The following is a 117,419-nucleotide window of genomic DNA, read 5'->3' as shown; positions in this document are numbered from 1 at the left end:
TTTCTTTTTCCATCACAGATACAAATGAAATCAGACTTCAACTTGTCATTTTCGATGTCCATTCAATAAAAATCTGAAATAGAATTCCATACATCTTCTGGGGGAAAATGCTGTGTGGCTGTGCACAATCAAGACATTATGACAAAACATTATGGTTGCTAAGGTGCTCTGTGTGTGTTCATCATGTTGCTGTTGAATACCATTTCAAGTCAAAAGAGCTCACGTTTATGTGACATTCTGGTCACTATGGCAGGTTCATGTATTAGATATTTTCATCTGTTTTGTTGTCTGCCCTGCAAAACAACCAAACTGACTGCTCAGAAAGCAAATGTTAAAATACTTATTTGAAAAAGTATAAAAAGTATTACAATTATAGCTAAAAGGTTTTTAAATGAAGTGAATTTTACTGAAAAGCAACTTTCTGTGTAAAGTTATATCTAATTGTATAACTTTGTCACCACGACAATGCAATACCATTAAACCTACTATCTGTATTTAAACAGCTTCATAGCTCAAACAATAACAGAAGTGTAAAAAAAAAAATAAAATAAAAGACAATGTCTTTTTTTGGTAATCAGCAGGAGTGAGATGCTCTGTTTTCCTTTTAATGTGCTCCTGATGGGGACAGGTACTCCCTGTGGGGACTTGGTGAGCGTAATCTCCTCCTTATGGCAAACATGCAGGCATATCCATTACCTTTGGAGTCCTGCCAGGCATTAGTGCTCCCTGTGTGCTATTAGCAGGCATAGGTACATGTGAGGACACTGTGGGAGAAGTACTCTGTGTGGGGAACTGTTGGGAAAAGGCATAATCTTTGAGGTACTAAGGGGCACAGGTGCTCCTTGTGTGGTCTTAGCTGCCACAACTGCTTCATGTGGAGACCTGGAAAGCACAGATGCATACATTGTTAAAGAGGTCTGAGGCTTCTGTTGCCTTACATGTTGCCTCAGAATTTTAAGAATCAGTTTCTCTCTGTGTGACGGTGCTCCCAGTGAGGAATATTCCGGCATAATTGATCTCTTTGAGAACTTGGAGGGCATGACTACTGATTTTGGGATCCTGATGGGCATGCTGCCTCAAATGCTCATGGATCCTCTTTTTTCCTCTGCGAGGGGTTCTGGTTGGCACAGGTACTCCCTGCATTGTCGTGGTGCGCGCACATGATGCTTTTAAAGAATATGCAGACACAAGCATTCCCTTTTGGTTCCTTGTGGGCACGAGTGTTCCTTGTGGTACGTGGGCTTTAGGATTTTGCTGCTGTAGTTGAATAGGTTTCCACAGATTTGCTTCCTGTGTGGCCTGAAATTTCCACTGCCTCCACCACTGCCTTCCACCATTGTTGAGAGGTCTGCAGTGTTGCAGGCTCTCCCACTGCTTCAGGGGACTCTAAAGGGACAGGGACTGCATGTCCTGGCATGAACATGAACTGATTCTCGGACCAGGTGTGCACAGGTGTTGCCTCTCATGACTCAGCAGGTGCAGGGGATTTGGTAAGTACAGGAGCTTTGGGGACCTGGCAGGCATATGCACAGCTTCTGGGGACTTGATAGGTACTGGTACTGCCTATGGGGTCCTGGTGTGCACAGGGCTGCCTCTGGTGACTCTGCAGGTACAGGTGCTGCTTCCGAGGCCTTAGTAAGGAGCTACCTCTGGGGACCTGGCAGGCAAATGCACAGCTTCTGGGGACGTGGTAGGTACAGGTGCTGCCTCCGGGGACTCAGTAATGTAGTATTGGATGTAGTTTCTTGCATAGACAAGCAGACATCGAAGTGACTTTGGGGAAATCCAAAGCGATGCGACCAAAGACTAGACGGAACAGGGAGAGGGGCCAGGAGTGAATGGCCAGGAGTTTGCGGTTACCTACCATACATAGTAGTTACGTTCTGATGACGAGAGATGGCAACCACCACTATGAATTTTCTTGTGGTATCAGGAGTGATAATAAAAGTAGCGGTCATAAATAATCTCCTAAAATGGTTGAAGGCTTCTTGAGCAGCTTCAGACCAAGAGAAACAAGACTTGGTCGAAGTGAGGGCGTTATTGGGGGCGGCCACTTGACTGAAATTCTGAATAAAGTTTTGGTAAAAGTTAGCAAAACCCACAAATCCTGGAAAACAGCTGGAGCGTTGATGAGCCTGAATGCTAGCACCAGATATTCGAAGTAGCCTATGGGCGTATTGGAGGCTCTCTTCCATTCATCTCCCTCCCCGATGTGCACCAAATGATTCGGATTGCAGAGGTCTAATTTCATGAAAATCTTTGCTCCCTGCAAGATTTCAAAAGCCGCAGACATAAGTGGCAACAGTTACTGGTTCTTCTAAGTTATGTCATTCAACCCACGATAATCTATGGGACACAAAGAACCATCCTTCTCTTTCATGACGAAAAACCCTGTGCTGACAGGAGAGGAGGAAGAGAACACTGGTAACAAAGGCCAGCGAGTCTGCTAAATATTTCTCAAGTGCTTCACATTTGGGGGCGGACAAGTAATATAGTCTACCATGAGGTGGAATACTACCCGGGACAAGATTGATACTACAGTCATATGGTCGATGGGAAGGGAGAGAAGCAGCCCGGGAGCGACTGAATACGGATTGCAGATCGTGGTACTTTTTCAGGACAACAGATAAATCTCTGGGTTCCTCCTGAAACACAGAAACAGAAGACACAGCAGGGACAACTGAGACAAGACACTTGACATGACAAGATAAGCTCCAAGACATTATGGTCCCTTCTACCCAGTTAATTTTGGGATTATGCTGAGTTAACCAGGGTTCCAAACGAAAAATATAAAAATAAATTGTCTATTAGTAATTGCCGGAAATGGGGAGAATCACCAGAATAAACATGTGTATGATAGTTAGCAGAAGGTAGAGATTACGGTTTATAAAGTTTTAATAACTGTATGAAAGAAAAAAGTCATATACACATAGGATGGCTTGAGGGTGAGTAAATTATGGAGTAATTAAATTTTTGGGGTGAACTATACCTTTAATAATTTGAAGTCATGTCTTGTTGCCAGTTAGTCGCTGCATTGCTGATCATGGTTTTGAGTATTGATAAATCTGCCCTTTCCAATGAACATGTCAACATACAGTATCAATCAGGATATTTTTATCTAATCCATTATTTTTTCTGAAGAACCAAATGAGCCAGAGATCATTTATCATTCTGTTGTTTTCATTTTGATAATCCATTGCATATAAAAATGTTTCTAAATCTGAATATTACTCAACATCAGTTTTGGTCCCCCTGTCAATAATATACATTTGTTAAAGGCATCAGTATGGTCATTTCATCTTATTTAAAATGTAAATTAAATAAAAATTAAATCACATTTAAAAATTTAAAAACTCTACTGACGACTGCCAACAATATTATTAAAGAGGATGAATATAAAATGAGAGACTTCTACTTATTATGAAACATTATCTTTTTTATTTGCCTTAAAAAAAAAAAGATTCAGAAGAATCAGTCAAACACTGCTGCATAGGCAAGGTTTGCTTGTAGAAAAATTTAGGAAGTTGGCCAATTGGCCAAAAGAGCAGAGGATTTAGCATTCTTACAGGACCATTTGGTTCAAAAGTTATTAGGTAAAATTTACATACAAATTTATAATTGTCAGTGGCCCTTGAGGGCTTGAAAGACTCACCCAGGACTCACCCAGTATGCCTAATTTCACAATTTGTACAAACAACAAAACTCACTGCATTGTAAACTGATAGGACCATTTTTCAAAATTTTGTAACGTTGAAACGTGAAATCTTGCCATGTTGAATTTATATACTTTTCAGAGATATGCTGAAAGCCTCAATGACCTGAATGTCAGAATTCACACATTAAATGGTCTGTTTTTGTTTCTTAGGCTCCATACCACCATGGCTTCATTGGACACTTTTGCGAAATGGTCCTGGTCTGTTCTCAGTTGGCAACACTTCATACAAGCACTGGTTTGATGGAATGGCACTCATTCACAGTTTCACATTTAAAGATGGTAAGTTGGGTGAGAAAGAACCTTTTAAATGACATTTATTGAAAATACTGAAAAAACCGTTGCAAAATCTGTAAAAAAGCACATATGCCATTTTACTATATCTAGGGGCGTATTGACAGAGTATTGGATGCACCATTAACAATAAAACTTGAATAATTTTTTCAGGGGAAGTATTTTACAAAAGTAAATTTTTAAAGAGTGAAACATACAAAAAGAACATATCATTGTGTCTGAATTCGGAACCATGGTTTATTCAGATCCCTGCAAGAATATATTCTCCAAGTAAATTATCATTCCTTCTGGACTCCTTCAAAATCAAGTGACTTTTCTAAATTTTCCGGTGTTATCCTGTCTTCAGTGGTTTCATTCAATCCCCAAAAGCCTCCTTTCCTGGTGGTCCTAGACGCCAAGTCCTTTAAAGAGATTACTTGTGCTAACATTGATACTGCTGTTCATTTTTAGGGTGTAGTGTTTAAAAAATAAATGAATAAATAAATTATATATATATATATATATATATATATATATATATATATATATATATATATATATATATATATATATATATATATATATACACACACACATATTCATAACCATATACAAACATTATTGATGATTCTTTCATTATTGCTAATTTAATTATATTTTTTATAGACATTCTGGAAAAAAAGGCTATTGTTACATAGTACCATGATAGTATTAAATTATCTGTCCTTAATTATTTTGTGACAATTGAGAATGTTTCAAGTAGAAAAAAAAGCTTAAAGCTGTAAAATTTTATTGTTCCTAATCTAGCATTGCATGCTTTGAATAAACCTGGCATTATATGCTATGAATATGCATTTGTATTTTGCATTTGTAAGTCACTTTGGAAAAAAAGCATGTGTTAAGTGAATTATTTTTATAATTTTATAGACCTCCTTTAATCGAGACTATTTTGACACGTATAATGTAAATGACTAAGAAGATCTCTCCTGAACTGTTCATTGGAGTACGTCAAAAATCACAGCATTCTTTTACCCTTATACTGCATATCCTGGCGTCCGTATATGGACTATTGTTCCTTGCATATTTTTTTGTATTGTTTACACATTCATGTTTCATATACAGTCTCTTTATGTATTTTTTAACTACTGCTGAATATTTGCTTAATATTCAGATATTTACCAAATTTTTCTCATTTTTTAATTACAGATCACCATTGATCATACATATATTGTAGTGTTCACTACAACTAAATACTATTTTTTTTATCATAATTTCAAAAATGTTTTACGTGAAAACAAAAAAAACAAAAATGTCATTTTGACATTACAAAGTAAATTATATATTTAGCTTCTGCCTGAAATATATTTATTTTATGATATAATGACCACCAACTACAATGTAATCTTTTTTCTCAAAGTTGTAAATAAAACTAAGATTATTGTAATATATTTTACAAGAACTGTTACAATACTATTATGATTTAGTATTTTTACTTTAAAAAAAGACATTAAATTCAGTGTGTTAATTGCCATTTCTTTGTAATTATTTCTGTATAAATCATATAATACAATTGTCATATATATATATATATATATATATATATATATACACACACACACACACACACACACACACACACACACGCACACACACACACCGGTATAATGTTATTCTTATTTTTCTGAGAACAATACTGCAACCATGTGACATTAAGAGTGTAATCATTCTGGTTATAGTTGACTTGTATCCTTAAACCGGAGGACAACAATGAAAGACATCATTACTCTGTGTGGTCCTCCATACAACGTTGTAGGCTCTGTTTTTCTGAGAGTGATGCTGCTTCAACTTTGGACTAATGTTGAGGGTAAAGTTCAGAAAGGGTAATGTACAGTTTTAAAAACTTTCAATTAGTTAATTTCTTATCACACATCTGATAAGACTCAGTCAACGGTGGATTTCAATCTTATAGGTGTAGGTGGTTAATCTAAAAAATAAAATGTACAAAATGTAGTTTCTGGTACCTTTAAAAAGTAAACATTTCAAATGTATTTACCCCTAAATGGTGCATTATAGTACCTTAAAGGTTTTCCAAGAGTGTATGTGGTTTCCAATGTTTTGTCAAGTCCCCCTTCATACATTTATCTCAGGTTCTTAAAAGTGAGTCTATAGGAGTCTAAGCTCATTTTTACTTATCAAGCCAAATAATTTGAGGCAATATTCATGTCACAAGTTATGCACCGAACTTAATACTTAGGGTTGGCTGTTTGTTCAAATAGGTTTTGTTTGTTTGCCACAGCCATATTAACCCAAGACTTGTTGCCCACTGAAGCTAAGCAGGGTTAAGATTGGTCAGAATCTGGATGGGAGACCTCCTGAGAAAACTATGGAGGAGGTGTTAGTGAGGCCAGCAGAAAGATTCTCAAAGGTTTCAAAAGCACCCAACGCTACATATAATCAAACACTTTAGATATAGCAAGATAGTTATATTACTATCAATGGGAGGAAGTAAAGGACAACATGGTAAACAAAATTATGCAATCTAAATAAAATAACCAATCGCCAATTGGTAAAGTTATTATGTCACTGCAAATATGAAAAAAAAGTGACGTGACATTTGGCCAAGTATGGTGCCCCATACTCAGAATTCAGCTGCAAAATTCCTTTGAAGGGACTTGATATAATCCTTAAAAGTGATACATGTCATTTAGTGACCACCAGTGGCTATAAATAGTATTGCAAAAATAGTTTCTAATTGCAAATTGTCTCAAAACTCAACAGCACAGTTTTAAGGTGTTGTGGGTGGCTGCCAGAGCTTTGGTACGCTGTTGCTAAGGTGTTCGAAGTAGTTTTAGCACATTGTTATGCAGTTGCTATAGTGTTCTGGGTTGTTGCTGACTGGTCCAAAATAAGCTTCTCTCTATTCTCTATGAAGTGCAAACTGAGCTCATTTTAATACTTGGGATTATGGATTTGAAAAAAAGATGAAAAATAGTAAGATGCAACAATTAGTAAAAAAAATTAATTTTACCTCCTGGAACCTGCAATGTGTATTTAATTTTGCCCTTCTCTGAGGTGCATGTTCCCATGCTGTAGCTATTTCCCTCTTTATCATAATTCATGTCACAATATTTACAGGAAGGTTTTTCAGGTAGTCCACCTTGAGCGAATAAAGCAGCAACAATATTTTTTAAGGACGAGCAGATGTCATAACAAATGTTAGTAAATCGGTAAGACTGTAAAATGAATGGCTCATTCATACTGTATAATCCAGTAACCTTCATGCAGTGGAAATGTAAACCAGAAGACAGAAGGAGCCCAGTGTTAAGGGGCGGGGCTACATGAGGTCTATAGGTTTATCAGTTGAAACAGAATCATTTAATGCAGGGGTTCTCAAAATCTACATTCAAAGGTCCAAATCTGAATTTTCACCATAGTCAAAGGTCTGGAACAGAACAATTGTTTATTACAAAACATGTTTTTAATAAACAAAAAGTCATATGCACAACAAATAAACATTAATAATAAAAAATAATAAAAGTAAATAAAGTGCCCTTTGCTTTCAAAACACATAACAAGTGCAAACGTGGCAAAACAATTAATTTAAGTATCAGCAATAGAGGTTGAAAAAAACAAGGTCTTAGAAATCATGGCAGCTGATGGCCAATATATGATGTTATTTTTTTTTTTGGACAATATATTTGGCCGATTTTCTTTTTTTCTCATTTTATTTAATAAAAAAGATTTTGAATAAATATATATATATATATATATATATATATATATATATATATATATATATATATATATATATATATATATAAGCTTAGTTTATCAAAGTAGGAAATATAATCATGATTATATGACAATGGACTGCAGTGCTCTTAAAATACAAAATGGAGATGAGTCCGAACTTTGAGAACTGATTTATTGCTCTGCTCAATGGCCTTGTCAGTTAAATATGTGCCATAAGACACGTTTTAATTCTTGTTTGAATATAGGCTACTCAAATCTTCTTAGGAAATACTGCTCTCATCTAGATGTTTCCTATGACTTTATCTTATTTGATAAAAATTAAGCAGTAAATGTTTTACTTGTGCCTAAACGAAACAAAAGATAGTTTGTCTATAGGCTATTCCTTTTTACTTTACCACAGTTACCAAATCATAAATACAGACTTTAATCAGATAGAATGGAAAGATGTGTTTTACAGCAAATCGTTATTCCAAATTGCAAACAAGTATGAAAACAAATGAAATTGCTGAAAGTGTAAGTCTTTCTAATGTGTCCAAATCCCAGTATTGAAGCGAAATGAACAGCAGCTTTGCATGCATTCTCTGAAATTATGTTTAAAACAACAAGCTCTGTTGAAGCTGTGGTTTAGAGGTTAGGACAGTGGCTCTCATGTGGTACAAATGGGTTTGATTCAAAGTCTTTTCTCCTCTGCTGGTAACAAGAGAGACTGTGTACTGTCTGCATATGGTTGTGGATCATGAAAGGCCAATTTTTACGATCTTTCAGTGCAGCAATCATGTGTTCTTATTCCCCTATCTGCATTATTATGGTAGTTATCTGTAAAAGTTGAAGATCAAGAAGGTATTAGCATATCAGTGAATGTATACTGTACATGGTTATGTTCTGTAAAGCTTCAAAAAGCATTTTGAATAAGTTGGGCTGAAAATGAAAAATTAGAAATAATAACACCCTAGCTGTTTTATCTGCAAATAGATGAAATATATATACACATACATACATACACACACACACACACACACACACACATAAATACATATACTAATTTTCAAGTAAGGACAAATTCTGAATAATTTTTTAGGCAAGGCAAGGATGTCACGCTGCTGCTAGGAAGATGATGATAATATCCTTTAATGGAAATCCAGAAAATTAAGACAATAACACACAGGCCCTGAATTCCATTCAGAATGGCTCATCCCTTCAAAGGGTTTAACATCTGATATACAGGTGGGAGAGGAGACCGAGTTGGAGACGGAGAGCCCATAAGCCAGGGTGATGTAGAGCAGAAGTTTTCAACTACAGTCCACGCACCCACTCCACAAACGTGGAGAAGTACCCTTGAGGACCTTCCAATGACCGTTTTGCCTTTGCAGTGTTGTTCAGTCCTGAGATGAAGAAAAAGCAGAGGCTGCTGTCCGGGTAGTGGATTAAAGTTGAAATATCCACAAGGTCTCTAGTGTGGTCTTCAAGGGAGTGATCTCTCTGCTCCAGCAGGAGGAATAGGACAGAGGGGGAAATCCATAATGACAAAACAGAACTGGGAAAAATTTAAATAAATGTTGCATATTTACACTTTTGTAGGCCAGTTATTCTGTCACGCTGCTGCCATCAAGATGATAAAGTCTATGATAATAATAATATCATTTAATGGAAATCCAGAAGATGATGACAACAGCACACAGGTTTAACATAGGTTTAACAAACACACATTAATAACCGGCAAGGAAGAACTGAAAGGGAGCAACTTAAATGCACAGACCAAACAAGGATAATTAAGTAACACAGGTGAACATTATGAACTAATCAGACAAGAGGGAAAACTAGGTCAAGGGAAACATGAGGAAAGAAAACAAACTAAAAGTCCATGATCCTGACAAAAGCAATTTTATTTACATTGCATTTAATACACAATAGTAATTCAAAGTGCTTTACATAAAAAATAATTAAAATAATCATACAAATAAATCACAACAATTAAAGCAAAAACAAAACATAAAATCTATTAAAATCTAAAAAAAACGTTTAAGAATAAATAAAGAAAAATTTGTATACATACAGTCTAATCATTTTGGATGTGGCACAGTAAATGCACAGCTGTGTTTTAAAGTCTAGATTTAAATGGGACTGCTTTTAGCACATCTCGGCCCATATTCACAAAACATCTTAACGCTAAAAAAAAAAATTTATAAGAAAAGCTTTAAAATTATGAGCGTGTCCGTCCTAAATTTAGGACTGCTGAATGATTTACCTTTGAATAAAGGGATCACCTTCGATTTTGAAGGTTATTTACATTTTCTTTTGATTATCCTCTTATCCTTATTTTCATTAACCAGTTGGGCAAGTAGTCACAGCTGTTCTTGCGTCCAGTTTGGTTTTCTTTTACGTTTGCATGTGGTACTATCAGCCATGATTATTCTACTCTGTTAATTAAAAGGCTGTTCATATGCATATTCACTAATTATGAGAAGCATACATGTAAGAGGCACAACTTTTTAAAATGCAGGCTAAGTGTCACTAATTAAACATGTAAGAGGCACAACTTGTTTAATTAGTGACACTTAGCCTGCATTTTAAAATCTTTATTTGAATGTGGCAACATTTTTATTTTTAAACCGCTATATTTATATAAATAAATCTCTGACAGAGACTATCTGCCAGTCACTGTGGGCATAGTTAGTGAGCATGCTGACATCATTCATATTGGGGATGCACGATCATGATTTTTCATGGCCGATTCCGATACCGATTTTTTTTTTTCTTTAAGCAACAAACAGTACAGTATTTTTGTTCCCAAAATACTCCTTCCCGTTTGTCACAAGTTTCGGAAAGTTTTTTTCCGAGTATGGCTCCGTGTGACGTTAGATTGAGCGGAATTTCCTTATATGGGTCCTAAGGCACTTCTGCCGGAAGAGCGCGCGCTCCCGTATAGCGAGGCTGAGCAGCACAGACATTTCACTGATCAGAGCGAGAGCGTCGTGAAAAGTCACAAAATAAGTGTGTTTTTGGTTGCCAGGGCAAGACAACCCTGCACAGATTACCAAAAGAGAAACAGCATTAAGGGACCAGTGGATGGAGTTTATTTTAATCGGTACAGACTATCTTTCTCTTATGAATATAATAAAACTAAAGACGTTTTGGATTTATGAAGGATGCAGTACTACTCTATATGTACTCAAGATTAACAGGATATTGAGTGAAAACGAGCATTTCACCCCCCCTTTAAGGTAAAAAAAAAAAATCATCCTATGCAGATCTGACGTTTACGTCTAGCTTTTCAAATGTGTATGCAAGTTCTAATTTACAAAAAAAAAAAAAACATTTTTCAGTTGTGTCACATTTTAGTCTATTTCGTTTCTCAGCCAACCATAGACTGTATAAAAATGTATATGGACGTAGTGTCAGTGACGTCACCCGTAGACTCCTGAAGAGTGTTTTTGAAGCTTAAAGTGTGCAAAAGCGGGTGTCGCCATCTTGGCAGAGCATTATCGCGCAACTCTCCCAGACATTGAAAATGGGTAAAAAGGGGGGAGCTATTTGCTGAAGCCACACCCACTTAGCATGACGGCACTGTCAGCAATGGCAAACCACCTGTCACTCCCATGCCCTTAATTTTGCAGAATTTTAAGTCTTAATATAATGTAAACGGATGAGTTTTTTTTCGAATTTACCCCCTCACAGTTGTCATGAAGGGCAAAATTTGCTATATAGACCAAAATAATTTTTTGCACCAGGCTGTAAATGTTTTTTCTGCTGTAAAGTTGGGTATTTTAACATGGGGAGTCTATGGGATTGAATCCTTTTTGCAGCCAGCCTCAAATGGCCGGTCAATGAATTGCAGTTTTAGTCACTTCCTTGTTGGCTTCACGAGAGAGAGCGGTAGGTTGTTGCTCGCATCCAACACGTGAGAAGTTGAGCTGAACATCACTTCACGGTCTGCGCTAGTGCAGGGCACTGACAGATACAGTACGCTCATGCAATAAAGGGACTCTTATTTGTGCGCAATATAAGCCAGTACAACAACGGCTGTTCGCTTCCTGCTATCTGTGCCTCAGGCATGTAACTCTGCACTTTCTTGTGCTGAACGGCTGCCCGTATCCTGTGCAGGGATTGAAAGTGATGAAAGTGAAAGTGAAAGTGACATTCAGCCAAGTATGGTGACCCATACTCAGAATTTGTGCTCTGCATTTAACCCATCCGAAATGCACACACACAGAGCAGTGAACACACACACACACACTGTGAGCACACACCCGGAGCAGTGGGCAGCCATTTATGCTGCGGCGCCCGGGGAGCAGTTGGGGGTTCGATGCCTTGCTCAAGGGCACCTAAGTCGTGGTATTGAAGGTGGAGAGAGAGTTGCTCATGCACTACCGCCGCCCACAATTCCGTCCGGCCCGAGACTCGAACTCACAACCCTTCGATTGGGAGTCTGACGCTCTAACCATTAGGCCACGACTTCCCCACAAATTACATGATAGCGAATGATTACAATGCAGTACGTCCACGCGGGCACACTTCCAGAAAAATCGGACGAAAAAAGACCAAATACCGGACGATTGCCGATCGCGTATTTTAAGCAAAAACCAGCCGGTTCCGATTTATGGCCGGTCAACCGGTGCATAGTTTTATGGTTACATTGGTGCCGAAACCCGGGAGAAGGAGGGACGCGCTGCTCTGGTGAATCCGCAGTGCCATCGAGCAGGCGAGGAAGTGTGCCGCCATGGACGCTTGAGGCGGTGGGCGTGAGTGAGTTGTCAGGGATGGGCGAGCTCGCTGCCGTCCGTGAGGGAGCGGAGGAGTCGGCACCGTTCGCCAGGGGGCCGGAGCCTGCTGCTATCCCTGATGGAATGTGGAGGAGCAGGGAATGGGGGACTCCTGGCAGCTGCCCAAAACTGGAAGAGCCGTCGCCGAGGGTCTGGGAACCTAATTTTTTTTTTCCCCCTCTCTCATCTCTGTCGCTCCTCATCCTTCCATCTCCTTTTCTCTCGCCTCGTCTGTCCTAACCCCAGGTTCCCGCAGGTCACCGTGAGTGGTCCCCACCAGAGGGAAGGGGGAGTAGAGTGCAGCCTCGGGAGAACCCCCCGGCCTGCAAGAGGCCGGTGGAGTAATTGAGAAATGAGCGACACCTGTTTGAACCACCGGTCTCGAGTCCAACGGAGGAGATAAAAGGATATAAAACAGGAACATTGACATTGAAGGACGAGAGGACAAGGCCTGGGTTTTATTTTATGTTTTATTAAAGTTGTGATTTTGATTGTCCGTCGGTTCCCGCCTCCTTCTTCCCGGTGATTATGAAGTTTTTTTGTTACACAGACTCTCCTTGTTTTGAGTGAACCCTTGGTATTTTTAACTGTTCTGATCCTAGTGATCAGACCTAGTGGTCTGTTAGATTTATATTCAGTGAGCATGACTGCAACATATTGAGGTCACTGGCCATTAGAGTGATTTGTAAACAAGTAATAATACTTTCAAATTTATTTCAGTCATTAGTGAGTGATGTGATGTGGAGCCAAGTATGGTGTCTCATACTCTGAATATGTGCTCTGCTTTTAACCCATCCAAGGGCACTCACAAACACAGCAGTGAGTAGTGAACACTAGTGTTGTTTTTGGTGGCATGTTTAATTTTACGAAATTGTATTTTAGTCTCTTTAGTAATCCAATTCTATTTAACCCAGTCAATATAGTAGAAGTACCTAGTAGTATAGACGAAACCAAAATTTTCTTTTAGCCAAACCCATTTCCAACAAGGTTATCTTATTATATTATTGTTACCTTATAGACTAGAGAATACATTAATTCCAGACACGGAAGATGCTCTGATTTGTATTTACATTTATTTTGCCAACCAAACATGTTAGAAGTACACATATCAATCCCTTTCTCTGTTTCAGACTTAACTTTGTTTGTTGTCGTCTTCTAAATAATGCAGCGAGTGGGGCTTGAGGAAGAGACGTCACCTGCTGCGTCTGCACAGTGCGACCAGATGCAGCCCCTGAAGTGACACAGGAAACAGAAATACTGCTAAAGAATAATAATAAACAACACAACTTGTTTTCGTTATCGTGATAAAGGTTTGTTGACGATGATAGTTAGTCATAATTTTCGCTGACAAAAGCAACACTACTGTACACAGACCCAGAGCAGTGGGCAGCCATTTTTGCTGCAGTTGTGGGTTCAGTGCCTTGCTCAAGGGTCTCACCTCAGTTGTGTTATTGAGAGTGGAAGAGAGAGCTGGTCATTCAATCCCCCGACCTAAAATCTCTGCCGCACCCGAGACTTAAACTCTAACCTTTGGGTTACAAGTACAACTCTCAAACCAGTGTCACCCCATCAGGCAGTGAGGCTAGTAAATCTGAGTGTCATCTAAATAGCAGTTTGGTTCTTCTCATTATTTGACTCAGTGGAAGGATATACAGATTGAACAAGAATGGTGCAAGAATTGAGCCTTGAGGGACCTCACATGTCATGTGTGTCCACTTAGACCAATGGTCACCTGTACTCACATAATCACCCTTCCAAGTATGACATGAACCATTTGAGGACCATTCTAGAAAGCCTGACCCAGTTCTTCTAGTCTCTCTAGAATGTTATAATCGACCGTGTCAAATGCAGCACTGAGGTATAGTAGTACCAGCACTGTTATTTTGCCAGAATCAGTATTTAAGCGAATATCATTTATTATCTTTATGAGCGCTGTCAGTGTGCTCTGATGTTGTCAGAATCCAGACTGAAAATTGTCCAGGTATCCATTTAAGTTTTAGAAGTTCTTCAGCTGATCTAAAACAGCCTTTTCAACGATAAGTCCCAGAAAGAAGTGAGGTGTTTACCACTTCTAAGAGATCTGCTTCTTAACAATTAAACACCCTTTTGAAAAAAAAAAAAAAGTTCTGGGAAGGGTGTAAAGGCTGCAGGTTGATGTTTTAAGGTGCTGTACTGTTTTTTACATAATTTGGCCATCAATTGCTTTGAAATCAGACATACTGTAATAACTTTATGAAATTGTAGTCAGATCAGTTTAACCTCTCCACAATTTGAGGATGTGCTGTTTGTCTTTATGATATTATTGTTCTTCTCAGAAAAGGAGGAAGCAAACTCATTGTATTTGCTGTCTGGGAGCATTTTTCACTGGCAATCTGACTTGGACTTTTAGTCTCTCAACAGTAGCAAAAAGTGTGTGTGTGTGTGTGTGAGTTTTGTTCAAGTTGCTCTTAAAATGGTTTGAGACTGTCTTTCTAGCTGTGCTTAGATCCACACTGAAACCATGAAGGCAGTCTTTATAGATGTTTTAGTGAATTTCAATTCATTTCATCAGATTTTTTTTTTGCATTATCTTTTCATACTCTGTACTGCTTTTGGGTTTCTTCTTTCAGACTTTCACAGGGGTAATGTCATAAATAACATTCTTAACTTTTGAGTTAAAGGAGTCAAGGAGAAAAATCAACAAAGTCTGCAGATATGCTTGGTGTTAAATGTATAACCTTCATAAACAGCACTTTAGTTAAACTTGATGTACTAAAATTAAAAATAATTTAAAAATAGGATTTTTTTCTCCAAAGAATTTAATGTGAAATTGTGGAAATTAGAATTTGTTTTGGTCATGCTATGACATTAGACATAATTTGTGACGAATTACTGGCCATATCAGTTCAGGTCAGGGTTTTTATTTAATAAAAAAAAAAAAAAAAAAAAAATGAGTGGTTGACACAGGGTGTGTATACTAGAATCGTGTTCTCAGCATGCTGCCTTCCCATGCAATCAGAAAAGTCCAATTTCCCACTTATGAAGTCGTGATTTAGAGGTTGTCTTATTCAAGTGCTTTAATGTCGGAAATAATAAAATGTAGCATCCCATTGGTTGACTATCAGAAACATTCATCGCGCTACACATGCAGTTTTGGTGACAATTCTGGATTTTCGGTCAAAGACATGCTTATAAAACATACTATAAATGATCATTCATGTCTAGCCTGTTAATACACTACTTTAAATGACAAGACAAAGGGATGTAGTTGTTGTGAGAACAGCACTGAACAATTTGTCCCATCCATATTTAAAGATGTGATCCGCCCAACTCGGAAACTGGTATCAAAATGATTTCCGAATTTCCCAGTTGCAAATAAGATTTGAGCGTACTTCACGTTTAATTTCCGATTAGGAAACTCGTATTTATGATAATTCCGATAGCACGTGAAGGCAGCATGTGTTAAATAACCAGCTGTTTTAAATGCAATCACCTTAAATGTGGGTGGATCCTCATTTGCTCACTATGGACTGGTATTCATTGCCCGAAGTGTATATAGGCCGAATTCTTCAAACATTTAATCATAATGAATACTGTCTACAATATAGAGTTTTACTGTTCGCTGAATATAGAAAACATAAATTTTGCATTTATTAGGATTAGAAGAAAAGTATTGTGCTGGCAGTTATAGGTTAACAGTCATTTGGATATAGACTGAAATCTAGGTCTATCAGCATGGACTGACTAAAGAAGTTTATGTTTTTTCATTTCCAATATAACTGTAAAAAAATATGTTATTCAGAGTCACTGATTTTTTTAAGCAGCAAATTGTTTAATAGGACGCTATTTGAGATGAATTCAGTAGAGTAAATTTTGTCATGCGCTCTCAACATGGCATGTCTGACTTTTTTGACTTCAAGGCATTTATCTAAAATAAAACAGGCTCCACACACAACACAACACAATGTGCAAAAACAACTACAAAAGTAAAACGCTTACCTGGCTGACTTTTCTTTTTTGATGTTTATCTCAGATAAACGTTATGCTAATGGTATGTTACAGTTAAATGAAATAGACAACCAGATTGACCTACTTTGTGTGTTCTCTTTCATATAATTTGCACCTGTTTACATTTTAAGACAGAATAGTGGTGAACAGTAAATCACGATCCCACGGCAGTAATGAGATGATAAGAGAAGCACGTTGCAAACACAGTCCTGTAATGAGAGGCGGAGTCTTCAGCTTCTTAAATCTTTAAAGACAGTTTGTGTTCGCACGCCACATTTCTGAGGAGAGAAACTTTCGAAGACGCTTTGGGACGATGCAGTACGACTATAGTAAAGACAAGGACGAGCATCCGGAGCCCATCAAAGCTGATGTAAAAGGTATGAGCTGAAAATACGCTGCCATCACGCGCCTGTAGTGAATCAATGCCGTTTTTTTCGCTGATAAGTGTTAAATGCTTAAATGTGTTTATTTACGCAATATACAAATTTGCACTGCACCGTGTTTTATTGTATTTCTCTTGGAAGGCACCACTGTGACCTAAACACTTTTATAATAGCTAGGACATTCACGGTAAGTTCATAATATCTTATTCACCTTGTCCAGTCATGTCAGACAACTAAAAAATACACAATTTTGTTAGAATTTTTCGTATCTCTTTTTTTTTTCTTATTCCTATCAGTTGTTGTTTGATATACCATGTGAAGCCTGACTCTGTGTGTTTCTTTGTTTGTTTGTAACACTAATAGTTTAACTTGGCGGTTGGAAATTATTATATCCCCACCATTGAAGCTTGACCAAATTAGTTTACTGGTTGACTAGAATTTACTAGTTGAGAATGCCTGAAAACACTCCGTAATGAGATGAATCGCTGTCTTTGTTTTTTTTTTTGTTTTTTTAGGACATGCAGTGTGTCGCAATGCATTGGCAGTTTTGGCACATAAAAGTTATGTGTAAAATCAACTCCCTCTAGTCAAAATAAAGGCAGCCAAGAGATGGTATAATCTAATAACTCCATTACTTGGGACAATATTTGAAATTGGTTTGTTAAAATCATCATACTAAACATGTCCTCTCATTCTCGTGGTGTCCAGATCACCTAAACCAGTTTTTTTTAATACATTAATCATATTCTCTTTGAATTAAATTACTTATAAAACCAGACAATTATATTGACTTTCACTCCATATTAGAAGTGTTTAGCTGCTTACAAAAACTCCAGACAAAAACTGCTTTCTGCAACAATTTTAGTCTGTAACACAAAAATATATTAAGTATTACTACAAAGGATTTTTTTTTTTTTTTAATAAATAAAACCGCTAAGGGGGTGAAATTATTTATCATTTTTTTGTTTTTGTTTCTGACTACCATTCTATCTCTTGCCCGCTTGCTTGCTCGTTCTGCAAGCAATGGGAATGCAGTAGTGTATTTTTCCTTTTGCTGGTACAAATGTGAAAATGGTTTATATTAGCTATGGTCTACTATAGAATAAGTTTTAGAATAGGCAGTAACAATGATGAATAGTAATTTTTATTAAGTAACATTTATAAGCACCAGCTGTCGCTGCTTGAATTTCCGGTTTAAATATTGTACGAACCCTGTACTTTTCATATGCATTTATTCAGTTAGCAGATGCTTTTAGTCATTGTCACTTAAAGGAAAGAATACAATGAATTTATCATTAATAGGCCTGCGATATTTAATCATGATACAGAATTAAAATGATAAACCAGAATGGTGTACAACTAGAGCAGAAGTTTAAATCCAGGAAAAGACAAACTGAAAAAGGAAAAAAATAAAAAAAAATGTGATGTGTATACACTATTTAATTTTTCTCTTCTTTTTAATTTTCTCTGCAGGCTTGATTCCTGAATGGCTGCAGGGCACGCTTCTACGCAATGGACCTGGCCTCTTCTCTTTGGGAGAGACCAGATACAACCATTGGTTTGATGGAATGGCACTTTTGCACAGTTTCACAATTAAAAAAGGTATTGACTTTGGCATTCTGGCTTTTATGTACATTTCTACTGTCCTGAGGGTTTTGTTAGTTCAGTGGTCCACATGAAGATACAGGTCCATCTCAAAAAATTTGAATATCATGGAAAAGTTAATTTTTCTGTAACTTAAAAAAATTTCAAAAGGGGTGGGTTTATTTCCCTTCCTCTCTCCAATTCTGATGATTATGCCTTTCAGCTTAAAATTAAAAACCAGGTTAAATTATGCACTCAGTACTTTGTTGGGGCTCTTTTTGCACAAAATTACTGCTTCAGCGTGGCATGGAAGCCATCAGCCTGTGGCACTGCTGAGGCATGATTGAAGCCCAGGTTGCTTTGATGGTGGCCTTCAGCTCCTCTCTATTGTTTGATTTTCCTTATCTTCCTCCTCACAATACCCCATAGAGTCTCTGTGAGGTTCAGGTCAGGTGAGTCGGCTGGCGAATCAAGCACCGTAATATCATGGTCCACAAACCACAAGGAAGTCATTTTGGCACTGTGGCCAGGTGCTAAAGACCAGCAGGAAAATGAAATCAGCATCTCCATAAAGCTTGTCAGCAGATGGAAGCATAAAGTGCTCTCAAATCTCCTGGTAGATGGCTGCATTGACTTTGGACTTGATGAAACACAATGGACCAACAGACATCATGGCACAACAAATAATCACTGACTCCAGAAACTTCACAATGGATTTTGGATTCTTTGCGCCTCCAGTCTTTCTCCAGACCTTGATTTCCAAATGAAATGCTCAATTTACTTTAATCTGAAAAGACCGTGGACCACTGAGCAGCAGTCCAGTTCTTTTTCTCCTTACCCTAGGTGAGATGCTTCTGAAGTTTTCTGGTTTGGGAATGGCTTGGTTCTAGGAGCAGAAATTCTCACTGCTCCACTCACATGCTTTGCTTCCAGTCAACTTTCTCTGAAAACATTTTGATACAGCACTCTGTGAACAGCCAGTCCTTTCAGCAATGACCTTCTGTGGCTTACCCTCCTTGTGGAGGGTGTCAGTGATCGTTTTCTGGACAACTGTCACGTCAGTAGTTTTTCCCTTATTTGTGGTTGCATGTTCTAAACTTGCCCAAGAGGTTCCCAGTATTTATACTCTAGATTAATCAAGCTCAAAATTGAATATTCTAATTTTGAGACGCTGAATTTATGTTCCTAAACTGTTAGTTCTAACCATTAGAATAAAAATAAATAAACAAGCTCTTGAAATATTTGTTTTTGTGCAATGAATCTAATTTTATTTATTTTCTCCCAGGAGAAGTGACGTACAAAAGCAAGTATCTTCAAGGTGACACCTACAACTCGAACATGCAGGCCAACAGAATAGTGGTGTCTGAGATGGGAACCATGGCGTACCCAGACCCATGCAAAAATATATTCTCAAAGTAAGTAGCATAACTCTCTGATACGTTTGTTTCAGGAAGAAAAAAGGATATTGTTAGTGAACTATTTTTTCTCTCTCCTTTTTCAGAGTGATCACTTTCCTGAGCCACACCATTCCAGACTTCACTGACAACTGTGCCAATAACATAATCAAATATGGAAATGAATACCATGCTACATCTGAGACCAATTACATTCGTAAAATTGACCCCATGACTTTAGAGACCCAAGACAAGGTAAAAAAAAAAAATTGTAAAAGTATCTAGTTCAGACTCTACAACTCTAGTCTGTGCAGACTGATGTCATTTGCATGCAATCTCCTAGCAACTACATTGATTACATGGCACAAACTAATTGGTTTCTGCAGCCAATGAGCTTGCTTGCTCAACCTTTATATAGACTAGTTCAGTGTTTGCTAAAAGCTAGTTAAGCTAAATATGCTATGGGATTTATTTATGCCTATTCAAGCTGTAGCAGCATATCTTGCTATATACTCCCAGCAGTTTGTCTATCTATTGGCAGTAAATTCCATTCAGCCGCAGCTTGCATAGCCGTTCTAGTCTACCAAGACCAAATTTTCTAATATCCATGATAAAGCTATTCTGAGGATAGTCACGATTTAAATGTTTTTCTTTTTTGTTTACATGTCCTCAAAGAATATTTTTGCTTTATTCGCTCAAGGTGGACTACCTGAAATACCTTCCTGTAAATATTGTGGCATCACATACGCATTATGATAAAGAGGGAAATAGCTACAGTATGGGAACATGCATCGCAGAGAAGGGCAAAACTAAATACACCTTGTTCAAGGTTCCAGGAGGAAGTAAGTATAACTTCTGGTGCACCTTACAATTTTTTTTTTTCATCTTAAAGCTGCAGTCGGTAACTTTTGACGCTCTAGTGGTTAATAAACAGAACTGCTTGTGGAAGAACATCGTAGCCGGAACTACTTCTCTCTGCTTATGTCTATGAAGAATCACAAAGGTACTGGGTTACTCCGCCGCGGTACCTCCGAAGCAATCTAAAATAGTCAGAATATAAACACTTATTATAGGTGCACCCTAGTGATTCAGAACAAGCTAAAAACACATTTGGAAAATGGATTCATGGTGTACTCGCTTATTTTATACATTTCTACATCTTGAACACAAAGTTACGGACCGCAGCTCTGATTGGTTGTTTCTTACCGGGAGCGGATGAATTTCTGCAAATGGCAATAGGACCACTGGGAGGAGCCAGAGGAGCTTGGGGTTTTTTTTTTTTTTTTTTTTTTTTTTTTTTTTTTTTTTTTTTTTTTTTTACAGATTATCTGTCTCATATTCTACTGTCAGGACATAATGACAGGTTTAACAAATATTTTAAAAATATATATTTTTACAAAAGTTACCTACTGCAGCTTTAAGGGTTTGTTCAAATCCATAACCCCCAGATATTAAACTTGGCTCTGCTTGCACACGTCTAAACTAATTGGAACACCTTAGCAACAGCGTACCAATGCTCTGGCAGTCATATTAAAGCCTGTGCTGTTAAGTTTTGCTGAAAAAACTTGCAATTATTTTTGTAATACTTGTTTATAGCCACTGGTGGCCACTAAATGACCTGCATCACTTTTAAGCATTATATCGAAGTCCCTTTGAAGGAAAGTTCACAGCTGCATTATGTATTAAACTCAGGGAAGACAGATTTTTAATTTCAAACCGTTGCTTCTGGCCCAAAAAAAAAAGAAGAAAAAAATCACTTGCAAGAAGTTTAGAAAAGCTCAGGTTGTTCCTGTCACTAATTACTTGACATGCTAAGAACTTCTAACCCTCAATTTCCTTTTTTTTAATCAGGTGGGTCAGATGGGTCTCCACCTTTGAAAAGCGCTGAGGTCGTGTGTACTGTGCCCTGCCGTTCCCTGCTCTCACCCAGTTATTACCACAGCTTTGGCATGACCGACAACTACTTTGTCTTTATCGAGCAGCCCTTAAAGCTGGATGTCCTCAAAATGGCCACAGCCTATCTGAGGAGGGTCAGCTGGGCCAGCTGCATGAAATTCCACCCTGAAGACAGCGTAAGGATAAACTCTTTTAGACCGTTTGATTGCCCGTCTGGACATGCTTCTGTCAACTGGAAAATGTACCAGTTTACTTTGCATATTTAAACTTCTCTTTTATCACTATGTTCATCAGACCCTAATTCACCTTATTGACCGAAAGACAAAGAAGGAAGTTGGGATCAAATTCTACACTGGTGCAATGGCTGTCTACCATCAAGTCAATGCATTTGAAGATGATGGCCATGTTGTTTTTGACGTGATCTGTTATGATGACAACAGCTTGTATGAAATGTTTTACCTGGACAAGCTGAAGGAGCAGATGGGAGCAGATACTGTGTACTGCAAGCCAAAGTGCAAAAGATTTGTCTTGCCCCTTAGCGACATGGTATGTCATGATGTTCATAGTATTCATATTTGGTAAACATTCTGGTTTAAAAAAAAAAAAAAAAAAACTTTAAACTTTGGCTGCTGTGCAAACACTGTTATTTCCATCAATGGAAATCTGCTTTTATTATGCTCTATTAACAGACTTCGACTATAGACCGTCAACTGATTATTTAGATCCTTTTTTTTTTTTTTTTTTTTCTTACCCAGGGTGAGATGGGTGAGGATCTGGTCAAACTTAAATACACGACAGCAAGTGCTGTAAAGGAGAAAGAGGGGAAAGTTTTGTGTCAGGGCGAGGTTCTCTGTGATGGTAAGCTAATGACACTGAGTGTCACTGCTTGACTCGCATGCTGGTCCTGCTGCTGGTGTGGAAAACACACATTGTGAAACTAGCATTACTGTTGCCTTTCTATCAGCTCAAGCCAGTCTGGCCATTGTTCTGCCCTCCAGCATCAACAAGGCATTTTCGCCCACAGAGCTGCCACTGGCTGGATCCTTTCGGTTTCAGACCATTCTCCGTAAAAAGATGGTTGTGCGTGAAAATCTCAGTAGATCAGCTTGTTTCTGAAATGCGCAGACAAGCATGTCTGGCACTAACAACCATGCCATGTGGAAAGACACTTAAACTTCCTTTCTTCACCATTCTGATGCTCACTTTGAACATAAGATATGATCTCCTAGACTGTCTACATACTGTACCTAAATGTATTGACTGCTATGTGATTGGCTTATTAGACATTGTGTTAATGTGTTGAATGGGTTAAGCTAAAAGTGGCTGGCAAGTCACATTCTTTTTGATTATTATTTTAATACTTGGGCTCTCTTAATCTCTGAACTGATGCATCTCATGTAGGTGTGGAACTTCCAAGAATTAATTACAACTTCAATGGAAAGAAGTACAGATATTCGTACATGTGTTGTGTGGACATATCCCCAGTGGCTACAAAGGTATCGACTATTTACATTTTTACAGTATATTTATAAACCTTGCAAAATTTCCAAAGTAAACATTGTCAGTAAATGTGATCCATATAAATCAAACAGATTGTCAAGTTTGATGCTGAGATGAAGCAGAAGATTGAGTGGACTGGAGGAGATGGTTTTGCCTCGGAGCCGGTCTTCATTCCCAGACCAGATGCAGTCGATGAAGATGATGGTTAGTTACGGTCTTAATAATCTGTGTGAGGTTTGTGCTATTGACCAAATGAATCGCATTGAATACATCAGCCGATGTCTAAATATGTCCTGTATTGTACATCGATTTCAAAATAAACGTTTCTGCATGTGGCCAAAGATTATAATTTTAAATGGATTTAAAAATCATAATTGCCTTTTTGTTATTTTCTTAACACCTAAGCTGTTTGCTTTCTATTTTCTTAATTTTTAGGTGTAGTCCTGACATGCATCATAAACGCCAAACCTGGGCAGGGTGGCTTTCTATTGGTGCTTGATGGCAAGTCTTTCAAAGAGGTTGCCCGGGCATGTATAGATGTAGATTTCCACATGGACATGCATGGCTACTTCATACCAGACAGTAGTTAAAGCTTTGTATGCCAGAAACACCGGCATGATGACCGAGATGGAGAATCTCCTGTAAATGTTGGTATTCTGATAATCTGGTTACAAAGTTGATAGACCTTTTGTATGTCACATTGAAGTCACATTTTGTGATTGACTATATACAGTGGAACAAATGGACACCATCTGGACCAAGAATACACTTTTTACATGTTTTGTTTTCTTATTTGGAAAAATATGTATAAAATGTACTTTAAGGTCAATTGTTATCTCAAATAGAAATGAGAACTGTTGTTCTGTCTTTTTTTTGCTTGCACAAAGACATCAAATGGGGTAATGTCCTCAAATGAAATTCTGGTTTTCAGTTTGTGACGTTTTAAGATTTGGTAAGAATAGAATGTTTTTGATATGCCGCCTTATTCATGGGATCACCCATAAACCTAATTATTCATTCTAATAATAGTATATAACCCAAAACAAAAATAAAACAAAACATACAAAAATGTTCTACCAGCCTTATTTTTTTTTTTATTAACAAGTGAGATTTCAAGGACGTTCTCCTCATTTAGTTCCAAATCGGTTTCTTCTGTTGAACATTAAAGAAAATATTTTATAGAATCTGAAATGGATAGTTTCTGGCCTATTATTTCATTCATAGATGACAAATTAGATTTCAAATAACATTTTCACAACTGAAATAGGAAGTGTGCTATGAAATCTGATCGCCTTCCTGAATGAGGTATGAATCGATTCAAATCAATGGGCTGATTCAAAGCCTCTACCAGTCATTTTGACTAGTGCTGTGTCCTAAAGTGCCTACTTTTAATACTAACAAAAACAGACCTAAATGTAATCAAAGCTTTAAAATGAGTATTTATATATAAACGAACGATAAGGCAATAATAATTTGCTCAAAATATCAAAATCAAGATATTACATGATTGTATTGAACAACACTAGTAAAATACATAATGTAATATGCCTTTATATGAACATAACCAACATAAGAACATTATCATTTATTAAAACAAATACCCGAAGAGGGCGCCAATGGCCTGGTGATGTTTAACTTTACAGCGTGATTAAACGATGTTAAAAATACATTAAATTTTAATCTTTGGCCACATGCAGAAACGTTTATTTTGAAATCGCGATGTAGCCTACTATACATGGCATCTGACATAAGCTGATGTATTCTCCTGTGTTGGCAAAGGTTTATAAATGATTTACGTTACAAATCTTTGATAATGCACGTTAAGCAATTCAAATACACAACATATAATATACACAGGATGAGTTTAGCCCCTTTCACACAAACAGTCTTTACTGATAAATTACTGGTTAGTTAAAGTGTAGATCATGTGTGAACGGGGGTGTATTCCAGAAAGCAGGGTTAACTTACCGTGAACTAAACCCTGAAATCTCGGTTGATTAACCCCAAACCTTGCTTACTCGAGGTATGTGGTTCCAAAAACACGTCCGGGAGTAAGTTCATTCAACTCAGAGTATGTTCCTGGTTAAGACTCAAGACATTCTCAACAGAGCAACGAATCGACGACGAGTCACTATAGAAACGGACGCTAAGAAAAAGCGCGCCAAGCTGTTTCTTTCTTCTTCTTTTGTTCATTAGTTGTTTACCTGCTTAGTGCATATCGCCACCTTACTGATGGCTGTGCAATCATTTATTTATTTTTTCCAATCCTTGAGAATGTAAATTGTATTATTTGTTTTATGCTAATTATACATTAAGTCATATCAGATATGTATTTTGATTTAGAATTCAGACATTATAGAAAATACCACTCCATGTGTGAGATATAACATGTAATAAATAAAATATATAAATATATATAAGTTAAACATTACCTTGTCATATTGTTTTATAATTTATACATACCTCTTAATACATAATTTATAGATAACTCTTATATATGCCAATAAAATAAATAATCATATTAGAGTAATATATTACCTTATTTATTAATTATATTAGCGCTTCCTCATTAACATATCATATATATATATATATATATATATATATATAAAATAGGCTATATTACATATTGTATAATTATATATTAATCTGTCACCCCATTGAAGGCTCGCTGTAGTGAACTAACCCTGGAACATAACCTGCTCCGGAGCAGGTTAAGTTTAGAGAGTGAGTTGCTATGACTACTAACATACCCTGAAAGTTACCTCTGTTTTTGGAACCCAAAGTTGAGGTTATCCGCTTACTTACTCTTAAACATACCCGGGTATGTCACATAACCTGCTTTCTGGAATACCCCCCAGGACCTTTTCAAAAATCCCAGTAAATATGTTCTGGCAATCATATGGTTCTTACGGAGGTGACGTGAATAATCTGAACTGTTTATAAATACTTATTTATAAACTTAATATTTAATTATTACTTATTTAATTATACTTAATATTTTTATGTAAATATGCACACTATTAGCCATTAAAGTGTGCACTGATCCAGACTTCAAAAATGACCTGAAATAGTAGACCATCCGGGGACTTATGGTATACTCTTTTGAACATACAACGCTTTGGGACGCACTTATTTTTTTTTTATCTAAGGTACTATTTAGGATGGACACGTATGAACATTGGGACCATAGACTGTTTGGGACCATATTTGGGACGCGGGATAAATAATATATAAGTAGATTAATAGTTTGATCAGCAGGGGGCGCCATGAAAGTGTTCCTGAAGGTGGTGACGACATATTCACGAGACGAGCAGCACTGGAGTTAAACAGGACATGACTTTGTCAAGTCTATATTCGGCTTAATATTTATTTTATTATACTTTGATGAACTGACGAACTGTCTCGACGCCAAAATGTCTGTGCTCAGAACCATCAGATGCAGCGTAAATATTTGAATCTGCTCTCTCTGTTTTAACGCGTGTGTTTTGTTTGCGTTTGCTCAAAATGACGTGTTGCATGCGTTAATGTGACAGAGTCGTTTGACCCACTCACAGAATAAAGCTGCACTGTCGCCTTGTCAGATACCACGCTGGAATAATATCATATTGTAAAACCATCGTTGCATTTGTGTCTTTCCGTGTATTTAGCCTCAAGTGTTGTGTAGAGGTCTGCTCGCGCGGTCTGCTTCCAGTCTGACTGATGCAGAGACGAGACTCACGCGACTGTTGAAGGAGAAGTTTCCTCGCGCTTCATCGCTCAAGGTGGTGGATATATCAGGTAATGAAGCGTCAGATCTGAATTGTGTTTAAACGGCCAGGAAATGTATGCATGCTTGCTGTAATGTCTCTGGGTTCATTTCAGGAGGCTGTGGTGCAATGTACGAGATACACATCGAGTCTGATGAGTTTAGAGGAAAGAGGACAGTGCAGCAGCACCAGTTAGTCAATCAGGTAAAAGTCATATCGGATATTTAGAACTTGATGCAGTAAACAGTTCTATTAGCTCTGTTAGTTCTATTTTATATATTTTTTATTTAAATTGTCATGTGCGTTGTCTTTAAAAGTAGATACATTAAACGTAATTTCTGAATTAGTGCGAGCTCCTGAAAGCTGTGCATCATAATAATTATTGATTTAATATCACTGAGCAAGCTTTAGTATTAAAGCATGACTGTTAGTGGTTTTTATGCAACATTTCAGTAAAAATTAAGTAAAAGGGAGAGAGTCCATGACATAATTCTGCACAACGCAAAATAATAATTTTGAAAAATATCTTCTTTTTTTTTGTCATACAATGAAAGCCGGTGGAGTCCATTGTTTGTTTGTGACCCCAATCATCTTTTGTGTTCTGCAGAATGAAGTCATACAGGTTTTATTACACAAGTGTGCCAAATATGGCCTTGTAGTTCCCCTTTTTCTCTCCCACCATCAATGAAAAGAGTTCCAAAAAAAAAACAAAACAGGCCAAAGCAACATACGGCCTGGCACAGAGTATTTGAGAAACCGCAGTTTCCTCTCCTCTTTCCTTTTCTTTTCATCCCAGCTATCCAAACAGGATGCATGAATAATAGTCTTGTTTGTCTGACTTTTTTTTGTTTTTGTGGCCTTTTACATAAAGCCGGTTTCAATGGACACCCATGTAAGTTTGAGCAAAGTCTGTTATTTTTTTCAAGCTCGTTAAAATTGAGCGTTTTTTAGCAGGGTTCATCATTATGGTGACCTGCACAACACAACTATCCTATCCAGAATTATAGGTTTGATTCTGGGTAAGAGATCACAAGTCAAAATGATCTTATACAGTAAAGCCACTCCCCCTGTATCTCTTAAAAAAAATTAAAGCACTTCACAGTAAAAGAATTTTAGAGACAAAATAGCCTTCTCAAACTTTCATGCCAGCAACAGTGTCTTTTTTTTCTTTTCTTGGACATATTTCATAACACTCTCTTAACGTTCAACAGAGAAGTGAATTGCATAAACTCAGTGAGAACCCACTGAACCAGATCTAACCTGGATTGGTTTTGTCAACTCTAAACCTATGCTGTGTTTGTTCAATCAGCTTTGTGTAACAAGCCACTTGTCTCATCTTATTATTTCTCTGACTAATTCATTACTGTAGTTATTTGATTGCTAATCAGATCACAATACATGTCATTAAAATAGTATTCAGTGTAAATCATAATCTGTGGTTTGTTGTTCAACAGGCTCTTAAAGATGAGATTAAAGCCATGCACGGTCTGCGGATATTCACTGATGTTCCTGGAAAATAGCAACTGCTCGGCGTCATTCTCACATTGTGTCAGTCTGCCGTCTTATATCACACACCTCAGTCTCTCAGTCTGTCTCTCTTTTTAAAGTAAAATATGCAGAGTTATAACAGTGGCAAATAAATACTCTACATTTATAAATAAAAATGTATAGTTAGATATGGTTCACAAATGCTGTGATACGCACATAAGAAAAGACTTGTCATGTTGTTTTTGCTGTAAATGAGAGCGTGAAAGAAAAATGTAAAAATAAGTGTGCAAGGCATGTGGATGGTTTGAATCTTCATTGTTCAGTAGTTTATTGATCCCATTGTTTGTCTACAATTACACTTGAAGTAGATTTGTCAGTTATCAGATTTTTTTTTGTTCTGTTATGTCTGTTGATCCATTAAATCATGTCACATCCTTTACCCTTGTGTGGCAGAAGATTGATCCTATTCTAGGTCAAGCAAACCAATAATTATCAATTATTTTTATTTCATATGTAATTTCTTCGGTGCGTGTATTTTTTTTTAATGACTTGCATGGACCATTTCACCACTAGATGTCATTTTTGTGTTTTGTAACAAAAAGCATTTCCCTTGTGGCATTTTTAATTGTATCGCCAATACAGGTACAGTGGTACTGAGGAGAAACCTTCTTATCAAGTATTTATTTATTTATTTCGTAGGCAATTACTAGTTCTACGGTACAGTATGTTATTTGGTTACAGTATTCTGCTTTCCAGTGAAAAGCATCCAATAAATTTCATTTGAGTGAATCGGTTCGCTCGGACAGTTCATTTCAGTGCTTCTAATTGTATATATCTATATAACCGAGTATTTTTACGACGTAGTTCTTATTATCGACTTAAATACTTAGTTAAATATTCCTGTTTATGATTGTACTTGCGAATAAAATGTATACAGCATCTTTAGTTTTAGTGAACCGCTTCCATAACTGATTTATCGACTCTTGAGAAGCTTCTCTTTTAATTTTTATTTATTTATTTTGGAGGTGCAACAATATTTCCTTATACTGTTTAGCTCTTTATTTTTCCAAAAGTCTCATACATTTTACAATAACCTCTTTAACAGTCAAGTAATTCACAAACGTTGTGCGAATCGGTTCCAATGAACGATTCGCAAGAACGATTCGTTCACGATTCGAACATCACTAGTGGATGGTGCGGCAGGAGCAGCAAAGAGCGCAGTCTCCTGGAGGGATTCCGCAGACCGTTAGGCTGTTCACATCACCTTCAGACATGGCAAAGGAAGGGACTGAGATTGCTGAAGAGACCGAGCAAATGATAGACCAGAAGGAGCCGGACAATCCCGTTTCTGCGGTTGTAGATTCAAAAGAAATGCGTGCTGTGCTGCTCACGGGCTTTGGTGGTCTAAACAAACTCAAAGTCACCAAGAAACCAATGCCAGAGCCTCAAGAAGGAGAAGTCAAAATTCGCGTGAAAGCATGGTAATTATCTCAGCTTGCATAGTCATTTAATAATTGTTTTTCAGCATGCGTGATGACTGTGGTGTGGCGCATCTGAGACTCGCGCGACTGGCTGGCAGCAGCAGCAGCAACATGTTGCAGCAAGAAGAACAAGTGCTTTCATCTAATATCCGTATTAGTAATGATATTTAAGATTTTAATATTTCATGATTTGAATGCTGGTGGTTTTGGAAGTAAATCATCATCAAAAAAAAAAACTGGTGAATAAATGTATGGGTCCAGAATACTTTATTACATTAATTATTAAAATAAACTAGAATTAAGTATTACATTTATCTTGACATCAACATTTAATTTTACAGTGGACTGAACTTTCTTGATCTAATGGTGCGTCAAGGAAATATTGATAATCCTCCAAAAACACCTTTTGTGCCTGGATTTGAGTGTTCTGGGATTGTAGAGAGTGTTGGAGAAAACACTGAAGGCTTTGAGGTATGTGCAGAAATGTTTGCAATGCTGATTTGTTGGTTGTGCACATATTCAGTAATATTTTGATTTTATACTTTTCTAACCTTTCATTAAATTTTTGTATTTTTTTTTTTTTAATTGAAAGAAGAAAAAAAAGCTCTGGTTTTATATGCATCTAATTTCAGTCTGGCATTGATAATTATAATAGTTTGCTCTATGGAGTTTGAAGGAGTAGTTCACCAGTTTGCTGAAAATGTATACACCCTCTGGCCATCTAAGATGTAGGTGAGTTTCTTCATTGGAACAGATTTGGGTGACTTGCTCACCAGTAGATCTATAGCAGTGAATGGGTGCCGTCAGAATGACAGTCCAAACAGCTGATAAAAACATCATGATAATCCACAAGTAATTCACACCACGATAGTCCATCAATTGACATTTTGTGAAGCAGAAAGCTTTGTGATTGTTAGAAACTAATCCAGCGTTTTAACTATAAACCAGTGCTCTTGGCCAAAATGATTGAAGCCATAATTCATATTAGCGCTTCCTCCAGTGAAAAAAAAAAAAAAAAAAATCCATCCTCTGTTGTCCTCTCACATCAAAATTCACTAAACATTTTTGTTTAAAACTGTTTTGAACTATTTCTGCTTCTAAACTATGCTTGATCTGTTCATATTTCTATCCTGACTCATCAGACGAGACCACCTTTTCACTGGAGAAAGCAATCTAATGGATAAAGGAGTTGTATTTTAGCTGGAAGCAATTGTTTGGAGGTTAAACATTTTAAATGGTGGATTTGTTTGTTACAAACACACAGCTTTTCATTTCACAAGATGATAATTGATGGGCTGGAATCGTGTGGATTACTTGTGATGTTTTTATCAGCTGTTTGGACTCTCATTCTGACGGCACCCATTCACTGCAGAGGACCCATTGGTGCATAAGTGATGTAATGCTAAATTTCTCTAAATCTGTTGAAAAAATGAACTCCTCTGCATCTTGAATGGCCTTAGGACACATGACACATCATTTCCATCTTTATCTGACCCTCTATCTCTTGCACTCTATATTATAATTGTATTATTAAAAAAATGTTTTACATTTATATCTTTCTTTACATTTTATTATACAATTAACAAAAGCAAAAAAGACTTAACACTATCTTGCTCTATTCTTTTTCTATTCTATCTGTTTATTATATTATTTAAAAAGCCTTTGCTATGTGTTCTGCGCTTAAAGTTGCAGTAGGTAACTTTTGTAAATATATATTTTTTTTACATATTTGTGAAACCTGTCATTATGTCCTGACAGTAGAATATGAGACAGATAATCTGTGAAAAAATCAAGCTCCTCTGGCTCCTCCCAGTGGTCCTATTGCCATTTGCAGTTACGGACCGCTCCCGGTAAGAAACAACCAATCAGAGCTGCGGTCCGTAACTTTGTTTGTGTTCAAAATGTAGAAAAATGTATATAATAAGCGAGTACACCATGAATCCATTTTCCAAACCGTGTTTTTAGCTTGTCTTGAATCACTAGGGTGCACCTATAATAAGTGTTTATATTCAGACTATTTTAGATTGCTTCGGGGATACCGCGGCAGAGTAACCCAGTACCTTTGTGATTCTTCATAGACATAAACAGAGAGAAGTAGTTCTGGCTACGATGTTCTTCCGCAAGACGCAAGCAGTTCTATTTATTAACCGCTAGAGCATCAAAAGTTCCCTACCGCAGCTTTAAGCCAACTGAGACTTGTTATAGCACTTAGCATTGCTCTTTTGTTGATTTTGATTGCTTCCATTGTCCTCATTTGTAAGTCGCTTTGGAAAAAAGCGTCTGCTAAATGACTAAATGTAAATGTAACTATTCCTTTAAGGACATGTCTTGTCTTCTTTCAGATCGGTGACAGAGTGATGGCTTTTGTAAACTACAGTGCTTGGGCAGAGGTGGTGTGCACACCGTTGGATTTTGTGTATAAGATCCCAGACGACATGACGTTCCCAGAGGCGGCTGCCTTCTCTATGAACTTTGTGGCTGCCTACATGATGCTGTTTGAAGTGGCCAATCTCCGGGAGGGGATGTCTGTGTTAGTTCACTCCGCAGGAGGTGCGGTGGTAAGTGTGTTGCTTTGAGGGAAAGGGTTAGTAAAGAAACATTAAAGTTTTATTTTAGCTTATAGAAAAATGGGGATTTGGATACAAAACATCATCGTAACGATCCAGTTTTGATATTTAGCTTTCCTAGTTTAACAAGCGAATATCAAAACAGCTTTATTAATTGGCTTATGGTGGGATGTGATCAAAATTATTATTCAAAACTATTGATCTTCTCCTCTTTTTCCATATTAGGGTCAAGCAGTCACTCAATTGTGTTCCACTGTCCCGAATGTCACTGTGTTTGGGACCGCCTCTCCCTTCAAACACGAAGCCATACAGCACTCAGTCACTCATCTGTTTGACAGAAACATCGACTGCGTTCCAGAAGTTAAGAAGTAAGCACAAACGCTGTTTTTGACGTTACATGAAAGTAAACGAGCGTCGAGAAACAGGATTGGTTAGGTGATGAGAATATAATACATGAGTCATACTGGGAGGAGAAGGCAAGTGTGAGAAGGCAGACGTCACCAGTGCTTCCTCTAGACCTGCGTGGCACCTGTCCCCATGGCAACACCCAGCAGATGGGAAGGTAGTGTGTTGTAGTATGTATGTGGAGGGGCACCTGTACGTCCTGCTTATCAACCACACAAAGCCTGAAAATGTGCAGCAACTGACTCATTCAGAGCCAGCCGTGACAAATTTAAGTAAACATTATATTGCAGGAGTTTTAAGGGCTGGTGTCTAAGGGTGCTTTCACACTAGCACTTTTGGTGCACACCCGGGGTCGATTGACGTCAGAATTCGGTTCGTTTGGATGATGTGAACGCTGTCTTCCGTACTCGGATGCGCACCTGCGAATCAGACCCAGAGTCCGCTTAACAACGGTGGTCTGGGGTACACTTCATGTGAACTCTGGTAAGGTTCACTGCTTATGTGAACGCAATCGTACCAAATCGCGGAAGTGAACCGCTTTTAATGACAAATTATTTGATGAAAATGTGTGTTTGTGGTTTGTGTGTGTGTTTCACTCACTTTCCCGATGAGTGTGACTGATGCGCTGCAAGCAGAGAGCTGTACATCTCATTTATGTTCTCCTTCAACGTTCTTTAGATCATTTTCAGTACATTGGTAAGACAGACGCAAGTGCCGTTATGTACCGAAGCTTTATCAACAAAACGAACAGTTCAAAAACGTAATACATAAAAGTGCAGAGAGTAATGTTATGCATTTGCCGCCTTCTCCCCCCTTGCCCAAGCAACGGGGTAAACAGCTGCTGGCTTGATGACGCAAGCGAAACGCGGTTCGGACCGAAATATTACAATATGAACACAGTCCAGCAGGGGAAGGGGGAGGGGGGAGCAACCGAACTCGAGTTCGGACCAGGCAAGTGAACCAAGTGTGAAAGCACCCTAAAATTTCCTATGGTGAATCTCAATTGTAATGCATTTTTTGTTGATTTTGTATTGGTTACTTTAAAAAAAAAGAAAAGTACTGAAACAAGACCATGGTGCAGTAATTGGTAAAAATACATGGTAATTCTAAAATATAATAACACCAACAACAACATTTTCTTGGTTTGTGTCTAGAATGATATGTATTTTATTGAAGTGATTTTATGCATGTTTATGTTCTGGTTAAGCCAGAAAATGTGCAGCAACTGATTCAGTCAGAGACAATTGCAACAAATTTGAGAAAACTCTTTTTTTTATTTTTATGGACTGTTGTCTAACATTTCCTACAGTGGATGTATAAAGCATGTTTTGTATATTTTTATTGGTTTCCCTTGCAAAAAAAAGGTATTATGGCAATTCTAAAATACACAAACATAGTTTAGTTGAAATCTTGAATGATATAAAAATATGTGTTTAATTGAAATTATTTGACCTTGATGCATGTTTTTGGTAAAAAAAAATAAAAAAGCCAGAAAATGTGCAGAAACTGAGGAAACATTATTTTGTTTTAATATTACTATTAACGTTTTTCTTTTCTTTTTTTTCAAGATTTAGGTGCTTTTGTCCAACGATTCCTATGGTGGATAGGAATGGTGGCCACCATAGGATTTCATTTGTAAACAACATATTACTATGTTGGTTTATTTATAGAAAACTATGGCAGTATTATGTACTTTTTGTGTAATTCTAACAAAATGTTTTATTGAAGTGATTTATTCACTTAAATGGAGTATGAGAGAGAAGCTCAGCACTCTTGTCATCTCTGTGGTTCCACATTCCAGTCAGGATCAGGGGCAAAGCAAAATTTAATCGGACTCAAGTTGGTCTTGCTTCCACAATAGGCAGGACCCGGGGCATCACAAGACCTCCTAATGGTCAAGATTTGTAGGCGGTCCACGAACCATGAAGACAGGAATGCATTAGAACCCATGTTTATAAAGACAAACCTTGCATTCATTATCAGCTGAACAATATTCAGTATTAGGGAATTATTAATATTCCAAATTTTCAGAGGCCCCCATTTAAGCAGCCTACCAGTGCTTAGAGCAGTAATACTGAATGATTAATGGTGTCTTTTTTCTTCTGCAGGATATCTCCAGATGGAGTAGACATTGTACTGGACTGTTTGTGTGGGGAGAACACAGGAAAAGGTCTAAGTTTGCTCAAGCCCATGGGAACGTACATCCTGTATGGTTGGTACTAACAGATGGAAGAGCATTTACATAATACTTATTAATAGTAATGTAGTTGTTTAGTTTAGGTATGGGGTGGATTAAAGAATCTAGAATATGGTCACACAGAGTAAGGCATAATATGTGCTTTATAACTATGAATAAACAGCCAGTATGCTAGTAATATGCATGCTAATAAACAGCTAGTTAATGGGGAGAATTGGTCCTATAGTACTATAAAAGATCTTCCCTTGTGAAAAATAATTTTAGCATACGTTTAAAAAAAAAAAGACTAATGGTGACAGAACTTTCATATTTGGTAACTATTGCATCATGCAATGGTCATGCATTGTAAAGAAAGAGATTGTAAGATGTTATTTTTTCCTCTGTTGGAAATATCCAAAAGGTTCATTTGTGACCTTCCGACCCTCATCTAAAAGCAGTCACTAGACACAATTGAGGTTAATCACATAATTCACATAGAAGATATTGCCTGCAACTTTAATTACTTCAATTCCCTTAGCTTTCTTGTCCATTAGGAATATCTAATTAGAAGAGACACCACAGAGATAATGTAAAATTTTGGTTAAAAAACACATTACTGCCAAATGAATGAATCAGTCATCATCATTCTGGATGGACCTTATTAATAAGAGTGCCATTTGGCATTGCTGTAATAGTGCCATGTTTTATTGCTTCATATGCCAAGATTGTACTTTGTATTCTACAACATCTCATGTCCATTAAAAATGTTATGTTTGAGCCACTTGCTCCAGCAAAAATGATCATTGTTTTCAGACAGGTTTCAGACATTGCTCAGATAGCTTGAAAGTCAATATTGGTGTGGCGGATTTGTTGAGATGCTCAAACAAGCAATGTTTTGAAGCCTTCACAGAGACATAGTGTTACACTCATCAGAAAAATCAATTAACCTGTGAGTGGTTTACTTATAGTTGACTTGACTCTGCAAGTTTACCCTATAAATCCTACTGTTCATATTTTATTCAGTCATCATTGTAGTGAATTTTATGTTTTACCTCCACAATAGCAACTGCACCTTTGATCATAAAATCAAACACAAAACACACACACACGTACAGTGTTAAAATGTACCTTTGTGAACATATTTCCAGGTTCATCAAACATGGTGACAGGAGAAACAAAAAGTTTCTTCAGTTTTGCTAAATCTGTGAGTAGAGTTTAATGTCTATTTCCCATAAAATGTAACCATCTTAATTGTTGGTACATTATGTAACTGTTTCATGTTTTGAAGTTTTGGTGGTCTGTTATCATTGTAAAAAAAATGGTTCTTTATCTCACAGTGGTGGCAGGTTGAGAAGGTGAACCCTATCAAACTGTATGAGGAGAATAAAGTCATAGCCGGATTCTCGCTCCTGAACCTCCTCTTCAAGCAGGGAGGGTGTAGCCAAGTCAAGACAGCAGTGCAAAAACTTCTTTCACTTTACAACCAAAAGAGGATCAAGCCTGTTGTTGATTCACTTTGGGCGCTTGAGGAGGTAAGGGACTGCTTTCATACACAGTCAAATTTTCTTTTGAAAGCTTGAAACTTGCAATGTAAACATATCACACGCATGTATTTAAGTCTGGAATGATGAAGATTTGGTAATGTTTTCGAAAGGAGTCTATGATTCTCACTTTGGCTATTTGAACGGATGTATTGTAAAAATTGTAAAAGTGTGAAATATTGTTACAATTTAAAATTATATATTTCTATTTAAATCTATTTTGATTTATTGCAATTTCCATTTCAGGATTCTTTGACTAATATGAAGTTCAATAGACCAGCATTTATTTGAAAACAGATATTTTTACTTGAAATGTTGTACTTTATTTATTTATTTATTTATTTTTTTACAAATTTTGTAATATTAAAAATGGCTTTTACTGTCAGTTTTGAACAATTTAACTTACCCAAACTTTTAAATGGTGTATCTTGGTGTCCACTTAATTATTAAGCAGCCAATACAGTTTTCTATTAATGATAATAGTAAAGTTTTTGTTTCTTGAGCCCTAATTTTAGCATGATGTTACACTGAAGACTGTAGTAATCTCGCATTCAAGAAGCAAGCCAATCGTAACAGACTGTATTTACATAGGTACAAAGCAGTTTAGAAATGGCCCATTTAATTCAGAGAGGTGTAACCTGTAGGATTAAGAGGGAGTAAAAACAAAATTTTGCCTTGTTTTAGATCATGAAAAAAGCAGTAAAGAAAAATACATGATATGATCTTTATGAGATCTAAACATGTCAAAATAAGCTTGAATTGCCATTCACAGCCCATTTTGATGTGAATTATTTACGTTTGAAACAGTCCATTTTGATCTAATGTTGATGTTAATGTAATTGATCAAATTAAAACAGTGGCTCATTTTATATTTAGAGTATGAAATCACTTTCTTTGTGCTCTCCTTGCCAGTGTGATTTCACTTCAGTTCTGTCATCAGTCAAGCAATAAATGTACCTCCTCTAAATCCCTGAAAATTGAATTCCCTGAAGCCCTGAAAGCTTGGCTTTTAAGGTTTGAATGCATGCGTGCAAATCTCTGTTCCTGCATATGATCAGCTGGTATCTAAGACCATCAGATGACAGGTGGACAGTCCAGGCCTGGTGCATCTTTTTGCTTTGATTACAGCTGGTTTATGTTGTTCTGTTTTTCCTACACAGCTATGTTTGTTTTCTACAAACCTGCCTGTGTTTTACAGAGCACTGTGTGATACGCTTCATTCACATTGCAGAAGTCTCTTTGAATTGACTGATAGCACATGGAGTGATTATTGCATTATTAATATTGAAAATGATGGAAAACTGCGATTTCCTGTGTGGCATGGTGGCACATTTTACTTTTTGGATTATGCAGCTGGATTTACTTATTCTTAGATACTATACTATACTGTACTAAGTTTTAGAATAAGAAAATGCACATGTGTACCATAAGTGTTGCTATCTACCAAAGTGTTTGCCCTTTATTGTGGCCATGCTAGAGCCATAGCTTTTTTTTTTTCCACTTCCATTTAATGCATTAAATTGATCAAAAGTGGCAGTTAAATTTTTTTTTATTATTACAAAAAATATATATATTTCAAAGTAATGCTGTTCATTTGACCTTTCTTTTAATCAAAGAAACCATAAAATGTATCATGGTTTCTGTAAAAAAATCTAACTGCCACAATAGTTTTTATTGATAATGTTAAGAAATTAATCTTAAGCACCAGATCGGCATATTAGAATGATTTCTGAAGGATCATGTTACACTGAAAAACTGAATAATGGCAAAAGAATTTAGCCTGGCCTACAAAGAAATAAATTATATTTGGAAACAACAACAACAAAAAAGTTGTTTTAAATTGTAATGATATTTCACAATATTACAGTATTTTTGGTCGGGTTGGGTTGTTAATATTTTTCAAGTGAACTCTCGAAATACTTTATTTAGGTAGTACTTTACAATAATAAACACATTAATACACTTTAATCTATTTCGTTTTGCTATTATTACTAAGGAAATAGTGGTAATGGGCAGCTTTTCCATCTAAAAGTAAGCGTAAGCAACAGCAGGAAGCTGAGGAAGACTATAATATACTGTAAACTCATGTCCGACCGCCCCCCCTCGGTCCAAAGCCAGAACCCCCCCATCCTCCTCTTTGGTGCTGGGCCTGAATGTCCCAAATAAATACAAAATTTGAGCTTATCTTGCCTCTTCCGTTTGCTTGTTTTTCTTGCAATATCAGGCAACACTGAACCATTAAAAGACTAATGATGAGTAAAGCTAGCTCAAGATATCAAATCTAACCCAAGATGTCAGAGTGTTAGTGTACAATCAGCCCTGTGAAAAAAAAACGAATCTTTAACTAAACACTTTAATTAAATTATATTTGTTTCTTATATTAAAAATGTTATATTTCAGTGCCCGCCATTGCAGTATAGTCCTCAAGCTCTCACAGTCCAAATGAAATCTTGCCAATTGCAGTTGCCAGCAAGAGGGTCCAAAATTAAAATAAATAAATAAATAAATGGTATTGAAAACTAAATCAAATCAAGTCAGTTGCCACAGAGAAATCTGCTTTGCAGTGAAATGAAATTTACTCACATCACTTTTATCAAATAAAAACAGCAAGGACGAGACTTGAGATTTGGTTATTACATTTTCTTAATACATCTACTAATAATACATCTGTCATCCATGTTAAAATTTTACATAGAGATGTAAGTTTAGAGATGAAATAGACATATGATTTAGACTACAGAAGAGCAATATCCCAAATAAATCAATTGAATTACATTTACATTTTGCAGATGCTTTTATCTAAAGCAATTTGCAATTGGGGGATACATAAAGTGATTCCTTTTAAATGTTGTAAACAGACACAGGAAGTTGATAATACCTAGTCTTAGCCATTGTTCGAACAAGTACAAGCTAGATAGAGAAGGAATGAATAGAGAGAGACATTTTCTTTTTTTTTATGACGAAGTCAAGTATTTTTTAAAGAGACGAGTTTTCAGCTGTCTCTTGAAAATTGTCATGGATTCAGCATTCCGGATAGGGGTGGGAAGATCATTCCACCAGCCAATAATGGTGAATGGGGAATGGAGAATGTTCTGGAAGTGATTTTGAGCCTGTGATGGTACCACGAGGCGTTGCTCACTAGTGGATCTCAGACTTCTGGAGGTGATGTAGATTCGTAGTAGTGAGTGGAAGTAGACGAGTGCTGTTCTATATGCAAGCATCAGTGTCTTGAACTTGATGCGAACCACAACTGGTAGCAAGTGCAAGGAGATAAAGAGAGGTATACATGGGGCTTTTTGGGGCTCATTGAAGACCAGTCATGCCGCTGCATTCTGAATCATTTGTAGAGGTTTGGTTGTGCTTGCTGGAAGTCCAGCCAGTAGAGCATTGCAGTAGTCCAGCCTATAAATGACAAGGGCCTGGACAAGAAGTTGTGCTAACACTTTAGAATGAGTAACGCTTATTAACTATTAACCATGACTTTTCTCTCAATAAATTCTTAGTTTGCTGCTTATTAATAGTTAGTAAGGTAGTTGTTTAGTTTAGGTATTGGGTAGGATTAAGAATATAGAATAAGGTCATGTAGAATAAGGCATCAATATGTGCTTAATTGGAACTGATACATGGCTAATATTCTAGTGATGTGCATGCTAATAAGCAACTAATAGGTGTAACCGTAAAATAAAGTGTTAGGGGCCTGATCTTTCTGATGTTGTGCAATGAAACCTGCAAGATTGAGTAGATCTGTGCAGCTACCATTGGATCATCTGGTTGAAATGAAAGATAGATCTACAGTATTGTTCAAAATAATAGCAGTACAATGTGACTAACCAGAATAATCAATGTTTTTAGTATATTTTTTATTGCTACGTGGCAAACAAGTTACCAGTAGGTTCAGTAGATTGTCAGAAAACAAACAAGACCCAGCATTCATGATATGCACGCTCTTAAGGCTGTGCAATTGGGCAATTAGTTGAAAGGGGTGTGTTCAAAAAAATAGCAGTGTCTACCTTTGACTGTACAAACTCAAAACTATTTTGTACAAACATTTTTTTTTTTTCTGGGATTTAGCAATCCTGTGAATCACTAAACTAATATTTAGTTGTATGACCACAGTTTTTTAAAACTGCTTGACATCTGTGTGGCATGGAGTCAACCAACTTGTGGCACCTCTCAGCTGTTATTCCACTCCATGATTCTTTAACAACATTCCACAATTCATTCACATTTCTTGGTTTTTGCTTCAGAAACAGCATTTTTGATATCACCCCACAAGTTCTCAATTGGATTAAGGTCTGTTGATTGGGCTGGCCACTCCATAACATTAATTTTGTTGGTTTGGAACCAAGACTTTGCCCGTTTGCTAGTGTGTTTTGGGTCATTGTCTTGTTGAAACAACCATTTCAAGGGCATGTCCTCTTCAGCATAGGGCAACATGACCTCTTCAAGTATTTTAACATATGCAAACTGATCCATGATCCCTGGTATGCGATAAATAGGCCCAACACCATAGTAGGAGAAACGTGCCCATATCATGATGCTTGCACCTCCATGCTTCACTGTCTTCACTGTGTACTGTGGCTTGAATTCAGAGTTTGGGGGTCGTCTCACAAACTGCCTGTGGCCCTTGGACCCAAAAAGAACAATTTTACTCTCATCAGTCCACAAAATGTTCCTCCATTTCTCTTTAGGCCAGTTGACCTCTTCTCTTCTGCACATGCCTTTTTTTTAACAGAGGGACTTTGCAGGGGATTCTTGAAAATAGATTAGCTTCACGCAGACGTCTTCTAACTGTCACAGTACTAACAGGTAACTCCAGACGGTCTTTGATCATCCTGGAGGTGATCATTGGCTGAGCCTTTGCCATTCTGGTTATTCTTCTATCCATTTTGATGGTTGTCTTCCGTCTCTCTGGTTTTGCTCTCCATTTTAAGGCATTGGAGATCATTTTAGCTGAACAGCCTATCATTTTTTGCACCTCTTTATAGGTTTTCCCCTCTCTAATCAACTTTTTAATCAAAGTACGCTGTTCTTCTGAACAATGTCTTGAACGACCCGTTTTCCTCAGCTTTCAAATGCATGTTCAACAAGTGTTGGCTTCATCCTTAAATAGGGGCCACCTGATTCACACCTGTTTCTTCACAAAATTGATGACCTCAGTGATTGAATGCCACACTGCTATTTTTTTGAACACACCCCTTTCAACTAATTCAACTAATTGCCCAATTGCACAGCCTTAAGAGCGTGCATATCATGAATGCTGGGTCTCATTTGTTTTCTGAGAATCTACTGAACCTACTGGTAACTTGTTTGCCACGTAGCAATAAAAAAATATACGAAAAACCTTGATTATTCTGGTTAGTCACATTGTACTGCTATTTTTTTGAACAATACTGTATGTGTCATCAGCATAGCATGGGTAGGAGTAGCCATGTTGCCTGTATGATGGAACCCAGTGATGATGCGCATATGGAGAAGAGGAGGGTTCCAAGAACTGACCCCTGAGGAACCCCAGTGACCAGTTGATGTGCTTTGAATACCTTGCCTCCCCAAGCCACCCTGAAAGACATACCAGTGAGATAGGATTCAAACCAGCAAAGTGGAATCCCTGTGATGTCCAGTGATGAGAGGGCAGACAGAAGGATCTGATGATTGACAGTGTCAAAAGCAGCAGATTGATCCAGCATAATAAGAGCTGATGATTTGGAATCAGCTTTTTTAATTCGTTGGGCTTCCGTGAATGACAGTAGCGCAGTCTCAGTTAAATGGCCACTGCTGAAACCTGACTGATTAGTTTCCAGTTTGTTGTTCTGTGAAAGAAACAATGATACATGGTTGAAAATAACTCTTTCAAGGGTTTTCGCTATGAATGGAATGAGAGAGACCAGTCTTTAGCTATCTGTAAGTGAAGTGTTTAATTTAGGCTTTTTGAGCAGTGGGGTTACCCGAGCCTTCTTGAATGCAGTGGGGAAGGTGTCTGTGAGGAAAGATGTGTTGATGATGTGTGTGAGTTCTGGTAAGAGTGTAGGAGAGATTGCTTGGAAAAGGTGTGAGGGGATTGGGTCAAGAGGGCATGTTGTAGGATGGCTGGAGAGGAGAAGTTTTAATACTTCTGCCTCAATGGCTAGGTTTACATGCACCCAAATAATCCATTTGTAATTGGATTAACAGCTCAATCGGATTGAAAAATGTTCATATAAACACCTTAATCAATCCGATTGAGCTCGATCCAAATGAAATTTCGATCGGATTGAATGGGGTGGTTTATCCCTCTTCCAATATGATTGAGAGTGCATGTAAATACTTGATCGGATTGAACCATGAAAATGAAAGAACTGCGCATGTGCAAGGATGCAGAATATGACGCACGGAAGGAGCTGCTCTTCCTTTTAAATAAAGTGTTGTATAAATGCGTGTCCCATCATTATAAAACTTTCCTTTCACTCGGCAACTGTGACAACCTTGTTTTGGATACTCATCCACAGGCGATCCGGTTTGGGAGTGGGGAGGGGCTTTTTTTTTTTTTGCGTGATAAATTGAGCAGCACAGCGGTTTATATGTATATTTATCCATTAATGTGTAAATATTAATTCTGCAGTTAAAAAACAAATAAAGAAACCTATGTAGTTCAGTGGTTATTATGTGCAAACAATGAGATGCTCTATAGTATCTATATGTCACGTTCACTTTTTACTTTCACTTTCACTATTTGAGCAGTGTGCGCATGTCAAAAAAAATCTATTCCTATTTGAAGCTTATGACACATAAACACACACGTCAACCCAATCACTTTATTAAACATTCATGTAAACACTACAATCAGATTAATCAATCGTAATGAATTCAGTCCGATTGAACCAAAAAGTGTGGTGGGGACAGAAGGAGAAGATGGGAGTTTTAGCAGTGGATGTGGTTGGCTTGGAGTCCTGTGTGTGTGGGGCTGAGAATTGATTATTGTTCTGGTTTTGTCTGTGAAGAATGTGGCGAAATTCAGCTGTTATATTAGTGGTGGGAGGTGGTAGAGTGGGACAGAGGAGAGAATTTAATGTTTTTAATAGATTATGTGTCTGGAGTGCTGCTGATCTTAAGGAAGTGTGAAAATTTGGCAGTATGGACTTCAGCAGAGAAAGATGAAAGCAAAGACTGATAAATACTGAGATCTGATGGATATTTTGATTTGAACCATTTTCTGTCTGCTGCCCTGGGTTTGGTCACAGAGAACATCAGATAACCAGGGGTTAGAGGAGGAAGCCCATGCTAGCCTGGAAGAGAGAGGACAAATTTTGTCTAAACTAGAGGTTAAAGTAGACCATAAATGTCCTGCATTCACATTCAGAGATGAGAAATTGGTAAGTGAGGGAAGAGAGGAGGATATTATGGAGGAAGGATGTAGTTTAAATCTAATGAAGAAATGGTCAGAGATATGTAGGGGTTTTACCAAAATGTTTTCTGCAATACAATTGTGTGTGTAAATTAAGTCAAGTTGGTTGCCTGATTTGTGCGTGCTTGTAGAATAAGTCATTTGAGATCAAATGAAGCAAGGAGTGAATGGAAGTCTGTAGCATAAGGCTTGTCCAGATGAATGCTGAAGTCACCAAAGAGTAAAAGTGGACTGACATCCTCCGGGAATGAGGACAGCAGACCATCCAGCTCCTCTAGGAAGGTGGATAAAATTTGCCCAGGAGGGCGGTAAATTACCAGAACCTGTTTTATAGGCGCTCTTACAGTGAACACATGAGATTCAAATGAGTTATAACTGCATAGGATAGAGTGGGTTGTGTATTTCCAGTTGTTAGAAAAGAGCAAACCAGTGCCCCCACCCCGGCCAGACTGACAGGGTGGGTGTGAGGTCTCAGTCAAGCCCAAGATGCTGAGTGTGGATTGTAAAGAAAAAGCTGAAATAATAATATATAAAAAATGAACTTTTATCTACTCCTTTTGCGGTATTCCTGTTGCAAAACTCACTTGTGCACTTGTATATGTTGATGTGAGAGAGCAGGGGTGGGGCTGTGGTGCAAATGAAGACGTTTTATTGGTCAGTGCCTGACCAGTGAACAACGCCAGTCATCGTGACTTGCCAAGAAAGAAATTTGTGTTTTATGCATATGTATCAGTTATTAACGCTACAAACTATTAGCTTAGCTTTTCAAACAGGTCCATTACTGACAAGCAAATTAAGAATTTAATCCAATGAAGAAGTTTTAAATTCTTTTTTACAAAACATAAACAGGAATTGCAACTGGAAGTGGGTTGTAAGTGCCGACTTGACATTGAACAGCGAGATTTAAGTAAAGTGCAAAAGTAAATATGCTGTAAACATTTGTGTCTGTCATTTTCTTGAATGTAATTTTACACATTTGTAGATATTAATGTGCAACGTCCAATTCAAAACACAGATGTTTTTATTATTGTCTGTGTGGGCACGTTGAAAGATTCAGCTTTTCACATCAGAGCTGAGTGTAAATTTCAATTTACAATTACAAATATTAATATGACAAGTTCTCACATGCAGGTATTTAAAAAATATAAGTACCATTTAAATATGCTGTTACAGTCTATTGTGGAGCAGAATTCTTACTGAAAGGTATTGATATTTACATGTTTGTATAATTTTATTAGTTATAATTGCTTGTTGATATAACTTTTAATATTCTATAAAATCGATAGCAGTTGAATTGTATTTATTTTTCCTTTGCTTTTTTTAGCCTATGACTGAATCCCAGCCATGCTCATATTCTGAACACCAATACATGTGGAATTTTGTTATGCTAGGCTGAACTAATATTATAGTAAGCTTTAATAGCTGTCTTCTGTATGACTTTCTCCGTACTATGATTCAGTTTCTCACTCAATGCTTTCACACATTTCCTCCTGTTTCCCTACAGCTGGTTGAGTGCAGTGTTTATATCACACTGATTGATTGCATCAACTGAGACTATGTGTCAGACTCTTGAATTTGTGGATATTACAGCATTTGTCTTTTTGTGTGTATAATCAATTTAAGCGTTAGTGTTTTTCTACGTGGTTTTGGGGGGAAATTTCTGTTTGTCAGCACAAGAATGCATCATTGACAGATGTTTTAGTGCTGTGCTGGAGGGAGTATCATGACTGCTTGGGAAATAATATTTTATAAGAGATGGCTATTAGTTTTTAGTCAGAATGTATGAGTATGTGGTTTCAATACAATATTACATGTGAACGTGTTTCATGACACAAAAGCATGAAAAGGTTCAGTAACATAAGGTTTTGTCCAAACTAAGTAGGCCTACCCAAAAAGCAGGGTCAAGCACCATCCAGAATTTAATCAAAACTTACAATTTGATTAAACAGAATTACAGTTTAGGACAAAGAAATCAAGTGAATTGAAAATCAAATAAATCCATATATGCATAAGTAGAAAAGGAAAGGTCAAATTCAAACTCATGGATTGAAAAAGAGACTTTTAAATTCTGAATAATAATAGTTTTAATTATTATAATAATATATATTATACAATTAGTACTCATTCTGAGCTCTTGCCGTGGTTCACTTGCACACAGAATCATGTCCCATTGAATCCATCTCTATTGTATGGTGTAGCAATTTGATACCGAGCTATATTCAAAAAATAAGAGCAGAAAAGAAACTTGAAATTGCTGCTAAAAAAAAAAAAAAAAAAAAAAAACGGCTTAAAACAAGCTGGTTAGACTATTTCATTACTCTCTTTAAAATAAAGGTTATTTATTAGCATCTGTGGCTACATAAAAAACTTTGAACATCCATGGAATTATTTTTTAAGATGTATATTTAAAAGGGATTTTGGGCACTTTTAAGATCTGGATGAACAGCCAAACCAGCTAAATGCTGGGATATCAGCTGAACACTAGCTAACTTAAAGCAATAGTTCACCCAAAAATGATGGTCATGCAAACCATCCAAAATCAGTTTGTTTGTTTCTTTATTTGAACATGTTTTGTTAAATTCATTTGTGGAAATTCCCTCAACAATGGATCCTCTGCAGTGAATGGGTGCCATCAGAATGAGAGTCCAAACTGCTTCTAAAAACATCACAATAATTCACAAGTATGTGCTTATTTGTAAGAATCGAAACCATCAAGTTTTTTTTTATTTATTTATTTTATTTTATTTTTCAAACTTGCAGTTCTGAAGTGAAAAAAGTCCATCCCCGTTTAGAACCATTTTGGATTAGTTTTCACAAATGGTGTTTGATCTTCACATATTTCTCTCCTGATTCAGACTAGATGACTTTTTCACTTGAAAAGCAATAATATTGATATAGAACTTGCAGTTTAGCCCCCCCATGTCATTCCAAACCTATAAAAGCTTTGTTAATCTTTGGAACTTAAATTAAGATATTTTGTATGAAAACAGGATGGCTTGAGACTGTCCCATTGATTGCCAATAAATAACCGTTTCTTTATCCAAAATATTTTAAATTGTGTTCCGAAGACGAACAAAGCTTTTATGGGTTTATTTATGACAAAATTTTCATTTTGGGGTTGAGTATCCCTTTAAATGGATAGTTTGGCCTAAAACGGATATTCTGTCAACATTAACTCACAGATATGTTGTTCCAAACCTTTAGGAATTTATCTTTTCTGTTGTACACAAAGGAAGATATTTTGAAGAATGTAGGTTACCAAACACGTGCTTTTAGCCATTGACTTGTAACCCCCCACCATGGAATTCAATGGTTACCAGCATTCTTCAAAATATATTTTTTGTGTTTAACAGCAGAAAGAATCTCATATTGGTTTAAATGTCGACATAATTTTCATTTTAGTTTGAACTTTAAAATCAAAATAGTTTATTACAAACATGTAGCTTTTTGCTTTACAGGATTATAATTGTTGGGCTGTTAATTGTGAGTTGGTGGACTGGTGTGGATTACTTGGGGATTATCGTGATGTTTTTATTGGTTGTGTGGACTCTCATTCTGATGGCACCCATTCACTGCAGATCATACATTCTTGAACAAGTGAATTAATGCTAAATTTCTCCAAATCGATGAAGAAATGATCATTGATGGCATAAGGTTGAGGGCATTTTAAGCAGATTTTTTTGGGGGGTGAAATATTCCTTTAAACCTGTTTATGCTTGTGTCTTTTTTATTTTATTCAAGGACTATTACGTTTTCATGAATAATTTAATTACATTGGCTTCAACACTGTTGCCACAGGTCTTGTCCTTCAAAAGTACTCTTGCAAAAAAAAAAAAAAAACACAAGAGCCTTTGGGTTTATTGAAAATGTTCTCTGATGAATTATAGCACTTTGCTTGAGCTTCTTTTACTCCATGTCCTTTCCATTCAGAAGTACAGAAGGCCATTTTAAGGCTCGAGATGGGTGATGGTTATGCAGTTAGATCCTTGTCAGCCAGTGTCGGGTGATTAAATACAACACAAAAGACACAATGTGTGGCCTTAATCACAGGCTGACACTTCCCACATTGATAATGAGAGAAAGAAGAGGGATGGAAGGAGGCAAAACAAATGAAAAAAGGAGTGGGGAATAAGGGAGGAGGAGGGAAAGAAAGAGCTTTGTAATGAGAAAATGAGAATATTAGAGAGGCAACAAATAAGTGACCTGAGGATGAGCACAGATGGCGAACCAGGAGCGTCATGCACCTATTTTTTTCAAAAGAGGCACCTGTGGGAGTTAATTTTATGGAAGGCAGCAGGTTTGACATTTTTTACATTTAAAATCCATTGGCTGAAAAAATCTAAGGGGGCAGGTGTCTTCAGTTTGAATGGGCATAATGCTTGTTCGGTTGACCGTAATGTTGTCAGAGTGCAGCAGGAGGGAACAGAATCTCATTACCTGTTTACAGTTCAAACTGCTGGCTACCCTTCGGCATGATATGAAGATGGCTTTCCTGATGTGAAATTGAACATTAAAAACATTCAGAGCTCTTACCTGGCCCAATATTCAATTTTAAGTGAGTTTTTCTAGCATATTATACAGGTGACAAGGGCCTGCCAAACAGGTGCAGGTGAGAAATGCTGTCAAACGATTAATCGCGATTAATCACATCCAAAATAAAAGTTTTTGTTTACATTAAATGCACACACAATCAGTATTGATTTTGAAAATATTTACATGTATATACTTATATTTATATTATTATATTCTGTATTCTATATAAATATGTTTAGTATATAAACTTAACATATTTGTCTTAAATATATACATGCATTTGTTTGTGTATATATACTTATACTGTACATAATAAATATACACAGTACACACTCATACATTATGTAAACAAAAACTTTACACCTTTACACAGAAAGTACCCTTGCATGAAGTGCCGGGACATCTAGATTATAAAATCTAGCAAATGTGCACGGCGAGTTCCAACCAGCCGCCGCACAAATTTCTGCGATAGTCACACCACTAGACCATGCCCAGGATGCTCTCGTCAAATGGGCTCTTACTACAATTGGGCTGTGCAGGCCCAAAGAAGAGTAGGCTAGCTGGATTGCATCCACAATCCACTTAGAAAGCCTTTGCTTTGAGACCGGTAACCCTCTGGCGCGGTTTCCAAAGCATATAAAGAGCTGCTCTGATCGCCTTATCAGCACAGAATGCTCTATGTAGACTTTTAGAGCCCTCACTGGGCAAAGCAGATTTAGCTCTCTATCGTCCTCTGTGTTTGGTAATGCAGAGAGAGTGACCACTTGTGCTCTGAAAGGTGTGGAGAGCACCTTTGCTACATAGCCATGCCTTGGTTTCAGGATGACCTTTGAGTTGTTAGTCCCGAATTCTAGGCAATTAGAGATTATCGAGAGTGCTTGTAAATCGCCCACAGGCTTAACAGATTCTAGTGCCAACAGCAGAGTGGTCTTTAGCAACAGGGCCTTAAGGCCTATGGACTGTAGCAGTTCAAAGGGGGCCCTCTTTAGGGCTCTCAGTACCGTGGGCAGATCCCATGAAGGGACAGTGGGAGGGCAAGGCCGATGAAGCCTTCTTGCACCTCTCATAAATCGGACGATTAAGTCGTTTCTGCCCACCAACTGGCCTGCTATAAGGGCGTGTGACGCTGCTATAGTCGCTACGTAGACCTTGAGCATGGAGGGGGATCATCGCTTCTCCAAGAGCTCTTGTAAAAATGACAGTATCACTGATACGTCACGGGAGGTCGGGTTTTCGCCATGGTCTGAGCACAATGTGGAGAACACAGACCATTTGGAGGCATAGAGGCATCATGTAGATGGAGCTTTAGTCTGTGAAATTGTGTTTAGCACACACTCAGGAGTTCTTGTGGGTTCCCATCGAGCGACCAAAGGTGCAGAGACCACATCTCTGGCTGCGGATGCTAAATCGTTCCGTCCGCCTGAGAAAGGAGGTCCCACCTCAGAGGAACGAGCCATGGGGCCGCAGTAAACATCTGTGATAGGTCGGCTATCCAGTGCTGATTTTCCCAGAGTGGGGTGACAAGAAGAACCCTGCATCTCTGGTCCCTGACCTGCCTGATTACTTTGGTAATCAGAGGAACCGGAGGAAAAGTGTAAAGAAGACAATTGGGCCAGTCCTGGGACAATGCATCCTCGATCTTGGAAAAATATGTTGGGCAGTGAGAGTTGTCTTTTGAGGCGAAGAGCTCTATTTCCGCTTTGCCAAAGACGTCCCATATCTTCTGAACTGTCTGCGGGTGGAGCCTCCACTCTCATGAGGAGACTCCGCTTCTCGACAGCATATCCGCGCCCTTGTTCAGTTTCAGGTAGAAAAACACTGACTCACCTTGATATTAGGGTGTCCATGACACCACGCATAAGGTGAGACACGCGGTTTCAGCCAATATTGGAGGGGGTGCATACATAGCAGCCTGAGCTCCAGCACAGGCGATGCTGCTGCCATAAGGCCCAGCAACTTCTGGAATGTTTTTAGGGGACGAGAAGCACCTAATTTGAAAGAGGCCGCAAGTCGCTGTAGAGCCACGGTGCGCTCCTTCACCATTGTTGCCCTCATCTTTACCGAGTCTAACACTGTTCCCAGAAACGATATCCGTTGGCTGGGAGACGGCAAACTTGGCAAAATTTACCCTGAGCCCCAGGCATTCCAGATGGCTGAGGAGCAAAGTTCTGTAACTTGATGCCTCCCCCTCTGACTGAGCTAGAACTAGCCAGTCGTCGAGGTAATTGAGAATGCGGATTCCCTTCTGCCTGAGAGGGGAGAGAGCCGCATCCATGAACTTCGTAAACGTGTGAGGCCCCAAGGACAGCCCAAAGGGGAGGACCTTGTATTGGTAAGCCATGCCCTCGAAAGCAAATCTCAAGAACAGCCTGTGACGGGGGGCTATCTGGATGTGAAAGTAAGCGTCTTTCAGATCCAGCTAAAAGAACCAATCCCCTGGGCGTATTTTTGAGAGGATTTGTTTCAACGTGATCATTCTGAAGCGCCGTCTCATGAGGGCGTGGTTCAGATGTCTTAAATCGAGGAAGGGGTGGAGCCCGCCATCCTTCTTGGGAACTAGAAAGTAACGGCTGTAAATCCTGGTGCGCTTGGGGAACAACTTCTATAGCTCCCTTTACCAGCAGATTTTCTACTTCGGCACGCAGAACGTGAGCGTTTTTGTTGTGCACCGAAACATGGCTTGCCATTGTGAGGCCCGGATAGACAGAGGTTGGATTAACTTTAGTGTTTGTCTGCCGCGGGGGGACATAGAACTCGTGAGAGGTATGTGAGGAAAACTGCTCTTTTTGTGAAGGAGTGTGTTTTTTATTTTGTGCGCTATAACAGGGCTTTGCTGTCTGGGCACTAAAAGGAGCCCATTGTTTGCAGCAACAACAACTTCGTCGACACCTGGAGATGGACGGCAAAACACACGGGGCAGTTTTGGGGGTGGTCCGGCTGCAGCGAGACTTAGCCCCTCTTTCTTGCCTGTAGATCAGGTTGACGGCGGCGGCACAGGGTCCAGCACTACCTTGGCCCAGGGTCCCATGCATTTAGGGAACTGAAACCGTCTGGTGGCCAAGCGAGAACGGTGTCGAAGCTCAGATTTCACAGGCTGGGCAGCGGCGGTAGCAGCAGGCGCTTGCTTGGGAAGTTGACAAGTCGGGACCTGTTTGGGGCGACTGGCAGTGGCAGATTAAGCTCGTTTTGGCAGGAAGTGTCGTATCGCCTGGGGCAACTTCTGTGCCTCCGTGAAGTGTTCAGCGAACCCTTCAATTGCTGGACCGAAGAGGCCGCTGGGGGAGATCGGCGCATCCAGGAACTGCGCTCTGTCAGCATCCTTGATCTCCGTGAGGATCTCCTGGCGCTCCAGGACGACCAGGTTAGCCATCAAGCGTCCGATGGCCTGGGCAGTGCTCTAGGTAGCACGCAGTGTCAAGTCCGTTGCACTTCTCAGCTCCCTGAGCGTGGCGACATCCGGGCCAGATTCATCAGTGGCGGCGAGAAGTTTGGATCTTAGGGAAGAATGGGGCGGTTCTCTGATGAGGGGAAGAAACCGGCAGAAACCATTCATCCAGATGGCTACGGGATGGTTACTCTGGAGGAGACCATTCCAGACCCAGCTCATCCACTGCCCTGGAGAGAACGTGGATAAGTTCGCATCCATCCCGAGTTTCATGCGGCTGGGTTCAGATAACGTTGCGGGGGCGGGGTCCAGCGGGGTCCATGCTGTCCTCTAGCAGTTCCTCCTCAGTCCCTCCAAACAAGACTAGATCACTCGTGGCAGCAGAGGGACATTGGTCTGGCTGAATAAAGAGGACTGGGGAATCCCCTCTGGGCGGAGAAAACGAGTCACATGGGGGCTGAGCCAGCGTGAGCTCGCTTTCATCCTGTTGCTTTAATCCTCTGCACCACCTTTTCTTCCTTGCCGGCTCTCTCTCTCTCGCCGGTTGGCTGCAGGGAAGCGATGTATCTGCAGCGGGGACCGGCAGTCGAGTTCCAGTGCGAGGCGTGTCAACGGCGAGCAGTTCAGTGGAGATCAGCAAAGTGATGTGACGTCGTTGCTAAAGGAGAAGAAATCTGAATTCCTGTGGTGAAGTGGCCAATATATAGCCAGATCCCACGCCCATTTTGGCGGGCTTCGCTGCCATAGGTTCGTGCAGCACCACTGCCGAGCCTTTGGTTTGTTTTAATAACACTGCACAAACCAATCGCCATGCAGTTTCACTGTGTGATTGAATAAGGCTTCAGTTCAGGAGAAAAATTAGTTTTTCCCATAAGCGTCTTCGATGTAGTACGAGTGAAGTATTGAGGGAACCCCTTTCAATGTCCTAAACCTTGTTAATGTTTGATTAGGCTTCATGCAGACCAAAGACCAACTGGCTCTAATTTCAACCTTTCAGTTGAGTCTTCAGGTTTCTGGTAAACCGTTTCAAACCCAGCCATTGATCTGACTCTGTCTCTCTCTTTGTGTAAGTGTTTGTGTCTCTATTTTGCACTCTTGATGTTTTAGAACCCCTTCCCTTTCATTGTTGCCATGTTCTTTTTTTGTACTGTGGCTGATTGCACACATTTGCTCAAGTTTTTTTTTTTCATATCGCAATCCTTTTTTTCATAAATTTACCAATCACTTCCATTAGCAGTCATGTACAATAAAATTGAGACATTATTCATAATCATCATTTTCAATCCCATTTTTTGTTTTCTAATACTTTTTGGCTCGTTCAATCATGTCCACAAATTATATTTTTTTGCTTCACATAGCAATTGGCACAAAAGTCATTGGGCCCTATCATACACCCAGTGCAATGCGATGCAATGCGCAGCGCAAGTGTGTTTGCTAGTTTCAGTCCGGCGCCGTTCGCATTTTCCCGTCCAGCAGGTGTGTTCTGCCACATTGCTATTTTAAGGAGCTGAAAATAGACAGGCCATAGACTCTGGGTGGGTCCACAGTGCACGTTGACTTTGCTTATTACACACAGGGATGCACATCACACAAACATACCAAATATTAAAAACAAAAGGACTACAGTGTAAAATAATATTATTGTGTAGGCCATATAAATATAAAAATGCAATGATGGATAGTCATTGCGTGTATTAGAATTAGGCTACCTATTTGCAATTCAGCCTATTACTACTTATAATGATGAATGAAATTCACTTCATCCCATGCCTTCTTCACCTCGGGAAGCTTTGGTGGATTCCTGCTTGTCCCATTGATGATCTGCTTGTGCGCTTTCACTTTGAGAAGTATTCAGAAGTATTCGTTTCTTCACTTGAGAAGTATTCAGCTTTTTCGCCAACAAATTCCCCCATGTAAATAGCGGTCCGCCCTGGCGCGAGCGCATCTCGCTCTTGAAGGGAATGGGAGATGACACTCTGATTGGTTTATTGAACATTATGCCCATTATTTATTAAAAGAATAGGGACAACCCATTCCAGAAATGCGCCCCGGCGCACAGACCGTTTTTCCGTCGTTAAATAGCAAAAGTTGATTTGGACACGCCCTGAGTGCACCTGCGCTTAACATTTTTCGTTTAGATTGTTAAAATAGGGCTCATCAAGTTTGATAAAATTCCAATAAAATAAAGTCTAAACCCGGCCATGTTTTAATAGGTTTGGTGAGATTCCCCAATGTTATCACACCAATTGAGACATTCTTCCTAATCACTATTTTCAAGCAATTTTTTATTGGGAATGTTTGGTCGTAAAGCACTCCATTCATGCTCATTTGAGCTCTATTTGAGCTTGTAGTGCTGTCTCACATCAGTGAAAATCTCATTGGCTGCTGTGCCCAACAAAGAAGCCACTCTGTGACATTTTCTTCTCAATCACACTGCACATTGCACTGTTGTTGTGGTAACCAGGGGCCTGCTCCGTGACGGTGTCTGGTGACCTGGCAGAAGAGTGGCTTGGCAGTCACTTTGAGTCAGATGCAATGACATTTAGTTCAGCACTGATCCGAGGCCTGTGGAACAGAACGGCAGAGCTGTATCTCGAAGCATGATGCTTGACAGGCAAATACTTGACGTTTGCTTAATTGTCCTGTGCCTGTGGGCTTTGGCTAATTAGCCCCTCATACTGCATGGCTAAGTGAGCATTTGCTCAGGGGAGTTTATTATGACACATAAAACTAGAAATAAGGACTTAATCATTTGTACACAGTTTGAACAAGCAGAAGAATTATCTGTTTTTGCATACTGTTAAGTCTAAGCCACCCACACACATATGAAGCAGCTTGTTGTTAAGCACATTACAGCATTTTCATAACAGATAATGGATGTTCTTTGCTTAAGGCTGCAGCTGGATACTTGATTTATTCTAAACTTAAGTAGCTTTCACATTTCATGGATCCCTTGTAACCTGTAATTCTTCCATATTTCTTATTAATCTTGGTTTGACTGTAAATTTGTAAACCTTGGGTTAACCAGCTGGATTAACCAGGGTCTTATTTGCATCCAGTGAGGTATAACTCTGACAACATGAAATTGAAAATCAAATTAACCTTTTAAAGCCTGAAATAATGGACAGAAAATCTTTTTTTAAATGGAACATTTTTCTGCAAAACATATAATGAAATGTAATGAGAGGTGATGATAATTGAGAGATGAACAAATAAAATTCCAAAAAATTCCCCTAAAGCTTGATGTAACATATTTGATACTCAGATTTTAACATGATTTTCCTGAACATAAACCTTTTGATTGTTTCTTCCGCCCAGTAATTGTTCATCTTGAAATATTACTTAAAATTTTAGGGTTAAACCTGGAAAAATTTATTTTAGGATTTCTTTTGTATGTTTTTGTGGAAAATAATTAGAGTATATTTAAAGGGATACTCCACCCCAAAATTAAAATTTTGTCATGAATCACTTACCCTCATGTCGTTCCAAACCCGTAAAAGCTCAGTTCATCTTTGGAACACAATTTAAGATATTTTGGTTTTAAACTGCGAGGCTTGTGACTGTCCCATTAGCTGTGTTTCCAGTGTCGGGCCAGTGCAAGCCAGTGCTTCAAACGGGCCACGTGGGGCTAATAGCCTCGGTCCTGTAGCACGAGGCCAAAATAGCGCAGCTTTTCCACCGTCCAGCCAGAAGCTTGAAATGAAACCCCATCATTACACCAACAAAGAGAAGTTATCAGAAAACTAATAAGAAATAAGTCACTGGAACTAGCGCGATCACAAAACGAACATGATAAAAGCGGCTGTTTTTTTGCATGCTTTGTTAAATATTTAATTACAAAAGCATGTTTTACTATAATAAGTGACACTTTGATCATGATGAATTAATTTATCATAATTGAAAATGTCCCCCAGAAAAGCGTTATCCTGCTTATTCAGTTGAGTCTGTTTCTGTTTATTGGAAGTCACAATAGCCTATATACATCACATTTAGAAATAATGAACATTTCTGTATTTTTATAAAAGCTAGCAAAAAAACCCCCAAAAAACTTTCTTTTATTTTTATGACATATGCTACGTGGAGATAAACTCTCTAGACGAGACTTATGACAGATAAAATTTTACTAAATAAATACGCGATTGTAATAGAGAAAAAGAAGATGACGTATGATTTCTCCAGCGGTCGTATTTACCATGTTTACTATGGTAATGTTAATGGCTAGCGTGCATAATCTTTTGCATCGCTTTATAGATACCTCATAATGCCTTGTATGGTGATTATAATCCACATCAGATCAAGTTATTTCAAATACTTTCTTATGACTGAAAGTGATTTTTGAGCTTAACTTATTTTAAAAAGTTTTTAATTCTGGTGTTATAACTTTCAGTTATGATCCGCGGCCCAGACGCTCTCCAGATGCAGAGAAACGCAGCCTTTGTTCATAACTACTCCTCTAACCCCGGCTGGCCTGCTTTAGCCCAAGGTTTTCATCGGGCCAAAAAACCTGGCCATTGACCCTGAGGAAGCATCGAGGCACTGGCAGTGACAGTGGAAACGCGATTGGCCCTGGCACGCACTAGCATGCCCACTTTTGTCCCGACAGTGGAAACGCGGCTATTGAGTGCCAAGTGAAATACCCTGTCAAGGTCCAGAAAAGTACGAAAGACATCGTCAGAATAGTCCATCTGCCTTCAGTGTTTCAACTGTAATGTTTTGACGCGATGAGAATACTGTTTGTAAGCGAAGAAAACAAAAATAACGACTTTATTCAACAATTCCTTTGTAAACAGTCTCCTCTGTGTCTCTCCGTATCACCATATGCTCTTCTGTATCAGCCGCGGCAATTTTACAGTGTAGCAACCCTCAGTGTTTTTTTGGAGTGGGACAAAGGCCTTTCCATAAACAGATCAAAGCAGACCTCTGAGTGTTGTGAGTCTATATACAAACTTTAATTTCTTTATAATCACAGGCTTCTTGAAAGCTCTTCAGATTCCTCTGTGCAGATCTCATGGGATGAGGACTAGTGCTACTGAAAGCACTGTTTGATTTTTGTGAAGTGCTCTCTGATTTACATTTGGAAGAACAAGTAAAGCACTCTAATCTCATTCATTGGGATGTGCCTAAGTTTTTATGTAAAAATGAAGTTTAAAACGGTAAACCAGATTGTAAATTCTGATAAATTATTGAAAAGTCATGTTCAAACTTTTTGTAAAATAGCTGATACACATACCTGTAGACATTAGTTCAGGATGCACCCTCATAGTTGACTTAACATTAGTTGGCGAGAAGAGGCTTACGGCCCAGGCATCCTTTTTTGTGGTTCCTCACACAGCATAGTGGCAAGCGGTGACTTTATGTGGACATGTCTGATGATGAAAATTACTAAACTAAAAATTGTCATTTAGTCACAGAACATAAACTGTCCATGTCCATGATGAACAGATCATTAACAGTTGATCCTTTTGGTAATTTCTATATATCGACAGCTGTCAACCATGTCACTATGCAAATGAGTTCTGAACTTAGTTGACTTATAAGTACAGTTTACATCACTAATGTGCATTCCTGTCTATAGAAAGCTTGAAATGTCTACTTTAAAACTCGAAAAAAATACTCTCTGATTACGTAATCCATATGAGGTACATTTCTCTGTGAAGGCGTGTCACTGTAATGCGGAGATGGAAATTCAGCATCATCATCTTCATCTTTGAGGCCGACACTGACTCAGAAAACACTAGTTTAGTTATAAATAATTAAAATATCTCCTTACTTTTTTTCCCCCCAACACATTCACATAATTTATTTTGCTGGTGCTTTGTGGTGTGTGTTTATGTGTACGCTTGAGCACGGAATAGGCTATATATTAAAGGCCAACCCACCATATACGTACTCAGTACTCAGATTAATATAAATGTGTGATTAGTCGAATAATGGATTAAATCAGGGCTCTGAACCGGTTCAAGGAACGAAAACGAAAACCGGAAATAAACAAAATTTTGACAGGAACAGAACCAGAACCAGAAACTAAATAACATTTTATAGTTCCGAACAGAATCGAAAATTGTAATGGCCATTAACCAGTTAATAACATTTTATCGTTCCATTTAATATTTAAAATTTGCTGTCAACCAATAACGAATTTCAGCAGTACGGCATATGCAAATGTGCTGAAGCCAACGAGTGAAATGTCCGCTCAGCTGTGAACTCATCATATATATATATATATATATATATATATATATATATATATATATATATATATATATAAACAAATATTTTTTTAAGAGAGAAAAAAAGATTATTTCATTCAGAAATAGACATAATGCAGACACAAAATGTTTACAAGCATTACAAACTATGATAAACACTGTTAACATACACTGTAAAAAATTTCTTGTTGTTTTTACAAAAACTTTTTGGCAGCTGTGGTTGCCAGAATAATTTTGTAAAAATACAGAAAACTGTAAACACATTTACGTCGAAAACTGTTAATTTTACAATATAAAGCTGTAATTTACAAACAAGAAAATGTGAATATAAACCAGTAAATTCAACAACACACAAAATTAAATCTGTTTTGTACCTTGAAAATACTGACAACCACCATAATAATAAAGATGGTACTGTATAAGAGAAAGCCACATGAAGTATCAAAGCTCATCACAAGTAGCTTCACCACAAGCAGAAGTATATATTAACATATAGAAGGTGCACATTTATGGAAACACAAAACACCATCATGGTAACACACGTGATACTTAAATAATGCAAAAAACTTTCATTAAGCAACAGAAGATGTAACATAAAGCTCAAATGTACATAACTGATAACAAGAACTATTTAAAAACATGATTATTTAAACAAAATACTTTCAAACGTGGAGTGTATCAGTTTACAGTTTTAGACTGTAAATTATACATTGATTTGTTCTTTTTTTACTTCTAAAAGCTGTATAATTAACAGAATTTTACTGTAAATTTACATTAAATGCTTTGTTAGATCTTTTACAGTTTTTCCCTGTATATAGTACGGGAACTTATTGTTAACCTATTATCAGTTTTTTTCCGTAGCATTTTTACAAAATTTTACAGTTAAAATTACACTTATTTTTTACAGTGTAGGCTATTTATAATAATTTGTCATATAATCATTTGGCATTCAAATACATCGCGAATACTGAAACATTTGATTTTGTGTTGAATGAGACCCAACGTTGGTTTGAGTTTTGTTTTGGCATAAATCAATTAGTTTTGGTTTGTCGTTAATATGCTATAGCTTATATTTTTAATTCCTGTTCTTAAATAATTGAATAGATTTTTTTGTGGAGTTAAGGCTGGTTCACACGGCAGGATAATTAGGCAGGTTTTAGCCCCGATTCACCCTCTTCCGACAATCTTAGGATGCTCCGATTATCGTAAAATAATCTGATCAAATATTCCTGCCGTGTGTGGTGTGTTAAGACTGCTCTCCTCTGCTCGGAAGGACGTCGGGACCGCTCCGATCTCAAATCGGGGATATCCAACATGTTGGATTTATTTGGCCCGATTTCTTCTCGTGTGTGGTGTCCCCCGAGGATAAACAATCACGCAGCCTGTGGACTGTGGCGTGTAGCCAATCAGAAAGCGAGGTGACGAGGCGGTAAGGAAGGTTTCTCTGTCAAAAACCTGTAAAATATAACAATACAAATAAAGTCGATGGGCATAACTACATCCACAACTGCAGTCCACCAGAGTACATGGAAACGAATATATGAACGTTTACTTCAACAGTTATTAATCTGTGTAGTACGTAACAACATTTCTATGAGATAAAACAACAACTTACCTCCATATCATGATGTAGCAAGTATAGTCCATGCTCGCATTGTCTCCACCTCTTTGACCATCGCCTTTTCTTGTTTTTCTTATGTTTTTTTTCATTAAAAACAAAGCACAAAATATGGCCACTGCATCCTCTTCGTCCGCCATGATTGTTTACTCTAAAGTCACGTTTGATCTCGAGGGATTTTGCGAGATTTCCCGTCTGACCTGGGAATGCTCGGGAGTCAAATCGGTTCGTGTGTGATGTGTTGATTTTGCCGTGTGGCTGCATACCACACACTGAACGGCCAAAACTGTTGATATATGACCCGTGATATTTTATCGCCGTGTGTGGGGTCTCTCAGGTTTGGAAAATCGGCCGACAATTTTAAAATCGTCCCGTGTGAACCAGGCCTTAGGGGAAAATAGCCTATCGGAGCTACTCAAATGTACCGTAAGCTGAACAATTTTAATTTGCTGTATTAACCTCAAAGTAATTCTTAGAATGAAATTTGGAGTCAGCGTTACTTATTATACAGTAACTATTATTCTATATTCTTTGCACTGTGACATTACTTACTAGGGATGTTAATTTCGTTATTTTTGAAAGAGGTAGGCATCAGCTTCACCTTTAATTGGTTTTTGGATTTACGTTTTTTTAGCCTATAACTTTAGAGGATTTGCTTTGGAGATAAACTAATAACTGTTTTAAAAATGTTTTAAACATTTACTTTAGACTAGTTAAAGGCATTTTAGCCTTCATTATTTCGGAAGTAATAGGGCTAATAAAATGCGATGTGAGCCATGACTTAAGTTTTTTTTTTTTACTCTCAAAACGCAATCTTATACAAGTGTGTTTTTTTTTTTTTTTACAATGCAGCAAACATTTTTAAATATCTTAAAAATAGTTTGATGTTGTTAAAGTGTTGATAGATTTTTTTTTTAATTAATTTATTTTTAAGTATCTTACATTTGGCCAAAATCTAGAGAAGATGATGCTGTATTGGGTGTGACTAAGCATTAGATCTCCATTTTTTTGTATAGAGTAACACTAAAGAAAACACTATACTTTATTATTATTATTATTATTATTAGGCAAAATATAGGCAAATAATATATATATATTTTAAATAACGTTATTAAGCGGTTTTTCTTCCACCCGAACCTGTTTCGGAACGGTAATAATATCAGAGGAACGCAGAACAGAAATGTTAAAATATCGATTCTGCTCGGAGTGAACCGATTGATTTTTTTTTTTTTTCGTTTTCAAGCCCTGGTTTAAATTAACGACTGCTCAGTTAAAACGAATTTTAATCTGGAGTAGCCCTACTGGCAACCGTCCAGAATACCTCAGCAACTCTATAACAACAATGACCTGGCAACCACCAAGAACACCCTAGTAACCACATAGCTGTGTAAAACAGTATTTAATAGGTTATGGGAAAGACAGACATGGGGTGGGGGTGGCTCCTGTCAGTGACATTGCTTTAATTAAAGTTACAGAGTAACCCAGATCATTATATTCAAACAGCTGAACAGAACGAGCGGCCGAAGCCTGATAAAGTCAGAGACTGCATGTGCTCTGATGTGTCTGACTAGAGACTAATAGTCCTCACAAGCTGTGGCGGCACCAGGCTCAAACTGGCACATAACACCAAGGAAAACACTAATGTAAGGTCACTCCGTGGCTCATGCTTGAGAATAAAAGAGTTCAGAGCGGTTTCTTAGAGGTGTGCTGTCCTATGTGGTTCCTCGTTTATATTAACAGAGCTGAGAAATTGTTTTACTGCTTAAAAAGTCTTCAGATTTAATTTAGTACTTGTTCATACATATGATGCTCATATGGTATATAGCTGACCAGCAAATCACAGGGATTGGCGCTTTCATTCCATTCCAGTACAGTGACTCTTGATCAGGTGCATTATTTGAGTATTATTTGAGAGCGAGGGAAGTGGGCACAACGCCCGGGTGCTCAGACCCCCGTGACTTCAGTGTGTGGGAGGGGAATTCCAGAGGGTGAAAACCAGTGCCAACCTGAGCTCATTGTAGGCTGATCTGAGGTTACCTTTTGTCTCTGTGTTAATGAACATGTTTAGGATACAGATCAGGGCAGATTTTCAAATGTAAAGATTCACTTTTCTGAAATAACAATATTTTTACCAGGGCTCCAACCACATAGACACGGAGTAATAATTAGAATTGGTCAAATTGATCTTTTTAATATGTTTTGTTGCTCTGTTGTACTCACTTATGTTGCTTTACACTCAGAAGAACTGGTAAAAAAAACTGTCACTGGAGTGGTACCTTTTCAAAAGGTACACTTTTTGACCATTTAGGTACTAATATGTACACTTTATGTTCTAATATGTACCTTTAAGGTACCAGTATGGGCTCTTTAGGTACAAAGGTGTGCCTTTTTAAAAGGTACTACATCGGTGACAACTTTTATACCTTTTTATCTGAGAGAAATATTATGGACAGTAACGTACAATTATGCAAACTACTTGAGTTGAAAATAACGGCTATAATTTGCTTAATTCATGACTAAATGTGAAACCAAAAAATGAAAATTTGCTGAAACTGTACTCACCCTCAGGTCATCACTTGCTCAGTAATGAATCATCTGCAGTGAATGGGTGCCGTCAGAAACAGCTGATAAAAACATCACAATAATTCATAAATAATCCACACCACTCCAGTCTATCAATTAACATCTTGTAAAGGAAAAAGAATGTTTGCAAGAAACAAATCCGTCATTAAGGCATTTTAACTATAAAGCATTGCTTCTGGCCAAAATATCAGGCCGTGTAATGCTTCCTAGTTAAAAAAAAGTCAATCCCTGTTGTCCTATCACATCAAAATCCACAGATTTGTTTAGAAATGTTTTGGACTGGAGAGAGCAAAATTAAGAAATGTATACAGTATTTAGCTGGAAGCAATGGTTTGAAGTTAGAAAACATTTTAGTTTTGTTTGTTATAAGCACAGCGTTTCACTTCACAAGACGTTAATTGATGACTGGAGTGTGGATTACTTGTGATTATTGTGATGAACTGTTTTGGATCTTTGGATGGCCTGAGGGTCAATTTTCAGCAAATTTTAATTTTTAACTCACAGCATTTTTTCAGCATATATATATATATATATATATATATATATATATATATATATATATATATATATATATATATATATATATATATATATATATATATATATATATTTGAAAACATTTCATATTTATTACAATGAATTATAATTATTTTAATGTTCTTCTTTTCTTCCCCATAATGTTTAGGACATGGTTATGGCCTTGTGTTGACTTAACTAACTATATTAAAATGAATATGAGATTGTCTGACAAATCTTGTGCTGTAACAGGCCTTCATTAATCAAAAAAGCTCAAATGCTTTCTGGCAAGTTGCATTCAAAATCCACAGTTTGAATATGAAGCTTCTGGCCTAGAGCCATTGGATTTAAGCATTTTAAAATTGGATGTATAAATGAATATTTGTGAGGCTTTGAAAATTAGATTTGTGCTGAAACCCCTGAGTGTCTCAATGTGCTTCTGGGGATTTTATGAGGCAGTCTTCCACGGATGCATTTTATTACCCCAATCCTGCTTAGCCACTGTGACTCATTCAGACACAATTAAACCTGCTGCATATTTGCAATATCACTGATTCTCAGGGACACGGTTGGAGAACGATCCTTGTTGATTTATGGGAAGAGGGAGTGGATGTGGGTGATGTCCGTAAGCAGACTTTTACTCACCTAATGGGCAGAACAGCAGTGCCATTGGTTGTTAAACTCTTTGTCCTTTGCTTTAAAGCTAAGGTGTTTTTGGGATGAGTTACATGCGGAAGTTTAATACTTAGCAGGCCTTATCGAGTACCATTTACACTTATGTAATGTGCAGTTTAAAATAATCATAGGGGTCTTTTTGAGGTTCATAAGTCTTTTGCAACACATTTTGCTTAATACTTGGTTTATAAAAAAAATACTTTGTAAAATTAGTGCTTAATGGTTTAAGTATGTTTCATGTTTCTAAAAAAAGTATTTTATGCTCCTTATACCAAAGCAACATTTATTTGATGAAAAATACATTAAAAACAGTAATATTTTGAAGTAGAATTTAAAAGAACTAGTGTATATTGCTAATATTGCTGCACTTATCTGATGAAATACAGTAAAAATGTGCAATATAGAGTATATATATATATATATATATATATACATACATTCATATTGTGAAATATCATTAACATTTAAAATAAATTCTCTAAATTAATATATTTTAAAATGTCATTCAGTCTTGTGATGGCAAAGCTGATTTTGAAATAAACCTCCATTTCAAATAAATGCTGTTCTTTGGAACTTTCTGTTCATCAAAGAATCCTAAAAAATGCATCACCATTTCCACAAAAATATTAAACAGCAAAAACCGCTGTTTTCAACATTCATAATATTAAGAACCATTATTAATAATTAAGCACAAATAATAATTGAGCACCAAATCAATATGTTAGAATGATTTCTGAAAGATCATGTGACACTGAAGACTGCAGTATTGATGCTGAACATTCAGCTTTCCCATCGCAGTGATAAATTACATTTTAAAATATATTAATACAGAACATTTATTTTAAATGTTAATAATATTTCACAATATGAATGTATATATACTCTATATTGCACATTTTTTTACTGTATTTCATCAGATAAGTGTAGCAATATACGCTAGCAATACTATTTTTTTCCCCCAAAAAAATGTAAGTATTTACTGTGACATACTTAAGACACTTTTGGTTTTATAAGAGCTTTATAAGTACAAAACAATAACTGCAGTTATGAAGGATATTAGGATAACTCGTGTACCTTTGACCGAGACACTATGTTAGTGTAGAGGACTGTGGATGAAAAGTGTCTTTTAAATGGAAATAACCTGTTTTGAATTGGCAATGATTATTACCATCGAGTGGTACTTACATTTATTCATTTTCTTCCATAATTTTGGCTTCAGAAAGCAGGTGCCAGGGTCTGTTAACAGTTGTCGTGTTTCTATTCTGAGGGCCTGACTAGCAGCTGTCATGTTTATTAATTTACTGATTCATGCAGTTAACAGTCACTTCATAAGATGTGGACACACATAACCTGTGGGCACAGTATAATTATAATCTCTAGCTTGATAATCATATTCCACAATAATGTCTTGTGTATTCTGTCTGGTTGTGAAGTGTGCCCTGTGATGTCATGTGAATGGCTAGCACCTTGTATTTAATTTGATCTCTGTCTTACCTCTTAACTAAATGAGCCTTCTGCATTTTAATTAATGGGTGGCACTTCTAGTTTGGGGAACTTCCACTCAAAAAGACAGTTAATATGTTATTAACATTAATATATTAATGCTAATGAACACATTTGATCAAGTCATTGGACGTTACACAAAATAGACATATAGAACTGCAGTGATATTTAATATGTCTGTATTATTGTTGTGGAAATAATTAAGCTTTTGGGATAATTCATGTTTGCTTACAGGAAGTTACTCCTATGATTTGTGCAAAGCATCCTGGAGCTTAGGATAAATCGTAGGATAAAAGGCATCATACACTTGCCCACCTTGTAAGAGAAAAAACTGAGCATCATACAGTAAACGACTGAGGATCACACATTACCAGACTTAATTGTTCTGAAAAACAACTTGCTCACACAGAAGCATGCACGTTGCTTTGAGACACAGTAAAAATTAAAACAATATGTGTTTTAAAATATTAATCATTTTTTATGTCTGCCGACTGGATGAAATCATAGACTGAAGTTAAAAATCAGAGTCTGTGTCCATCATAGACTGCGGCAATTTTCTCTGAAATCTGTCAACTCCAACAGTCCAAAATCTGCAGTCTGGCCTTGACTTTCAGTAGTTGGTGTGGCCTCGTCCAGGCTGTAAACCAGGGAGAAAATCTGTGAATTCTAGTGTGCTCCATCCATTAGGGTGGTCCAAACCCATATAGTTTTCTTCAAAGAGATTGTTCCTTCATATAGAATTGAAATGAAAGGGGATTGTAGTTTTCCAAATGCATGCAATGGCATACAAGAAGTAATTTACAAAATCTGTGCATTATTTTCTAAGTCTTCGGAAGTCATATAACAGCTGTTTGTGGAATAAATCACTGAAAGTCATATTTTGAGCCTCACAAATCCACTTGGGGGAACAGCTGAAGATTATCAACGAAGAACAACTTAGATCTCTGTCTGTTCTTCACATGAAGGCTTCAGAAGGCAGAATGTAGTGCACAAATCATAGGAACTGCGTTCATGACTTTTGGAAGCTGTAGTCGCCATTCATTGGAAGTTTGTGGAGAACTTAGTGACCAACAGAATCATTAAAGAATCTCTCTTTTTGAGTTCCACTAAAGAGATAAAATCATACAGGTTTGAACAATGAGGATTTCAGAGCTGAAGTAGAGTGGATTGGGTTGATTGCTGATTGAGACTCTGCTGCCTCCTTTAGTCTTGTCTGTGGCACTTCACACTTGACGTGAGGCAAATTGGAGCTTAAGATTCACTGTATGAGGTCGATCGAAAGCACATTTGTTTGACTTAATGAGGTTTTGTGTGTGTGTGATTCATTGCTCTTGTTAACCTGTAGGTGAAGGAAGCCATGCAGAGAATCCATGACAGAGGAAACATAGGGAAGCTGATTTTGGACGTGGAAAAGTCGCCCACGCCTTTGGTGAGTGAGTCATCCGAAGACCCACGAGCAAAACATTATGTGCGCAACATTATAATCATCATGTCAACCATTGGTGCTGCCCATTCATTTTTCAGTTTTCATAATGGCTTGCATTGTTCAGTTTTCTAACATCATTTATTTAATTCAGCGTATCCAAAACTGTGTGAGAGAATAGAAATGATCTTTTATGGAGCACAAAGGCAGATCAGAATAATACACCTGTTAACTTAAAAAAAAAGGAACATAAAATTGTATTATGACAGTGATCCAAGAGTCAGGCGACTCAACAGTTTCCATGGAGACTGCGCCTTATGACGCGGATCTCAGACAATCTGTGGAAACTGTGGCCTACAACAGCATGCTTTCATGAAATCTACCTTTAGCGTCTTCACTTAAACCTGGGACGTTCTTAAAGGAGCAACGGAAGAAGAACATCTGAAAAAATGTTCTCCAATTTTCTCCCTTCCCAGAAGATTTTTTTTGTGTAGATGTTGATCTTTTAGCTAAGCAGCCTCGATCTTCTGTGTCTTAGATGTTTCTCCTCAAATATGGAAGATTTTTGAAGGAACAGCTGATAATGTCTAGCTCAGGACCATTGCCGTAGCCAGGCTTTGAAAATTAGTGAGGTCCAGGGGGTTTCTGTAATAACCCCCTTATTATAGATTAGTGCTATAATAACCCCTATAAATACAACTAATTATATACTCTTGAAAAGAGACAGAAATGTAGATGTTTTTGGAGGGATGCTCATTTTTAAATCATACCCTATTTATTGCATCAAAGTTTGTTAATACTATATTTATGGGGTGGATAATTTTATCAGTTGTTTATTATTCATGCAAACATACATATTTTCCACCAAACGTGTTATTTTCGGATAGTCAAGATTACATAAGACAATACCTGACAGTCAGCTCCAGTGGTGCAGAAGGTCAAACGTGTGTCATATAGATTTTGATGTGATCGACCCGGGTTCGAATCCACCTTTTGGCAAAAACATTTCTCTCTTTTCAGATTACAAATCACATTAGAAAAGCATTTATTTTTAAATGAAAATTAAGTAAATAATCAAAAAGTCAAGGGTAGGTGAAGGGAGGTCTTTATTGTCTTCAATAAGTTATTATTGCATACTATTTTATAATGTACTACAATACTGAGGTGCAGATAATTACCACTATTTGCAGTAAGTAGTATATAAAAATCCTGCTATTTTAACATAGTATTAGGGGTGCTCCGATCACGATCGGCCGATCGTTAATGCGCATCTCGTCAGTAAAGCCGGTTCTCTAATCAGCGGTAAATTCTGTCAGGTGTGTGATTTCACATAGAGCAGTTGTTACTACACAGAGCCATTGTTAACTGAGAAGATGTGCCAATAAACACTGAAAATGAAGTGGATTTGCGCATCTTCTCTATTAACAATGGCTCTGTGTAGTAACAGCTGCTCTATGTGAAATCACGCACCTGATGGAATTAACCGCTATTATGTACATATACATAATGTCAGTCTATGTTTAAAACACAAATATTTTTGATTTATCTTTCAGATGGCCAATGACAGCACAGAGACCAGTGAGGCAGGTGAGGAAGAAGAGGAGCAAGAGGGAGACAATGAAAACAAAGAGCGAATGCCCTTCATTCAGTGAAGCCAGACTCCACCAGAGACTATCATGAACCTGTGCTGAGCTCCATGTCATTGTGAAACGTATCTGTGCTGTGTGTGTGAGATGTGTTCAGTCTATTGTTTGTCTGTAACTTTGCCAGTTTGGGACAGTGCAGTCAAAAATACAGCAAAACATTAAGTGTGTTGTTTTACTGAAGTGCCATTCTTAGTGCAGTGTTGAATTGTTACAGTGTTTTAGACCAAAATGTTATTGTAGGATTGACTTTTCGTGGAAGCTTTTTGCAGCCTTTGGGATGTTTTATTTGACCCCGTGAGTCTGTGGATTGACAGATGACTTCAGTCAAAGTCCAAAATTAAAGCCTCTTAAGCACACTTATCGCCGACATTTTATTTCCTCTTTGTCGTTACGTATCAAGTGTGCTCGGCAAGACCGGTTTGTGCCACCAAGTCGTGTTTTACTGTAACTTCAGCAGCTCCAGCCACGTGAACATTAGCGCCAATCTCATTGCTCAGCCAGTTTTCAACGTGGTGCATCAAACCGAAAAAGGAGGCTTTTTTTTAATTAAGCTTTTACGCCTCACGTTTTACGCATTAGTGTGCACACACACACTCACATCACGAGTCATTAAACGTCAGCGATAAGCACGATCATCGTCCCGGTGTGTAACATTATGAGGCTTTATGTTGTTGTCACAACAAAGTTTATTTAATTTGAACCTCATGCTTAAAAATTTACTAAGTGATTTGTTCACACTTAAATCTTGTTAACTTGCATATTTATTACATTCACTATACTCTTTGAAGCAGTGAGTATTGTAAAATTTACAGATTGGCACTACTAGGGCCTTATAAGTGTCTCACACCAACCTTTTTGTAAAGAAAAAGCGGGTCAAAGTGGAAATACATTTTTGTGCTAATCAATATTATGCCAGAAGTGCTATAGATTGAGCTGACCTTAGAATACTCCTTTGCATTGCCTAACGTGCATTGCATGTTTGTGATGGGTGCAGTGATGCTGTGAGTAACACACACAAATGCAAAAAACTTAAATAAAATAATTTTACCTATAAGGACTTTTACAAAAGTATTTTATCCAGTTAAATCAATTCTTTATTCATGTGCCGATGTGGCAGGTTGATTTTGGACACCAGTTGCAGTGCTACTGATGCATTTGTGTGTGTTTCCCGACTGTTCTGGAGGTGAGTGAGAGTGTGAGACTGTGTTTATGACTGAAACGGATGGAGAAGGTAAAGCTGCAGCTCATTGTTGTCATGCGGTTGACTGTGTGCGGTGCACATTTTTAGCGTGGCACTGTTTATCTGTTCAGAGCATCTGCGTTACCCTTGGTACTATATGTAATGTAGTCCCTATAGAATTATGCATTACCTTAAAATTGAAATTCTGTCATAATTTACTACCCTCACGTCATTCCAGATCCGTAAAACTTACTTTCTTCTATGGAACAGAATTGGAGATATTTCGCAGATTGTTCATGCTGCATTTTTCCATACAGTGGACCGGTGGCGAGTAAACAATGGCTAAAAGCTTTCGTTTTGGATGAGCTTTCCCAGTAAATCATCAGTAAATGATCTGATGTTAAGTATCATCTTGATCATCTTTTCAAACTAGTCGCCAACAGTAAACAAACAAACAAATAAATAAAATACTTCTTAGTGCCTGAGGGCCAGAAGGCTTGTCAGTTTTTCTTTTTGTATTTCATGGAGAATAGACACTTGGATGTCAAAGATATCAATGATTTAAAATCTTTCTGGCCTACATATACCTCACAAAGGAAAACTGTGGTTGTGTTTTTGAGTTTTATTAGTTGTGTTTATGTCTTGGTGCTTGTGTATGCTATGTTTCCTCCACAAACTGTTTTTATTCATCTTTTCCTTGATAATTAAACTAGCTGGCTTTATAGAGGATATATACAAAACAGCCAGTCTGATAGTAATTGATCATGACTTTTTGAGTTGTGTTTCTTTACATTAAAAGAATAGTTTATAAAAATAAAAGATGAAGATAAAGATTAATTTGTTTCTTCATTGTAACAGATTTGGAGAAATTTAGCATAACATCACTTGCTCAGCAGTGAATGGGTGCCGTCAGAATGAAAGTCCAGCTGATAAAAACATCAGGATAATCTACAAGTAATCCTATCCTATCAAAGTCTATCAGGTGAAGTGAAAAGCTATGTGTTTGTAAGGAAGAAAATTGTCTTTAAGATGTTGTAACTTTAAACCATCAACATTGGCCAAAAAAATGTAACAATACGTTTATATTTACATTCAATCGTTTAGCAGACGCTTTTATCCAAAGCGACTTACAAATGAGAACAATAGAAGCAATCAAAATACAAAAACAAAACAATGCAAAATTGTTGACTTTTTACAAACATACAGTTTTTAGTTAATGGACTGGCGTCATGTGGATTACTTGTAGATTATTATGATGTTTTTATCAGCTGTTTAGACTCTCATACTGATGGCACCCATTCACTGCAGAGGATCTACTTATGAGGAAGTGATGTAATCTGTTACGATGAAGAAACAAACTCATCTTCATCTTGGATGGCCTGAGGGTAAATACGTTTTTAGCTAATTTTCATTTTGGGGTGAACTGTTCCTTTAAGCAAGAATGGAATGACTGAAATAATCACCCACTTTCTAATTAGGCCCTACACCTTTTTTGAGATTTGTTTTAAAGACTTGAAGCACTACATTTCTGATGTGTTAGTAGCTCAAGACACACAAAAGCATATTGTTGCCTTGTAGTTTTAATTTGTAGATGTGCTTTTATGTTGTGGTAGATTGCAAACACGTGAAATCTGAAGCGTTTCTGTGGAGTATGATTTGGTCTTTATGCCATTAAAATGCTGTTATGCACATGGACCTAATAACATTTCTCAAGGCTCCTGTCTGATTTTTTTGCAGCAGAAGTGATAACACTGATTGAAGCATGACAGACACAAATGTAACCCCAGAGGTTACTCACACAGAAGGCATTGTGGAAATTAACAAAGCTATACTTGGCTCTTTTCAGGTGAAAATATTTCGGTCAGTGGCCTTTTCAAGGTTTTGTTATTCAAAAATCTGATATAAATGTGTCTGACCTTTCCCATGGATTTCTGACTGTCACTGCAGTAATGGAAATATTTGCCAGAATAATTAAATTGTTCCACGTATATTGATTTATCTGAAAAAGTACTTTTAAGCTGCAAAAAGGAAAAAAATAAATAAATAAAAACAAGTCTTATGTTTCATAATTCAGCAATATACGTATTATATTTATTATTATTTATTTTTTTATGTGAGGAACTGTTGAAACGTGGTAACTCTTTACAGTAAGTTTCTATTTGTTAAAATAAACTACATAGCTAACATGAAATAACAATTAAAAATATTTGTAAGGTGTTTATTAATCTTAGTTAATGTTCATTCCGTCATTTACAAAAACATTATTCAAATCAAATGCTGTATCTGTAATATTATTTGTTGGACCTCAGCTAACAATAACAATGAAAAGTTGCATTTTTATGACCTATAGCATTAACAAAGAATCATAAATTATGCAACAAATGTATTACTCATTGTTAGTTCATATTAGTTAATGCATTAATGGGCCCTTATTATGAAGTGTTGCCTGAAATGTAAACGATAATTGACTGAACATTTTTACACCCTCAAGTCTCCTTGGCATAAGAGTTCATAAAAGAAGTACTGATATTTGCGAATGAATTTTTCCTTTAAATCTCATCTTTTCAATAAAGTTAATACTTTTAGAAGTTTATGTGCTTTCATATTGCTTTAAAAGCTTCAGTTCTTATTTTTTTGTTATTGCATGGAAAATTCATGCAGTACATTAAAAATGTTAATATGATGTGTGATGCATCTTCATGAAATGTGCAAATGTTCTGTCGAAATCTTCTTTTTTTAAAAGAGGAGTCTAAATGATCTGCAGGGCACGTCATGTGTTTCAAAGAAAGGAAAAGATATTCCCTCTGTTCTGCTCTTTTTTTTTGCACCCATCTCTCCACTCTCTCCATTTCACAGCATCACGCTCTACAATTGGCTGAGAACCGGACTTCCTTACACAATCAACAGCCCTGTCTCCAACTCTAACTTAAAACAATATACGGCTATTCATATCCTCAAGACATGTTTATGAACAACCAGTTTCTTTAATATTTGGTGTAATTGATCTTTATGATTCAAAATATATGAATCTTTAATTTAAATTAAATTAATACAATTCAATTCAGTTTATATTATTGATGTTATCAACATTTCTGGTTAAAACAAATAAAACTTTTAAATACAATTAAATCATTTTATATGAATAAAATAAAAATGTAAACATTTTATTTGAAATTAAATTAATGTTGATTATCTCTCAATGTTTCTGGTTAAAACAAATTAAACTTATATAAAATAAAAAAATTGAGAATGATCTATTTAATTTTTATTATTAAGTAAAACATTATAATTTTGTATTCGAAATATTATAATTGTACTAAATTATATTATAAAATTAGTTAAATTATTTAAATTCTTAATACATTTGATTGTTCTAATTGACATTTATGATTATTTTTATTACATTATTACTAATTCCATTTTTTTAATTTGAAATGTTTCAGATGATATGATGAAAACTGAAAATTTGCAGAATTAAAAAAAAAAAAACCATTTATATAAGTTTAATTTGTTTTAACCAGAAACATTGAATAGATAATCAACATTAATTTAATTTCAAATAAAATGTTTACATTTTTATTTTATTCATATAAAATGATTTAATTTTATTTAAAAGTTTTACTTGGGAGCACATGAAAGTCTCTTGGGAGTTTTCCAATTCATAACCCAACAAGAACATTTATCAAAGAATAATTAAGGTAATTAATTCATGTTTCAGTATTTCAGTCTTTTGTGAATAAATTCCTTACTTTTGACCAGTTTGTTATAAAGTGATTTATAAAAAGTAGTTTTTGAATAATTATTAGATTTTTTGTTTTTATTTGAGAATGAGTTTATCTTTTTAAAACAAAAATAAATACATTCAATTTGGGTGTGTTTTATTATATTTTCATATAACATTCATCTGACTGAAGCCTCAGAATGATCCCATCTCTCATGTTCCACTTGTTTTGCTCAAGTTAAAAATCCCCATGGGGTTTTGTAGGCCTCTCTAGTGGATGTAAATGCAATTGTATGTAATTTTTCCCCCACTAGATAGCATCAGAGACACTCAGTGACTCAATTCTAAGGCCATCTGTTGGTTTTCGAAGAGACAGGATTGAAATTGTGAATTTAAAAATACAGAAAAAAACAATAATATTGTGAAATATTATTACAACTTAAAATAATAGTTTTCTATTTGAATATATTTAAAAAAATATAATTTATTCCTGTGATGCAAAGCTGAATTTTCAGCATCATTACTCCATTGTTCAGTGTCACATGTAACATCAGTCTATCACATGATCCTTTAGAAATCATTCTAATATTCTGATTTATTATGAGTGTTGGAAACAGTTCTGCTGTCTAATATATTTGATGAATAAAAGGTTAAAAGAACTGCATTTATTCAAAATACAATTTATTTTTTAATAATATATATTCTAATAATATATTTTCTTTACTATCACTTTTTTATAAATTTAACACATCCTTGCTGAATTAAAGTATTGAAAAAAGAAAGAAAAAAAAATTACTTACCCCAAATTACTGACCAGTAGTGTATATTATTACAAAATATTTATATTTAAAAACATAGCCTCTTTTTTTTATTTGTTACTTTTTATCCATCAAAGTATCCTAAAATTTCAGCTTTGCATCACAGAAATAAATGATAATTTTAAGTATAATAAATTTAAAAACCATTATTTTAAATTGTAATAATATATCACAATATTACTGTTTTTTCAGTATTTTTTATCAAATAAATGCAGGCTTGATGAGCAGAAGAAACTTCTTTCAAAAGCATTAAAAATAGTAATGTTTCCAAACTTTTGGTCTGTACTGTATATATATATATATATATATATGTGTGTGCGTGTGTGTGTGTGTGTGTGTTAATCATTATATATGTATATAATGACTAATTTAGTTTGAGATGTCATAAGGAATTATTTTAAATACATATATATATATTATTTTTATATATATATATATATATATATATATTATATAGGATTTTTTTCAGTTTTGGGAAAGAATTAAACAATAAAACCACACACATGAAGGCAAAGGTCATGTTATATAATGATAGCAGACTTTAATCAAAAAGTTTAAGTTTTATATTTCATAACCATCATGCAAAGTCTCGAATTACACCACAATATTTTCACTTTTCACTGTCAGTTTACACTTTCGGCTGTTTCATAACGCACACAGAGGCAGAGTGTTGTCGGAAGTGACGCAGATTGATGTGAAGTCTCGCGAAAGTGCGTCGCGGCCATTTTTCCTCCATTGATTGCTGTTTTCGCTTACAGCCCAAGCAGAAAGAAAGTAACACAGATTAAACCGGATTACCAGCCGTTTAGCCCCAAAGTAGTTTCTTCGATATCGCCCCGTTTTAACTCACACACTCAGAATGGTGTCTCGAAGCGCCTCGCGGAGCTCCTGTTGACAGCGGACCGCGGCTGAGGATCCGAGGGAGATGATGGTGCCCAGCGAAGAACACCAGCTTGTGCCCAAAGAGGTGAGAGATGACATTACACACAGTAATGACACCAGCACGCTCTATAAATCGCACCATGAGTCGGGGATTCGCGTTTGAATAGATGTAGAGAGAGACGTGAAAGTGCGTGTCAGTGTTGAGCTCAGCGGCTAGCAGCAGCTCGGCTAACTATCAGTCAACAAGTCCTCCCAGTCGATTAAATACGATAATAACCACTCGAGTCCTGTGGTTTGTGTGATTATTAAAGCCGGATAGCGTGTTGTCATGTTTGCTGCCCCACTGTTTACTTGTCACACATCCTGGAAAGTGTCCTGCTGGAGTGAGTTCAGGGAGGCGCTAAACTCTGCGCCATAGTGAGTGTGTTAGCAGCACAGATTAGACTGCTGGATTTAATCCACATCACTTCATTCATCTCACTCTTCATGATTCAGATTAGAGTTATAACTCCGGTATCTGAGGACTGCTCTCTACTTTCATTCCTAAAAGACTGTGCACACGTCAAATCAGATTTTAATCAATAACAATTTTACGTGGCAACCTGTTCGGATCAATTCAGCTCAAATATGCTGTTTCTGTTACTTTATATGTGGACATGATTCAGATCGGATGAGAGCCGAGTTATAATGTCATTGCAGTTAAACAAGTTATATTGTTTAAGGTAAAAAAAAAATCATTCAACCTTAATAATTTAAAACTATTACTCCATGGTAGTTATGGTATGATGCATTTAATAAAAAAAATTTTTTGATAGTAAATAACACATTTTACATGTTATTTATTGACTTATGTAGTAAGATTATTATTATTTTATATCATGTTTTTTTTTTAAAGTAAATTGTATAAATGTAACTGCTGTATTTCTCAGTTTCCTTGGCTTGTATGTTGTTTATTTAAGTCTTGTATTAATGCAGGTCAGTTTTGCCAAGAAGATAGCCTTAGAAATTACTACTACAATATTTACTAAAAAAAAAAAAAAAAACTCCTCAGAACTCACAGTTTTCCACAAATTAAAAACATGACAACAAATGCACACTTCAGAGCATCTGAAAGCAGGATTTGTTTGGAATGTTTTTGGAATTAAGAATTTATTACAAAATTCCAAGACTTGTTTAAATGAAAGGTGCATTCATGTGAGAATGTTCTGTTACTAATAATGGAAAGGCACACGCTATGCTTTTTCATATAAACCATTTATTTAATATGTTTAATATTTCTGTTAATAATTTATTAGACTGAACTGTTCAAAAAGTACTAAACTAATAAAGACAGAAAATATCAGACAGAATAAAAGTCTCACTTCTGACACTTAGCAGACAAACAGAAAAACGAATTGGCCAATGCAGGAAAAAAAAAAAAAAAAAAAAAAAAAAATATATATATATATATATATATATATATATATATATATATATACACCACACCACTAATAGAACTAGTTCTTTTTTTTTGCACTCTGAGCCTTTTCTTTAACATAGTTGTGGCATTTATCCTGTGCCAGTGCTGAATGATGTGTGCAGATATCACAAAGGTTCATGGGATCACATTACACCGCTATGGCACTACGGCTGCATTATTAATAAAAATAAAACCAAAATTACAAAATAGCTACAAAATAGTGCGATCAAATCAAATCACAGGGTGTCGAAAAATCACATAGTATCAAATCACAAAGGCTGTGATTTTTATATATATTTATATAAATAGGCTGAGTGTTTCAGAGTAAAGCATGGCACTGTTTTTGTCATTGAGCAGTTCATTATCCGCCAGTGTTTTCAGTATCTCAAAGCAACTCGGTTAAAAGTAATTTAAACTCCATAAATTCTGCTCCACACAAACTCCATCCCTGTGTTTACTCTAAGTTTGGGTCATTTAAATGTGCATCCTGGAAAGCAACATGTGCCAACCATCTTCACATACTAAAGAGAAGCGCTTGTCAACAAAAAACCCGGTGGTTTTCCATCAAAATAAAAGTTTGATGGTGTAACATTTGTAAAAGAGGTAATGAAGACAGCCATATTATTAGTCATTTGTAAAATAAAATTATTAGTTTTTAATTTATAATAATTCTTAAATTAAAAAATGTTTAATACTCAGAATATTTCTTGTTTTTAACAATAATAATGATTATTATTTTTATGCATGTATTGATATTATATTGCACAGTTTTAGCCAAATTATGCAGCCCTATGAAAAGCATGCAAACCTAGATTTCGTTAAATATGGAGCTCTTTTACTCAATATGCCTTCAAATGAGAAACCAAAGATGATCATAACTGCTTTCTATAACATATGCAGATTGTAAAAGTTTTTCTTCTTCTCACTAACATTCGGATATTAAATTGAAATAAAACGACGACAACAAAAAAACAAAAAAAACAACAACAAATAGCTAAGTTAGCTGGATACCATTAAAGTCCATTTTCTATCCTGTTTTTGAGTCTCTCTGCAGACAGTTTTGCTTTATAAAAATAACAGATGAACGCTGCTGTGACGTAATCTGAAAACAACATGGGTCATTTAGGTTAAAGCGCGACTAGACAACAGAATATAATCTGCGATTCTGTCTACACTGGATGCGGCACGGATTGACAACAAATCCCTGACAATAAACTGAGGTCTCTATTTCTGACATGCAGGCATCAGCGCACCTTCTGACCTGAAAGAGAAATTGATTTGCGGTGCAACGGTGCTCTATCTAGATATATTACGCCCGTTTCACGCGTACTCTGTCTGCGGTGTGTATGCGTTGCATATTTTTTTATGCACCCATGTTAACGGATTCCAGCCTTCACACTGCACGCGGTTGCGGTCCGTCAATGCGTTCCAGGAGCAGTGCGGCTGCAGCAGTGCGGCGATCGTTTACGTACCGAGTCTATTTTTGCTGTGCTGCATGCACTGAATTAAAGTGACAGCGCGTTGTTCGCGGTAAAAATAAACATGGATTGAAACGGAAATGCAGTCATTTCACAATAAATGTATACTAATAAAAGCCTACTGTGTTTCACACGCAACACATGGGTTTTGGCTAGATTTAAAACAAGAAAAAGAGCAACTTTAGAGAAACAAGGCAACATTACATATACACTTTTATAGAGGCAGAAAAACAAAGTTATTTAAGACCCGTTGGATTGCGTGCAATAAAGATTTAAATGCAAAAGGCAAGAGAGTCGACTGTTTCTGTCAGTGATGAGTTTTAATTTTGAATGTTTGAGATATCCTAACAAGAAAAGTAGGCTAATGTTGTGTTTAAATGTTTTGCAGCTTGTTTAAGCAACTTATTATAAAAACCTAGCAGTCAAATGCATGAGTAATACGTTGTTTATATTTGAATTTAAAAATGTCTATGAAAGATTTTCACTGTACTGTGATGAAAGAGTACCACAATGCTGAAAAAGCTTTTTTATGTATTTTTTGTTTAAATTTTTTTACATGTTTGATATCAAAATAATGGACAAAGCATGTGTTTTGTGGCTTAAACAGCCGCGGATCAGTAGCGGACTGCAAACGCGCCCAGTGTGAAAGCACAATGAGTCCATGCTGCTTCAGCACAACATACGTAACGCACACGGACTGCATACGCATTGCAGACGGATTATATGTGAAACAGGCGTTATAATCAGCCCTACTTGGTTCCAATAAAAGCCATTTTTAAACTAACAAGAAAGTTTAGAGTTTTGAAACTTGCAGTGTGTTTTATAGGTCATTGACCTGTTATATGTTAAAAGATCAAGGGAAATTTGGGAAAAAAGGAAATTACTTAAAATAAACAAAAAAAAAAAAGAGTGTAACGGTACGCAAAAATCACGGTTCGGTATGTACCTCGGTTTTAAAGTCACGATTATATATAAAATAAAAAAAGAATAAGAAATAAAATACTGCTGAAAACTTCTTCACTAAATAAAATAACTCTGTCTCAAACCAATATCATTATAATAAAATATAATGGGAAAATATAAATAAATAACTATGATTACAATGCAGCATTACCAATCCCAGCTTGTAGGCCTGCTCATATTTAAAAAAATATATATAACTTTTCCAAAGTGTAAAGTGCAGCATCAACAGTTTCAGTTTTTAGACCTGCTCAGATTTCGTTATTGCGTTGGACTGATCGGAATTAAGAGCAAAGGTCTGTCAAACATAGTCTATTTTGCCGTCAATACTGTCGACAGTGTCCTTTATCAGTAGGCTTTATATTTATGCTCAACATGAAGTATAGATATTGTTGTCATTAAGACAAGATCCTGGTCTGTCGGCGGCCTCCCTCTATGCCACCTACATTAGCAGCAGCGCGCCAGTGCCTCGTCAGGCACGATTCTGGTGTGTACAGACATAGAAAACGTGAAGCAGCCGTCACGCAACTCACACGCAGGAGAAACGCCACGCTCATGCCACACAGCCAGTGTGCGACCAGCCTTAGAATCAGCTGCAGGGTGGGATTTGCGCTGAACGCGGAGACTTACGCCACATAATATGTTCGTTTAGAAACACGAAAATGTACCTATGTTCCGCAAACAAAATATTGCATTCGGTCATTCGGTACACACGTGCACCGTACTGAAAGCCCTGTACCGAAACGGTCAGGTACAAATACACGTACCGTTACACCCCTAATTACAAATGTTTTAACTGTATTTTTGATCAAATAAATTAGTCATTACATTTAGTGAGCATAAGAGACATTAAGAATTCATCAGTACTAGTGAACGTTACTCCAAAATTAGTCGGATGTCAATGTTGAAACGAACTCGTGTATCCAAAGTGCTGCAGTTACCCAGTGACTGGAAAAACGCTGTAGTTTTGTTGTATTAAGATGATTTGCTGCCTACGCCCCACATCACATTCTTTAAAAGGAATGCAGATGTTACCAGGTAAACAAAGGTGGCTTAGTTTTGTTACATCCACCTTTATTGTCTGTCACCACTTGATTATGCTCAACTATGTAGAATAAAAGCAGGCTGGGTGACTTTTTCCTTAAAGTAAACCTATACAAACAATGCATGGAATTTCCCTGAATAACAATCAGGCACTTTCTTTGGGCATTTGATTCAGGTGCTCTGATAGTGTTCAAAGGGACTGGAAATGCTCAGCAGGATCTGGGGCCCCAGTGGCCCCTCTCTCCCTCTCTCTGTCTTTCTGTCTCTGTCTCTTTTTCCATCAGCTGGCGTCTGTGTGTCAGGTAGGAATATTTATTCACTTCAGCTATTGATGTCATCCGCATCGCACCACAAGCTCACCATTTTTATCACACCCCCACGGGACCAGAACATGAGCTAAATTACTCAGGACTGCATCCAACCTGGGAATCAGTGCCTGGAAATGTGTTGATCTGCCGCGCTGCTTAGTCCCAGTGTGTAGCAGCATACATGAAGCTGCAGTGTGTGACTTCACAGTTGGCTACACACCATATATATATATATATATATATATATTTATTTATTTATTTATATTTTATTTATTTATTTAACAACATGGGCCTTATAGGACATGATATTCAGTATGGAAATCTTGGGAAAAAGATTTGGAGACCTGGAAATGCCATGCATATTAATAAGTCTTACAAATAATTGAAAAGCCATTGATGTTTCAATAGTAAATACAAATGGTTCTACTTTAAGTTATGTACTACTTTAAAAATCGAAAATCTGACTCCACGGTAGGCTTATTTATTTGTCTAATGTTAGGCCATCAACCCCAAAGTATAGTAAATATTGGTATGCATTTTTAAATATTTGTATACATATTTACTAGTGTATTCATTTTATTTTTCATATTTTTCATCATAATCATAAATGGTTGCAAATATTACTTTTGTTTAGTATTTAAGTATTTCATAGGTTTGTGGAAACCCTGTAATACATTTTTTGTAATTTATTTTAAAATATGTAAAATCACACAATCTTTTGTAAACATTTTTAGGTGTTATATTCCTGCGATATTCACAACATTGGTAAAAAATTATATATCAACAAGAAAATATGAATATGTATAAAGGATATTGTATATGCATCGTCCATCCCCGAGTCATTAAAAGTCTTCACTGAGATAAAGATCTTGTCGCTCGAGCACAGGCCAACCTGTTTCATCTGAGCACCTAACAATATTATCCCTGATAAAAATACCCTGTAATCTGATAATGCCCCGCTTATGTTGACATCTGTGTGTCTTTTACAGTGGCATCTTCACATTTTCTCCTCTAGATCTCATTTCTTGTTCTGCGTATTGATCTTTAACAGATATCAAACACCAGCGCCACTCAGATCGTGATGCTTACGCTTAGGGCTGATTTTACTTCCCTTGAACACTGTGTTGTTGTTTTGTCATCAGGATATTTTTTTGGAGTTGCAGGCAGAGTATTTTAGAGGATATGCAGAAGAGGTTCTCACAGGTTTCGTTTGTGTTGCTTGTGTGTGTGTTTACAGCATGGTGATTCATTTGACTCTAACTCTCAAATGAAGACGTCAGGAAAAAATCAGCTGATTTGAGGGAAAGCTGGGGGCAAGACACTATTACAAGCAAAAGGTTATTTGTAGTGTAAAAATAATGAAATCTAAAAAAAAAAAAAACAGAAATAGATTAAAAATAAAACTGGTCATCATTATTGAAATGAAAATAAAATATTTAAAATATACAAATATTAAAATAATTTATTTTTTATTTTAGAGTCAAATACTCTCCAAATTATTTCTTGATAGGGTTTTGCTCAGCTATACTTTGCTGGAAGATGGAAATTTGAGTATGTAGTGTAAAAAAAAAAATTATCTGTAAAGTGGTTAAAGTAAAAAATAAAAATGTTGGAAGACATTTGTATGCACTGTCCAAGTTATTAAAGACAATAAAATTGTAAAAACTAATAAGTAAAATTATTATCTTTCTTTTATTTGATAAAAGTATGTATTTAGAAAGTATTCACTACTTACTCCAGTAATTAAAAATAATCAAAAGCACCCTTGAAACAGTCTACTCAAGTTTTTTTTCCAATGCTTTTCTTTTCATAAATGTACGTAGAAATGTTTTGCTGGCTTCATTCTTGGAATCCTCATTCAGCACTTTTGGTAACACGATCAGTTCTTAAGCAGACGCTCAGACAGTGTATGAGAAGACCATGGCTTTGCTTTGTAAACAACACCTGCAATTAACCAACCAGCACCAGTCATGGAGTCGACATTATGGCCTTGACTGCATTCTGTGGCCTCATTTGAACACTTAAGCCAAAACTTCACTTTTCTGAGCCAGTTTTGCAATTTCATTTAACACTAGGGCTGCACGATATTGGGAAAAAATGACATTGCAGTATTTTATTTTTCTGCGATATATATTGCGATATGAAATCGAATCAAATTTTTTCTTACAAACAAAAATGGGGTGAGCACACTTACATTCTCATTTTAAATGATTTAAACATCGACAACATCGTGTCAATTGCTTAATATGCGCGAGGGAGAGAGAGCAAGACGGCACTTGTGTTGTTTGAAGACGGTGAGCGTGCGGCCGGGGCGCTCTCTCTCTCTCTCCCTCTCTCTCATGCTCGCACTCTCTCTCTCTCTGCCCTGTTAAACTCACAGGACTTAAAATTTAAAAACTGCTGTGCAATTAATCCGCAAATCACATTCGTCAAGGGCCGTACAGTTAATGAATAACGGATCACCTACGACAGCCTACATCGCACATCCTGCGATGTGACTATCGTGGATTCGTACATCGCGATATCGATGCTAAAGACACATTGTGCTGCCATATTTAACACTGTTTAATAATATGAATCAGGGCTCTAGACTAACTTTTTGCACTGGTTGCACGGGTGTGCCCTACTTATTTTCTTAGGTGCACAAGCACAAAAGTTAGGTGCACCCAAATTTTCTACCCCATCGCATTTAACCGCAGTTTTACAATTTCACTTTTTTTTTTTCAATCGCTGTCCATATAGGCAATATTGACTTGTAGCCTAAATTATTAACTAACAATCTGTTCAACATAAATTTCTTTATTTCTTTAATTCTAAAAGGAAGGTAGCTTACTGAAAAAGTGTTGGTGCTTAAAGTGTTTCACTGAGCTGAAATGTAAAACATCTCAAGATAAATGAAATAAAATCTAAATGAAGTGTTTTAAGGGCTTCAAACTGAATATCTCATGGCTCAGTGTCTTATGGACTATCTTCCTTTGCAGTCACATGCCCCTTGGATGACCAACTCCTGTAGTTTGGCCTTCTTGATCTCTGGCCTTGTCTCAACCAGCTGGCCACACTCTCTCGCATCAAAATCTTCCAGACTTGGCCCCTCTAAACTGATTCTGATCAGATCGTCACTGTGTCTGAATGAAGGGATGCTCTAGTGTCTGATTTGAACAGCTAAACAGTCCCTAACTACTGTTTCAGCTTTTAAAATAGTTCAGTTTTGTATGTAATAGCAAAGTGATTTCATTTCGGTTTTTATTAAGTTAATTTAGAAAAACGTTCGGAGCATTTTTTTGTTTAAATATAAGTTTTAGTTTTTTTTTTTTTTTTTTTTTTTTTTTTTTAAGTAATGACCAAGCGGCCAGCGGCAGACAGTGAGCCTATATTTGATCAATTTAGCCTTCTCAAATCATCACGACTTGCCTAAAACAAAATCTATAGATATTAAACAGTTCAAGCATATAACGATGTTAAAAGTGTGACTTTTTTTTCCCCCCTCAAATGGCTGGTCGCACCGGTGTGACCTGATTTTTTTTTTTTTTCGCACCATTTAGAAATTAGGTCACACATGCGACCAAATTGGAAGCACTCTAGAGTCCTGTGAATGTTTACTCTTTAAACCACATTATTGATTTATTAGTCAGGTTTGCTCACAGATATTATAATGCTTTTGTTCTTGTTTAACCTTGATTTGTTCATGGTGGATTGCAGACATTAAGCCTAAGTAGTTTTGTATCATATATGTATATGATTCCTTTCTTAATGTTTCTTCCTGGTCGTTGCGTAACTCTATGATTTGTCAGTTCAGTTCTGATATTGCAAGGCACTAGAAGACTGTTGCACTTTAGGAAGTAAATTTTAGCAATGGAGCTGAGCTCAAACTCACGTGTGTGCTTGGTTGAAGTAAACTTAAAAAATCTCATATTATGTGCTTGTGCATTTACAGATTGAGAGTGCAGCGGAGGAGCCGAGAGTGCTGTGTATAGTGCAGGACCTCACCAGTGCCAAGACCATAAATGAGAAGCTGACGCTCAACCTGCCCGCCTCCACCACCGTCAGCAAACTCTATGAGGATGTGGCTCACAACGCTGGATATGTGAACGGCACTTTCTGCCTGGGGTGGGCCAACACTGGCGACCAGGTGAGAGTCCTTCCTTAAAACACACCAAAACTCTAGTTTGATTACTCCAGAACATGTCATCTTTGACTGCAAAATCAAAAGAAAAAAACAAATTGAATTGTGCATTAAAGAAATGTAATGTTTTCACTATAAATAGAGCCATGATGTGTTATGTATATATCTTTATTTACACTACCATTCAAAATTTTAAGGTCAGTAAGATTTTGTTTTTGAAGGAATTCTCTATAATGTTCACCTAGGCTGCACAAAACTGTTATTGTTTAAAATACATACTTTCTAATTTAAAATACTTTAAATGTATTTTATTTATTTGGTGCAAAGCTGTATTTACAGCATCATAACTCCATTATTCAGTGTCACATGATCCTTCAGAAATCATTCTTATATGCAGATTTGGTGTTCAAGAAACATTTTTTATAATCAATGTTGAACACAGTTGACTTGCTTGATATTTGTTAAAACTGTAATAAATTTTTTTTTCAAGGTTCTTTGATAGAAAGAAAAGAACAGCATTTATCTGAAAACAGTAATATTTTGTAACATCATAAATGTCCTTGCTAAATATAAAAGTAGTAATATCTTATTACTGAACCATTCAAATAAGTACATACTGAAAAAGATTTGGTATATGATTTACTTAGAAAATTTTCACGTTTTGCTAGTAAATTTCTTATATAAGAACGAAGTAATAAAATAATATATCAGTTACTTTTTTTAACCCTTTGATGTAAACGATCACATGGTCAACTGCTAATTCAAATCTGCTTTTGATATGATATACTGTGCACAGTGTAGGTAGCTTCAGTAATCTTCGTTTTATTTACACCTTCACCCAGGTAGTAATAATTAATGAATATGCTCGACTTACGAGTTAATAATTCACATTTACTAGACATCTGTATTGTTTGGTGTACTAGAGATCTGCATTGGTTTTTGAAACTTAACCCCGTCCCATACAGTATGGGCAAACCCAACCTAAAATTGCTCCCAATAGCTTGATAGGGTCTGGCTACTAAAAGCTACTAAAATCACAACAGATAATAAAACACTTCATATGCTAAACAACTGAGGATCACACAATAACAGACGAACACAACAGACTCCCACAGAAACATGCGCCTCGCAGCTTGGAGACATATTAATGAAAACTGTGTTTTAAAATATCATACATGTTTGATCTCTTCTGGCTGGATAGAGTCAAGAGTCTGAAGCTTAAAACCAGAGTCTGTGCCCTTCATACACTGTACGATTGTCTGTTAAATCGGTCAACTTTGACGGATTGAAATTTGCAGACTGATTGCAACTTTTGGCAGCTAGCTTCTGCTCATCCAGACTTATCATTTGTAATAATTATGAGCTTAATGCACACCTGAAGTAACACTGACAGGGACAGATCCACTCTTCAGTGCTATGATTAGATGAAGATGTGTCATGGACTGTCGTTCTCCATCTAACTGTGTGTTAATCCCAGCACAGAGCCTGTAGCTGCAGGTAGATCTATCTCAGAGTGGTTTCTGCTCTCCCTCACCAGAGGAACATTAGTATGTCCAGACCTGTTGCTTAATTTCTAGGACGTGTTGTCCCTCAGGTAGCACAGACTTTTCTTCCACAATAACTGATTGCTGGGATGAGATGTGGGTTATCTGCTGTACATCATGTTAATTATTTTCTCTCTGAAGGTCTTTTGAGTCATTTTGCAGTATTTCTGCATGTTTAGACTTGCTTTTTGCATTGTTCCAGACAGCATTATGCCTCACATTATCATTTGTTGTTCTGATTGGTTTTCCACTACCTCTCTTTCTCCGTCCTTGCTAATCTCTCTTTTTGCCTCCTCTGTCTCAAATCTGCACCTGAAGACTCCTCTGGCCCAGGCCAGTGAGATGTCCCTGGTGTTGTCCGGTTTCGAGGCGGGGAAAAGAAATTTCCTGCAGCTTACGGACAAGGATGGGGAGCAGCCTCAGATCGCTTCAGTGAGTAACCATATCAGCAGTTTAACAGGGTTAAAAAAAATGTATACATTTGGTAGGGCTGCACGATATTGGGAAAAAATTACATTGCGATATTTTATTTTTCTGCGATATATATTGCGATATGAAAACTAATTTTTTTCTTACAAACAAAAATGGGGTGAGCACACTTACATTCTCATTTTAAATGATTTAAACATCGACAGCATCGTGTCAATTGATTAATATGTGTGAGGGAGAGAGAGCAAGACAGCGTTTGTGTTGTTTGAAGACATTTAGCGTACGGCCGGGGCTCTCTCTTTCGCGCGTGCGCTCTTTCTCTCATGCCGGTGACAGGTGCAATATTTGGAAATCAATAATTATTAATTTATTTTTTTAAATTACATTTATATCTGAATATATGTCAACCTATAGACTTTCAAACATCTAAGTGTCATGAATTAATATGAATCTGTGTACAAAATGACATATGAACATATTTTCCTATTGTATTTTGCCTGGAAACGCTTCCAGCACGCTTGCGTGTCACATGAAAAATAGGCGTCGGTTCTATTTCTAGCATGCACGCGTTTTGGGCCGCGGGTCTCACGCAGGCAGTCTGCAAGATCTAACCTGTTAACATGGGAGCCGAATTAAAAACAGACACGCCACGCAGCTGAGACGCTTGCGCCACGCATCTAGTGTGGCGCCGGCTGCGCGCTCGCGCTCTCTCTCGTGCACGCTCTCTGGCCCATACAGTTAATGAATAACGGATCAACTATGACAGCCTACATCGCACATCCTGCGATGTGACTATCGTGGATTCGTACATCGCGATATCGATGCTTAAACGACACATCGTGCAGCCCTAACATTTGGACTTGACCTTAGTTTCAAATCTAGATTCTTACTGTGTGTTGTAGAATCCAGTTTAGGTTGTTTCCTTGTGGGTCCCTGACCTATTTGTTTCCAGTAGAAATGAAGGATACCACGTAATATGAATGCAATGTCATAAGAAAAATAATAAAAGAATGCGTGTTATCCTGAGTGATATTCTCGAGGGATGGGATCATAATTTTGTCAGGCATACTAGATGGTGAACATTGTGTGTTTAGCATTATTCATGTGTAACTCTCTTACAGGATGAATCTGGCACAGCGGACAGCAGTGGTCTTGATGACAGCTCTCAGGATCGCTTCATCGGACCCTTACCGCGGGACGGGACTGTGGGTTGTAGCAGTGACTACAGCAGCCCCAGTTACTCGTACTCCTCCATACTTAACAAGTCAGACACAGGTAGCCCTCCTTTACATGCATTGGTCAAGAAGAACATGCTGACTTTGCCATGTAGATTTATTTGTCTTGTGTCCCCTGCTTTCAAGGTTATGTTGGTTTGGTCAACCAAGCAATGACCTGTTACCTGAACAGCCTCCTGCAGACCCTGTTCATGACCCCTGAGTTCAGGAATGCACTCTACAAGTAAGTAGTCTGAGTGTCAGGTTTATTGGGATAACTAGATTATATGATCAAGATTCAAGCAATATGCAGCAATAGTGCAATTAATGCAAAAAAAAAAAAAGATTAAATCAGAGCTTTGAAAATATCAATTCAGAAACTCTAATACCATTTTTGGGATTGGAATTTACATCAAATACATTATTAAAACTGCTTAATGATCTCATGCTTACAAAGCTCAAGATGAGGAGGGATTGTGAAACTGACTTAATGAATTTAAAAATATTTCCATTGTATTGTCATTATTATTGCTCAACAGTTTTGGGGAGTATTGTTGTAAATTAGTTACTTTTTTAGTTCAGAGTCACTTTTAGCTTGAAGGCCTTTTATATTTTTTTTTTAACATTGGAATTGTTTTTTAGTGTGTGCGGCCTCCATATTGTCCATTCTTCAGCTCTGTTTTTGATGTTTCTGCACCAGTTGGGAGTTTGAGGACTCTGAGGAGGATCCGGTCAACAGTATCCCGTACCAGCTCCAGAGGCTGTTTGTGCTTCTGCAGACCAGTAAGAAGCGCGCTATCGAGACCACAGACGTGACCCGCAGCTTTGGCTGGGACAGCAGTGAGGGTACGAGGTGTCACTTAATGTCCCTTTGGGAAACTTTACCCACGTTAGCATTGCTGTTATCAGATAGCTGGAGGAGTCTTGGTTACTGTGAAACTCTTTACCTTGTTTGTTTGGCAGCCTGGCAGCAGCACGACGTCCAGGAGCTTTGCAGAGTCATGTTTGATGCGCTAGAGCAGAAGTGGAAACAGACCGAGCAGGTATGTGAGGCAAGCCCCGCCTCCTCATCACATGATGCTAATCCACAATCAGTGAGATCTGGCGACTAGGACAAATGTCCCAGTGTTGAGTAAAATAAGAGTAACTTTTATAGGCACTTTTGTCTGGGCTGGAGAGTTGGTTCAGGGCCACGCTCTAAAGAGGTTTGCATTTTTTACACTCAGCTCATTGTTCTCTCCTAAGCTGGGGATATTAGACTTTGTGGTAGAAAAAAAGGCCTAATCTCTGTTTGTGTGCAGTAAGTCAGCAAAACTTGTTTAGCTGAAAACATGTCTCAACTGCTTGTTTGGGATTTCTCTTGAGTTTATAGAGGGGTCCAAAGGTTAAGGCTGTGATTAGCCAAATTTTTTTGCTTCATACATGACAAAGACTAAACCTAGCCTACATCCAACTGCACTGTATAAAAGGGAAATAACTCTCCATACCAGCAGGTGGCAGTATTGTGGCTACATCAGTTAAAAAAGGGACTTGAATATATGCAAACTGCAAACAAGCAGCTTTTCAATTATGAATCATGTCAATAAATTGGCCTTCACTTTTATTCAGATGGTCTTGTTTTGATGTTCGCCTGTTAGGATGCTCAGATAAAGCCCGAGGCACACCAGGCTGACTTCAAAGGACTAGCTGCAATGAAAGCCCACAGTATTGGTGTAACTAGCATGTGCTCTGTGCCTACATGAAAGGAAATAACGGTCTATTCTAATAGTCTATATTCGTCAAGAAGCTGAAGTGCTGCTATCATTAACGAACGGGACACAACAAAGACATTCTGAAATTCAGTTTCTCTTCTCAACTAAACTTTTCATCTAAATGTTGCTAATAATGTCATCTATAATAGGAAAAAAATAAATCAGTTAGAATAAGTTTATGTACTGTATTCTGTTTTGTGTTTTCCAGGCTGACCTGATCAACCAGCTTTACCAGGGCAAACTGAAGGACTATGTGCGCTGTTTGGAGTGTGGCTATGAGAGCTGGAGGATTGACACGTACTTGGACATCCCTCTGGTCATCAGGCCCTTCGGGGCCAGCCAGGCTTTTGGCAGCGTGGTGCGTCCGGCTGTCATTATGATCATTTTTATGTAGCTGTTGCAGTATAGCTAACCAGCAGATGCAGTATTAAGCCACTTTTAAGGTTTTAAAGATTTAAATGTTTTTTTTTTTTAATTGTTATTGTTTTATATGGCAACAGAATTTACACTTTGTCTATTTTATTACTGTTTGGAATGGAAATATGACCATTGCTGTATGCTAAGAGCTACTATATTGTGCATTAGTCTTAAAAAAACAAAGTCCACAACCAGTCAGAATATAAACTATTGTCATCCAAAGTGCTAAACAGTGTTATTTTATATTATATAAGTTTTGTTATAAACATTTCTGTTTAGTATTTTTATTTCTGTTTTACTAGTTTTAGTACCTCAACTTAAACTTGTTTATTGCCAAGGCAATTTATTCTAACATTTTGATCAGGTTTTCATCAGATGTTTACATTTAGAGCTCAGTTAATGAAAAGAGTGTTTAATAGTTTTAGTTAACGATGACAGCACTGGTGCTAAATGTCAAATGCAAATGAAAGTGGAGCAAAATGTGCTGCATGTTTGTCCTCATTGTCCACTGATTTTATGTCGAGCAGGAAGAAGCCCTCCAAGCCTTCATCCAGCCTGAGACTCTCGATGGTCCCAACCAATACTTCTGCGAGCGCTGCAAAAAGAAATGCGACGCCCGCAAGGTGATTCAAATCTCATACGATGATTGCAAAGTCCTGTGCCACATTTCAGTTTCTGATGCAGGCTTGTTTTTTGTCTCCAGGGTCTGAGATTCCTCCATTTCCCATACCTGCTGACTCTGCAGCTGAAACGCTTCGACTTTGACTACACCACTATGCACCGCATTAAACTCAATGACCGCATGACCTTCCCAGAGGAGCTGGACATGAGCCCCTTCATCGACGTCGAGGATGAGGTGAGACACCGCTTTACGCTCTCTTTTCTGTGAGTGATCATATCCTTATTGAGTCCATAATTAATGAACTGTAATCTCATCTGCCCTATTTACACATCTGCCCTGCCCTATTGAGTATTAAACTGTAATTAATAATTTTAGCAGGCAGATATTCACACTGATTTATTGAATAGGTAGGGAAGGAGCTAGCGCAGACAGCAACACACAAATAATATGAGTCCCAGCCTAATAATGCACATTTGTACTCTGCATTGGAGATACATGTGAGCATGCTGTTGCATATTTTAATACTTTTAAGGCTTATTTATATAAGCTGTTTAAATGGTTATATCAATGAGCTGGAAGGACCGGCTTCTGATTAGCATAAGAACCGATGCTACATCAAAATACTACAGTGGGTTTTGAAAGCATGTAGTTTTGAACATCTCACACATAATTCTTTTTTTTACATGTTTTGACTGCAGAAATCACCTCAGACAGAGAGCTGCACTGACAGTGGGGCGGAGAATGAAGGAAGCTGCCACAGTGACCAGATGAGCAATGATTTCTCCACGGATGATGCTGTGGACGAGGGCATCTGCCTGGATAACACCAGCAGCGCAGAGCGGGCGCTCAAACCAAAGGTTACCTCACGCCCTCTCTGAACCCAAACGCTGAAGACGTATTGAACTATGGAAGATGGAAGACGAACATGCTTTTTCTTGTCTCCTTTAATAGAGCTCCTTGACCTTTGAACTCTTCTCAGTCATGGTGCATTCTGGGAGTGCTGCAGGTGGGCACTACTACGCCTGCATCAAGTCCTTCAGTGACAGCCAATGGTACAGCTTCAATGACCAGCACGTCAGCAAGGTAAGCCAGCTACCATCAGTCTTAAAGAAATATTTCACACTGAAAGGAATATATTGGGTCTCTTTCACTAATAATTGTGTGGCTTATTCATATACATATATTGTTTTTATTGTTCTTAATAAGTGACCACTACAGAAAGAGAATAATACAGGGTTGTAGGGTTGTGATTTGTGTTATCGCCATCATGTGTGCATTCCAGATCACGCAGGATGACATCCGGAAGACATATGGCGGATCCTCAGGGAGCAGAGGCTATTACTCCAGTGCCTTTGCCAGGTGTGTGAAGCCTCCTAGTCCTACATTTGTGATGTCTGAGATGCCGTTTGTAAAACACATTATAATGTAACGTATGTTACAATGCCCATTTTTATCAAATCTTCTACTTTTACGCCCCAACAGCTCTACAAATGCATATATGCTCATGTACAGACTTAAAGACCCCTCCAGGAATGCAAGTAAGAAGTGGAAATTTACATGGATCAATTATCTCCGTATCAAAATACATTTCCAGTGATATCGGTCCATCTCTGAGATTCTGGAATTGAATGGACTGTGTGTGTGTGTTTGCAGAATTCCTGGAAGTGGAGGACTTCCCAGAGCACATAAAGAGACTGATGCAGCGAGAGAAAGAGTCTGAAGAACAGGAGAAGAGGCAAAGAGAGATTGAGCGCAACACATGCAAGGTAAAACTGCATGAAGAGATTTGGGCTCTGTTCCAGACACTAATGAGCTGCCTACCTAGACAGGATTTTAGGCGTCTTTTAATGCAAAAGCTGTTCCAAGCAGTGCAGAATTTGACCTGAATTAGGTATTTTAAGAGTATAATTTAAGGCAACATTAAATGTGTTAAGCCACAAAAATTTGATGGTGGTCAGGGTCAAAGAAAATATAGGTAAAAAAAATTGCACTCTAAAAAATATTTTTCCAAGTTGTAAATAAGACATTGTAGTGTGTTTTACCGGAAAATCTTGACTTTGTGTGGTATAGTGTTGTCAAAAGACCTGGTACTTCGGTACCAAGTCGGTATTAAAAAAATGTAAACGTGACAGTACCAGGTTTCTTTAAGTACTTTCTTTTTAGTACCGAGGTCCCGTTCAAACCCGATTCTTGATGCATACAGCGCTATGATTTCCGCGAAGCAGAAAACGAGGACGGAATCTCCAGTCATGAAAATTAAGCTATGAAAATATGGACAGTCACGGAATTTGTCCAAGTTAGCATAAATTAATCTAATCATATCTCCATATGGACCAATATCGGTAAATGTTAATCCGCAAAAGTTGTTTGAAATATGAATCCTGCATGTTCTCTGCGTCTTTGTGTGAATGATCGAATGGCAGAGACGTGCAGGTTTGTTTACTACATAGACTGAAGCGCGTGATGCTTGCATTAATTTCAGCATCTGAGCTTCAGAGTTCTCTCTCCATCAAGCGATCTGAACTTTTCAGTTCATGTCAATATACGCACAGGCACCTGTATTTGACGCTCTGTAAACTCTGTGTGAAGGCGCACGACTCACCGTCGCTTTACTGATAGCGCTGTTTCTCACACATGCAAAGAGAGAGAGAGCGAGAGTCTTACCACGCTGAATCGACACGCTACATGTAAACTATTCTTTGTTGTCTTCTCCTGTCAAAATAATGGAGTTCATTTACAATTATTCATTTTCGAACAAGAAGAAGATATGCCGGTTTTTCCAGTAGTGGGCGGAGCTAATGCGCAAATGGCAATTTCATTGGCTGGCGTTCATCTATTAACGTCCCTGTTTTGATTTCAGCAAATCAATTCGACCGAACGCATACAATGTGATTAATATTCATGAACCCAGCAGCTCATCAATCCATAGTGCATTGTATATTGTTAGTCTGGTAGTAGAATTAGTAGCAGTATTATCTTTTAATAATAATTCATGATCTATTACTATTTTTTTTTTTTTTTTTACAGAAACCCTCAATGACCAAAAATATCTTAAGCATCACCACCAGTCTTAAGTTCTGTTAAAATGACAAATATGCATTCATTAAAAGCTCATTTTTACATAAAGGCATTGTGCTACTAAATATTACTATTATTTAGTAAAATGTATGTGATACTGCTACTACTGTTGAAAAAATTAATAAAACTTTATTTTTTTTAAAGAAATAAATCACAAAATATTTCTTCCATGTTTTAATTTTAATAGCAAATCCCCTTTTTTTCCAAAAATAAAATGTTTTTAAATTTCATAAATTAAAAGACGAATTAAATTTGGGTGAAACTTGTTTACTGTTTTTCATGATTATATAAATTGTAGAAAAACTTTAAACACAATTGTAAATAAGTATAAAGAATGGCATTGGTTTTATTTTTAGTGATAAAAAGTTTTTTAATTTTAATTATTTTTTTTTCAGTGAGCTTATTTTTGTGTTTTGCTTTGGTACTGAAATTGGTACCGAGAACCGTGGATTTTCACTAGTATCGGTACCGAATACTGAAATTTTGGTACCGTGACAACACTAGTTTAGTACACTTTATTAACCATTATGAGTTTTTTTTTATATATATATATATTATTTGCATCAAGCTTTTGAATAGTATAGTAGTGTATATTGTTATTGAAACTTCATAATGTTTCACTTGATTAAACTTTTAGTCAGGAATTATAGTTTAAAGTCTAACTAGTAAAATGTTTACACATTATGTGAAAACTAGTACAAGTATATAAATAAATAAAAAGAGACTTACTCATGTTTATGATCTCTGCTGAATAAAGCGCTTCATTCTTTTTTCTGAGGTAATCCACATCACATCTTTTTGGGGTGAATGATGTCTTATTCCTCTCATCGCGATGCAAACAGTAAAATAAAAAGAACTTGAAGAACAGTCCCGCTGCATTGTCTTCTGTTATGGGCGTATTCAAGCTGCGCGCTTCAGTGAAACATTAGAATCTGAATGGAGCGTTCTGCGCGGGGGCATGGTCGCATTAGAAGATAATGAAGGGAGACGTGAAAAACAGACATTGCGTTGTTTTCATATGGATTACTTTATCACTGAATATTGGTTTTCGGCGACACTTGTTTAAAAGTAGACATATCAGGCTTTTTTATAGATATCTCTCTCATGTCTCTTCGTTGAGTATTCACAGAGTTACAGTTCATTTTAATGACGCCTTTGTAAATGAAGATCAGCGCAGACAAAGGCTGCAGACAGCACACCTTGTTATCTTTATTTTATAAATGCACAAAGTTTTGTTATGTCTGTATACAAAAAAAGTAGACCCTTTACCGATTCGATTGATGTATTGCTCTTATCTGTACGATCAAAACTGAAAGTGTAATTTAAGTTATTTTCAGGGTTATCAGGAGAAAATGCCTCATAACACGTATATGCCTTAATCAACTCCACGGGGTTGAAGACCTGTGTTGATAAAATAGAGCCTTATTATTCTGTCCTGTTCCATTAGATCAAGCTATTCGGCATGCATCCAGTGAAAATGATGATGGTGGAGAATAAGTTAGAGGTTCACAAGGACAAAACTCTCAGAGAAGCAACAGAAATGGCATACAAGGTGAGTAGGGCCAGTGTAAAATAGTTATATTTTACCTATGCATCAGATCTCCTAAGTGTCTTATAATTTATCACTGATTGTTTCCTTGTGTTTTTGTCTGTTTGGATTATGTGTCCTCTGGGTGATCAGCTGATGGATCTTGATGGAGTGGTGCCACTGGACTGCTGCCGATTGGTCAAATACGATGAGTTTCACGAATATCTTGAACGTTCGTATGAAGGGGAGGAAGACATGCCTATGGGTCTGCTGCTCGGCGGGGTCAAGTCTTCATACATGTTTGACCTGCTCCTGGAGATCCGCAGGCCTGACCAAGTGTTCCAGCCCTACAAACCTGGAGGTACCTACTGAGCAGAACATTTGCAATATAATCCTACTTAAAATCTGCAATCAAGATACCAAAAAATCATTAACTTCCAGTTATTATTATAGTATTATAGTAGACTTGATATCCATTCAAAGCAGTAAACAAAGTGTAAACTGCTGTCTTTGTTTGTGTGTTCATTGCAGAGGTGATGGTGAAGGTCCACGTGGTGGATCTGAAGAGTGAGTCTATTGCTGCTCCAGTCAGTGTCAGGGCATATCTCAACCAGACTATTATAGAGTTCAAGCAACTCATTGCACAGGTACAGAATCTCATTTTTTGAGTGAATGCACTGCTCTATTAACTTATTAAAGGTGAATAGGGTTAGAAATTGTCCCATTCTCCTTTTTTTGTGTTACCAAAGATAGCCTTTTCTTCACTTATAGGCAAAATCTGAAAGCTTTTTTTTATCACTTTCATGCATGCTTTTAAAATATTATTTACAATTTCATGTATATTTGGAATGATTATTTAATTTTTAATTACTATTTATCTTAATTGCATAATATAAACACATGCCAAATAAATATTATAGGAAGTTTCAATCAATGCTTTGTTCCTTATTTGTGGAAAGTGCCAAAGACTGTTGAAACAGATGTCTGCTTCCATCTTACATCTGGTCACCTTGTGTATTTCCAGGCCACGGGGCTTTGCGCAGAGACCATGCGTGTCATCTTAGAGCGTTGCTATAATGACCTTCGGCTTCTCTCCGTGCCCAACAAGACTCTGAAGGCAGAGGGTTTCTTCAGGAGTAACAAGGTTCACTTGCATAACACTTACTTTAATGGCTCATTTCTAAAACTTAGTGAGCTGCCTCACTGTAGACATGGTCAGCTGCCTTCTAAAGCAGCATCCTGACCAAAGTAGAACATGACTGGTTTTGAAATGTTCTTCGTAAACAGTTTATGGTCTTGCCTGGCATACAATTAACGCTCCTCCAATAAGAGATATAATGGTCCCTCTTATTATATGACACTCTAAAAGATTGCCTGTTTCTATAAGATGCTCTTGTTTGTTCTCAGGTTTTCGTGGAGAGCTCAGACTCAACTGATCATCAGGCCGTTTTCACTGACTCCGTTCTGTGGAAGCTCCTGGATCGGCACGGGAACACAATCAGACTGTTTGTCTCTTTGCCCGAGCAGTCGCCAGGCTCTTTGGCCAACAGAACTAGTTGCCCCAAGGCTAGCGCTGACTCTGAGGACTCGTTGGATGGGGCGAAGGGCAGCAGGAAGTCAGTAGAGGCCATTCTTGAAGAGAGCACAGAGAAGCTGAAGAACCTTTCTTTACAACAACAACAGCAGCAGCAATCCTCCAGCACCAGTGACAGTCAGAAGAGCTCAGAACACAGCGACTTTGAGTTTATCGAGTCACCAGCACAAGAGCCGGACGCTGCCTCGCAGCCTTCTCAGACGGAGAACTGCACACGGACCGCCTCAGACACTGAGAACCAGTTCCCCTCTGAGGAGCGCTCCGACTCGGACGTCAATAACGACCGCAGCACCAGCTCGGTGGACAGTGACATCCTGAGCTCCAGCCACAGCAGCGACACGCTGTGTAACGCAGACAGCGGCCCGCTCCCGCTGGCTAACGGCCTCGACTCGCACAGCATCACCAGCAGCCGACGCTCCAAAGCACACGAGGGGAAGAAGGAGACGTGGGACACGGCGGAGGAGGACTCGGGCACGGACAGCGAGTACGATGAGAACGGCAAGAGCAAAGCTGACGCCCAGTACCTGTACTTCAGAACAGAGCCATACTCTCAGGAGGACGGATCTGGAGAAGGACAGAAATGTAAAGTCTCTCTGATTGGCTATTGTTTTATTTAGGAGATCTAGGTTGGGGTAAATGCGGAATGAAAACAAGGAGAGTGGTGTTTGAAATTAATACTTGCCAAGTACCAAATTTAAACAGAGTAACATTGGTCCATTGTAGGATGGCACTATATATTGAACTATAATCGTTATTGCAGTATTGTTTAATGCAAAAGTCATTTTGCGAAGGCTGTTATTTTAGTGAACGCAGCGCCGCGCTACACTTTAAAGCAGCACGGTAGATATTTTTTCATTAAATCACATCCCTTGCAATTTGACTTTAATGGTAAGGTATGTTACGATAATCATTTTGTGTTGATATATTGAGAATATTAGCAAATGGTCAATATTAAAGCTTTACAGTTTAATGTTGAAATTTAATGTTAAACAGTCGTAAACCATTTTAATGGTGAAAATATTAGTTTTGTAATTTTGTAGTGTGCTATAAAATTACATTAAATTAAAATGTCTAAATACATTTTCAATAGTACATTTTTTTTTAATTTTCTATGCAGATTCTCTCCAACGAGATCAGTTTATAGATTGATTAGCTTTCTCCCCCCAAATATAACCTTTCAAGTCGGTTGATGAAACTTGCTCTAATTTATTATATCACTATTTATAACGCAGAAAAACTAAATATTGCAATGTCCGTTTTGTTTTTTATATTGTACAGCCTTATACCATTGGATTTTTAAAAACTAAAAGATTATGGTTTAAATCTAAGGGTGATTTGACCCCTTTTTTAATCAGATGTTAATTAAACCAAAGAAAACCAGACAAACAGCTACTGAACTCCATCTGTTGAAACATTCATTATTCTGACCCAACAAAGAAAAATACGGAACAGAGACTAGTTGAAGTTTTTGTATCAGGTGTCCCAGAGAACTGATCCCTATCTGATAGCTTTATGGCAGCCTGCATTGTAGACTACATGTTTGTAGTGGAAAAGCAGCTAAATGGTACCCTTGACAAAACTCTTGATAAAAAAAAAAATAGGCTACAGCACAATTGAATTCTGAAATATCAGCCTTGTATTTATATTGAAAAAAAATACATGAAATGTACCTATTTTTAATAGCCTTAACTGTATAGCTGGTTAGTGAGCATTTTAAAATTTGGCTTTAACACTTCCAGTGTAGATGCTTACCTTAAAAATTAAGTGAATGTTTGTTTTTTTTGTAACATTTTTCGAAAGAAGTGTCTAATGCTGTGGGAGGCTGTATTTATTTGATCAGAAATAGTTAAAGTGCTAATATTGTGAAATTATTATTGCAATTTAAATGGACTATTTTCTTTTCAAATATATTTTGAAATGCAATGTATTCTGTGATGGCAAAGCTGAATTTTCAGCATTACTCCAGTGTAATTATTTAAATATGCTGATTCGTTGCGAAAGAAGCATTGAAAACAGTTGTGTTGCTTAATATTTGTGTGGAAACCTTTTGATCAATTGAATGCATCAATGCTGAATAAATGCATTAGCTTACAGACCACAAACTTATATACATTAGTGTATGTTCTTAAATACAAGAAGTTAATGTTGCTAATATGATGACTGTTTCAGGTTTACTTGTCCATGTTGACAAGAGGATCACATTGGCAGCATTCAAACAGAATCTAGAGCCATTTGTTGGCGTCCCCTCCACTCAGTTTAAGGTCTTCCGGGTTTATGCCAACAACCAGGAGTTTGAGAGTGTGCGGCTCAATGAGACGCTCACTTCTTTCTCGGATGATAACAAGGTGAGATTCTAACTTTACTTTCTCCTATCCTAGATTGATATAGAAGGACATCTATTCTTGGTTAATCTTACAATTCCATTTAGCGCCACTAAAGGAGCATAAATAACACCCTGCATGTTTATATGCTCTGCTGTTGAACAGATCACGATTCGATTGGGACGTGCACTGAAGAAAGGAGAATACAGGGTGAAGGTGTACCAGCTGCTTGTCAATGATCCAGAGGTGAGAATCAAAAAGTTTAGAAATGGAGGTGCATTTAGTACATTCTGGAATAGAATAAGTATTCTGAAATTGACCAAAAAAGATTTTTGCGCATATGTTAGCGTGTATTTTGTTTTGACAGCCCTGTAAGTTTCTCTTGGACACCGTGTTCGCTAAAGGCATGACTGTTCGACAGTCTAAGGAGGAGTTGCTGCCTCAACTCAAAGACCAGTGCAAACTGGACCTCAGTATAGATAGGTAAGCCCATATCAAACATTTGAGATTTTTCTTTCTTACAGCGACATTATTGCTCTTCGCAAAAAAATGACAGCCATAAGCTCTGAAATTTGACACTCCAGTTGAGTCACGTCAAGTTTATTCATATGACACTCTCTACAGTAGATTTCTTTAAAGCAGGGGTAATCAATTAAAATACTGAGAGGTTCGGTCTTTAAATTTCATTCCCATCTATGCTTTTTTCAAATAGTTATAAATTTCAATTTAACCCAGTAGTAATTTGTAAAAAAATAATAATAATAATAATTATAAAATTCCGAAATTTTTGAATTTTCCTGCCCCAAAAAAGCCAGTATCAGTGTTGCTTTCAATTCGAATTACAAATTCAAATTCTACTGTGAAGTAGCTCCGGTGTAACCTCATCCAAAAGTGATACTTTGAAAGTGCACACAAGTTGGAGTGAGCTTTTTTTTTCCAAATATTTGCTTTCACTTGAAGCATATCAGGGCCTTAAGGTATACTTATGCTAGTCAAGGATTCTTGACCTTGAAAAAAAACATGATTTTTCAACTATGTAAACCACTTTTGTTATAATGGCATGTGAAATAAGTAACGGCCAATTCATACGGGGAGTCTGTGTCAACGCGTCTCTTTTACTATAAACAGATTGACGTTAAGCATTGACGCGAAATGCCCTCCCTCAAGCATTAATCCTGAAACACCGTATAAATGGGGCGTAACAGTGCTTTATGGGAAAAAAAAAACATAATTTTTGTTTCATTGACTTAGTCATATTCATATGAATGTTAGGGACAGGGATAGCAAACTTTTGTGCATTTTACTGCATTCAAAAGTACAAATGTGGTGAATGCTTTGATTCGTGTGACCAAAAGAGGATTTATACATCATGGTGTGATCTGAATTAAACACAAAAGCAAACAATCTGTAGCAAAGTGGAATAGGTTGCATACTCTTACATATTGAATGCATTATGTTCAATTAAGCTTTTTTTTTAAAATAAATAAATCAATCCATCATGCGCTAACCATCTGGAAATCTCAGTTTTCTTGTTCTTGGTATGGCTGTTGTTGCCACCGCAGGCCTGACTCATGAATATTCTGCAGCAGTTTTGGACGCACATCCACCGTGAGAACTGAGATGCGTCACTGCACCAACTGACCTTTTAAATGCACTGACTCACAGCGGAGGAGGATTAATGCCTCAGAATACTAACAAGATGACTGTTGATCTATTGTGTCACAGGTTTAGACTCAGGAAGAAGACCTGGAAGAACCCAGGCACAGTGTTTCTGGATTATCACATCTATGAGGAGGACATCAACATATCCAGTAACTGGGAGGTGTTCCTCGAAGTCCTTGAAGGTGAAGACTCAAGGTTGTCCTAAATGGTCTACTCCAATTGCCCAGTTGCCAATTGTCATTCATTGATATCCTTGCATGTAGAACCGGAGCGGATGAAGTCCATGTCCCAGTTGGCGGTTCTGACCCGTCGCTGGTGCCCAGCCCAGATGAAGCTGGAGGCCTTCCGGGAGGTGGTGCTGGAGAGCAGCAGCGTAGAGGAGCTCAAGGAGAAGGTCTGTGGAATATGAAATGCTGCTGATGAATGCTAAGAATTCCCAGACTTGTTTTTATCTTCAACTGAGTGCTCATTTTGTTCCCTCAGCTCAGTGAATTGAGTGGAATTCCTCTTGAAAACTTGGAGTTTGCCAAGGTACTGCAGTCTTTGCGTTTTACATTTGGTTGAGTTCCAGATGCCCTGCCTTCCTGCAGTGCTTCAGATCTGATTCTCTTGTTTCTCCTACAGGGACGAGGAACTTTTCCTTGTGACATTTCGTTGTTGGAGATCCATCAGGATTTAGACTGGAATCCTAAAGTCTCCACCCTCAATGTCTGGCCACTCTACATCTGTGATGATGGCGCCGTGATCTTCTACAGGTAAAGCCTTTTCCTTTCATATATAAAGTTGAATACTAGATTTTTAATTGGCTAAGGACATTATATTTTGAGACGACATATAGGCAAAATATGATTAACTGTATATCGTTATAATTACGTTTTAAATAAGGGTATTTTTCGGACTATAAGTCGCACCTGAGTATAAGTCGCATCAGTCCAAAAAGACGTCATGATGAGGAAAAAAACACATACAGTAAGTTACAGTGGACTATAAGTTGCATTTATTTAGCATTTGCATTTATTACCGTTTACCGCCACGAGAGGGCGCTCTATGCTTTCTTTGGTAGGCCACAGTAGGGCACAGTCGCGCTCTCTCGCGGCGGTAGACGGTAATATTTTCTCTTGCTTAATTTCTCTCGGTTCATGTCAAATTGATCGCAGGACCAGCCAAACTATGAAAAAAAGTGTGATTTATAGTTCGGAAAATACGTTAATCAGATTAAAGTTACATCCGAAAAATATTTTGGATAACCAAAGTGATTACCTTTTTATTTTAATGTCATTTATTTAATATAATATTTAAGTAAACAGTTTGGGGATTTTAACCAATAAGTCAACTTCTCAGTTGAAAAAAAAAACTAAACAAAAAAAAAAAACTGCATGCAGCAGCTGTTCATTTACCAACTCCTAGTGAGCGATACATGCTCATCACGACACAAAAGTTCTCCTAGGATTCACACTTTGCATTCAGTTAACAGATCCATACAAATCATGCATGAAATTAAAGTTTATAAAGTCAAACTATAATTTATGTGCTTTACAGATGAACTTGAAGTCGTTATTCATTCGAAATGTTCAAGAATAGATCATCTTTGGCACTGTAACGCGAGTTCATGATCCAATTCGTGAACAGATGATTCTTTTGTGTTATTCTATTTAAAGAATCATTTATTTTGTTTAACAAAATCAATGTGGAACTGGAAACCAGTGGTTCACAAACTGGATAGATCCTAAGGTGTGTTTCCCAAAAGCATCGTTAGTGAACTGTGGTTATTAAATATTGAACTATAATGACATTGCTTGCGACTGTGGGAAACGAGCCATGTCAATTTTGACTCAGCGATTCTTTTGTTCTGATTGCTTCTCCATAGAGAGGATTATCATCACTTAAAGTTTAGTCCATTCATTAAACTTGACTTCCTGCTTCACTTCTTTTAAATATAAAACAACATTTTATCTTAATCAGTAATTCACTAGTTGCTTCTTGGTCATTTAGTCAACCATGCATTCAATAGAGTTTATTTTCTGTGCCCATCTCTGCAGGGACAGCACTGAGGAGCTCATAGAGCTCTCTGAGGAGGAGCGCAATGAACTGATGAAGAAGGAGAGCAGCCGCCTGCTGAAGACGGGCCACCGGATCAGCTACTCCCCACGCAAAGAAAAGGCCCTCAAAATTTACTTAGACGGAGGGCCCACCAAAGACCCTGGACAGGACTGAGAGGGGGAGGAACCTATCCTTCCCTATTTTCTATCTGGCCTGCCTTCTGCAGTGTAGCGCTGCCTCGCCAGCGACCCTGGCGTTTGGGCCCCACGTTGAATCAACGTCACCAGTGCTGTCCGGCTGACGCTCTCTTCTTTGAGCTCCAGAATGCATAACGTGGCTCCGAGTACTAATGTGCACCATAGTTTATTGTACTGTAAAGTTTAAAGGGAAGTGCAAAAGCTATTTCAATCTCATTCAGATAAATACATTTAATAATACAGAGATGGGTGCTCTCGTTAGAGGAAAGGGGGCAGTTTGGGAGATATTTTACCGCCCTCTTCATTTGTTTCATCTATTTACACTCTCAGTGCACCATCTCCATTTATTTTCGTCCCGTCGTTCTGCATTTGCTGTTTGTCCATCACTCACAGTCTGATTTTAAGATGCAATCAAACGTATCAAATTTTCACGTTCTCAATGTCCATCATCCCCGAGTCTTTTCAGCACTGAGCACAGCGGGTAACGTTTCCAGCCACCTCCAAATGCCTGCAATTTCCATTGCATAGAGCTCTTCAATCGACTCCAGTCATAGTGACACATTCACTTGAAATTTTGGGTATGATGCTCTCACTTGAATATTGGGATATCTCTCCTTTTGTTTATTTAACACATAGTTGTGCAATTAAATGCTTCTTTTCTGGCTGAAGAGGTTCTATTCTTGCAATTCATGCTTCCTTTTGTGTGTGGGTGTCGTCCACTGACTGCTGAAGCTCCACCCACTTGATAGGAGCCCCGCCCCCTCTCACTACACTTCCTACTGGGGCTTTTGACACTGGTACATATGAATTTGCTTTAAGAGTAGGGCGATATGAATCAAGTAGTGTGCTTTGTTCACCCGATTAATTTTTTTGGGTTGTTTTTTTTTTTCTTGTAAATTATTTCATTACACACTGATGACGATGACGTTAGGTCTTGTGAGTGACTTTTAATGGCACGCGTTTACATTTTTTTTGATCTGTACATGCCGTTTAGACATGTCTTTTTGTTTCTTTTTCATTTTTTGTTTTTATTTCTGCACCGTGTGAACCGAGCCTGTTGGTTCAGATGTGGCATGTGTGGAAATGCTTCTCGCTGCTGTTTTCGCGTAGCTGGAGAGCGAAGGGTACAGACGCCCCACTGAATGATCTCCAGTGTCAGAGCTCGACCCAACCGCTGCAGGTTCTTGGGCTCCTAATGCTGCCACAAGTGGTTCACATTAGACATGCCAATACTGAAATAAAAAGCAACAATCAGTCTCCATCTACCTGCTTCCAGGTTGACGCATATGAAGAGCTCATGTTTTAAGGAAGAATATGATGCATTACTTTATGGGGTCATAAAAGGAATCAAATTTTGCTTTATTTTATGAAATTATGCTAGAAATTATATAAATTACTGTTAGCATACTATAACCTACAAAACACAAAGACATCTATTTTAATTAAAGTGATAGTTCACACAAAAGTTAAATTTTTGTAATTTACTCACATTCAAATTGTTCCAAACATGTTTGAGTTTTACGTCTATTGAATGTAAAAGAAGATTGTTGGTATGTTTACCAAACAGTTGATGGTAACCATAGACTTCCATAGTAATAAAAAAAAAAAAAAAAAATCTTTGGAACAGCTTGAGGGTGAATAAATTGGCAATTTTAATTTTGGAAAATGGTTGTTTCAGAAAGCGTAATTTCACATGTGAAGGTGGTGTTTTCAAGGTGGGGTCACATTGGGAGCATTTCATGCAAAAACCACCCATTGTCGGTTACTTTGAAGTTGCTTTTGTCGGTCAATGTGGCAAACGCGACCAACTTCTCGTTGCAAAATCTGCAAGGGGAAATCTTTGTCCTTTTGTGAAATTCACTATCACATGGATGAATTCGCCAAACAACATTAAATGTAGCTGCACTTTATGATGGTCACAAAAGCAACATTTTGGTAAAATACTTTGGGTAAAAAATGTCCCGTTGTCAATAGTGTAGCCATTTGCAGATTTTTGGCAAAATTTTGTGAAATTTGCAGATTTTTGGCAAACAACGGTAAAAGTGACCACACCTTTACGCCTTTTAACTTGTGGGGGAAAACATTTAATTGCAACTAATATCTGTGGATCTCAGGGGGGAAATTATAAACCGTCATATATGCATACTTTGGTTCAGATTATATATATATATATATATATATATATATATATATATTAAAACATTAACATCCATGTTTTCCAAACTTTTATTTTCTGAAGCGAGTTTGTTTATTACCTGGGGAAATTACACAAGGTTTTTTGTATTGGCTGCTACACTAAACTAAGATGGATTGGCTCTCGACGGAGTTTTCCTTATGTTTTTGACAACACATAAGGGCTGTTCACACAGACAATGATTTGATCTGCTGGATGCCCAAATAACAGGCTGTGGCTTTGAAATCTGATGACAAATCCAATTAAACAAATCCTCATCTAATGAAAAAGTGCATGATTGTGGTCATCTTGACTACATTATCTCACATGTGACCATTGCCTTCACACTCACTGAAGTTCTCATTTTTTCAGTTTTGTCGTACCATTTGATGCCCCCAACTATTGTCATCACACTTGTCCTTTCAAATCATCGAATTGCTTTAGAAATGTATGACTTCCAAGCAGCTTGATGCTTTCAAATCGCTGTCAGTGTGAACGGCCTTTAGATTCAGGTCTTCTGCTGCACATTCCCAGCTGTTTGGTTGACTATAATGAAGGCGTTTTCTACAAAGCTTTGGCGTGACGATGAAGCGTTCATGTCTGTTTCAGTAGCTTCTCTTCAGCTGTCTGTCAAACAGGCTGAATCTCACAAGACGATGTAGTGGCGTTCTGCGAGCTCCTCCTCGCTGGAGTTCAGACTCTTCAGGCAAAGCGCACCTCGTCTGAGAAAGAGAGAGTGACGTATCGGTCAAGGCTGCATTTATTTGATCAAAAATACAGAGCAAAACTCCTGTAATATAGTCACATGCCAAATATTTGAAATGTCATTTAGTCCTGTGATGCAAAGCTGAATTTTCAGCTTCATTACCAAATAAACTTCAGAGTTTCATTGCAGCTCAAGAAACATTTCTTATTTTATCAATGATGCTAATTATTTTTGCTGCCTAATATTTTTGTGGAAACTGATAATTTTTTTTTCAGTATTCTTTGACAAATAGAAAGTTCTTAACAGAACTACAATCATTTGTAACATAAAAAATTGCTTTTATCAGATTGATGCAACCTTGTTGAATAGATTTAAAAAAAAAAAAAAAAAAAACTTAATAACCCCAAACTCTCTTGACCAGTAGTATTGTAGAACGATATCTGAAGGATCATGTGACTGGAGTAATGATGTTGAAAATTTACCTTTGCATCACAGGAATAAGTTAGATTTTAAAATACATTACAATATAGAAACCATTCTTTCAAATAGTAATATTTCAAAATATTGCTGTTTCACTGTATTTTTAAATAGACAAATGGTGAATAAAAAAATGTTGGGCTGGTTGTTTAAATATTAATAAATAATATTTAAATATGTACATAAGTATGTCATGTTAAGTGAAAACAGCCAGATGATAACTGCTGCTTCTTACCAAAGATGTTGGCACTGCAGGTCACTGGCACATGAGCAGTGCTCTTGAGGACCCTCACCCTTAAAATCCCATGACAGCAGCTCCACACTGACCCCACACACACAACTGTCCCGCACGCATTCCTCATCTTTGCTACAAGTCTGAAGGGGATATAGGACATAAAATATCTTGAGATAGCGAATCAACTCAAAATATTTCAGCATGCATATTTTCATGCATATATTGAATCAAACATTATTCATTCTTTCAGGACACTGGTGCACAGGTTGTCCTACAGCTATGCCTCTCTCTCTCTCTCTCTCTCTCTCTATATATATATATATAAACTGATGGTAGGAATTTACTTTAGTGTTTACTGTAATCACACCAAAAGTAATTCATATCTAAACAGTAAATTTAAGCCTGTACTTAACCTGATTTGGCTGTACAAACATTGGCGCCAGGGTGTTGCAAAATTGTTCAGAGTAAGAATAAAATTATTTAGGAATGTAATGATTCTGATTCCATTTATGATTCCTTCATTTCTGAGAAACCACAGTACTGCATTTACTGCCGTCAGCATTGTGTTGTAAGCAAAGAGATCATTTTAGATTTCAACAGAACAGATTTAACGTCTCAGAAACAAAACAATTCTCGTAAAAGATCATTAAAAAGACGCAATGAATAACTTGGTTCAGTATCTGAATCCTCAAAGTGACTCATAATTGTTTATGATTCACTCAAATGAACTAGATCATATTTAATTAATTTTGTAATTAGACCCTACTGGTTGCAATGTACACTACTGATAAAAAAACAAACAAAAAAAAGCTTGCTCATGTGAGTCATTCATTCAGAAACTGGGCTCTACTGGCAGTTGGTTCACTAAATAGTAAGCATGCAATTGATTCACTACAAAGAGCACTGGCTCACACGAGTCATTCATTCAGGAATCAGACTCCGCTTGTTGGGACTGCAATTGTGTGATGTTAAAAAAAATTCAAATTCAAGGCACTGATGTTTGACTACAAAACCACCACTGGCTCTGCTCCCATTTACCTAAATATATTACCTCAGACTTATGTGCCTCTAGAAGCTTGCGTTCTGCAAGTGAACGTCACTTGATTGTGCCATCCCGAAGAAGCACAAAGTCACTTTTACGGACTTTTAAATTAAATTTTCCCTTCTGGTGGAATGACCTCCCCAACTCAATCCGAGCAGCTGAGTCCTTAGCCATCTTCACGAATCGGCTTAAAACACATCTCTTCCATCTTTATTTGACCATCTAACTTCAACACTCACTATTCTAATTCTAATCTTTAAAAAAAAATCTAACTACCTTTCTAATCTTTTTGTATTCTATTATATATATATATATATATATATATATATATATATTGTCACTTAGTTACTTTTTACGGAAGTAATGTGTTACATTACTTTTGCATTACTTCCTAAATATGAGCAGGGCTTGATTGTTTCTATTTACAGCAAATGTAAAAGCCATTTCACACCAAAATGTGTAATGAATAAACCTCAGGATGAAGCAAAAGAAAATTCACTTCTGTACAGGACTATACTTAACTAGATGAGAGAAAACAGGAGAAGAAAGTTCAACACTCTTCAGCAATAAAAAAAAAAAAACAATGACACACAATTGTAAGTTTATCTAAAGTCACTTACTTATTTGTATGCTTGAACTGGATCATCACAGGTCAGCAGCAAAGACACTGGTTAATAAAATGAGATTAGATACATTTTTGTTGTTTAAAATGTAATTATTGCAGGTTTGCATCATATTCTGAGTTTGCATTTCACTGTTTTAATTTATTTTGATGAATACAATTATTATTATTTATTTATGTTTTGTTAGTGGGATGAATTAATGACATTCACATTTAGTCTAGAACTAAATCATGTTCACACAGCACACACAACACTTCTGTACTTCCGATGTCTCTGAATATGAGAACAGGCGACTTGTCAGTCAATAAATGGGAAAACAAAGTAACTGGCATTACTTTTTTGAAAATATTTTCTTGTAAATTATAAAGTTATGCGTTACTTTACTAGTTACTTAAAAAAAGTAATCTGATTACGTAACTTGCGTTACTTTTAATGCATTACCCCTAACACTGGCTATTGAAACGTAAAAAAAAATAGTTTGAGAATCAGACTCCTCCACTCCTTGCATTGTATGTTATTGATTTACTAAAAATAAGAACTCCAAAGAATAATTCGTTGGGGAATCAGTATCTCCTCTGGACATGCCACATGTTAAAAACCAGTTAATAAGGGTTATTTTGTCTCACATGAGTCAATCTTTAATATTCTCGTGTCACTGATGTCACAAGAATATTAAGCCAAAAGAAAATATTATAAAATGGTTAGAAAACTATTTATTAACACAATGTTTCATACATATGGCTAGGTTTGTTCAGTGCCTTTGCAAGCTTAGCCAAGCCAGGAAAAGGCTTTCTAACAAGCGCAAACAATTTGTTCTGGTCGGGTGTTAGAATCTGCTTCAACATTATCATAAAGAGTAATGCACATCATTAGTTGGCTACCGCTGTGCCTCAAAGTGAAATCAGTGTGTTATCTGGGGCTGGAGAAGCTGCTCTTATTCAGCGATCTGTGCACTTTGATGTGAAACCCAAAGGAGATTCCAGGTGCACTCGTCCAGCAAAGCAATCACAATCAGCTGCATCATTTTATTGGAAAGCCACATTGCTGAGTATAATATTTGTACAGAGACCCAGAGAAAGCAAAAAGTCATGAGCAAATAAAAATAAACAGAGACTAGGCTGAACACCTAACATGTAATAAGCAAACTAGATGATATTTTACTGGATAGTAGCAGAGCTTAAGTGTACCTAAAAATGTGCCTGGTCTGAGAAATTGGAAAGTGCTTACTGCATCAGTGTGTTTGCAGGACAGACACTTTGCGCTCTGTGTTTCATACAGACATTGGCTGCCCTTCTCACAGTCTTTATCAATGATACACTCCTGAGAGACATTAAAACTTAAAAATGATAATTGTATTTGTCTATACCCCCACATTTAAGCTGATGTTTTAATTGTTGAGGTTTTTTTTTATGTTTTAAGTGTTCAAACGTTTTTTTTTTCCTTAATGCTCCATTTGCCTCCTTTTTTCATCATATTTCATAAATGATTTAAACATTTTGTATAATGTTTAATATAACACTGCAATTATATTATTATTAAATCTGACTCATGGGGATATAACACATTCATTATTTACTCACCCTCATGTCATTCCAAACCTGTATGACTTCCTTTTTTTGCAGAATACAAGATACATTTGAAGAATGCTGGTAACCGAACCATTCTGATTATAATTGTCTTCCATTATGTAGAAAAACACACACACTGAGACCAAATTATTTCTCAAATAATCTTCTTTCATCGATACGTGATCAAAACTATGCTGGAAATCTGATTAATATTTTATATCTTCAGGTCGTATCCCTCAGGACGAGGCAGACATGTCTTTTTATTGTGAATGATTTACTTTTACTTTACTTAAATGATTTTCATGAAGTAAATGTAAGAATAATTTTTATAATGTTAGTAATATTTCAAGATGATCACTTACTGGACTTAGCCTCCCAAAAACTATTTATTTTGATGCAAGGCAGGGGTTTCCAAACCTGCTCTAGGAAAGCCAGTTTTATGTGCCTGGAACTTCTAAGACTTTGTTTTTGTTTTAAAATTCTCAAAAATGATTAACTGGTTCAGATGTGTTTAAATGGCTACATAACCCAGAAAATAAACATGTCATTAATTACCCTCATGTCGTTTCAAAGCCGTAAGACCATCATTCATCTACAGAACACAAATGATGATATTTTTATCAAGATGCAAGAGCTTTCTGAACCTCCATAAAGGCGGCTATGCAACTGAAATGTTCCCAGACCCAGAGTCAAAGTAAGGACATCATTAAAACAGTCCATGTGACATCAGTGGTTCAATCGCACTTTTACGAAGCTTTGAAAATACTTTTTGTGTGTAAAGCAAACAAAAATTGTCTGGGAACATTCCAGTCATGTTGCTCACCATGCAGGGTCAGAAAGCTCTTGGATTTCATCAAAAAAATCTTAATTTGTGTTCTGAAGTTGACCGAAGATCTTGCGGGTTTAGAAAGACATGAAGGTTGAGCAGTTAATGATAGAATTTTCATTTTTGGGTGAACTATCCCTTTAATTAGGAATATTGCTAAACTCTGCAGGACAGTGGCTTTCTGTGCTGATCTGGCTAAATTTGGTTGTTTTCATCTTCAGACTAATGAAATTGAAGTATCCACATAAAGACCCTAGCACTATGGAGTTTATGGTGAGTTTTATTTATTTATTTTTCATATTTCAAGGTTAATAAATGCTTTGGTAAAGACAATACACAAGAATTTGAGTACTCCGTCGTTTTAAATACTTCTAGGATACAGACGTTGCCAGCAATCAGGAGGTGATCCAGAAGACTCGTGGGAATCTATTTGAAGCTGCATCATTGGAGACAGTCCAGCAGATGTTGGAAGATAAAGTTCTTCAGGACCTAGCAGTTTACACCCATGCTGATGGGACTGATATATGGACTGAACTTGAGCAACCCTCCTGAACTCAGATACACATTTGGAATATTTCTGGAGCCAGCTCCTGTTCATGGAATAAGGTTTGAATGGTTACCCATAAATGACAATAAATATCTGTAGTTTGAGATTTCTGCTATTTTTGTGTAATTTTGTAATGTGGTTTCAACTGTATATAACTAATTATTTATTGCTTGTTTAACAAATACACTTTGATCATTTGTGACATCTTGTCTTTTGACTCATTACAAGACAAATCACACAAATAATACTTTGTTGAAGGGGGTAACTTTAAATACAAAACATTTAAAGTAACTAAAACTAATTGGATGGAACCACTTGTCCATGATTAAAATGTGTAATTTGAAACAAACCTCCTTATGTTGATAGAGTGGAACAAATTTGCCTAGATTGTAATAACCCAAAACATGTTCAGTATATTTAACCGTTAAAGGAAAAGGAAAGTGAATAAATTGATATGGTTGAACATTACTTTTCACACAGACTCTTCCTTATTCAATTGTGTTGTCACAACACAAGGAGTTTGCATAGTTAAAAAATCCATTAATGCTATCAAAATGCAATTTGGTTATGTTGAACCACTGTCCATTATTGAATTAAAGGGATGGTTCACTTTCAAATTAAATTTTGATATGTTTTAGCTTACCTCAAGGACATCCAAGATGTAGGTGTCTTTGTTTCCACAGTAGTTTCCATTTTGATATTTTTAGGTCAAACCGTTCTTGTCTGTGACTCATGTAATGGAGGTCTATGGTCACCACCACCTCAAAGAGCATGCACAGAGGAGTCCAAATTAAACAATTCCCCATCGTAAGTACACATTGATGACCTAAGACACGAAACGAGCGGTTTGTGTAAGAAAACGAACAGTATATCGTTTTTACCTCTTGTACAAGGCAACGTCCAACTGATCTGAGTGCATGAGTGTTTCCTGATGTGACGTTTGTGCGTGCTCTGGCTTAGTCTGCACAAGCGTGGAAAGCCTCGGAAGTTATCACTTCACTCGTTTCGTGTCTTAGGTCATCAATGTGGACTCCTCTGTGCATGCTCTTTGAGGTGGCGACCATAGACCTCCATTTTATGAGTCACAGACAAGAACGGTTTAATCTAAAAATATCAAAATGGAAACTACAGCAGAAACAAAGACACCTTTGTCCTTGAGGTCAGCTAAAACATACCAAAATTTTATTTGAAAGTTAACCATCCCTTTAAGTTAGTTAAAGAGTCATTTTTTGAGTGAGGACAAAAGAGGACATTCAAAAAAAGAGCCAAGTAAAATTTTAAATGAACATTTTAAAACTAAAAAAGTTGACTGAAGAGAATCACATGACAAATATGCTTACTATGAGCACTGCAAAAAAGCTCAGATGATTACAACTGCACACAAAGTCTCCTCCGTCGATGATAGTATTACAGCCATCAGTACTCCAGTAACCTGACAAACAGACAAACATACATTCACTAATGCAACAAGTCAATGCAACAAAAAAAAAAATATCAAATGAAAACTGTAATATATGACATCAGTTTTCACACTCATTATGACAGTTACAAAATATATGATATGTTCCCAAGGTCACTTGTTCTCACTGACATCAACAACACAACACTTACATCTTTCAATGAATAAACAGACTTTGGTAACCTCATTGCTCAAAAATATCAAAAATCAATTTTTTTTAGAAAATCATAAACATTTAATATGTATTATAGTGTATTAACTAAGTATACATTAAGACATTAATGACTTAATGAGAGACTTTGCACATTGTGTTCATATTCTGCTAGTCTTGTCTTTTTTTCCTATAGGTGACTTGCAGGACCCTGTACGTTATTGTACTAAATAATTTTGTAATAACCAATACAGTGTCTCATCTCCATTGGAAGCATGCACGATTCTGTGTCGATCGTGAAGTGATGTCACAGTTAGCAGAGAGTGAATGTGGTGTAGTGACACTGTCATTTTTTTCTTGTCTTCACCACCTTGCTACTTTTGTAAAATGATCAGAGATTCAGTATAAAAAATAAAAAAATTGAAAGTGACATCACTTTCAGGTGTCTGAGAGTGCAAGCCTCAGAGTGCAAGTGCATGTCTGCAGACAGACCCTTCTTTCAAAACCTTCAAACGTTGTTTTTGAGCAAATGGTCTCTCACAAAAGAACTTGTTGATCAACCTTGTAACATTTAACATGAAAATGTACTATGACAGAATTAAAATAATGGAGCAGTTGTGTCTAGGCTTAAAGACCTAAACCATAAATGGTAACACTTTACAATAACAGTACATGAATCATCATTTACTAATACCTGAATTAATAATAACTTGACTATGAACTAATGATGAGTTAAGACATGTATTAATCAAGAGCTAATGAAGAACTAACTTAACTCTGACATGAGTCATATGAAATACTGCATGAATAACACTACCTTAATTACATGTTAGTTCCTGCATGATAGTTAATGTATTAATTAACACTTTGAGAAAAACTAAACCACACATGTTCTAGAAGCAAGATGTATGAAAATGGTACAATTTATACATTTGCCACCAGCTCTGTCACAAACATCAGTGAAAGACAGTGGATTTATTGCAATATTTACGTTTAACCTAACTCAACCAACGCACAATGATGCATTTATAATTAAAAACAATTTGATCATTCGGTTTTGAGTGATGCCACTGCTGCTGTCCTACAATAACATTAAGCAGACGCAATTTTCCAAATTAAAATCAGTTAGCTTAGAGATGCTGATTATCACTTTTGTTATGTTATGGATTGGTTTATTGTCTTTATATCAGACGTTTGTCTGGCTCTTCTTTTGGGCCACTATCTGCACTTCAAATTATCAACTTTCCTCCTACCGTTCAGTTCCTTCTCCATCCAACTGCAGCCACAGGACCTCTGCTCTTCAACTTATTTACAAACCACCGAAAAGGACCAAATTCCTGACTTAGATGAGCTGAATATGGATAGAACATGTGTAATTGATAACTTTTTAAAGATGTGCCACACCAAGACAAGTCATGACATAATGATACATCAACAAGTCATGAATTCATGTTACTTTATCAGTAATTAATGATGAGTTAGTAATAATGTGCCCTCCCAAGTAAAGTCATGACATAATGATACATCAACAAGTCATGAATTCATGTTACTTTATCAGTAATTAATGATGAGTTAGTAATAATGTGCCCCCCCCCCCAGTAAAGTCATGACATAATGATACATCAACAAGTCATGAATTCATGTTAGTCTATGAGCTGTTAATGATTTAGTAATGTGTAGTAATGTGAAGTCATTATCTAAATAATCTCAATTAACATCTACCAAGGAGATTCTTATTTTGCAACAGTATATCCAAGATGATTACTTCAAGATACACATTACCCAGCACTTAAAACACAGAAATTAAAAAGGCAAAATACACATTTTATTTAACAAAGCTTTTAAATATCAGTGCACCTTAAATCAATGGGACAAGTTAACAGGTATTTTACAATCAAATGTTCAGTGTGTTGTCCTCTTAACAGGAAATTGATGGTGAATATCTTTTATTAGGCACCCAAGTGTCCCCCGTTAATTTTTTTCACCAAGCCAACAAGTCCACGCTATGAGAGAGAGTTGATGTTTCAGCATGTTCTCTGTCCTATTCTCTCTTAGTCTCCATACACTTGTTTTGTATGTCAACCAAGCTCTTTCCATGTGTTGTGAGTGAGCTCCACTGTGTGGGTCTACAAACCACTAGGAATGGTTCACTGTAAAATGTTTGTAGCCCATATTGGCCGAAGCCGTCCGGTAGGCTCTCCACTCATCGGGAATAATGTTAGTTCCTTGGATGCACGTTTTGCAACTATGGGGATGAGGTGAGGTCTTGATCTTCTTTTCACAAGCCGCAAGATTGGGTGTCTGCATTTATCCCTCACACCTAGCATGCCAAACACCCATTTTTTTCACCTCCATGTTGTTGATGCTCTCCCTCGTCCATACTGTAAAAAGTTAAATATTTAATTAAAAAGAGAAATACTACAATATTATGCAATTATATTCATTTAACATGTTTACACATACAAAAGGGTGACAAATTAAAGGAAAATCTGCAGGAGCTTTATAAATGGCAAACCAAGAAGTATGAAGATGAAGAAAGTACCTCTATCCACATCCATCCATCATAAACATTGGGGGCTTTTCATTTGAACAACCCTCTACATTGTGAGTAAATCACTTGCTAATCTTCACTCTGGGCGACTAACTGATATGTAATATTAGCCAATGGGCTAATAAACTCTCAGATTTTACTCGTCAGTGTGTAAGTTGAAGGCCAAGTATAGGTTTATCACAAATATATTTTCACTTGCCGAACACACAGACTGAGCGCTTCAGAGTTTCAGGATCGATGCTATTTTCAGTTCATCTCAATGGATGCACAGCACACCTGTATTTGATGTACCATAAACTTTAGTGTAAAGGCGCACGACTCATCACTTTGGTGAAAGCAGAGAGCACGAAAGTCATATGTACACATGCAGAATTGACACATTACATGTAAATGATATTTTTTGTTTATTTTCCTGTTAAAATAACAGAGATCCTTTGGATTTTTCCTGCTTTTAAGAACTGATACATCAAACTTTGAAAATACATTGTAACATTTTACTATTCCTTCTCTGCTGTCCGACAACAGACTCACCTGTAAATGAATATTAGCCAAGATGACAAGCTGAGTTTTGATCTCTCGAAGAGAGACCCGACTCGCACTGATCGGCTGGTTTTCTTGCCTCAATGACTTTTATGTCTGCACATCCTGTGATGGTGACAAATGTCAAAACATGGTTATGCAGACAACAGTATTTTACCTGGACTAAGAATGAATAAATTGTGGTAAAAAAAAAAAAAATCAAAAGCCAATGTGTTTACTACTACTGCAGAAGTAAAGCCCATTGCCAAAGCAGGAAGCTTTTGTGCAGTCTTTTCTGTAAAATGCGGTCTTTGTTTCATGTGCAAAGCTTACTACTTTTACTTTTTACCAATTATTAATTTAATATTAAATCGATAGTTTGCCCAAATAGCAAAATTATGTCATTAATAACTTACACTCGTGTTGTTCCAAACCCGTAAGACCTCCGTTTATCTTCTGAACACAGTTTAAGATAATTTAGTCCGAGAGCTCTCAGTCCCTCCATTGAAGCTGTGTGTAAGGTCTACTGTCCATGTCCAGAAAGGCAAGAAAAAATCATCAAAGTAGTCGATGTGACACCAGAGGGTCAGCTAGAATTTTTTTTAAGCATCGAAAATACATTTTTGTCCAAAAATAGCAAAAACAACGACTTTATTCAGCATTGTCTTTTCTTCCGTGTCTGTTGTGAGCGGGTTCACAGCACAGCAGTTTGTGATATCCGGTTCATGAACGAATCATTCGATGTAACCGGATCTTTTTGAACCAGTTCACCAAATCGAACTGAATCGTTTTAAACGGTTCGCGTCTCCAATACACATTAATCCACAAATGACTTAAGCTGTTAACTTTTTTTATGTGGCAGACACTCCCTCTGAGTTAAAACAATCAAATATACCAGAGTAATTCATTTACTCAAACAGTACACTGAGTGAACTGCTGTGATGAGAGAACTGAAGATGAACACCGACCAGATAATGACTCGTTCACGAATCAAGAACCGGTTGCATTGGTTCTCGGATCACCAGTACTTCTTTCGGACAGTTCGATTCAATAAAGCGGTTGAAGAAAACGGTTCACCGGTTTTTGCGCTCGACGTAATGCGTCATTGGCGATGATTGTCCTTGATTCAATCCTTCGGTTTACCCCGAGCGGCAACCTCTCACTCTCTCTAGTGAAGCCAATAAGGAAGTGACTAAAACTGCAATTAATCGACTGGCCGCTTGAGGCTGGCTGCAAAAGGGAGTCAGTCCCATAGACTCCCCATGTTAAAGTTGCCCAACTTTACAGCAGAAAAAAAACATGTTTACAGCCTGGTTCAAAAAATGAGTTTGGTCTATATTGCTAATTTTGCCTTTCATGACAACTGTGAGGGGGGTGAATGTTTTTATAACTCTGTTTATATTATATTAAGCCTTAAAGTTCTGCATAATTAAGGGCGTGGCCACTTGAGTGACAGGTGGATTGCCGCTGCTGACAATGCCGTCGTGCTAGGTGGGCGTGGCGTCAGCAATCAGCTCCCGCCTTTTTGCCCATTTTTGAATATCCGGGAGGGTCGCGTGGTGACGCGCTGCCAAGGTGGCGACGGCCCGCTCTGCAAACTTTAGGCTTCAAAACCGCTATTGAGGAGTATATGGGTGACGTCACGGACACTACGTCCATAGTTCTTTCACAGTCTATGGTTTACCCGCGCTGATAACACTAGCTCAGAATCAGTTCAGAATCAATCACCAAAAGAATCAGTTCATTTCAGATGCTCTGTGTCTGCTTCACACTGAATCACACATGTGCAGTACTGAAGATAAACGGAGGTCTTACGGGTTTGGAACAACACGAGTGTAAGTTATTAATGACATAATTTTGCTATTTGGGCAAACTATCCATTTAATATTAAATTAATAATTGGTAAAAAGTAAAAGTAGTAAGCTTTGCACATGAAACAAAGACCGCATTTTACAGAAAAGACTGCACAAAAGCTTCCTGCTTTGGCAATGGGCTTTACTTCTGCAGTAGTAGTAAACACATTGGCTTTTGATTTTTTTTTTTTTTACCAC

The 117,419-nt window shown here is 37.2% G+C and overlaps 4 protein-coding genes and 1 long non-coding RNA gene across 5 annotated transcripts; 4 read left to right on the top strand and 1 right to left on the bottom strand.

The window, feature by feature from the left end:
* Positions 1 to 16,659: 16,659 nt before the first annotated feature.
* On the top strand, positions 16,660 to 24,101 carry LOC113051774 (beta,beta-carotene 15,15'-dioxygenase-like). The gene is made up of 11 exons (XM_026215838.1): positions 16,660 to 16,862; positions 18,342 to 18,470; positions 19,738 to 19,867; positions 19,954 to 20,101; positions 20,547 to 20,688; positions 21,698 to 21,918; positions 22,037 to 22,288; positions 22,498 to 22,600; positions 23,144 to 23,238; positions 23,335 to 23,446; positions 23,678 to 24,101. The coding sequence occupies exons 1-11, from the start codon at positions 16,799 to 16,801 to the stop codon at positions 23,830 to 23,832; spliced, it is 1,551 nt and encodes a 516-aa protein (XP_026071623.1). The 5' UTR covers positions 16,660 to 16,798; the 3' UTR covers positions 23,833 to 24,101.
* A 2,405-nt stretch (positions 24,102 to 26,506) lies between these two features.
* On the top strand, positions 26,507 to 28,968 carry LOC113051773 (bolA-like protein 3). The gene is made up of 4 exons (XM_026215837.1): positions 26,507 to 26,688; positions 26,893 to 27,022; positions 27,107 to 27,195; positions 28,446 to 28,968. The coding sequence occupies exons 1-4, from the start codon at positions 26,659 to 26,661 to the stop codon at positions 28,509 to 28,511; spliced, it is 315 nt and encodes a 104-aa protein (XP_026071622.1). The 5' UTR covers positions 26,507 to 26,658; the 3' UTR covers positions 28,512 to 28,968.
* Positions 28,969 to 29,664: 696 nt separating this feature from the next.
* Positions 29,665 to 71,005, top strand: LOC113051772 (synaptic vesicle membrane protein VAT-1 homolog-like). The gene is made up of 9 exons (XM_026215836.1): positions 29,665 to 29,960; positions 30,302 to 30,431; positions 32,303 to 32,518; positions 32,753 to 32,895; positions 35,041 to 35,144; positions 36,257 to 36,312; positions 36,446 to 36,640; positions 66,398 to 66,481; positions 68,029 to 71,005. The coding sequence occupies exons 1-9, from the start codon at positions 29,671 to 29,673 to the stop codon at positions 68,125 to 68,127; spliced, it is 1,317 nt and encodes a 438-aa protein (XP_026071621.1). The 5' UTR covers positions 29,665 to 29,670; the 3' UTR covers positions 68,128 to 71,005.
* Positions 71,006 to 74,435: 3,430 nt separating this feature from the next.
* LOC113051770 (ubiquitin carboxyl-terminal hydrolase 47-like) lies at positions 74,436 to 103,159 on the top strand. Its single transcript, XM_026215834.1, has 28 exons — positions 74,436 to 74,807; positions 83,906 to 84,100; positions 85,957 to 86,070; positions 87,189 to 87,342; positions 87,429 to 87,525; positions 87,982 to 88,127; positions 88,245 to 88,324; positions 89,241 to 89,390; positions 89,977 to 90,072; positions 90,153 to 90,305; positions 90,770 to 90,928; positions 91,023 to 91,154; positions 91,354 to 91,430; positions 91,554 to 91,609; positions 91,725 to 91,837; positions 94,597 to 94,701; positions 94,831 to 95,038; positions 95,209 to 95,324; positions 95,702 to 95,821; positions 96,085 to 96,853; positions 98,441 to 98,616; positions 98,758 to 98,838; positions 98,960 to 99,075; positions 100,318 to 100,436; positions 100,518 to 100,648; positions 100,738 to 100,785; positions 100,879 to 101,009; positions 102,294 to 103,159. The coding sequence occupies exons 1-28, from the start codon at positions 74,766 to 74,768 to the stop codon at positions 102,466 to 102,468; spliced, it is 4,059 nt and encodes a 1,352-aa protein (XP_026071619.1). The 5' UTR covers positions 74,436 to 74,765; the 3' UTR covers positions 102,469 to 103,159.
* A 5,599-nt stretch (positions 103,160 to 108,758) lies between these two features.
* LOC113051771 (uncharacterized) lies at positions 108,759 to 112,134 on the bottom strand. The gene is made up of 2 exons (XR_003276945.1): positions 112,029 to 112,134; positions 108,759 to 110,731 (listed from the first exon to the last, which is right to left on the bottom strand). It is a non-coding gene; the product is annotated as an uncharacterized LOC113051771 (long non-coding RNA).
* Between the last annotated feature and the right edge of the window lie 5,285 nt (positions 112,135 to 117,419).

Source organism: Carassius auratus, chromosome 32 (assembly GCF_003368295.1).
Source record: "Carassius auratus strain Wakin chromosome 32, ASM336829v1, whole genome shotgun sequence".
In the NCBI taxonomy this organism is placed as follows: Eukaryota; Metazoa; Chordata; class Actinopteri; order Cypriniformes; family Cyprinidae; genus Carassius; species Carassius auratus.
Note: the sequence above shows the minus strand (reverse complement) of the source record. Positions and strands in the feature narration are given on the sequence as shown.

What these genes read in the sequence shown, in the direction of transcription:
- LOC113051774 (XM_026215838.1), top strand. Translation starts at nt 16,799, where the DNA reads ATGCAGTACGACTATAGTAAAGACAAGGACGAGCATCCGGAGCCCATC. An exon ending in TGCAAAAATATATTCTCAAA is followed by an intron (nt 19,868 to 19,953) that starts GTAAGTAGCATA and finishes CTCCTTTTTCAG; the next exon opens with AGTGATCACTTTCCTGAGCC. An exon ending in TCTTGCCCCTTAGCGACATG is followed by an intron (nt 22,289 to 22,497) that starts GTATGTCATGAT and finishes TTTCTTACCCAG; the next exon opens with GGTGAGATGGGTGAGGATCT.
- LOC113051773 (XM_026215837.1), top strand. Translation starts at nt 26,659, where the DNA reads ATGTCTGTGCTCAGAACCATCAGATGCAGC. An exon ending in TCAGAACCATCAGATGCAGC is followed by an intron (nt 26,689 to 26,892) that starts GTAAATATTTGA and finishes CCGTGTATTTAG; the next exon opens with CCTCAAGTGTTGTGTAGAGG. An exon ending in AGCACCAGTTAGTCAATCAG is followed by an intron (nt 27,196 to 28,445) that starts GTAAAAGTCATA and finishes GTTGTTCAACAG; the next exon opens with GCTCTTAAAGATGAGATTAA.
- LOC113051772 (XM_026215836.1), top strand. Translation starts at nt 29,671, where the DNA reads ATGGTGCGGCAGGAGCAGCAAAGAGCGCAGTCTCCTGGAGGGATTCCG. An exon ending in AAAATTCGCGTGAAAGCATG is followed by an intron (nt 29,961 to 30,301) that starts GTAATTATCTCA and finishes TTAATTTTACAG; the next exon opens with TGGACTGAACTTTCTTGATC. An exon ending in CACTTTGGGCGCTTGAGGAG is followed by an intron (nt 36,641 to 66,397) that starts GTAAGGGACTGC and finishes GTTAACCTGTAG; the next exon opens with GTGAAGGAAGCCATGCAGAG.
- LOC113051770 (XM_026215834.1), top strand. Translation starts at nt 74,766, where the DNA reads ATGATGGTGCCCAGCGAAGAACACCAGCTTGTGCCCAAAGAG. An exon ending in GGGCCAACACTGGCGACCAG is followed by an intron (nt 84,101 to 85,956) that starts GTGAGAGTCCTT and finishes CTGCACCTGAAG; the next exon opens with ACTCCTCTGGCCCAGGCCAG. An exon ending in CCAGCCCTACAAACCTGGAG is followed by an intron (nt 95,039 to 95,208) that starts GTACCTACTGAG and finishes TGTTCATTGCAG; the next exon opens with AGGTGATGGTGAAGGTCCAC.